Source organism: Hyla sarda, chromosome 2 (genome assembly GCF_029499605.1).
Source record: "Hyla sarda isolate aHylSar1 chromosome 2, aHylSar1.hap1, whole genome shotgun sequence".
In the NCBI taxonomy this organism is placed as follows: domain Eukaryota; kingdom Metazoa; phylum Chordata; class Amphibia; order Anura; family Hylidae; genus Hyla; species Hyla sarda.
This window is the reverse complement of record NC_079190.1, coordinates 321,670,777-321,814,955: the sequence shown is the minus strand read 5'-3', so window position 1 is coordinate 321,814,955 and position 144,179 is coordinate 321,670,777. Positions and strand designations below refer to the sequence as shown.

At 44.3% G+C, this 144,179-nt stretch overlaps 1 protein-coding gene across 8 annotated transcripts; it reads right to left on the bottom strand.

Annotated features, from left to right (window-relative positions):
• Positions 1-38,126: 38,126 nt before the first annotated feature.
• OPTC (opticin) lies at positions 38,127-128,960 on the bottom strand. Of its 8 annotated transcripts, none has more exons than XM_056557833.1 (10): positions 127,422-127,465; positions 108,223-108,308; positions 106,491-106,608; positions 105,324-105,481; positions 88,583-88,817; positions 75,517-75,652; positions 73,055-73,213; positions 51,064-51,266; positions 47,356-47,451; positions 38,127-38,421 (listed from the first exon to the last, which is right to left on the bottom strand). In XM_056557833.1, exons 5-10 carry the CDS (start codon positions 88,802-88,804, stop codon positions 38,251-38,253), a joined length of 987 nt encoding a protein of 328 aa, XP_056413808.1. In that variant the 5' UTR covers positions 88,805-88,817; positions 105,324-105,481; positions 106,491-106,608; positions 108,223-108,308; positions 127,422-127,465; the 3' UTR covers positions 38,127-38,250. The 8 variants fall into 8 exon arrangements, with proteins under 8 accessions (XP_056413808.1, XP_056413807.1, XP_056413803.1 ...); XM_056557832.1 differs by lacking the exon at positions 127,422-127,465 and adding an exon at positions 106,960-107,078 and having other exon boundaries at positions 106,491-106,686; XM_056557828.1 differs by lacking the exons at positions 105,324-105,481; positions 106,491-106,608 and adding an exon at positions 128,830-128,960 and having other exon boundaries at positions 127,422-127,550.
• Positions 128,961-144,179: the final 15,219 nt, after the last annotated feature.

The window sequence follows — 144,179 nt, the reverse complement described above, 5'->3', positions numbered from 1 at the left end:
GGCTTGGTCGGGCAGCAGCGAGACTTGGTGTCACGGAGGCGATGGTTGACGCCAGTGTTAGGTTGGGGCTCGCTCTGACTAGATGGCCTTGTCGTGGTGAGTGGGCTTGTACTTTTTGATCAAAATGTATACTAACAACCTGTTAGTTTTTAAAATTATGCCGAGAAGCAAGTAGATCAAAATACAAAATGTGGATGTGTGGCTATGTTTCTCTATTTTTGTTGCATATTTATATTCAATATATCCCCTCACAAGGCCTTATGTGTATACAGTATACATTTAATACATTTTATTGCATTTTAATAATTCATTTTGTGTATTTTAAGCACAGTCTTATAATTAATTTTTTCATCATACATCAGCATTATTAATTTGACTGGTTACATCCTTGAGGCTTGGACTATTGTGTAATTTTATTCAGGACAGCAAACAAATAGGGCCATGAGATGCTGTTGAAGACCTTTTCTATATCTAAAGCTAAAGCCACCATAAGTGATCCAGTCACATTGGACCAATGGATCAGGTTTAGTAGCTTACGTATATTATCTGGCGTCTGACATCCTGGGACTAACCCCACTTGATCCATATGTATCAGGCAAGGTAGAAGTCTGTTAAGAAGAGCTGCTAAATCAAAGGAAAGAAGCTTGGTATCAATGTTAAGTAAAGATATTGGCCTATAGATTGCCTTATGCAAATGATCCCTTTTGGGATTCGGAATGACTGTGATAAGGGCATCAAGGAATTCGGAGCGGTGAGTCAGACATTAGACCATTGCAAAGGGCTGTGAGATGGAGCAAAAGGAGAGGACTAGATATCCTATAGTAAGCAGCAGAAAAGCCATGGTGGAAAGAACGGGGAGGGGGAAAGGGATCCTGAGGGGTCTGGAGGTTGATGCCAGAGGGGTCAGTGGTGGAAGGGATAGAGATTTTGAGGGGTCTGGAGGAGGATATAAGATGGGGTTGGGGTGGCGGATAGGAATCCTTAGGGGGCTGGAGGTTGACAGAGGAGTTGGGGGGGGGGGGTAGGATGGGCAGATGGGTCTAGGAGGACAGGGAGGTCTGGAGGAGGAGGACAGAGTGGTATGGGGGAGGAGGACAGTAGATTCTGGAGGAGGAGGAAAGAGGGGCCTGGAGGAGGAGAACAGAGTGGTCTGGGCGCATAGTGGTCTGAAGAAGGTGGACAGAGGGGTATGAGGGAGGAGGAGGGCTAAGGGGTCTGGGAGAGGAGGACAGAGGGGCCTTGTGGAGGACAGAGCGGTCTGGGGGCATAGGGGTCTGGAGAAGGAGAAGAGAGGAGTCTGGAGGAGGAGGACAGAGGGGTCTGGGGGAGGACCACAGAGGGGTCTGGGGGAGAAGGACAGAAGGGTCTGGAGGAGAACAGAGGGGCCAGGGGGCATAGGGATATGGAGATGGAGAACAGGGGAATCTGGAGGAAGAAGAAAACTTAAGGGGCACTCCGGCCCTAATACATGGGGAATAAGATGTCTGATCGCGGGGGTTCCGCCGCTGGGGACCCCCACAATCTGTCATTCAGCACCCACCTTTGCAAAGCTTTCCGCAGCGCTGGAGGCTCAGAGTGTGCAGCGTGATGACCGTCATGCCCCCTCACATAGACTTGCATTGAGGGGGCAGGGCGTGACATCACACAGGGGCGGTCGTGACGTCATGATAATCCGGCCCCATGGTCGTCACGCTGAACACTCGGAGCCTTCGAGGTGGGTGCTGAATGACAGATTGCGGGGGGTCCCCAACGGTGGGACCCCCGCGATCAGACATCTTATCTCTGATCCTTTGGATAGGGGATAACATGTATTAGGGCCGGAGTACCCCTTTAGGGGTCTGGAGGAGGAGGACAGAGGCGTCTAAAGAATGACATAGGGGTCTGGAGGACTTGGAGGAGTCTTAAGGGGGGCATAGAAGTCTGGAGGCGGATAAAGGTGTCTGGGAGGGAAAGAGGTGATGACAACAAGGGGTCTGGAGAAGTCAAGTACTGAGGTACTGAACTACATACACCAAAATTAGTATGTTTAAAATTATCATCTTCTGAGCCTATAACTTTTTTATTTTTCCGTATATGAGGGCTCATTTTTTGCGCCGTGATCTGAAATTTTTATCGGTGCCATATTTGTTTTGATGGAACTTTTTGATCACTTTTTATTAGTCTTTTTAGGGTTTACAAAATTACCAAAAATAAGCAATTTTGGACTTTGGATTTTTTTCACGTATGCATCATTGACCGTGCGGTTTAATTAATATTATATGCTTATAGTTCTGACTAGAAATGAGCGAATTTTTGAGAAATTCGATTCGGCCGATTCACCTGATTTTTCGAAAAATTGTTTGGGTCGAATATTTCTATTAAATTGCTATTAAAAGCGGTTATTTCTGGCCTACTGAGAGCCTCAAAAGGGGTGTAGAGCACTTTGCCTTGTCCTTACACGCATAGGGAGTGTGCTGTGTTAGTGAAATAATGTTATGAAATAGTGTTATTCAGTATGACATGCAGATTACAGACATTGCTATTAGAATCAATGCTGCAGAGCGTCGATGTGGCAACAGGGAGACCATATGGTGTCAAAATTTAAGAGAATAAAGAGATTTTTTATGTAATTTTTATTTAATTTAATTTGACTTTATTTTCATTTTTTGAGTACCCATTCTTGTGAGCATCGAGCTGGCGGTCCTCTGCCAGGCAAGATACCACCTGTTCCAGCCCCTGCCTCTCAGCGCCCCCCAAACTATGAAAGTGCAAATGTTTAATTTAAACAGTTATGGTTCATTGTTATCGCTCCAAGCCTTTTCATTGGATTCTTGTGGTAATATGATGTCAACGACCATAGGGCCTCAGTCTCGATTTCTTAATATTTTTATTTCAGATTTATATTAGATTCCCAAGTTTAATGTCCCGGTGTTTATTTTGAACTAATACTGTAGGACCACAAAACCCAATCTAACAAGGAGTCACATGGCGGCACAATGACACAGCCTAGAGGTGGCAGCAGCATGAGGAGACCATAATCTGTCAAAATGACACAGCCTGGAATTGGCGGCTGCACGAGGAGACCATATAGTGGCAGAACGACTTAGTCTGGAGGCGGCAACAGCCTGACAAGACCATAGGGTCTCACAATAGAGAAGATTAAAGATATTTTTGGAAGCTAGGGTAACCATAAAATAATTTTAGGTAATGTCCAAGGCCCAGCTGCATCAGTAAACCATATAGTGGCTGAATGGCACAGGCTGGATCTGGCAGCAGCATGAGTAGACATTCGGGCTTCACAATCCCTAAGATTAAAACATATGTCTGGAAAAAAACAGCAGAGCTTCTCATGGAACAGTATATCAAAGCAATTGTCGCAGCTTTAGAGAGTAAATTAAGAACTGCTCACCTTCCTTGGTTGTGTGACAGACACAACCACCAGAAGCAGCTGCCCGGATTTTCAGCAGTCAGATGCCTCCTCCTGCACGAAGATACATCACAGGGAGAGTTCCAATAGGAAAAAGACCGGGGTTCTTCGGCACAATCCGTGGAAGAAAGTTTGCATACGGTAGTATGTTAAAACACTTGTTCCATTTATTCATATAGCCTGTAAAACAGATGCGTTTCGAGACTAGAGCAGTCTCTTTTTCAATGTTAAAAATTGGTTTGTACAGTCATTCAAGATAACACTGTATATAAAAATAAAATTGGCGCTAAAAGTTCAATTGGTGGGCAGGTTCCTGACGTCATCTCACTTGACAGAAGACGCAGGGAGATGACTTGTGGTGTAAACAGTGTTGTATATTCATATGCAGCTTAAAAGATGATCAAATGAATGTAATAGGTTTATTCCGTGTGAATATGGGAGGGAATGATGGTGGCGCGCACTGTGTGCGCAAGTATCATGTATAATCAGTCTGTCAGCCTGTACAGAGAAGTCCGTGTCAGCGGCCGTGATGTATGCTTAATGCGCATGCGTGCAGCTGGGAATAGTGCCTCCATGTGTAGTTAGGGATGCGTGGGGTTGTCAGGGGGTGGATGTAGACTCCAGCACTGTTGTGGTTTTGGAAGGATGCCATTTTATTGAATGGAGCTTGCGCATGCGCAAACTCTGAATAAATGACTCTTAGTGCACATGTAAGTCTGCTTCATTGTTGCCCCGTTTTTTGCAGATAGATGGAAGACGTAGTTGATAGTTCAGTACTGCAGTAAGATACTTTTAAATTTATGTTGTAAGATAATGTATGATTAGGTGTATATACCTATGCTGATAATTGTTGGGATGGAACCATAGAGGTGTCAAGTAAAGATGGAACCATAGAAGGTGTTGTTGTTATAAAGCACAACTTGACAGATCAGGGGATGATGTTATAAGACTCAACTTGAAAGATCGGGAGATCTTAACAAGAGTGTTGTTAAATGTTTTCAATCCCTTCATATTCAATCCGTACGGATGTAACAAGTTCATTTTAAAGATCCAGTATGATTCTCATCGTTTTAGACTAGCAAAGCGGTTCTGTGTGTTCTCTAGTATTTGTTCTATAGCAGTCACCAAGAATGCTGTAAACATACTATTGTGACTTTAGATGAGCAAATTTTTGAGATATATTCGATTTGGCCGATTCGCCGAATTTGCTAAAAATTTTTTGTTTCAGTACAAATTTATTCACAGTGAATCGCTATTAAAAAATGGCTATTTCTGGCCTACAGAGAGCCTCAATAGGGGTGTAGAACACTTTGCCTTGCTGTAATACGCATAGGGTGTGTGCTGGGTTAGTGAAATAATACTGTTATGCAGATCAGAGGCATTGCTATTAGAATCACTGTCGAAGAGCAGCACAATGAAAGAACATGGAGGTGGCATCAGTATGATGAGAACACATAGTGGCTGAATGACACAGCCTGGAGTTGGCGGCAGCATGAGGAGACCACATAGTCGCTGAATGACATGGCGTGGAGTTGGCGTCAGCATATAGTGGCTGAATGGCACAGCCTGGAGTTGGCGGAAGCATGAGTAGAACATATAGTAGCTGAATGACGCAGTCTGGAGGTGGCGGCAGCATGAGCAGACCATAAAGTGCCTGAATGACACAGCGTGGAGGTGGCGGCAGCATGAGTAGAACATATAGGGGCTGAATGACACAGCCTTTAGTTGGCGGCAGCATGAGAAGACCACATAGTGGCTTAATGACACAGCCTGGAGTTGGCAGTAGCATGAGGAGAACATATAGTGGCCGAATGACACAGCCTGGAGGTGGCGGCAGCATGAGGAGACCATATAGTGGCTGAATGACACAGTGTGGAGGTGGCGGCAGCATGAGAACATATAGTGACTGAATGACACAGCCTGGAGGTGGGGGAAGCATGAGGAGACCATATAGTGGCTGAATGACACAGCTTGGAGGTGGCTGCAGCATGATGAGATCATATAGTGGCTTAATGGTACAGCCTGGAGTTGGCGGCAACATGAGGAGAACATATGGTGGCAGTATGAGACAGCTTGGAGTTGGCATCAGCATGAGGAGAACATATGGTAGCAGAATGAGACAGCCTGAAGTTTGCAGCAGCATTAGGAGAACATGTAGCGGCTGAATGACACAGCCTGGAGGTGGCGGAAGCATGAGGAAAACATATAGTGGCTTAATGACAGAGCCTGGATTTGGCAGCAACATGAGGATAACATAGTGGCAGCATGAGACAGCTTGGAGCTGGCATCAGCAGGAGTAGAAGATATGGTGGCAGAATGAGACAGCCTGGAGCTGGCATCAGCATGAGGAGAACATATGCTGGCAGAATGAGACAGCCCAGAGGTGGCAGCAGCAGCATCAGGAGTCCTGAAAATGATTCGGTGACAGAGTGGTGCGGTGGGTGGCAATACCAGTACCTGGTGATGAAGGTGGGTGAAAAAAGGAGAACTTGGCATAAGATGTGTAGCTGAGGGGGGGGGGGGGGGCAGAGCCTAGACGTGGACTGGAATGGACGTGTGAACCTGTACTCTCTGAGCTAGCCGACATTAAAGCTGAAGTGCATTCAATAGGGACCAGGACGGAGACCCTGGAGACTGCGTGCGCATCCCTTACCTCTCATTCGGCTGAGGTCTCCAACCGTATGGAGCTATTAGAGGCACACTTGAATACCACGTACACCCTCATTGAGGACCAAGAAAACAGAAGTCGGCGCAAGAATGTACGTATTAGGGCTTACTGGAGATGTGGGCGGCGGAGGCTTGTTAAAGTCGCTTGTGAAATCTTCACTGGCTTGCTGGGCCCTGAGCGAACCAAAATGATCCTTATAGAAAGGATCCACAGAGCACTGAGGCCGAAGGCCTCCGAACTGCCACGAGACGCCATCTGTGGCCTTCTCTCCTTCGTGGACACGGCCTCAATCCTGCAATCGGCTAGAGAAAAGAGACCTATCACCTATGGCGATACCGAAATCGCCCTATACCAGGACATTGCCCCGTCCACGCTAGCGAAGCGGCGTCTGCTGAGACCGCTATTGGAGCAGCTACAAGGCATGGGGATACAGTACGCCTGGCTGTTCCCCTTCGGCCTTTCCATCTCCCACAACGGCAGGCGTCTCACGATTAGGGCACCGGCTGATCTGGAAGCTGTGTGGTCGGCCCTGAAGATTACGCCTATTGATCTGGCATCCTGGATGCCGGTGTCCGATATTCACCCACTGCCTCCTCTCCCGAAGCTGGATGACTGGAAAGTGGTTTCCCAACACAAGCCTAACAAACGTAAGAATACACCGCTTAAAGAAGGCCCTCCACCCCGTTGAAAAGCAAATGCCCTGGGATTACCTGTTCTTGGATAGCCTGTCGACTTGAGGATGGTGTGGAACCCACCACTGCTGATTTTGCCTTTGTCGCCAGCCCGGTGACTCCAGGTTTAACTGTTTACTGTTGTCAGTTATCTCTCGGTGGGGACTCTCATTTTCTCCTTTGGTTGGTCCGCTCCCACTGAGCACGACTTGCCCTCTGCCACTTCCCATAGACACTGGACTTCACTTTACCATCCTGAAGCTGCTGTACCCCTACTCATCCGACCCCCCCCTTCCTATGCTGCCTGCCCATACCGTTCCAGGACCGTTCCCCTGAGACCCGCTCCTGAGCAATACACCGACTCGGCTGTTTACCTGCCACCCGGTATCTCCCTCTGCCCAAACTACGCCACCTCATACCGAGACATTTTTCTGTTTTCTATGTTGCTTTATTTGCTATTGGTGTACCTTCTCTTCTTCAAACAATTGTGACTATTCTTCATTGGAGCTGGTTCCTCCCCGCCCCCTACCTCCCGTCCGCTTTGCGGTGTACGAGTGGCGGAAGTGCATTCAAAGTTTCCTTCCCATTGTTAGGATGTCTTGCAGATGTGGGGAACACTTTAGGAACCGCTTGACAACCAGATTGAACATGTGTGCCATGCAGGTTGCATGTCTCAGGCTTCTTTGTCATAGCACAAACAAGATGTTCTTCCCATTGTCGGTTACCATGGTTCCCATTTCCAGTTTTTGTGGAGTAAGCCATCATTTGATTTCTTCATTAATGACTTTTAGCAGTTTCTTCCCTGTGTGACTCCATTCGCCAAGACAAACCATGGGAAGAACAGCGTGACAGAGCCATGCCCTGCACACATGGTATGCTAGAGGGGCACTGGGACTTGTCCATGCAGTGGAGGCTGAGGACACGGTGGAGGATGAGGAGGCGGAGTCACACACTGTCACAGGACTAACGCCCTGAGAGCGTGGAGGCGGAAGCAGCGCGACCTGTCCAAGTTGCTGTTGTGGCTGTGCAGGAACCACATTCACCCAGTGGGCCGTAAAGGACATGTATTGTCCCTTACCATAGTTACAGCTCCACACATCGGCGCTGCCTTGCACTTTGGTACACAACGGCAGGCTCAAAGACTGGCCCACCTTTTGTTCCACAAAATTGTTTAGGGCTGGTGCTGCCTTCTTTGCAAAGAAATGACGTCTTGGGACTTTCCACCTCGGTTTGGCACAAGCCATCAGTTCTCTGAAAGGTGCAGAGTCCATCACTTGAAAAGGGCAGCACCAGCAACTTGGACAGGAGCACATTCAGTTTCTGCACTGTTTGATGAGTGGCCGCATACTGTTGCCTCTTGGACATGGCTTCGCCGATGGATTGCTGGCGGAATGACTGACTAAAAGTAGGAGGAACAGGAGCATCTCCCTTCGGCTGAGGTGGTGGAGCATTGGCTGACTGAAAAACTAAGTGGTATACCACTGAGTGATGCAGCAGGCTGGACCACCACATCGGAGCTACGGTTCTCCCAGGCCGGTGACGCTGCATATGTTGACGCAGGGCCGTGGTGCCAACATTGGGACCCTGGCCACGCTTCACCTTCTGTCGACACATCTTTTATGTGGCCATGTTAACCTTCTCCTGATGCTTGATGAAAAACTGCCACACCATGAGTAGCTTATTTTCCCAGAGTACCCCTGTTTCCCTACCTCCTGGGAAGGTGGGCTGCTGCGAAGCAGGTGGACTACCCAAGGCACATTTGGCTCTAGACTTTCCACTTCTGCCACCATGCTGACTGCCAACCATGCTACCACCTTGCTGGCTCAGCTGCTGCCTCACGGTCAACCTGCAACCCTCTTCTCCTGATGATGATGAAGCCCCTTCTGCACCCGGCTCCCTGCACCCAGCTTCATCATCATCGAGTTGTGTCTGCACGTCACTGATGTCCTCCTCAGGTCCCTCAACAGTGTTTGTGTCGGCCGTGAGTGCATCTCCCCTCTCATGTCCCCAGCCGACGGGGCTGGATTTTGCATCACGGGACACGCCCGCATGTGAGTCCAAGCCCGTCACTCACCTTCGCTCTCTGTCTCCGTCTCTCAGCTCCGGTGAGCGTGCTGCCGCCTCCATGGGTCCGTGCACGCCGGAGCTTTGAAATTTAAAGGGCCAGTATGCCCATAATCATGTGCTTCTCTTGTTCCTTGGTTATAAGTTTCTGCACCTCCCTCGTACCTCTGCTGGATCTTTGTTTGCCCCAGTGCCTTAGAGAAAGCATTATTCTGTGTTTCCTTGCTGTGTACCAGACCTTGCATTCTGTGACCTGACCGTGTTCCTTGCCGCATGCCTATTGACATACTGCTACGTTCCTGACTTTGCTCCTGTTCTGCCTGCCATGTCCTCCTGCTATCCTGACTATGTCCTGTCTCATCCCTTCTGTGCCTCGCTTCACCTCAGCCCCCTGTGTGGTCGACTTGGGTGCAGCCTGCCACAGTAAGACCCTCCTACTTTGCGGTGTGCTGTGCTGAAAACCAGCGGCACCTTAGACTCCGCTCCCTGGCACGGTCTGCGTCATCAGCCACACAGGTCCAGCGGATCTATCACCTCTCATGTTCCAGACTACTGTGGTCCAGCGGATCTACTACATCAAGAGTTCCAGTCGACTGCCGTCAGTCTAACCGTTTGCTTCAGGAGCATGAACGCTCACAACGCCACTTCCCACGCCACACTCCTCATCATTACTTGCCTGCTTAGTGGAAGAAACGGCGGATATCTCATCCACTTCTTGCCTGGGCAGTAGCTGATAACTGTCCACTAGATCATCCTCAATAAATAGTGGAGCTGAACCCACAGCAAAATATACTTCTGTGAGGGAGGGAACAGCATAGGACAGAGACAATGGGAGGACAGGAATGGCTAGCTGGCCATGCCAACTGAGGGTTGTGTTTGAGGAACCCACCGACTATTGACTGGGGGTGTCAGATGTCACTTGTGATGAAGTAGATGACCATGTGAACCAATCGATGACAGCAGATGGGTTGCTGGTCGAGACACAACCGCTAGCTGATACCGGGAGCTCGCTGCGACTCCTGCTGCCACTCACCACTAGTCTGCTGCGCCCTCTGCCTGGTTAATTTAGGCCTCTTCCACTCCTCTCTGCATGTCCTGGCACTTCTCTGCCTGACATACTTAGTGCGTATGTGAGGGGAGTACAATACGCTCCACTACGCTTAAAACAGTATTTGTGTACAACACCAGCAGGTGTGTACTTTTGGCTGGCCTTTTACAGTATCTAGGCCTTTAAGACTTTAACAGGAACAAAGTAGCACACCACTTAGATGTACATATGTGGTATGCACTTATGAGTGGAGGACAATGCTCTCCAGTACGTTTAAAACAGTATGTGTGTACAACACCAGCCAGTGTGTACTTTTGTTTGGCCTTTCATAGTATCTAGGCCCTTAAGACTTTAACAGGAACAAAATAGTACACCACGTAGATGTACATATATGGCATGCACTAATTAGGGGAGGACAATGCACTCCAGTATGCTTAAAACAGTATTTGTGTACAACACCGGCATTACACACCAGTGCTGCAGCACACAGTCGCTGTGTACTACACACAAAATTGAACTTTCTCTCTCAATGTGCAACACACAGCTTTTCTGTGCAACACACAGTGCTGTCTGTCCCTCTCTATCTCTCTGCAATAAAAGGCTGAAGTGACTGGCCACTAGATGGCTGCTGATTATATAGGGCTGTGACATCACAGGGGTGGCTGGCTGCTGATAGGCTACATGCTGCATGTGATTCAGGGTCATCCCGCCTACCCTTGTTCCTGCCTTACCAGGGTTCCTTGCCCCCTGTCCTCACATCCACCACTTTAGATGCCCTGGAGACTGGACCGCACTAAATGGAGTTTAATGAAGCGATTCGCTCTATCGAATCGCGGTGATATTTGCATTCGTTGTGAATCGAATTTTTCCTGAAATTCAAAACTAATTTGGATTCCTCAGATTCGATTTGCTCATCCCTAGTAGTAAAAGTAGTAGAAAGATAATTTCCTAATATATATAAAAAAAATTATGCAAGTAATGCACAACCGCAGTTGTTTACATGGGATGCTTTTCCTGTGTACATGACTGGAATTCACCTCACAAAGAACACACAAAAAGCAGGACTGGATCCTAATTCAGGTTAGAAGGGAAAATCATTTCTTAATACTAATATAAAGGCTGTTTACCATATGTCAACCCAGCAATAAGTGGGTTAGTGTTGCAATGCAGGTTTGCTCTTTGTGCAAAAGTATTCTGCATCGCCTGGTCTCAAAATGTATTGCTCTACGGATAACTATCTATTCCAGTTCTCTGGGGTTTCCCTTCTTCTTTTCTATTCTGCAGACTGATTTAATGTGCCTGGTCAGACTGTGTGCACAGAATTCTAATGTGAGCTGGAGATGCCTGCAGAGCAGAGGGAGATCCCAGTCCGCCACCCCCACCATACAACACATGTCAGTGCTCACTCTGCAGCACTAGGAGGGGACCTCTACGTTTTGCTAATCATTACAGCTGTCACTGCATGAGCACATGGGAAGCCATACTCCAGGAGTTGGGTTTCCAAATCCAATAGGTCATTTGAACCTGCAACGTAGGGGCAAGGCTATCTGTGTTTGTGTAAGGGTAAAATAAGAAAGTATGTGACTGTTGTAGGTACAGAAATATACACAGTGACAGTAGGTGGCTCCAAAATGTGCATGTTTCTATTTTTGTTCTGCATTTTAAATGCAGATTGTTCTTTATTTTGAGTAAATGCTTTGTTTTCATATATCTCAACTGTTGATCTTCCAGGACAGTTGTAAATGCTTACGATATAATCATCACATGTAGACTATGTATTTTTTTGTATCTCATACCTTTCATTTCTATGAAAAGGTCTCCGGTTTTCAAGTAGACCTTCTCCTCTGCAACAAATTCTGAGCCCCTGGGCTCAGCACTCAGACTGATCAATATGTGAGATCCTGCCTGAAAGTCACCTTCACCAAACAGGAGGAGGGGGTAATGTGTGCTATGTTATGTGTAAGCTTGTGAGTTATGTGCACAACCATGACATTTCTGTTATTTGGCCTGTCTGACTGAAGTAGATGTGTTGTCATCAAATGTATATACACTCTGATGACTGCAGAACACTAGTTGGATCTGTTTAACTTGCCCTTCCATTATAACCTGTGCTTTTATTGCTAGTAATATTGCATTTATATATTGTAATTATGTGCATTATGCCAGTGATGGTAGAAAATTATAATAATTCATATAGTAAAGGCTGTTGTTATAAAAACACTAGTACAGGCACAATCTTAATTGCGTCAGAGGAAATGAGAACTGTAGACAGCCTTAAATGTGTATAACAGAAGCCATAAACAGGTATTTCCTCTGCAGATATCTATGTACATATTGCTATACAATTTTAAAAAATGATACCAGATTTTGATATAAATGTAATGAATTTACCTTTTATCTTCCCATTAAACTACTTATTCTACATATGACAGATACCACAAATGTTCACATACATACAATAGTCATATATGTTCACAGGTACTGTATATGCTACAGATTTGTTGCAGTATACTGTAAATCAATATTAATAAAGAGCTGAACACAGCAAAAAATCCACAGCATCAAATCTGCAGTGAATACATTACGTGTGAACATACCCTTAGTGTCCGGGTTTACACAGTGTAAAATTTCCAGAAGTATTCAGCAGTGTGTCATAAAGTTTATTATTCTACTATTGAACTATAGATTTGAAAGGAAGATATTATAATCTCTGTGCAGCTGCATCAGACCCCGAGGGCCCTTGTTTAGCAGCTGTAATTCTATTACATACTTTGAAATGGCTGAATTGTTAACCATTTAGAGAGATCTCATTCAAAACTATTGGATAACCAGACTTGTTTACCACCGACCGACCTACATGCTGTACATGCCATTTTTGGCAGCAGCAGCCATTCAAGTTGCTTTAGATAGCATTTTGCTGATCACATATTGGATATCTGCAGATGACAGTGTTTCTCCTGCAATGTATGCTGTCTTATGACAATGTAGCTCTTTGGAAAGCTTCAGCAAAGGGTAAATCTTCATGCACATTTCCCTCAGAATATGTGTGCCAGCCATGTGTAATGGGAATATTCTCTCTTGTTCACTCTGAACTGCAGCATGCATTTTTTTCAGTACTTTAGGCCGAAATCATGGGGCGGCAACAGATTGGATTTCCGCTATTAATTTTTTTTCACATCAAAAGTAGCCCATTTATCCCAAACTCTCTAAAGCAGTCAAATGGCAAATATGCCCAATGATGCAGAGATTTTGCCCATGTCAAAGCCTTACTATTCTAGGAACAGCATTTGACACCTATAGGATGTGCAAGTGTAGTTATGTAATAACATGAAAGTAAATTATTGTATTCGTATATAAATAGCCCAGAAAAGCTCAGTCTCTTTCTCAGGTACTGAGTGGTAAGGAATCTGGTATGTTACATCATTAGTATATTACAACATTTAAAGAATATATTTATATAAACTCAATAAAAATTTAAAAAGGTGTCACATACCTAAATGGCAACTCAACTAAATGGCAATTCAAAGTGTATGTTCACAAATGCCAGAAGTCTAGCATGCAAAGTGATTGGAAGCTTGAGGCCTGGGTAATGAAGGAACATATGGATGTAGTTGGTGTCACTGAGACGAGACTAGGTTCCTCAAATGTCTGGGCTATCAATCATCAGGGTTACTATTTTTGAGGGACATGGTGGATGGTAAAGGAGGAGGAATAGGTCTGTATGTGAGAAGTGGTTTGAAAACAAGTGTGAAAGTTGCGATAGAGGGTGACAATCAGGGACGTTGCTAGGTCTCCAAAAGACCCGGGGATAAAACCTACAGCCATAGCCACGCCCCTAAGCCACACCATAAGCCATACCCCTAAGGAACTATAGATATATGTAATGTTAACATACAGTCATGGCTGTAAATGTTGACACCCCTGAAATTTTTCAAGAAAATGAAGTATTTCTCACAGAAAAGGATTGCGGTTACACATGTTTATTCCCTTTGTGTGTAATGAAACTAAACCAAAAAACGGAGGAAAAAAAGCAAATTGGACATAATGTCACACCAAACTCCAAAAATGGGCTGGACAAAATTATTGGCACCCTTAACTTAATGTTTGGCTGCACACCCTTTGGGAAAAATAACTGAAATCAGTTACTTCCTATAACAATCAATAAGCTTCTTACACCTCTCAGCCGGAATGTTGGACCACTCTTCCTTTGCAAACTGCTCCAGGTCTCTCTTATTGGCAGGGCGCCTTTTCCCAACAGCAATTTTTAGATCTTTCCTCAGGTGTTCAATGGGATTTAGATCTGGACTCATTGCTGGCCACTTCAGAACTCTCCAGCGCTTTGTTGCCATCCATTTCTGGGTGCTTTTTGACGTATGTTTGGGGTCATTGTCCTGCTGGAAGACCCAAGATCTTGGACGCAAACCCAGCTTTCTGACACTGGGCTGTACAGTGTGACCCAAAATCCATTGGTAATCCTCAGATTTCATGATGCCTTGTACACATCCAGAGGCAGCTAAACAACCCTTAAATCATTATTAAACCTCGACCATATTTCACTGTAGGTACTGTGTTCTTTTCTTTGTAGGCCTCATTCCATTTTTGGTAAACAGTAGAATGATGTGCTTTACCAAAAAGCTCTATCTTGGTCTCATCTGTCCACAAAACATTTTTCCAGAAGGATTTTGGTTTATTCAAGTTTATTTTGGCAAAAATGTAGTCTTGCTTTTTTATGTCTCTGTGTCAGCAGTGGGGTTCTACTGGGTCTCCTGCCGTAGCATTTCATTTCTTTTAAATGACAGATAGTTTACGCTGACACTGATGCTCCCTGAGCCTGCAGGTCAGCTTGAATACCTTTGGAACTTATTTGGCGCTGCTTATCCACCATCCGGAATATCCTGCGTTGACACCTTTCATCAATTTTTCTCTTCTGTCCATGCCCAGGGAGATTAGCTACAGTGCCATGGGTTGCAAACTTCTTGATAATGTTGAGCATTGTGGACAAAGGCAAATCTAGATCTCAGGAGATGAACTTGTAACCTTGAGATTGTTGATATTTTTCCACAATTTTGGTTCTCAAGTCCTCTTCTCCTCTTTCTGTGGTCCATGTGGCACACACAGACACACAATGCAAAGTGCAGAAGGATGGCTGGCAGCACACTATACAGACCAATAAATAAGGTACCTACAGCAGTAAAAAGCAGGGGGAACCCACGCTCCAACGTCCTTTCTGGCACAATTGCCTTCTCCATGAAGAAGGTCTTTGTGTCGAAACGGACGTTGGCGTGTGGGTGCCCCCTGCTTTTTACTGCTGTTGGTAACTTATTTATTGGTGTGTTGCCAGCCATCCTATTATGGATATATACACAGTATAATGTAGGCCTGGCGATATACTGCACTATTATAATTACAATTACATGTGCAGTACTCCTCTGCTGCCATCAGTAATCAGTTATTATCATACATGTTATCGGGGTTCACCCTACTTGTTTATCTTGCTGCTATATTCCTCTATATACATCATATACCTGTGTTTTAGTCTTTTAGACATTGTAATTTTCTAATAAAGTTTTTTAAGGTAAAAACAAGTCCCTCCCCTAATAATAATAATAACCCCCCCCCTTCTTATTTTTCAAATTAAAAAACATATTTAAAAAAATTGGTTGAGCAAAAAACAATCCCTCATATGGGTGTCTGGATGGAAAAATAAAAGAGCTATGTCTCTTCAAAGGCAATTAAAAAAATTAAACCACAAGAATGAAAATTTACTGTGTTCTGAAGGGGTTAAAGAATTAACAGGCATGTTATCTGAGGAAGAGACAATCAAAGGGACATGGAAAATGTAATTTGCTTTTGGAAAAGCAGGATGTCAAGCAGCAGAGTTATTCATTCCCGCAGAGGCTGTCACTCAATGGATCATAATGTATACTTTTTTTTGCTGTACACAATAGCATAGTTGCCCACATCTTTGTATACAGCAAAAGTAAACACGGACTGTAATGGAAACAGTGAAACAGAGACAAAAATGCAGTGTGCACGTACCCTAAGTCAGCGATTTAGAAGCCAAGAAAGCTGGGCATCTGTGCTGTTAGGCATATTAGTAGTCACTCAACTTTCCCAAAAACCTGTTCTAAATTCTTTGCAATTTCATTTGTTTTCGATTTGGCCTTTTCATAGTCACATAACTGGGAAAGTGGTGTGGCAACTAAAATACACACACACACACACACACATATATATATTTATACATGTTGTGAGGGTGTGATGAAAGGGCAGATGATAATACCCTAGTGGCACATGGCATTAACCCCTTGTGTTTGTGATGTCAGGGTTTTGTTATCCTCTACACCACCCAAGGTATGGCCGCTGGTTCCTGAGCTAGGCACAGGGCAAATAATCACTCCGATGCCAAGTTACGGAACAACAGCAGCTTTACTGAGGCAGACAGATGGAATAGTCTTTAGAGCTCAGTTAGGCCCAAGGAGATGACCAGTGACTTAGCGGGCTCACTGGGACTTGTAGTGGATTTAGACTGAATGAGGCAGACCCATGCGAACTTTAACAGATTTGACTGACTTGACTATGACTATATAGGCTTCAACCCTGTGACTGCTTACCAGGCTTTCACGTTTACCTGAAGGGGTACTTGGTTGGTAAAAGTGTGGCTGCGTGGTTAGGCCTTGGGTCTCTTCAGGACACCAGACACCCTCAGGACTCTACTGTTCCTCAGCAGAGAATAGACTGACTAGCTAGCTCCTCCCTTGGTTTATAAGGGATCAATTTTGAGGGGTCCTATAGGTCAACACACAAGTCACCTGGTCACTGACACCTTCCCTGGTTACATGACTTGGTAGCAACATTAAAAGGCATAGGAAAATTATACATACAAATGAATAAATAACATAGATCACTTAACCATTTAAGGCACTTATAATGAAGGTGGACTCAGGGGGCTCTGAAATAGAGTCCGCCACACAGGATAGAAAGGGTACAGGAGTACTGGGCCACCACAAACTCCCCCTCTTAACAAAAGCCGTCCTTGGCATGCAGCCCTGGAGGGTGGATGAGATGAAGTGACCACTGGAGGCCACACAATAACAGTAGTAAAGACAGTTTCTGGGGCATTGCACCAATGTCCTTCACAGGGCTGATAAACAGGGGAGGAGTCCATGTGGCATTTTTAAAGGGGTACTCCCGTGGAAAACCTTTTTTTTTTTTTTTTTTTTAAATCAACTGGTGCCAGAAAGTTAAACAGATTTGTTAAATATTTCTATAAAAAAATCTTAATCCTTCCAATACATTTTATGGGCTGTATACTACAGAGGAAATGCTTTTCTTTTTGGATTTCTGTGATGTCATGACCACAGTGCTCTCTGCTGACCTCTGCTGTCCATTTAAGAAACTGTCCAGAGCAGCATATATTTGTATTGGGGATTTTCTCCTGCTCTGGACAGTTCCAAAAATGGACAGCAGAGGTCAGCAGAGAGCACTGTGGTCGTGACATCAGAGAAATCCAAAAAGAAAAGCATTTCTTCTGTAGTATATAGCCCCTAATAAGTACTGGAAGGAGTAAGATTTTTTAATAGTAATTTACAAAGTAATTTACAAATCTGTTTAACTTTCTGGCACCAGTTGATAAAAAAAAAAAAGTTTTCCACAGGAGTACCCCTTTAAACCATGTCCATACATGCTCAACATTTGAGTGTTGGAACTGGGATGAGATAAACAACATTGTTGATGAGACTTTTTGGAGTGGTTTTGGATTGGGCTGCCTGAGGCTCTCTACCCTGATGCCTGTGCTGATGGGGTCCATTGACCTAAGCTACTCCTCACCATAACAATTGGTTAACAGTTATTTACCTTTTAATAGCACATGAGAATATGTACACAATAGCTCTGCTACTTTTATATGTGCTACTTACAACCTTCAGGTGATCTCTCTGGCCACAAGAGAACCCTGTGCACAGTGGACAGAAAATAATAGACATTAGACATTACATTTTGAAGACTGATGTGGACTGAAGATACTGACTATGTAGCTACAGTCCTAACTGAATATGACATATGACTAGCTTAGGTACACAAAATATACTATGTACATTACTGACTAATGTATATTTATACTGATTTTTGTACATGAAGTTATACAAGAACTAGATACTGGCTAGTATATTTCTGACTACTGACTTCAATCTACATAAGTGTTTTGCTCACGGTATCTAGCAGGCAGTTGGCCTTGAGTAGACCACTGGGACCTGCGCAGCACCACCTCTGGAGAATCAGGAACTGGAGGGACCTCTGGAAACTCTGCAGATACTTCTTCAACAATCACTGGATCCTGAGCTTTGAGGGGCAATCCTTGGTACTGGAGGTAGACAGATAAACGCTGGCTGACTTGGTGAGAACATAGGGAAGTCCATGGATGGATGTATCCCTTAGCCAGGCATATACTCTCTTGCTGGTCTGACACATGGAGGAGGCGGTGATGGGGCCAATGGAAGATCTTCCTTTCGACAGCTTTTGATGCGGTTGCACCTGTGGCTCGTACCCAAGCTTCTGGACTTCATAAACATCATACTCAGGGTAAGGGATATCCTTTACTGTGTAGGGCTCTGTCTCCCAGATGGAATCCAACTTGTCTGTTCTCGGAAATTTTCTCAATCAGACTTTGTCCCCCACCTGCAGTGGCTTGGCTGCGGCATGGCGGTTGTAGTCGTCCTGTTGCCTTTGTCGGGATCATCCATTTTTTTTACTGACAATCTCTTTGGCCTCTTGAATCCGCCTTTGGTGATCAGAAACCCACTCAAGGGATGCTTGAGGAGAATTGCTGATCGGGGCTTGCAACCCAAACATCCGATCATCAGGTAGAAAGGGGTATATCTGGTGGAACAGTGCACGGTATCGTTGTAAATCTACAGCAGCACAGGTAGTGACCGGGGCCATTCTTCTTGTCATGACTCTGAGGTAGCTCGCAGCATATAGATGAAGACTTGATTGATCCGCTCACAGAGCCCTTTCCCTTAAGGGTGATAGCCGGTGGTTCTGAGTTTCTTGCAGTCATGGAATTGACAGAGTTCTTGAAATAGTTGGGCCTCTAAGCCCGTTCCATGGTCAGTTAAGACAGACTCAGGACATCCAAGGGTTTGCACCCACTTAGAGTAGAACATCTGGGCTGCACTCTTGGCTGTGAGATCTTTGACAGGGACAACGACAACCCACTTGGAGTAGTGATCCACCATGGTGAGAGCATAGGTATACCCGGACTGGGTTGGAGACAATTTTAATATGGTCTAGCGCGACCAGCTGGTTGGGTCTGTCACTCTGGATGGAGTGGAGAGGTGCTCTTGCATCCTTGCGCACATTCTTGGTGACGTTACAGACAGAACATTCACTGCACCATTTCTCAATGTCACTCCGCATTCCAATCCAGTAGAATCTTCGCCAGACAGTGGCTTCTGTCTTGTGGACTCCAAAGTGTCACGTCTGGTCATGATATGCATTAAGGACCATCGACGTGTCTTTTCGGGGAATCAGAATCTGATCACCAGAGATCCAAAGAATTTTGGTACAACAGTCCTAAGTACACCAATAGTCGTTTCCTCTGTTGCCGTAGAAGCTTCAGCTTCAAAATGGGCCCTATGTAGACGGGTTGGTACCTTTTTTGCCAGAAGGTAGTCAAACAGATCCCTCATGACTCGACTTTCGTCCTGTAGAGTTTTCGAGGTGTACGGGTCTTCTAAAACCTTTTCGGACCTGGGTTCACCAACCACGAGGGCGGTAGGGACATTCTGGTTCACAAATCGTTGGTAAAATGGGGGCATCTCCATGTCTTCCAACCCATCTTCGACAGGTGGCTCTTCACTGGGGTTCATCCGAGACAGTAGATCAGCATTGACGTTTGACTTGCCGCTTCTGTACTTGATAGTGAAGCTGTATTAGCTTATCTTGAAGCCCATCGCTGTTCAAGGGCGCCCAATTTGGCTGTGTTTAAGTGGGCCAATGGGTTATTATCCGTGTTGACAGTAAATGGCTTGGAAGCCAAATAATCCTTGAATTCTGTCACGACCCATACCAGGGTAAGAAGTTCCAATTTGAACGAACTGTAATTGGCATTGTTCTTCTCTGCACTTCGCAGATTATGACTGGTGAAGGCAATTACTCTCACTTGTCCATCCTAAATTTGGGACATGAGAGCTCCCAGACCTTCAAAACTGGCATCAGTATACAGCCGGAACAGCTGACTGTAGTCCGGATACACCAAGATGGGTGTTTCTTTCAGCAGACGCTTGAGAGCTCGAAACGCTGTCTCTTGCTCTTCAACTCATTCAATACGTAGTCTTCCACTGTAATTCTCCTTGGCCGTATCCCTTAGGAGAGCTGTAAGGGGTCCTGCAATTTGGACTAAGTGTGGGATTAAACGACGGTTCCCAGGAAGCTCCTGACATCCTTCACTGTGCGCGGTGTAGGCCAATTCTTGACAGCATCCACTTTTTCAGGGTTTGGCTGAACTCCCTCTGCGCTGACAACCTGGCCGAGGGAGCGGACTTGGGGTCTGAGCAAGTGACACTTTGATGGTTTGATCTTCAACCCATGTTTCATCAGGACTTGAAAGACATCTGATAGATGACTGAAGTGTTCCTGATAAGACTTAGGATACATGATGACATCGTCCGGGTCCAGTAAGACACTTCGGAAATTCAGGTGTCCCAGGCACCTTTCAATCAGACGCTGGAACATAGCAGGGGCGTTGCAAGGCCCAAGTGGCATACTTTTAAACTCGAACAACCTCATAGTTGCCACAAAGGCGGTCCTCTCCTAATTCTCCGCGGCCATGGGCACTTGCCAGTACCCGCTGGGTAAGTCCAGAGTGGAGAAGTAAGCAGCAGACCCGAGGGCAGTAAGCGACCCCTCAAATCTTGGAAGAGAGTAAACGTCCTTACATGTGACATTGTTCAGTTTCCTGTAGTCAACACAGAAGTGAATAGTTCTGTGACGGATCCATCTGCTGGTTACCCTCTTGGCCCCAATTAGAACGTTGTGGTTAACCGCAGAAACCTCTCCATTCCATTTGTACGGGTGGTCGTCGTTCGCCGACCACGAGGCGGCAGCCGTTTTTGGGACCCGAGGAAAAATCAGCAGTGTTCGGTACAAATCCTATGGAACTAAAAACGGACCCTTTATCTACCAAACACCGCTGGAAGCTGCCGCCCGCCTTCTATTTCGTCCTTTATATGTTTCAATGTGTTTTCTTGTTGTGTTCTGGGATGGCGATTGTCTCTGTCCTGGGAGATAATTGGATTTCTTCGTCCTGGGAGATAATTGGATTTCTTCCCAGTTGTCTGGGGGATAGAGAGGAGGGAGGTATGGGTAAAGTGGGAAGGGCTTATGTTGAAGCCACTGCGATTGGCTACTGTCCTCTATGTTTTACAGTCTTCCATCAGGTCCCCTAGGGGAGTGTCCACCTGGTGGAGACCTGCATAAATACCGGGCAGGTAGCCCCATTAAATTCATTCCTGTTTGACCCTCAAGACGGAGCTAGTCTCGTTTGTGGGGGGAATTACTATTGGGACAGCGCTTTCCTTATTTCTATCTATGGAAGGAGTTCAAATGATTTGCTGATTGGGAGTGGCCGCGTTCGTATCCTCTAGTCGGGAGTTGGACGGTCTGCTGGAACCAACCTGCATTCCTGGAGAAGGGGATCATTCCAAGCAGCGGCTTCCTCTACCTGTCAGGGAGTGTCGTAACAATTGGTGGCAAACGTCGGGGCGAATCCCATCGCCCAGAAGGCCAGCAACACATCCCAGGATGGAAATGCAGTATGGAGAATTAAGGCGGGCTACCCTTAAAGATATATTGGAACGCAGAGGACGATCAGCGAGTGATCTCAAGAAAAGAGAGATTATTGCCATATTATTGGAAATGGATGTGGCACAGGGAATGAAGAGAGCTAATGTGCCTGGCATACTAGATTTAACACCCGAGGAGGTACAATTTAACCAGGCAGTCCAGATAAGGCTGGCACACTTCGGCCCCAACCCTGCAGCAGATATTGTAGTGCAGGTGCAAGCAGCAGTAGCAGCACAGCAGGCGCCCCAGGGAAGAGGAGCCCCAGCAGCAGAGGTACCCAATAACAATATTGGAAGGAGGAAGGTACCCTTTGCTGCATTTAAAAATTTTGTTGAATCAGAAGGAGAGATTGACGAGTTCCTGGCTGATTTTGAAAGGCAGTGTGCCTTACACCAGGTACCCGCAGGAGAATGGGTCACCATCCTCTCTGGGAAGTTATCTGGCCAGGCCAGCGAGGCGTTTCAGGTCATCCCAGAGGAGGAAATTACAAGTTACCGGGCAGTAAAGGATGCCCTTTTGGCCAGATGCGCTGTAACCCCCGAGGCGTACCGCGGCAATATCGGGACACTAACAAACAAGCTGGCGATTCCTATGTGGAGTGGGCATGCAGACTACACCGCACCGCAGCCCACTGGATGGCAGGGTGCCAAGCGGTAACTGGGGAAGAGGTGCTACAAGTGGTTTTGTTGGAGCACTGCTTTGATCGTTTACCTGCAGGAGTCCAAGAGTGGGTTAGGGACCACAAACCCGCTACCTTACCCAAAGCTGCTCATCTGTTCAACCAGGGCGATTCAATGCCCAGGATTACTCCCAGCCTATCCGGTGCTATGGGGGCAAACAATTGGGGCTTAAGAGACCAGAGTGGCTGTTGAGCAATTCCAACCAAGCCCAGTCATGGAGAAGACCAGCCGGCGGAAATCAGCAGCCACCCCAATCCTCCGCTCACTGTCTTGAGCAGGAGGAAGTTTGGGGTATACTACATATGGCGGACCCAGTACACGCAGCCCAGCAGGATAACCGTCAACAGCACAGACAGACCGTTAAACTGAATGGCAAAATGGTCACTGGTCTGAGAGACACCGGAGCCACTATGACCCTGCTTCAAAAGAACCTGGTTTCGGAACACCAACATACTGGAAATACGGTAGCAGTGAGGGTAGCAGGAGGCGCCGTGTTCCGTCTACCTGTTGCCCGGGTTCATTTGGATTGGGGAGCAAGCTCTGGACATGTGAATGTGGGGGTCATGAAAGACTTACCTGCCGATGTTTTGCTCGGGAATGACATGGCCCCTTTGGTTTCCGCTTATGCTCCAATGGGACCTGCGGATGTTAACCCAGTGACTACCCGTGCTCAGACCCGTGCTGCTGGAACCAGCTCACCTGCTGTTGAGACCCAGGTAAGACGCGATTCCCCGACTGGTAACCTAGAACCGACCTTTGTTAGCTGGGATTCCCCGGAGGAGTTTGGGAGGGAAACCCAAGCAGATCCGAGGCTCCAGAAGTACAGAGACAGGGGAAGAAGGAGTAGATGGGGAGCGGTATGAGTGGGTGGGGGACAGGTTATATAAGATCCCTAAGCCTTTCCCAAAGAGTGTTGCCCCTCCGCCGAATCGACAGCTGGTAGTACCCGCAAAATACCGGCAGCAGATTCTGCGGATAGGGCATGATGTTCCGCTAGCTGGACATCTAGGATCCCGCCGCACAGCCTATAGAATCCTGCAGAACTTCTTTTGGCCAAATTTCAATCAGGCTGTGCGGATATATTGTAGTAATAAACCTTTTAAAGGTAATAAACCTTTTCTGGCTCACCTGAGTTCCATATGTGGTACCTTGGGGAGTGTAGGGTATGGGGAGTGTAGCTGTGCTGGTATTAAAGGGTGCTTGTTAACCCTTGCTATTTGTGACGCCAGGGTGAGGGCTCCTCAATAAAGCTTTTCCTACTGCCGCCCTTCCCAGGAACCATAGGGAGGTGGATGATACTAAGTTTAAGTAGAGATTAATAATGGATTGTCCACAACCGGAAAGCTTCTGTAACTTTACTGAAGATTTTCTGTATACTTCATTAACATAACAGTCTCTCATCAATACAGATTCCTCTTGGAGATTGACAATGGTTGGGACTTTAGCTTTAAGAGTCTCTAGTCTATTGTGCTGTTCCACTGGATTTAGGGGAATTAGTTGCAGTCCAGTAGTCAGGCTAGTATTAGCAGGAATTAGAGTAAGACTCACAATTTTTGGTTCTGCTGAGGCCGTAGGTTTTGAGGCCTAGCGTGTCTTTGAAAGTTGCATAGCCCACCGTCCTGTTAGTCCAACATCCACGAGAGCAGCAACCCAAGAGAGCGATAATTGGACGCAGCTCCCTTATATGGGCAGGGGCTGGACTAACGCTAATTGGTCCAAACGGATGTCAATAACCTTTACAGAGATTTCTGGGTAACACGTGACCCAAGGACCTCCTAAGGTCCTGCAACATAGCATAGAGGTTACTAGCTTGGTCACATGACTGAAGGTCCTGCGACGCTGAACAAGGTAAGTACTGTACATTTCTATACAATATAGATATAATTATTAATATATACATTTATTAACATTAAAGTTAGACTTAAGGAGAGGCGACTAGGGGCTGTCCCACCTGAGGAACCCTACCTGAACGTAGTTACTCTGACTTTGGGGACCTCTACACTAGGTACTGGTTGCAATATGGTACCGGGACACCACACATGCGCCCTGCTTGATCCTGAGTTTCTTGGAGGTCTTCTTTGTGTTTGCTGTATATCCCAGGATCCATGATCTACTGATCACTTACATGTTTTTCCATTGTTGTACTTGGTCCAGTACAACCATCGAGGGTGAGCACTTCTAAATTTGGGTTCATCTGTATTATACACCTACCTTATCACACCATGGAGCACTTTCCTTTGTTTTAGCTGCTTTCTTGAATTACGTCTGCCTCCTTCATGTCGGCCAGCATCTTCTTGACAGTCTGATACATGCCAGGCGTGACCAGACGGTGTCTCTCTTTGATAGGCGGGCTGTCGCCTGTGAGGATACGGTGCTGGATCATGGAAATTTTCCTGAAATCTGTGGGGTGTATGCTGAAAGCTTCATGATACCTCTTGATGACATTGAGGACTCTATTGACCTGGTCCCGTGGAGTAGTGGCATCCCCAACCAAGAGCTGCGCCCACCAGGGCTCTGAGGAATTAGTATTGGATCCACCAATGAATTGAGCCGCACGCTGTTGGGCCACTAGACGTTTAGTCACAATGTTTTTTGTACTCTAGGAGGTACAACTGAGCCACTGGAGTGTACTTGGGTAAGACAGTAGCAGAATCAGACAGGTTCACTAACCACACTGGGATTCTCGTGGCTCGGATTAGAGGATGATCTTTTACCTGCATGGGTTCCAGCAGGACCTGATGATCTCGATTCTTGACACTGGGACGTGCACGGCCCCATATGATTGTTTTCAACGTTGGGTTATAAGGTCACCGACCTGATATCTTAGACTCGTACTCCGCAGATCTCGCCTTGCTTGTTGGCAAACTACTGTTCAGCTTGTAGGACTTTCAGGTTATGCTTCACAGCCTTCTGGTCTGAGGAGGGCATATGGGGAAGAGAGGCATACAAGGCATCTAAAATTTCAGTGAAACAATTCCTCATGATGTTCATCCCCAATATTAATTCAGCACACCCCTTATCTGTCACATTAGTTACAATCACTCCCTGCCCTTTAACCCCTTAACGACAAAGGACGTATATTTACATCCTCCGCCGGCTCCCACGATATGCCGCGGTGATGCCCTGTATTAACCCTTCAGACATGGCGATCAAAGCTGACCGCCGCGTCTGAAGCGAAAGTAAAAGTATCCCGGCTGCTCAGTCGGGCTGTTTGGGAAAGCCGCGGTGAAATCGCGGCATCCCGAACAGCTTACAGGACACCGATTAGGCTATTACCTGCCTCCTCGGTTTCTGATCGGCGAATGACTGCTCCGTGCCTGAGATCCAGGCAGGAGCAGTCAAGCACCGATAACACTGATCACAGGCGTGTTTATACACGCCAGTGATCTGTGTAAAAGATCAGTGTGTGCAGTGTTATAGGTCCCTATGGGAGCTATAACATTGCAAAAAAAAAGTGTTAATAAAGATCATTTAACCCCTTCCCTAATAAAAATTTGAATCACCCTCCTTTTCCCGATAAAAAAATAAAACCGTGTAAATAAAAATAAACATATGTGGTATCGCATAAATTTCCGAACTATAAAAATATACTGTTAATTAAACTGCACGGTCAATGGCGTACAAAAAAAAATTCAAAGTCCAAAAAAGCGTATTTTTGGTAACTTTTTGTACCATTAAAAAATGAATAAAAAGTGATCAAAAAGTCTGATCAAAACAAAATAGTACCGATAAAAACTTCAGATCACGGCGCAAAAAATGAGCCCTCATACCGCCCTGTACGTGGAAAAATAAAAAAGATATAGGGGTCACACAAGGACATTTTTAAACGTATACATTTTCCTGCATGTAGTTATGATTTTTGTCCAGTAGTATGACAAAATGAAACCTATATAAATAGGGTACCATTTTAACCGTATGGACCTACAGAATAATGATAAGGTGTCATTTTTACCGAAATATGCACTACGTAGAAACGGAAGCCCCCAAAATTTACAAAATGGCGTTTTTTCTTCGATTTTGTCGCACAATGATTTTTCTTTCTGTTTCGATGTGGATGTTTGGGTAAAATGACTAATGTCACTGCAAAGTAGAATTGGTGATACAAAAAATAAGCCATAATATGGATTTTTAGGTGCAAAATTGAAAGGGTTATGATTTTTAAAAGGTAAGGAGGAAAAAACGAAAGTGCAAAAACTGAAAAACCCTGCGTCCTTAAGGGGTTAAGTACATGTTCACCTAATTGAATGGTTTGCTTCCAGTATCCATGTCTGGGGACTGGTTGCCCATTACCTGCAACTACTCTGAAATTAACATCATCAGGCTCACACAATAGACTAGCATTCCAATGCTGATAGAAAACACATTTAGATATGGTAGACACTTGTGACCCTGTATCTATTAACGCCGCTAAAGGTACACCTTCTACGATAACCGTTACAAGGGGCAGGAGGCAAAATAAAGTGAGAGTTCTGATTTAGGTTGTTCAAGGGTTGGACCTGATGACTGTTTTTCTGAGGGCCAGTCCTTGACCTCAGGGGGAATCTGTTTTAATCCCAGCACTGCATTTTCCAATGGCCAGGCTTGTTAGAATAGGTGCAAAAAAGTCTACTGGGTGGAGGATTATGGTAATTGGGATTGCGGGGAGTAAGAGCAGGGACAGGTTTTCTAGGTAAGCATGGTTCACGGTCCGGTGGAGCAAGCCGGGTGGAAAGCTCCTTAACAGCTTTAGTCAATTGCTCAATGTCCTGCCTAACACTCTGTAGATCCGAGACTGTGTTGACTGGCAGAGTAGGTTGCACTGGGGCGGGAGCAGGGGACTGTGATGGTATGGGCCTGGCTGTTGTCCCTAGTGGTTCCTGAGCAGGTGTAAGGGGAGTACAAACTTCCTCTAACTCAGTCCCGGACTCAATTACTTGGATAGCCAGTCTTTAAAAGCAGGAAATGACATGTTGGGATTTTGGGCTGCTAACATTCTGTCCATTAACACTTTGTTGCCCTGCTCGGGAGTTATAGCATCTAATTCTAGACATTCTCTAGGGCATTCTGAAGTCCGGAGACGTACCTCTGATGAGACATACCTCTGATGGAGAATGTGACTCAAATACCTGGTACAGTCCTTCAAATCTGTTCCACAGTCTCCTTCTCAGATGCTGGCCAGGTGCGGACTTCCTCTAGTGCCGGTCCCAGGAGTTGTCCCGTGAGCAGTTGCACCTGTTGATTAGGAGGGAAAGAGTAAAAGATAAACAAGCTCTGAATCCTCTCTTTGAAATCCCTCAGGGTGAACGGGTCTCCATTGCAGGTAGGGAGGACAGGATTCCCCATTAATACCGGTGCTGTCGCTGGCACACCAGGGTTGTTGATGCCTGCAGGAGCCAGGACACTAGCTGCTGGACCAGCTGGCGGGCTCGCCACTGGAGATGGAGGCGCACTGACGCCCGGTTGATCTGTGGTGCTGGATTCAGACATCCTGTGGAATTTTAGTGAGTTGTTGCTTTAAGAGAATTGGGGTGCGTTTCCCTTTAAGAGAGCTGATGAGGTGCTGCAGAGGTGATCCGGTTTGGACAAGGTGGGTAACAACAGCAGGCACTCCACCTCTACTTTGCAGGCATCCGATAACAGAAGATTTAACAACCCGACTTGCGAGCAATACCAGGATACTGACAACAGTAGATTCTATTTTGATGATCGGTGATGTTTCCAGAACTTGCAGTGCAGCGCTGATTTTGCGAGAAACAGCCGGGTATAAGCGCAGGCGGAACTTGGCGGAACCAAGATGGCTGCACCCAGGGAACTTCCTGCTTGGGTCAGGTCAGGAAAGTCTTCCCCTGTGCAACACAGGGCGGTCCTTTTGGTTCCTCCTCGCTGAATTGAAGAGGCATCACCGCTGGGGACTGACGTGGGTGGATCTGCGACTGTTCAAGTGCACGGGAATCGCTGGACCATATTAACTCTTTCAGGTACAAACTTTACACAGGGCTGCACGAGTTCCACACTGTTCAAAATGGCAGACAGTAAATATTTCTTCACCTCCCCCTCTATTTCACAAGCGCCTTGCAACATACAAGTTTCACTGACAAAGTCTCGTAAACTTTCTGGTGCAATTTCTGTTGGACGAGCTAGTGTGTGTTTTTTATGAAATACTGGACACAGTTCAGTCCTTGGGGGTACTTTTTGTATAAGGCGCACACCAGTATCTAGTTCGTGATGTCAAAAGTTATTGTGAGTGTGCAATGAAAGGACAGATGTTATTACCCTAGGAGCAGATGGCATTAACCCCTTGTGTTCGTGATGCCAGGGCATGGTTATCCTCTACACCATCCGAAGTATGGCCGCTGTTTCCTGGACTACACAAGCTCAAAAACACCCCAAATGGGGAATGAGGGGTCCTAAGACACAATAACTACAAACCCCGGGGCCAAAGCCCAGGAGTCACTAACTCCCCTCTTTTAATAATCCCCTAAAATGTAACTTTTATTGGTATTTTATAAAATAATCCCACAAGATTTGTTAAAGTGTTGCTATAAGCAATCCAAAATGACCAGTAGGGAAACCCCTGTCTGATGAGCAATGTATTAGCTGCACTGCAGCATGCCGCAATGGCAACACAATGACGTTCAACTTAAAATATGGGCACAGCCACCCCCGACATGTTTCGCTGTAAAGACAGCGTTATCAAGAGGCTATCATGGCTATCATAGCCTCTTGATAATGCTGTCTTTACAGCGAAACATGTCGGGGGTGGCTGTGCCCATATTTTAAGTTGCACGTCATTGTGTTGCCATTGCGGCATGCTGCAGCGCCACTAATACATTGCTCATCAGACAGGGGTTTCCCTACTGGTCATTTTGGATTGCTTATAGCAACACTCTGACACTTATTTTTAACAAATCTTGTGGGATTCTTTTATAAGTTAGCAACCAAAGTTACATTTTAGGGGATTATTAAAAGAGGGGAGTTAGTGACTCCTGGGCTTTGGCCCCAGGGTTTGTAGTTATTGTTTCCTGGACTAGGCGCGGGGTCTTTTCAGGACACCAGACACTCTCAGGTCTTGACTGTACTGTTCCTCAGCTGAGTATTGACTGACTAGCTAGCTCCTCCCATGGTTTATAAGGGAGCAATTTTGAGGGGTCCTATAGATAACCACACAAGTCACATTTAAAGGCATATGAACATTATACATACAAATTAATATACAACATAGGTCACTTAACCATTTAAGGCACTTATAATGTAGGGGGCTCTGAAATAGAGTCCGCCACACAGAACAGAAAGGGTACAGGAAACAACTCCTGTACTGGGCCACCACACACACACACACACACACACACACACACACACACACACACATATAAGTTCCTTCTATTGATGAATGTTAGTAGTGTCTGCTCTGCTGATGCTTCCAAGACTCCCAGGTTTAGAGAGTTGGGACTGGGGGAGAGAGCTCAGGAGACCCATACCCTCTCTATCACTATGTGTTGTTTACATTTAGGGTCTGAGAGCCATGCACATGCTTTACACTGTCATTCCTCTGCACAATCTTTTCATTTGAATCTCTTGCCAGTCACCACTAGATCAGAGGAGATTAGAAGAGAAGGCACAGTCGTGGGTGAGGCAGAGCCTCCAAATTGTGGCTGTGTGAAGGCTCTGCATGGTGGTGTAGAGAAGAAGGAGGGGCATAGTGCAGTAGACCAGGAAGTCACTGGGCAGGAATTGTGAGGCAAACAAAAAATGTTTAACTTCACTTCCAGGCAGTGGAAGAGAGAGGTGGATTGTGGCAAATATAAAAGCAAGTACACAAGCAATTGTTTGAGCTAGCCATTGTGTGTCTGTACACAAGAGTGTGAAGTATACAAGTGAGTGTAAATATAAAAGTGAGAGGGACTTAAAATTAAGGGAATACTTTAAGAAGTATTGTGAGCATTGAGATGATTTCTGTTTCTTTCTCTGTCTGGGAGGAATACAGATGAAGAGAGGGTGGAGTAGTTAAATAATTAGCAGCTGATAAATTGCAGCTGCTTGCAGACAGCTAGCCACTTCCAGGCAGTGAAAGAGAGACGTGGATTGTGGTAAATATAAAAGCAAGTACAATAGCGATTGTTTGAGCTGGCGATTGTGTGCGATTGAAATATTGCAATCCCCAAATCTAGTATGGCCTCCATGTTGGAAAATGCAGTCCAGTGTACATCTTGCACAATGTATGCAATCCTTGAGCAGCAGTTTGAGGGTGCATATTGTTGTGTGAGATGTGTGCGAGTTGTTCATTTGGAAGCCCAGTGTCGGGCAGCTGCTGCCAAGGCAAATAAAATCATGGGGTGCATCAATAGGGCATGGATGCCCATGACAAGGAAATAATTCTACCACTGTAGAAATCACTAGTTAGACCACACATAGAATACTGTGTACAGTTCTGGGCACCAGTGTACAAGAAAGATATAGCGGAGCTGGAGAGGGTTCAAAGACGGGCAACCAGGGTAATACGGAGAATGGGAGGACTACAGTACCCAGAAAGATTATAAGTATTAGGGTTATTTAGTTTAGAAAAAAGAAGGCTTAGGGGAGACTTAATAAATATGTATAAACATATCAGGGGACAGTACAGAGATCTCTCCCATGATCTATTTATACCCAGGACTGTATCTATAACAAGGGGGCATCCTTTACATCAGCACAGATGGGGGTTCTTTACTGTAAGAGCATGGTCATGGTGAACTCTGTAAAAGAGTTCAAAAGGGGCTGGGTGCATTTTTGGAGAATAATAACATTACAGGTTATGTATATTAGATATATAGGGACAGAACGTTGAACTAGGGATTTATTATGACTGCCATATTTTGCCTTCCTCTGGATTAACTCAGTAGGGACTCATTAGGGATATAGGTTGAACTTGATTGTCTCTGGTCTTTTTTCAACCCTTTTGAACTATGTTAGACGGGCCTGCCAGTGAGACTTAGGGCTATGGATGCCATACCTGGGGCTGCAGCCCGGTTAGCCCCCCCTCTAGCGATGCCTCTGGTGACAATTGTGAGAATGTGGAAATGTTGTGGGTATAATTACAAAGGGAGGTACATTTATGGTGTAATGTATAGACCACCCAACTTCACTGAGGAGATGGATGGTCAGCTGCACACACCCAGGTAGATATAGTGATAATGGGGGATTTTAACTACCCAGATATTGATTGGGTTTCTTTACTAATGCCAGTAGTTGTAAAACGAACCTTGTTTATTTTTATGAAGAGGTGAGTAAAAGCCTTGTAAGGGGGTGGCTGTAAATATGCAGTAGTGTTTTTGGACTTTGTAAAATTATTTAGTTTGTATCTGTATTGAAAACTGACTTAAAGAAGATTCCCAGCAGTTTGAAAGCGGTTTAAAAGCCCCGTATGGGACATTTATTTCCTATACTGCGAATTGGGTATACATTTCTTACCGCTAGACATCCTCTTTAAGGACCGTACCCAGAGAGTGATGGCTAATGATTTATATTTGGAATGGTTCCTGGTTATTAGTGGTGTATGCCAAGGTTCAGTACTGGGCCCACTTTTGTTTAACTCATTTATTGGCGATATAAAGGGTGGGGTTAACAGTTCTGTTTCTATCTTTGCAGGTGAAACCCAGCTTTGCAGCACAGGACAGTCTATGGAAGATGTGCATATGTTAGAAGGCGACATGGACACATTAGACCAGATTTATAAATCTGCCAGAAGTCAAAACTGTCTGGTAACAACCAATACCAAGCAATCACAGCTCAAATGTAATATCTAAATGGGCTTTGGTAAATAGGAAGCTGAGCTGTGATTGGTTGCTCTGGACAAAACCAGACAGTTTTGCTTTTAGGCTGATTAATAAATCTGGGCCACTGAGTATTTAGGCATCCACTTCTCAAATGAGGTTCTGCATGTTCTGCAAGTTATGCATATCCTCTAGAGGGAGTAAAACTGGAAGAATCACTAGTAGAGAAGTATCTGGGTGTACTTGTAGACTGTGGACTACAAGGTTCTGGATCAAATGTCTAGTTTAAAAAAAAAGTTTTATCTAATAAGCACATGGCCAAAATCCAAGTTATCACATATATACAGTCTTGAGTACATATGGCGCTCTTACACACATCACTACTGGCTCATACTTTCTGCTCTAAGCAAGTACAAGCCAAGATGCAGCCCACAATTATCGGTGGCTACCAAGCTAGTGGCCGAGGCTGTAAGTTCACAGGAAAGAAAGTCTTCAAGTGTTATCTGGATATGATTTATTGTAGCATCTTGATTTTTTACTGAACCTGACTGGACTCTCTTGATTTCAATTCATTGTCTTCATATTTTAGTGTTATCAGCTGTTAGACTGGTGTGCCACAATGATGAACATTATAGGTATCATTCATACTTGTGTTTTTGATCAGTATTTTGCATTTGTTATTTTTAAGCCAAACTTCTAGTAAATCCTAAGCACAGTGCAAATATTTATACTTCTCATTTTTTAATCCACTTATTTTTATAAAAAGAAAATGGATATAAGATGCTGACCAAATACAACTATATTGTAAGGAGCATAATTGTTGTCACCCCATCATTTCTGGAATTAACAGTAGCACCTGCAACCTGTCACAATATCTCGACCTTCTATTACAGGAATATGTACAAAATCTCCCCAGCTACCTCAAAAACTCCGATCAACTTATATCATTGCTGAGACCTATACCATGGGAAAAGTGTGTGACCCTCATCACGATGGATGTATTGGCACTGTATACCAAAATACGCCAAGACCTTGGGATCCAGTGCACCAGGGACTACTTGGAGAAAGACCCTGACATACCCCTGTTCAGAGATCATCCCATGCTGCATAACAGTTATATAGATTACTTGTTCATCCTATGGCGGGGCCCCAAGGAGAAGATGGTTGAAGAGATATTGGGGGATCACACTAACCCTGAATCTCTCCTCTGAGAGGATTGAATTCCTTGACCTGGAAAGCACCCACAAAAATGGAGCAATAATTACATCCACATACTTCAAAACCGTAGATTCTAACAGCTATATCTCCTTCCATAGCGGCCACTACAAAATGTGGCAAGAAAACACCCCTTTTGGACAATACAAAAGGGTAAGAAAAAATTGCACAGAAGACTTAACATTTTCCATCCAAGCCAAAACCCTGGAAGAGCGCTTCCATGCCGAAGGATATTCCAAACCCCTGATTAGGAATGCATTCTCCAGAGTAAAGGATCTGACCTAAGAGGAATGTCTGGACAAAAAGAAGGATGCACTGTTCCAGACCAACAAAAACAAAACCACAACCAAGAAAAAACCCTTTGGCTCCAATTTCGTGACAACATATTTTTGGCAGGGCAACACACCATAAGGAACAATCTACAAAAACATTGGCATATAATTTTATCGGACCCGTATCTGAAAGATACAATCCCCAAGATGCCAGGAATTACATTCTGTAGAGCTCCCACTCTGAGGGGGATGATTGCCCCGAGCAAACTGAAGCGCCAGACCTCAAAACATGACCTCGAGCCTGCTGCAAAGAAAGGATCATATAGATGCAGTATGTCAATGTGTATGTGCTGCCAGATGATCCGGCATGGAGAAACATCATTTAGGAGCACCAGCACAGGCAAATCATTCCCATAAAAAAACACCTCACATGTTATTCGAGGTTTATCATAAACCTGATTTAGTGTGAGTGCAAGAAACAGTATGTGGGAATAACTACGCAACCACTGCATATAAGAATAAACAAACACCAGGCAAACATCAAAAAATGCTATCAGCTACATGGCCTTTCACGCCACTGCAGCAGGCTCCATCCTAGGAACAACAATCCCATATCTATCCTTCTGATTGATCAGGTGCCCAGACATCTGACAAATAGATTCGAAGCACTGGTGAAGAAAGAAATGTTTTGTATCTACATTGCCACAAGGCCTGAACGAAATGACGGAACTCATCCATTTATCCCACTACACAGATCAAGTAATACACCCCATTCCATCTGGGCGTGTTACTCCATATATCCTGCAATGTCTGGCTTTGCATAATCTGCATAATTAATAATCACACTGTTCTCCATCACACCTATTATCTCTCCATATCCTTGTCCCCAATATTGTGACCTCTACAGACCATTTGTACAGGCACCCACCCAGGTATGACCATATGTCTCCCTACACTGGCACCATATACATGGTCACATGTTCACCCCTGATATTGTCATCACTACACTACCCCCAGGGGATATCGACCAGGGGATATGACAGATATTATCTTTACCTCCTGGCATTAGAATATTAGAATACAGCTATGAGATACCTACAAGCACTGTATCTCCGGAGGTTCATACCAGAAGACTGTGAACTGTGAGCTTATTGCTACAACTTATTACTATTTCTATGCGCTGGGGAAATCTCCCCCACTTCTCTCAGTACTCCTAAGCGCTTGTGAGCACCTCACCTCTTTCACTCCCCCCCCCCCTCCCGCAAAGGCATTGATCTGACGGACCTGAGCCGGGGCATTGCAGATGTTGTGAGCGCACAGGGACTTACCCTCTGCGCAAGCGCATCCTGTCACTGGCCCCGAGCCGGGCGACTGCAGATGTTGCCAGTGCACGGGGCTCTCCCGATCCCCTGCGCATACTATAAGAATTACATGTCCACGTCGGCAGCAATATCAGGATTGGTACTGCATCTTTAATGTAAAACTGGATTTTCTGTAAAATGCACTTCCAGCACTTGTTCTTTGTTTACATTTACTTTTACCAGCGCACACGCCTGTGATGACATCACCCGACCTATCCACAAACTAGGTGAATCTTCATGGGCTTTTCACAATTTGGACATGTATAAAACAACCCTCTCTGACCTGAGGAAGAGGGGTGCAGATCCCCTCGAAAAGCATTGTCAACTGTTTTTTATATAATAAAAAACGCTGTTTGAAACCATCTAGAAGTTTGGCATCCTTACAACTTCATCTCCTGATCCAGCAAGCGACAGGCAAGTGTCCTTTCTCCTAAACCTTACCAAGAGTGTGCATATGTACATTGCTACTAACCGCCCCAGGACACTGGGTACGGACAGACACGGGCTGCTGCTGACTCCTCCAGGCTTAAGGCATAAGAGGGTGTTGCGCTCTGAGCGTAACACATCAAGGTGAGCAGTTATAATATATACACATTTTTATATCTGCCACCATAAGGTAACAGCACAGGGTGCGCCGGTGTATGTCCCTATTTTTTCATTTTGTATAAAGTCACCCCCTAATTGAGTGACACAGATGTTCCAGGCCTGGGTACCGCAAACCAAGCAAATATATTCTGCCACTGCCTGCATTTAGTATAAGCCCCTTCTGACACAGCTGCAGTTCAGCCCAGTCCCATCTGTGCACATAAGCCAGTGATTAATTTATATGCTAGCCAGTTCCTGTTATGGACAAACTGTCAGACCATAAAAAATACAGATTCAAGTAATAAGTGGACAGCAAGGATCATAAGGATACTTCTATCATCATATGTTGAGGAGCAAGTAGGGTTATCATGCAGGCAGAAAGTTAAGCAAAGGCTTGGGACATGCAGATTAGGATCAATGCGCATGTTGCCTAATCTAAGCCTTTAATAATCAAACTTGAAAACAAGCCAGATGCTTGTTTCATTTGTTAGAAACAACCAGGTTCACTTTTAGGGCAAATATTGTGAAATTATTTTGCAATTAATCATGTCATTGCATATCTACGCTTGAACAAGGCAGATACAGTGGGGCAAAAAAGTATTTTGTCTATTTATTTATTTATTTATATAGCGCCTACAGATTCCGCAGCGCAAGTTCTCCCACTGAAGATGATGAGAGAGGCCTGTAATTTTCATCATAGGTATACCTCAACTATGAGAAACATAATGAGAAAAAAAAATCCATAAAATCACATTGTTTGATTTTTAAAGAATTTATTAGCAAATTATGGTGGAAAATAAGCATTTGGATCTACTACAAACAAGCAAGATTTCTGGCTCTCACAGACCTGTAACTTATTCTTTTAGAGTCTCCTCTGTCTTCCACTCGTCACCTGCATTAATGGCATCTGTTTAAACTTGTTATTAGTATAAAAGACACCTGTCCACAACCTCAAGCAGACACACTCCAAACTCCACTATGGCCAAGACAAAAGAGCTGTCAAAGGACACCAGAAACAAAATTGTAGACCTGCACCAGGCTGGGAAGACTGAATTTGCAATAGGCAAGCAGCTTGGTGCGAAGAAATCAACTGTGGGAGCAATTATTAGAAAATGGAAGACATACAAGACCAATAATTATCTCCCTGGATCTAGGGCTCCACGCAAGATCGCCCCCTGTTGTGTCAAAATTATCACGAGAACAGTGAGCAAAAATCCCAGAACCACACGGGGGGGGGCCTACTGAATGACTTGCAGACTTGCAGGGAGCTGGGACCAAAATAAAAAAGGAACAAATTATTGGGGCCATGTATCAGCAAGGGCATTGAAGATGATACGTGGCTGGGTCTTTCAGCATGACAATGATCCCTAAACACACCACCCAGGCAACGAAGGAGTGGCTTCGTAAGAAGCATTTCAAGGTCCTGGAGTGGCCTAGCCAGTCTCCAGATCTTAACCCCATAGAAAACCTTTGGAGGGAGTTGAAAGTCCGTGTTGCCCAGTGACAGCCCCAAAACATCACTGCTCTAGAGAAGATCTGCATGGAGGAATGGGTCAAAATACCAGCAACAGTGTGTGAAAACCTTGTTAAGACTTACAGAAAACCTTTGACCTCTGTCATTGCCAACAAAGGGTATATAACAAAGTATTGAGATTAACTTTTGTTATTGACCAAATACTTATTTTTCACCATCATTTGCAAATAAATTAATTAAAAATCAGACAATGTGATTTTATGTATCTTTTTTGCTCATTATTAGTGTTGCTCGCGAATATTCGCAAAGCGAATTTTATTCGCGAATATCGCATATTCGCAAATTTGTGAATATTCGCGAATATAGCACTATATATTCGTAATTACGAATATTCTTTTTTTTTTTTTCACAGTACACATCACAGTGATCATCCCTCTCTCCTTCCAGCTTGTGTGGTGTAAAGGAGGCTCTAATAGTACTGTGTGAAACTGGCGTGGGAATTTTCGCACATGCGAAAATTAGCATATGCTAAATTTTCGCATATGCGAATTGCATTTATGTTAATTTTGATGCAAATATTCGCATATGCGTTTTTTTGCGCATGCGGAAATAAAACGAGGATATTACGAATATGCGAATATTCGCGAATATATGACAAATATTCGTCCATATATTCGCGAATATTCGCGAATTCGAATATGGCCTATGCTGCTCAACACTACTCATTATGTCTCTCATAGTTGAGGAATACTTATGTTCAAAATTTAAGTGGGAGAACTTGCACAATTGGTGGACCAAATACATTTTTGTATACTCTTTATAAAAGAAGACATATTTTAAGTATACATAATGAATCGTGGGGCAGGATTAAGGTCGGATTCAAACAGGTATAACCTTTAGACATGTAATACATGTCAATACACCCACCCACCAACAAAAACAGGAATGTGAGAGCATGCAGTAAGAAATGGGGGACTGGGGTCCTTTGTTGTAGCAACTGGTGGTGGTCCGAGCTCTCATACCCTTGAAAATCTAACATATCTTATAAAATTAACCTAAATGTTTTAAATATAATGTACACATTACACCCACATTTATTGTTTCCTTTAAAGTTGCCCATTAAAATAGACAAAATGTTATGGTTTATTATAGTCTTGGATATGATATACAGCATATAGACATAGAAATTTGTTCTAGCACACCATTAGTTCCATTGATTGGCAGCTTGCTCTGTTTAGATATATTGGCCTGTGGGAAGTCTAGGTAGACAGAAATAATCATTTGCAAATTTGCTGAGGTTAATTGGGTTAGCATCCAGCCGAATATCCTCCAAAGCACGTCTGATGAAAGTGGGGTCCCGGCTATCACAAAAGGTATCTTTATGCAACACCTGGATGTTGTTATTCTATGAATAAAAAATAAAATAAAAACAAAGTATATTTTAGAACACTTTATATATTATATAGCTTAGCTTTTCATCCAAAATGTTACTATCTAGAAATGTTAGGAGTTGTCTAATGTGGACACCCTTATTTTAGACTGGTTCCCAGAGTGGAGCTGATTGCCTCTGCGAGAACCCACAATCAAATGTTATTGCCTTGGGAATCACAAAGTGTATGTTCAACACTGCAGAAATAAAAAGGGTTGTCTCATCACAAGTATTGGTGTTATTATGGTTTTGATATTCCACAGAAAACTGATTGAAAAGCAGAATGTCACTTTGTCTTCCTATGGTTGAGATATATCACCAATGTCTGTGGTAATGCCCCTACTGTCTCCTCTCAAGTATAGGAATCCAGAAAATGTTTGTAGCCTCCTGAAAAAAACCCTACTATTGTTCACAATATATGTCTATATGTTATATTAAGCAGGGGCGTTGCTAGAAACCCCAGGGCCCCGGTGCAAAAAATTGCCCTGGGTCCCGCCCCCCCCCCCCCCACCACCACCACCACCCGACGACCCGCTTCCCCAATCCCGGACGACCCCTTACTCAGCAGCACAAAGATATCAGTGACTACAGCACTGATGAGACACAGTCAGGAGAATACACAACAATATAAGTGACTAACAGGCAGGGCCGGACAGACAAAACATAGGCCCAGGCATTTAAGAATAAGCAGCCCATTTTTCTGGAGTGGGTCCAACTGCTGGGACCCCCACCTATCACCTTGGTTCCAGTTGCTCTCCAGTTGTTATAAAGCTATAACTCCCATCATGTCTGGAGAGCCTCAGGAATTATGGGAGTTGTAGTTTTGCAACAGCTGGAGAGACACAGATTAGGGTATAGCGTCACCTATCATCACTGCAGAACTAACAAGTGATTACAGCTGATGGGAAAGTCAGGAGAAAACACAGTGATATCAGTGACCTGAGTGACGTCTTCTCTGTTGTCTTTTCTTTTATTCTTCATCTGGTCCAGACGTCAGGAGATCTTCCAGCTCCATCTTCTCTGCAGAGTCTGATGCCCGGACATCATAGGTTCTCACTTTGTCAGTAGATCCTCATCCTCTGTATGAAGACAATAATCATTATTATTCTGCTAAATACTGTACCCCCTGAATATAATACTGCCACACACTGCACCCCCTGAATATAAAACTACCATCCACTGTACCTCCTGCATATAATACTGCCACCCACTGTACCCCCTGAATATAATACTGCCTCCTACTGTACCCCCTGAATATAATACTGCCTCCTACTGTACCCCCTGAATATAAAACTGCCTCCTACTGCACCCCCTGAATATAAAACTGCCTCCTACTGCACCCCCTGAATATAAAACTGCCTCCTACTGCACCCCTGAATACTGCCACAACTGTACCCCCTGAATATAATACTGCCTCCTACTGTACCCCCTGAATATAATACTGCCTCCTACTGTACCCCCTGAATATAATACTGCCAACTACTGTACCCCTATATATAATACTGCCTCCTACTGTACCCCTGAATATAATACTGCCACATACAGTACATACACACACATCATTCATACAGTACATACACACATAATTAATACAGTACATACACACATCATAATACATACATACACACAAATATCATACACATACATATCATACATACACCCGTTGCCTCCAGATCCCCCCCACAGAATACATCTCCACACATCATACATACATCTTGTTTACACACATCATACATACATCTTGTTTACACACATCATACATACATCTTGTTTACACACATCACACATACATCTTGTTTACACACATCATACATACATCTTGTTTACACACACATCATACATACATCTTGTTTACACACATCATACATACATCTTGTTTACACACATTCATACATCATACATACAGTACATACACATCATTCATACATCATACATACAGTACATACACACATCATACATGCACATACATCAGAAAAATCTGCTGAAGCAAATCTGCAGCAAAAATACGCACACATGAACGCACCCTTAGGGTAGGGTCACATGTAACAGATCAATAGTGTATGTTACTCTGCTGATCCGTCAATGACCTGACCCTATAGTGTGCCTCCAGCTGTTTTCCCCCGTGTACTGCTTGCAGCAGCAATCTGCCGCTCCACGATGTCTCAGAATACACAGCATGTGCCCACGTTGATTGGCAGGTCCCTGTGTGGCTGCTTGTTAGTGGCAGATTGCTGTTGTGAGCAGTACACAGGGGGGAAAACAGCAGGAGGCACTCTATAGAGCCAAGTCATCGGCAGATCCGCAGCGTAAAATACGCTGCGGATCTATTACATGTAACCCTACCCTAATGTTAATCTTATTTACGATAAGAGAGGTTTCCACAATATGTAATTTTTTTCTCTAACTTAAAGTAGTACTCCAGGATGCAAAAATTTTCATTCAGACGCCGGCAGTAAAATAATAAATATATATATACGCACCAGGGGAGCGGCCTCCGCCACGATCCTTTTCCTGGTTGCCGGTGGTCGGTGAGTCACACTGCCGCTCCGCCTATTGCCTGCCGAGGCAGGACTTCGCTGCGGCCGGTGATTGTCAGTATGCCTCACCAACCACCGGCAACCATGAAAAGGATCGCGGCGAAGGCCACTCCCCTGGAGGCACCAGGGGAGCGACAGCAGATATGTATATTTATTATTTTACTGCCGGCAGTCTGAATGACAATTTTTGCATCCCGGAGTACTCCTTTAAGATATTTACTGTAAGCCAGTGTTTTCCAACCATGGCACCTCCAGCTGTTGCAAAACTACAACTCCCAGCATGCCCAGACAGCCTTTGGCTGTCCAGGCATGCTGAGAGTTGTAGTTTTACAACAGCTGGAGGCACCATGGTTGGAAAACACTGGCTTCTAAGATCAGAGGATGTCACTATGCGCAACTACTATGAAGTGAGCGCAGGAGTTCCTGCGCTAACTTCATAGCCATGCCGTAAATGAACGGCGCTTCATGCCCCTTTTCTAACCCCCGACCTCCCTGTCCTCCTCCATGCTCCTTTTCCCAACACCCTCCCCTCCTCCATGCTCCTTTTTCAGGGGGGTATTTGAAAAGGAGGTCAGAGGGGGGCTTATTCATGCTCCTCCCTCCAACCCCCCCCCCCTGTCCTCCACGATGTTCCTTTTCCAACCCCCCCCCAACTGTCCTCCATGTTCCTTTCCCCAATCCCCTCTGCCATACTCCATGCCAGTGTTTCCCAACCAGGGTGCCTCCAGCTGTGGCCAAACTACAACTCCCAGCATGCCCAGACAGCCTTTGGCTGTCCAAGCACGCTGGGAGTTGTAGTTTGGCCACAGCTGAAGGCACCCTGGTTGGGAAACACTGCTCCATGCTCTTCTAGCCAGCAAACCCTCCCCCGCCACTCTCACCTCTGACCCTCCGTTATTGTTTTCCAGCCTCGTCCTCCTCCTCGTCTTGCAGGGAGGATGCAGCATCTCTAGGCGGCGGCGGGATGTCCTCATCCTCCTGCGCAGCTGGGGCAGGGACCGTGACATCAGGTACGTGCTTCCGATGTCTGCTGCTCTTAAAGCGGCAGTGTCCCTTCCCCCAGCCGACGTTACTTGGAGCCAGGGGACCACCAGAGAAGGGGGTCTCCCGGGGGTCTCCTGGAGTAGGGGCCCGGTCGCCATTGCGACCGTTGCGACCTCTATAGCTACGCCACTGATATTAAGATATATAATTTAACCCCTTTCATTTGCACTTTCGTTTTTTCCTCCTCCCCTTCTAAAAATAATTTTGCTTCAATTCTCTACCTACAGACCCCCTATTAATTGTGGGAAAAAATTGAAAAAAACACCCTGCCATTTTGTAACATTTAGGGGCTTTTCTTGCTATGCAGTGCACTTTTTGGTAAAATTGACACATTATCTTTATTATTTAGGTCCATATGAATACATTGATACCTGATTTATATAGGTTTTATTTTGTTTTACTACTAGAAATTATGGGGGAGATTTATCAAACCTGTCCAGAGGAAAATGTTGCTGAGTTGCCCATAGCAACAAATCAGATTGTTTCTTTAATTTCTGAAAAGGCCACTGAAAAATGAAAGAAGCATTCTGATTGGTTGCTATGGGCAACTGGACAACTTTTCCTCAGGACAGGTTTTGGTAAATCTCCCCCTATAACTTTTTGTAAAATGCTTAAATTTGTCCTATTCTGACCGCCCCCATTTTTATTTTTTTTAACTTTCTTAACCCTTTCAGGACTGAGACCTTTTTTTACCTTAAGTACTGAGGCCTTTTTTGCAATTCTGACCACTGTCACTTTATGCATTAATAACATCCTTTCTTGGTGAAAAATCCCCAAATTTCATGAAAATTTGAAACTCTCTTCTTGTAAGGAAAATGCATATTCCAAATAAATTATATATTGATTCACATATACAATATGTCTGCTTTATGTTGGCATTATAAAGTTGAGATGTTTTTACTTTTGGAAGACATCAGAGGGCTTCAAAGTTCAGCAGCAATTTTCCAATTTTTAACGAAAATTTCAAAATGGGAATTTTTCAGGGACAAGTTCAGTTTGAAATGGATTTGAGGGGCTTTCATGTTAGAAATAACCCATAAATTACCCCTTTATAAAAACTGTACCCCTCAAAGCATTCAAAATGACATTCAGAAAGTTTGTTAACCCTTTAGGTGTTTCACAGGAATAGCAGCAAAGTGAAGGAGAAAATTCAAAATCTAAAATTTTTAACACTTGCATGTTCCTGTAGGAGAAATCCCCCCAAAAATGTTTAACTCAATTTCTCTCAAGTTAGGAAATACCTCATATGTGGATGTAAAGTGCTCCGTGGGTGCACTAGAGGGCAGGAGGGAAGGAGCAAAAATGGGATTTTGGAGAGTGAATTTTTCTGAAATGGTTTTTGGGGAGCATGTCACACTTAGGAAGCCCCTATGGAACAGCAAAAAAAAAAACAAAAAAAAAAAAACACATGGCATACTATTTTAAAAACGAAACCCCTCAAAGAACGTAAAAAGGTAAACAGTGAGCCTTAACACCCCACTTTTCATTAAAGTCTGATGTATAAATGAAAAAAAAAATGGTTTTCACTAAAATGCTGTTTTTCCCCAAATTCTTTTTTTTTTTACAAGGGGTAATAGGAGAAAATTACCCCCAAAATATGTAACCTCATTTCTTCTGAGTATGGAAATACCCCATGTGTGGACGTCAAGTGCTCTGCTGCCGCACTACAATGCTCAGACAAGAAGGCGTGCCATTGGGCTTTTGGAGAGAGAATTTGTTTAGAATGGAAGTCGGGGGCCATGAGCAATTACAAAGCCCCCCATGGTGCCAGAACAGTGGACATGTGACCCCATTTTGGTGTTTTACCCTTTATTTTGTGTTATTGTAGTGTAGTGTTTTTAGGGTACATTCACACAGGCAGGGGTTTACAGTGAGTTTCCCGCTAGGAGTTTTAACTGCAGCAGAAAGTCTGCCGCAGCTCAAATTGAAGCAGGAAACTTACTGTAAACCCCCGCCCTTGTGAATGTAGGGGGGGGGGGGGCAAACCTTCAGCTGTTTAAAAACTAAAACTCGCAGCATGCACTGACAGACCGTGCATGCTGGGAGTTGTATTTTTGCAATAGCTGGAGGCACACTTGTTGGAAAACCTTCAGTTAGGTTCTGTTACCTAACTCGGTATTTTACAACCAGTGTGCCTCCAGCTATTGCAAAATTACAATTCCCAGCATGTACTGATCGCCGAAGGGAATGCTGGGAGATGTAGTTATACAACAGCTGGGGGTATGCAACTACAACTCCCAGCATGGCGAGACAGCCGTTTGCTATTCGTACATGCTGGGGGTTGTAGTTTTGCAAGATTAAGAGGGCCACGGTTTAGAAACCACCACACAGTAATCTCCAAATTGTGGCCCTCCAGATGTTGCAAAACTACAAATCTCAGTGTGTCCAGACAGCAAACTGCTGTGTGGGCATGCTGGGAGTTTTAGTTTTGCAAGATCCAGAGGGCCACAGTTTGGAGACCAATGCACAGTGATCTCCAACTGTAGCCCTCCAGCTGTTGCAAAACTACAAATCCCAGCATGCCCACACAGCAGTTTTCTTTCTGGGCATGCTGGGAGTTGTAGTTTTGCAATATCTGGAGGGCTACAGTTTAGAGACCACTGTATAGTCTCCAAACTGTAGCCCTCCAGATGTTGCTAGGCAACAACTCACCGGTTTCCGTATGTATGAGGACAAATTTTTTGCGCCGTGATCTGTAATTTTTATCAGTACAATTTTTCTTGTGATTGGAATTTTTTATCACGTTTTATTAATTTATTTATGATAAATGAAGTGACCAAAATTATGCAATTCTGGACTTTGGTATTTTTTTTACGTGTTCATCATTGACTGTGAAATGTAATTACGTCCCCGTTCCTGTGTCCTAAAGTACTCAGGGTGTACCTGTACTTCCTGAGTGCCGATAACCGGGTTTAAATAGTTCTCACGAGCAGAGAACGGGTTAAACCCAGTGGGTCCCGGTTGCTACGGGCAATGCCCTGCATTAACCCTTTAGACACTGTGATCAAAGTTGATTGCTGCATCTAAACTGAAAGGAAAACTATCCTGGCAGCTAAGCGGAGCAGATAGGGACTATGGCGACAGAATCGCGATGTCCCGATCAGCTTACTGGACGACGGGAGGGTCCTCACCTGCCTTCTCGTCGTACGATCGGTGATCTACTGCTGGTGGTAAAAGTGGTAAAAAAAAAAAAAAAAATGAGAATAAATGTGAATAAGCCCCCCCCCCTAATAAAAGTTTGAGTCACCCCCCTTTTCCTATTTTTTTTATTAAATAATGTAATAAAAAAATCATGTGTTGTACTTGTACCGCCGCCTGCGTAAATGTTCAAACTATTAAAATATAAGGTTAGGTAAAACGCACGGTCAATGGCGAACAAGTAAAAAAAGTCCAAAATTGTGAATTTTTGGTCACTTAAAAAGTGATCAAAAAGTCCCATCAAAACAAAAATGGTAGCTAATGGTACAAATGTTGGTGCATGTAGCCATATTTTTTTTTAAAGTAGTAAAATAAATAAAATCTACATAAATTGGGTATCCCTATAACCATATGGACCTACAGAATAAAGATAAGGTGTCATTTTTACCCGAAAGGGCAAAAAAAAAAAATTCATTTTCATTTCAACCCACAAATAATAGTTTTTTTCTTTCGCCGCAGATTATGCTATAATTTGTGTTGCTCGCGAATATTCGCGAATATTCGTGAATATAGCACTAAATATTCGTAATTACAAATATTGTTTTTTTTTTCCACAGTACACATCACAGTGATCATCCCTCTCTGCTTCCAGCTTGTGTGGTCTAAAGAAGGCTCTAATACTACTGTGTGAGACTGGCGTGCGCATTTTCGCATATGTGAAAATTTGCTTATGCAAATTTTCGCATATGCTAGTTTTCGCGCAAGCGAATTTTCGCTTATGCTAATTTTAGTGTATGCAAATTTTCGCATATGCGAAAATATAACGCGAATATTACGAATATGCGAATTTAGCGAATATATGACGAATATTCGTCCATATATTTGCTAAATATCGCGAATTCGAATATGGCCTATGCTGCTCAACACTAGTTATAATATAAGTAATGTCATTACAAAGTACAATTGGTGATGCAAAAAACAAGCACTTATATGGGTCTGTAGGTGCAAAATTAAATGTGTTATGTAGAGGAGCATAGAAAGTTACATTCCCGCACTACTCACGTTTATTCTACTTTGGAGGTAGCTGGGCTCAGAGTTCCCCGATCCAGACGCCTGTGCTCAGTAGTTGTAAAGACAGCAGTCAGTCCACATAGAAACAAGAATTACTACGGCACTCGGCAGTCTTCATACAATTAAAACGGCTTTATTGCGGCAAGCAGGTTCTTAAAGAGGGAGAGACTCGCGCCGACAAGCGCTAAGTTTCACGTCATGTGACGCTTTGTCAAGGCATGCCTTGACAAAGCGTCACATGACGTGAAACTTAGCGCTCGTCGGCGCGAGTCTCTCCCTCTTTAATAACCTGCTTGCCGCAATAAAGCCGTTTTAATTGCATGAAGACTGCCGAGTGCCGTAGTAATTCTTGTTAAACGTGTTATGATTTTTATAAGTTGAGGAGGAAAAAAACAAAGATTGTTTTGAGTCCTTAAGGTGAAAATGGGCTGAGTCCTTAAAGGGGTACTCCGCTGCTCAGTGTTTGGAACAAACTGTTCCGAATGCTGGAGCTGGCATTGAGGGGACGGGGCGGGATGTCACGAGGGGGCGGAGCTATGGCGTCAAGAGCTGCCAACTCCAGCATTCGGAACAGTTTGTTCAAAACGCTGAGCAGTGGAGTACCCCTTTATGGGGTTAAGAAATAGGAAAAGGGCTGGTGATTTAAACTTTTATTAGGGAAGGGGTTAATTCACATTTATTGAGTATTTTTCAACCTTTTTTTATACTATTACATGCAATCTTTAGAATGTACACACTGTTCAATGCTATGCCATTGCACAATAGTGATCAGTGTTATCGGCGCTGAGCAGCCAAGATTTAATTTTTAACATTTTAGACGCCACAATCAACTTTATGCCAAACATCACCCGGATCGGTGATGTCTGACATTAGCCACGGGTCCTGGTGGCTGATAGCCACCGTGCCCATCACGCTAAGACATGCCCTTAATCCTCAGTGCACGTCATAGAATGGGAGCGGGCGCAGGGGGTACATGTATGCCCTGTGTACTTAAGGTGTTAATCTTTTGCGTTACAAGTATGTGGAGTATATCTGAAGCATTTCTGAGTACAGACAGTTCCCCATCGTCCCTCAGATGCTCAATAAATCTCAAATAAAATAAATTGTCTAAATACTGTACCTGGAGGTGAAGTGAACGAAGACTGGCAGGAAGGGGTAAAGGTACATAATCAAGTTTGTTGTTTGAAAGGTACAGAAAATGCAGATGACTGAGGTCCTAAAAGTAGGAGAAAAATTGAGAGAGGTGAGGGCAATCAAATTATTTCTTTGCGTTGGCACCTGTTAAAAGGTGGGATATATTAGTCAACAGGCTGTTCTTAAAATTGATCTGTTAGACACCAACACTTACAAGTCTTTTTGACACGAGGAGACTGACAAGAGCCAAATTGTGATGGCTAAATTAATGGGTCAAAGAATCTCTAAAATAGTAGGTCTTGTGGGATATTTCTGGTATGCAGCAGTTATTACCTACCCAAAGTGGTCTAAGGAAGGACATTGTGTGAACCAGCGACTGGGTTATGGGTGCCCAAGGATCAATGTGTGGGGAGGTAACTGCTAGCATACCTAGTCTAATCCCACAAATTGTTCTATGTTAATGCTGGTTATTAAAAGTGGTAAAAGATCACGCATTTTACACATGTATTGGTTTGTAAAAACGGCACACATTTGGTTTTGTGACTTTTTGTGAGACTTCTCATCCCAAAGTGATTTTTGCCAAACTTATTTACTTGAATGAATAAGTCCCTTAATTTTGCAGTAGTTGTGAATTTATTATGTGTGACCCTTCTCCAAATGTCAATATTTTTGTCGCAGAGGGTTGCAAATATCGTAAACCAATACCAGCAATCTTTTCACTATCATAACTCCCTACAACAACTTCACAGAAGCAAAAATCCCATACATGTGAACATGCAACATATTTATCATACTCCATGCAACATTTTTATAAATCATAAACATACACATAACTTCAGTATTGTAAGTATAAACAGCGTGTGTAACTTTTTTCCGTCATTTCAGATCACCCACAAATTCTTCATTGAGCCACAACTTAAGAATTTGCCAAAAGGATCTATTTTGCGACTTGCTTTTCCAAACCCATCACTACCTTTTTCTCCCCCCTAGACAATATACTGATCTGTGGTAGATGGTAATAATGACACCCTTTATACTCCAAGTGAAGTGCAGGAACTAGATCTTCAGACACTTGGTTAGCATGAAAACAACTTTAAAACTTTAGTATATCTTCTGTGCAAATACAGATATAACCCAATATTTTTAACACAGAATGGAATGTAAATTTTTTTTTAGAGCAGATGAGTATTTGTTCACTATTCCTTTAAGAATCACCTAACTAGCAGATATAGTGAATGGAAAGTGTCTGACACACTTTATACATTTTTTTGTGAGTATGCTAGTGGGAATGCATTGCAACCATATACAGTCCGGTTAGTTCAAATTTTACTGTAGAAGGCCTGCCCAGGTTGGCTTAGGGCCTTGTGAAGTCTGCTTGCAGCAGAATCCTATTGAGCAGCCTCCTCTGGAATCAGCACTTACCGTCTGTGGCAATCTGCCATGGACAGTAAGCCCTGTTTTGGGATGGGGCTGCTGTAAGCGGAATCCACCTGGAAACTTTGTAGTATGAATGGGTCCTTATTGTGGCACAATACACCATGTGCACAGCATATGCAGGACATTTCTGTGATGTGTCAGCCACTTAGCACTAACTCTGACTGTAGGTCACTAGAGATTAGTGTCTGCAGAGGGACACTTGTTCAGCTTTCTTTTCCTCTGGCTAGATGATACTCTCTTTCTTTGAGTTTGAGACTTGAGCACTTTGAGAACATTTTGGGCAAAACCTAAACACTCTATATAGTGCCATGATCATCATAAACAGACCAGATCTCAGGTGATGTCGCCTGCAAATGGAAAAAGACTTGTGACTGTGTGGTGTCCCGGTACAGAACATGGTTCTGTACAGTCCTAAAGTCCCCTCAGGTAGAGTCCCTCAGGTCCACAGGGCTCTCCTGCAGGGTCCCCCTAAGTCATTATATGGTATTGTATTGTATATTAAGTATGTACATCTATTATATATATTGTACAGTGAATGTAAGTAATATATGAAGGTTGTTAGGATGTTTACCCTGTATAGGACCTTCCTAAGGTAATGGGATATGTCATGTGCTATGTGATCCCATGATATAACCAGAGTTTCAGAGGCACAGGTAACCCCAGGCAACCAGCTACCAATGGGCTTTAGTCCAGCCCCCTGATATATAAGGGGCTGTAGTCTCCACATTCTCTCTCTTGGTTCCTGCAAGCAAAGCAAGCACAAGTCCTGTACAATTCAAGTCCAGCATATCTAGGCCAAAACCAATAAATCTGTAGTACAAGTCAAGTCTCTACTGTCCCTACCAAAGTCATAACAGTAGTACAGTGGCCTGCATCATTATTGCAACCTCTGTGGAAGTTGGCTATTTGTAAAGATTGTTTTCTGCCTTCTTCAGTAAAGTTCCAGTTGCATCAAAACCCTGCTTTGGACTCTCATTTGCTATATGCCGTTTTTGGTTGGTTGTCGGCGGTATCCTACGCCATACAACAACATCCTGGCGTCACGAACACTATGGGTTAATACCATCTGGCCCCGCTAACTGGCCCCGCTACCTACACCGCTACAAACCCGTGATCCTGCCATAACACTGGTGGCTCACCACAACTGAATTAAGCCAAACCTAGAGTGACTAGCATTTTAGGCCAGCCCTCTCTGTCAAAATGGGTTAGACTAGGGACTCTTCCCACAGTGGTTCTCAAAGTTTCTAAATAAAGTAGCTAGGGGGGCATCACGAAAACATCCATCACCAAGGTATCTTTACACAGCATTATGTAAATATTTAACCCTTATACCCTTGTAATAACTATGCTATTAATGCAATGCAAAAAAAAAAACTATTTTGAAAGTAAACTCACAGTACCCCATACACAGATTCTAATTAGTCTTCTTCACAACTTCTTATATATTGTCGCTGGAACACGGGTATTGGAACACTGTAGACCTCCTTTGTGCCCCCATATAGTTATGTCTTTTATGCACCCTCCTATCAATAGATACCATTTTGTGCCAATGAGAATATATTTTGTTTACTCTCCTTACCCTCTTCCCAAAATGAGCAGCTGGGTCCCATTCTATTGCTTGTTCTTCAAGGCCTGGCACAGGGGCCATGAGTATAACAGTAAAACATTTGCATAATGCTGTGTAAAGGATAAGCGATGCCTTGGTCATATAATGCACCCCAGCTGCATCAATGCAGCTAGGATGTTCTTAATGTGTTCCTTACTTCCCATAAGCCACAGGCATAAAGCAGCCTTTGGCTTATAACCGTAATTGGCAGGGCAGGAGGTCAATTACTTTGATCTGCCGTAGTTTTCATAAAAATTTCACTGGCAGTCCCATAAGGCAACTCCAGAGGTGTTGTGAAGTCCATTCCCTGTGCAGGGGACTCAAGGTCCTACATAATATTAGGTAAGTTTTAATGTTTTTTTTTTTATTTTAACTCCCACTGTAGGCAGCTATGGTCAATGCCTAGCATCAGTATTCTTTTAGATTTACAACTTAGCAGCCCAAGGCACAGCACAGCATGGTGCACCATCACAATTTGGCCTTTATTACAGTACTCAGGTCCTTCCACATGAACATTTGTCCTAAACTGACTGTTTACTTGCTATTTATATCTTATTTATTATATATAGTTTTATCTATACAAAAGCTAATAAACTAATTTCATTCAAGCAGTTCCTCAAGTTGTTATAGACTTATTGTTGAACAGATCACCTTAAAGGACTCAGTCTGAATTCCAGAACTTTGAAGCTGATTGTATTGGACATTCAGTCTAACAAGACTTGAGGGCAACTCGGGCAAACGCCTTAGTTGGTTCTCAGATAGGATGAGTTCCTGGAGGGAAGGCAGCAGGTGAAAAGCATCATCATCAATCTCAGATAGAAAATTACTTGAGAGATCCACATACTTCAGTTTGTCTACAAAGAAGAGAATTATAAGTTGAAAAACACTACTTTACATAAGGATACAGCATAACACACACACATATATATATATATATATATATATATATATATATATATATATGAATTTTACTATGTAAACAAGTGCCAAATGTATTCTAAAGGCTACCATGTGTAACTTAGAGTTTGCCTATGGCGAAAGCATGACTTAAAGTATAACAAAGAAAATTCCAAATATTTAAAAGAAATATAACCCCCCCCCCCCCCCCAAGAAATTCAAAACATTTATTTTTCCAGAATGTATTATGTATTTAAAAAAAATAAAATGACAAAAGGCAAAAATAATAATAAATAATTGGTGTTCGCATGTGGAAATGTCCACCTCACCTCCCAAACGTGGATTACAAAGCATTGAAAAGTCACTTCTATCTCATAGTTCTGTGAAGTCATGTCTCATAAAAGGCAAAGGGGAAAAAGAAAAACAATAAAATGAAAAGGAGATTGGCCTTTAACCCCTTTTGCATTTTTGTTTTTAACTCTTTCCTAAGAGCCATAACTCTTTTTTATTTTTCCATCTACAGACCCATATGGAGGCTTGTTTTTTGTGCGACCAATTGTTCTTTGTAATGACACCTTTTATTTTACCATAAAATCTATGACTCAACTGAAAAAATTATTACCGTATTTATCGGCGTATAACATGCACTTTTTAGGCAAAAATTTTTAGCCTAAAGTCTGTGTGCGTGTTATACGCCGATACACCCCCAGGAAAGGCAGGGGGAGAGAGGCCGTCGCTGCCCGCTTCTCTCCCCCTGCCTTTCCTGGGGTCTAGAGCTCTGCTGCCGGCCCTTTTCACCCCCTGGTTATCGGCGCCGCTGCCCGTTCTGTCCCCCTGACTATCGGTGCCGGCGCCGATAGCCAGGGAGAGAGAAGCGGCGCCGACAGCCAGGGGGAGAGAAGGGGCAGCGGCACCCATTGCCGGCGCCGCTGCCCCGTTGCCTCCCCCCATCCCCGGTGGCATAATTACCTGAGTCTGGTCCGCGCTGCTCCAGGCCTCCGTCGTGCGTCCCCGGCGTCATTGCTATGCGCTGAACGGCGCGGCGCATGACGTCAGAGCGCCGCGCCGTGCATAGCAACGACGCTGGGGATGCACGACGGAGGCCTGGAGCAGCGCGGACCGGACTCAGGTAATTATGCCACCGAGGATGGGGGGAGGCAACGGGGCAGCGGCGCCGGCAATGGGTGCCGCTGCCCCTTCTCTCCCCCTGGCTGTCGGCGCCGCTTCTCTCTACCTGGCTATCGGCGCCGGCACTGATAGTCAGGGGGACAGAACGGGCAGCGGCGCCGATAACCAGGGGGTGAAAAGGGCCGGCAGCAGCGCTCTAGACCCCAGGAAAGGCAGGGGGAGAGAAGCGGGCAGCGACGGCCTCTCTCCCCCTGCCTTTCCTGGGGGTATATCGGGGTATACACGCGCACACACGCACCCTCATTTTATCATGGATATTTGGGTAAAAAACTTTTTTCACCCAAATATCCTTGGTAAAATGAGGGTGCGTGTTATAGGCCAGTGCGTGGTATACCCCGATAAATACGGTATTTATGGAGGGAAATATATAAGAAACACTATTGCATGCTTTTGCAACTTTTGTTTTTACACAGTACACTTTATGGTAAATGTAACTTTAGTGTTATCTTCAATCTACTTGCAGGCAGACCAGAAAAAAAGACCCCATGATGACGGCAGGAGGCAAGTAAGGAGACCTCTGTCCTCCATCTTGGCTGATCTGATCAGCAGGTGATCAGATCAGCCACCAGAACAACCGCAGTGCTGCAAATGCCATGATTAATGTGATCACGGCATCTGAGGGGTTAACTGTTGATAGCAGCCGGGACACACAGTCTATGATTTGAGCACAGCTCCTGCACTCGCTTCATAGCCATGACAGGAATCAGGACAAACATGTACACCCTGTTGCACTAAGTCCCAGGCGCCCAGGGTGTAAATAAAATTTTAATTTTAAACATATTTTTTAAGATTTTTTTGATTATGTATTTGCTAACTTTTCATTTTACTATCTATATTTAAAAAAGCTAAAACTTCCTGTTTTGTCTGTGATGATGAGGAGGAGACTGCTGGAAAGTGATCTATACAGGTAGAAAGGTGACACCAGTGTATAGATAAGACAGGATCTCCACAATAGCTGAAGCTCACAGCTCAGCCTACACTTCCATTGAAAATACCTCTATAAATGTCACACCCAGAAGCCTTTCCCATTCATTTCAATGGGGCAGCTCCTGTCTACTGTTGTATATGTTCAGTGGGCTTGCAGCACATTGTATGTCCAAATGCTCTACTCAGGTAGAATGGGTGCCCTCATAATGTCCAAAATAAAAAAAATACAATCAGAAAATAGAAAACAATTGAAAAAAGATTGTGTTCTGTTCTGATCATGAAAAATCTAGGCAATACATCCCTTTAACCCCTAAACAACAATAAATGTACATGTAAAGCATGGTTGTCTGTGTCTTAACACCTTAAGGACTCAGCCCATTTGGGCCTTAACCTCTTCAGGACAAAGGGCGTATGGATACGCCCTGCATACCGAGTCCTTTACGACCAAGGGCGTATCCATACGCCCGTGGGAAATCCGGTCCCCACCGCAGGCACCCTGGCACATCGCCCAGGGGGGTCCTGAGACCCCCCATGTCGGCGATCGGAGAAAACCGCATGTCAATTCAGACATGCGATTTTCTCCAATTCCGGGCTGATCGGGTGTCTGGTGACCCGATCACCTGGAAAATAGGGCTGATCGGAGCTGTCAGCAACAGCCCCGATCAGCCTAAAGGATAGGAGTGAGGTCGCAAAGCTGCGATCTCCTCCTATCCCCTGCCATTACTCAGAACGGAGTTCTGACCAATGGCAGCGCAGGACAGGGGGTTGCCATGGCAACCCCCCGTTCTGCCCGCCCCTGGATGTCGAGGGGCTCTGGGAAGAAGATGGAGGCCGTACCTGCAGGAGAAGATGCCTAAGGGCCTGGGATCTTCGCTGGAGCCTGCAGGATCCTGATCAGGTAGGAAATCGACAGTGGGGGGGGGGGGGGGGGGGGAATTGAAAGTGAAAGTAAATCGATCTTTACTGTGGCAACCACTAGGGGGGCCAAACTGCAACTCCCAGCATGCCCAGACAGCCAAAGGCTGTCTGGGCATGCTGAGAGTTGTAATTTTGCAACATCTGGAGGGTCACAGTTTGGAGACCACTGTTACAGTGGTGCCCAAACAGTAGCCCTCCAGATGTTGCCAAACTACAACTCTCAGCCTCGACTGCCCAGACATGCTGGGAGTTGTAGTTCTGTAACATCTGTCCCTTCAGATTTAGCAATTTTCATGACATTTTTGAAAATTGCTGCTCTACTTTGAAGCCCCCTAATTTTTTCAAAAAGCAAAAGTATGTCCATTTTATGATGCTAACATAAAGTAGACATATTGTATTTGTGAAGAAAAATTAAATTTATTTAGAATATCCATTTTCCTTACGATTAGAGAGCTTCAAAGTTAGAAAAATGCCAAATTTTCAAAATTTTCATGAAATTTTTGGATTTTTCACCAAAAAGGATGCAATTAACGCTGAAAATTTACCACCAAAATAAAGTGTAATATGTCACGAAAAAACAATCTCAGAATCAGAATATTCGCTAAAAGCGTTTTCGCGTTATTAATTCGGTGACGGTGGTCATAATTGCGAAAAAGGGCTCAGTCCTTAAGGTGAAAAAGGGCTGCGTCCTTAACCCCTTAAGGACTGAGCCCTTTTTCACCTTAAGGACTCGGCTATTTTTTGCAAATCTGACCACTGTCACTTTAAACATTAATAACTCTGGAATGCTTTTAGTTATCATTCTGATTCCGAGATTGTTTTTTCGTGACATATTCTACTTTAACTTAGTGGTAAAAATTTTTGGTAACTTGCATCCTTTCTTGGTGAAAAATCCCAAAATTTGATGAAAAATTTAGCATTTTTCTAACTTTGAAGCTCTCTGCTTGTAAGGAAAATGGATATTCCAAATAATTTTTTTTTATTCACATATACAATATGTCTACTTTATGTTTGCATCATAAAATTGATGAGTTTTTACTTTTGGAAGACACCAGAGGGCTTCAAAGTTCCGCAGCAATTTTCCAATTTTTCGCTTTTTTTCAGGGACCAGTTCAGGTTTGAAGTGGATTTGAAGGGTCTTCATATTAGAAATACCCCATAAATGACCTCATTATAAAAACTGCACCCCCCAAAGTATTCAAAATGACATTCAGTAAGCGTTTTAACCCTTTAGGGGTTTCACAGGAATAGCAGCAAAGTGAAGGAGAAAATTCACAATCTTCATTTTTTACACTCGCATGTTCTTGTAGACCCAATTTTTTAATTTTTACAAGGGGTAAAAAGGAGAAAATTTTTACTTGTATTTGAATCCCAATTTCTCTCGAGTAAGCACATACCTCATATGTCTATGTTAATTGTTCGGCGGGCGCAGTAGAGGGCTCAGAAGGGAAGGAGCGTCAAATGGTTTTTGGGGGGCATGTCACCTTTAGGAAGCCCCTATGGTGCCAGAACAGCAAAAAAAACACATGGCATACCATTTTGGAAACCAGACCCCTCGGGGAACGTAACAAGGGGTAATGTGAACCTTAATACCCCACAGGTGATTCACGACTTTTGCATATGTAAAAAAAAAAAAAAATTTTGTTACGCCGAGCGCTCCGGGTCCCCGCTCCTCCCCGGAGCGCTCGCTACACTCTCGCTACTGCAGCGCTCCGGTCAGATCCACTGACCCGGTGCGCTGCGATACCGCCTCCAGCCGGGATGCGATTCGCGATGCGGGTGGCGCCCGCTCGCGATGCGCACCCCGGCTCCCGTACCTGACTCGCTCTCCGTCGGTCCTGTCCCGGCGCGCGCGGCCCCGCTCCCTAGGGCGCGCGCGCGCCGGGTCTCTGCGATTTAAAGGGCCACTGCGCCGCTGATTGGCGCAAGTGGTTCTAATTAGTGTGTTCACCTGTGCACTCCCTATGTATACCTCACTTTCCCTGCACTCCCTCGCCGGATCTTGTTGCCATTGTGCCAGTGAAAGCGTTTCCTTGTGTGTTCCTAGCCTGTGTTCCAGACCTCCTGCCGTTGCCCCTGACTACGATCCTTGCTGCCTGCCCCGACCTTCTGCTACGTCCGACCTTGCTTCTGTCTACTCCCTTGTACCGCGCCTATCTTCAGCAGTCAGAGAGGTTGAGCCGTTGCTAGTGGATACGACCTGGTCACTACTGCCGCAGCAAGACCATCCCGCTTTGCGGCGGGCTCTGGTGAAAACCAGTAGTGACTTAGAACCGGTCCACTAGCACGGTCCACGCCAATCCCTCTCTGGCACAGAGGATCCACCTCCTGCCAGCCGGCATCGTGACAATGTTTTACCTAAAATACTTGGTTTCCCAAAAGTTTTACATTTTTAAAAAGGGTAATAGCAGAAAATGCCCCCCAAAATTTGAAGCCCAATTTCTCCCGATTCAGAAAACACCCCATATGGGGGTGAAAAGTGCTCTGCTGGCGCACTACAGGTCTCAGAAGAGAAGGAGTCACATTTGGCTTTTTTGAAGGAAATTTTGCTCTGGGGCATGCCGCATTTAGGAAGCCCCTATGGTGCCAGGACAGCAAAAAAAAAAACACATGGCATACCATTTTGGAAACTAGACCCCTCGGGGAACCTAACAAGGGGTTAAGTGAACCTTAATACCCTACAGGTGTTTCACGACTTTTGCATATGTAAAAAAAAAAAAAAAAATTACCTAAAATGCTTCTTTTCCCAAAAAATTTACATTTTTAAAAAGGGTAAAAGCAGAAAATACCCCCCAAAATTTGTACACAATTTCTCCCGAGTACGGCGATACCCCATATGTGACCCTTAACTGTTGCCTTGAAATACGACAGGGCTCCAAAGTGAGAGCGCCATGCGCATTTGAGGCCTAAATTAGGGATTGCATAGGGGTGGACATAGGGGAATTCTACGCCAGTGATTCCCAAACAGGGTGCCGCCAGCTGTTGTAAAACTCCCAGCATGCCTGGACAGTCAGTGGCTGTCTGGCAATACTGGGAGTAGTTGTTTTGCAACAGCTGGAGGCTCCGTTTTGGAAACCATGGCGTACCAGACGTTTTTCATTTTTATTGGGGAGGGGAGGGGGGCTGTTTAGGGGTATGTGTATATGTAGTGTTTTTTACTTTTCATTTTATTTTTTGTGGTAGTGTATTGTAGTGTTTTTAGGGTACAGTCATACGGGCGGGGGTTCACAGTAGTTTGAGCTGTTGCAGAAAATTTGCTGCAGCTCAAACTTGCAGCCCGATACTTACTGTAAGCCTCCGCCCATGTGAGTGTACCCTGTACATTCACATTGGTGGGGACATACAGCTGTTGCAAAACTACAACTCTCAGCATGCGCTGACAGACTGTACAAACTGAGAGTTTTAGTTTTGCAACAGCTGTAGGCACACTGGTTATGTATCACTGAGTTTGTGACCTTACTCAGTGATTCAAAACCAGTGTGCCTCCAGCTGTTGCAAAACTACAACTCCCAGCATGTACGGTGCATGGTGTAAGGTGACTGCTGGGAGTTGTAGTTTGCAACAGCTGGAGGCACACCGTTCGTGAAACACTGAGTTAGGTAAAAAAAAAATGGGTTTCACAACCAGTGTGCCTTCAGCTGTTGCAAAACTACAACTCTCAGCAGTCACCGACAGCCAACGGGCATGCTGGGAGTTGTATTTATGCAACCAGCAGATGCACCACTACAACTCCCAGCATGCACTTTAGCTGTTTGTGCAAGCTGGGAGTTGTAGTTATACAACAGCTGAAGGTACACTTTTCCATAGAAAAAATGTGCCTCCAGCTGTTGCAAAACCATAAGTCCCAGCATGCCCATAAGGAAATGCTGGGAGTTGTGGATGTCTGCCTCCTGCTGTTGCATAACTACAGCTCCCAGCATGCCCTTTTTGCATGCTCCCTCGCTGCCGCCGTCGCTCCTGGTGCCCCGATCCCAACATGGACGCCGGGGATCAGGGTCCCCAGCACCCGGGGTGCACGTCCCGCACCCGCTCACGTCCTCCGGAAGAGGGGCGGAGCGGGTGCGGGAGTGACACCCGCAGCAGGCGCCCTGATTGGTCGGCCGGCAATCCGGCCGACGAATCAGGGCGATCGTGAGGTGGCACCAGTGCCACCTCACCCCTGCAGGCTCTTGCTGTTCGGGGCCGTCAGAGACGGCCCCGATCAGCCAGTAATCCCGGGTCACCGGGTCACTGGAGAACCGATTGACCCAGAATCGCCGCAGATCGCTGGACTGAATTGTCCAGCGATCTGCGGCCATCGCCGACATGGGGGGGCATAATGACCCTCCTTGGCGATATGCCGGGATACCTGCTGAATGATTTCAGCAGGCATCCGGCTCCGGTCCCCAACCGGCTAGCGGTGGGGACCGGAATTCCCACGGGCGTATGGATACGCCCTGCGTCCTTAAGGACTCGGAATGCAGGGCGTATCCATACGCCCTGCGTCCTTAAGAGGTTAAGGGGTTAAAGACATACTCCTGTGGAAAACTTTTTTTTTTTTTTATAAATTAACTGGTGCCAGAAAGTTAAACAGATTTGTAAATTACTTCTATTAAAAAATGTTAATCCTTCCAGTACTTATTAGCTGCTGAATACTACACAGGAAATTGTTTTCTTTTTGGAACACAGAGCTCTCTGCTGACATCATGACCACAGTGCTCTTTGCTGACATCTCTGTCCATTTTAAGAACTGTCCAGAGTAGGAAAAAATCCCCATAGCAAACATATGCTGCTCTGGACAGTTCCTAAAATGGACAGAGATGTCAGCAGAGAGCTCTGTGTTCCAAAAGGAAAACCATTTCCTCTGTAGTATACAGAACCTAAAAAGTACTGGAAAGATTAACAATTTTTAATAGAAGTAATTTACAAATCTGTTTAACTTTCTGGCACCAGTTGATTTAAAAAAAAAAAAGTTTTCTACGGTAGTACCCCTTTAAGGACTCTTAAAGACAATTTTATTTTTCAGTTTTCGTTTTTTCCTCCTCGCCTTCAAAAAATCTTACCTATTTTGTATTTTCATCCACAGACTAGTATGAGGGCTTGTTTTTTGCGTGACCAGTTGTCCGTTGTACTGACATCACTCACTTTGCCATAAAATGTATGGCGCAACCAAAAAAATACTATTTGTGTGGGGAAAATTAAAAAGAAAACTACAATTTTGCTAATTTTGGAAGGTTTCGTTTTCACGCCGTACAATTTATGATAAAAATGACGTGTTTTTTATTCCTTGGGTCAATGTGATTAAAATGATACATATGATAACATACTTTTCTATTACTGTTACATTTAAAATCCCCCTATTTTGAAGACCAGAACTTTTTCATTTTTCCGTATAAGGGCTAATTTTTTTGCACCATGATCTGTACTTTTTATTGATACCATATTTTCTTGAATAAAACTTTTAATACATTTTTTATCAATTTTTTTGGGAATAAAATGTTATAAAAAAAAAGCAGCAATTGTGGACTTTTTTTTACGTTAACGCCGTTCACCATACGGTATCATTAACATCATATTTTAATCGTGCGGATATTTATGCACGCGGTGATACCAAATATGTATATACTTTTTTTTTATTTTATTTTTTACACTTTTTGGGGGTGAATTAGGGAAAATGGGACAATTTACATTTTTATTAGGGGAGGAATAAAGAAAGAAAAAAAAAAGACATTCGGTATCACCGTGTTAAGAATTGTCCAAACTATTAAAACATTATATTTATTTCATAACACAAGAAACGCCGTAAATATAAAAATACCAAACACGAGAATTGCATATTTTTGATCACTTCATATATCAGGAAAAATTTGTCAACAGTGTGAGGTTTGCATTCCTCATGTTGTGTTTTCCCCCACTGTATAAATCCCTTCACATTTATTAATGTGTTTCATGAGGGACAGAGTTTGGGTGTATCTCAAATTGTGGCTCATTGCACCAGAATCTCTCACATACACTGGAGATCAAAATTAGAGAACAACAACACAATTTCCTAAATGTCAAGGTCATAGCGTAGAACAGAATAAAAATGTAAATGAGATAATTGAAAAAAGAACACTGATCAAAATTAGAGAACAATTCCAGATACCTGCAAGTTAGTGGTGCTCTCTGCTGACACCTCTATCCATGTCAGGAACTGTCCAGAGCAGGAGAAAATCCCCATAGCAAACATATGCTGCTCTGGATAGCTCCCTACGTGGACAGAGGTGTCAGCAGAGAGTACTGTGGACAGATAGAAAAGAAATCCAAAAAATAAAAGAATTTCCTCTGTAGTATACAGAGGCTATTAAGTACTGGAAGGCTTAAGATTTTTTAATAGAAGACATTTACAAATATGTTAAACTTTTTGGTACCAGTTGATTTAAAAAAAAATAAAAAATTGTTTTCCACCGGAGTACCACTTTAATGATCTGACAAACCCTATTTAACTGGCAGCCTAACTTTCCAGTTTTCCCTGACTTTTCAAAAATGGTGTGCCGTTCCAAAGTGAATGAAACCCTCCTACAGCAGGTTGTCCAGGTGAAGGCTAAAGGGGTGACCCTATCAGCCATAGCAAGAGAAGTTGGTCGTTCCAAGTCTGTGATTTCCAGAATATTGCATCTTTACAACATCACAAAATCATTCAAGTCCCCCAAGAAGGCTGGTTGCCCTCAAAAGACAAATGCAAGAGAGGATAGGATAATGCAGAGAATCTCCATGGGTAATCGTTTCAAAACTGCAGCTGGAATTGCTCGCCAGTTCAGCACTGAACAGGGTAACAATCTTTCTCGTCATACAGTATCTCCACGTTAAAGAGCATTTGGACTGAAAGATCACTCTGCAGTGACCTCTCATTAGCAGAAAGAATCAAAAGGCTGGACTCACCTTTGCTGAGGAGCATGTTGTATGGACAGAGAAGTAAACACAAATTTCCCCTTGGTAGAGTCAGGGACCACACTTCAATATAATCACAATAACCAAGGGCATAAGCCCGGGGCACAAAATCCCTTATAGGAAAACTCCCCTTATTAAAATATAACTTTTATTTTATCCCTTCTTAAAATCAATGGGACCAGTGACTTTAAAAACTATGCAGTACATCCCCAGATATTGCAAATGAATTTGGGATAAACCCACTTATATGTATGTGCCGGGGTCTGCAGTCTCCCTTCCTAAACTGGGTAGCTGTAGTTCAGATTAAAATCAGTACTTTGACCCTCTACTAGTGTCACGATCACATCCTATCGGTCCAGCCAAGACATTAAAGAGAGTGTGATGGTGCAAGGGTTAAAGCCACCAGACCTCTGGGTATCCACTACTAGTCCCAGCAAGTCACCAAATTAACCCTTAGATTAACGTGTTTCCACCAGAGCTGCCTTCAGAAAGGTGAGCTCCTATATTTAGAGATCAAAGACCAGAGCTGATTAATTAAACATTTAATCTGATAAAAGGTATCACAGTGCTAAGTATATAAAAATACAGGAACAAATGACAGACAGGTATAACAATATATAAAAGAGTTTAGCAAGACAAGTTCAGAAAACAAAAATGAAGTTCTTACAGCATGATGGTATAGCAGTCCTTCAGTGAGTGAGAGTCCAGCTTTTATCAGTTTTTTTGCACAGCCTTCAACACACTGAGTCTAGCATTGTTAAATATTATATATCTGCCTTTTTGGAGGGAGACTCCATTCTCCCCTCCCCTCTGATCCCACCAGGGGGGCATTTCTGTTCCTGGCCCTCTTATCTGGTTGATTATATGTGGGACCAGAGTGCCCCTTACATCCTGCTGCTTCAAAAGAGACTCTGACTTCAAAGGAGATACAAACAAACAGCCAAACCCCCAATAAAATGCAATACACAACAGGATACACTGTCTGAATGACCTCTCACCCATGTCTTGGATAATCCATCACACACAGTTATAATTTATAATACACATATAGGATTTTAATAATCAGGCCTTGGGCCTGACAACTAGTTTATGGAGGTTCATGTTACTCGCTGTGAAGACACCAGAGGCCAGAGGGTACATTCAGACGAGCAGATTTTCGCAGCATATTTCGCTGCGGATCTGCTGCTGAAGGACCTTCTCTATGCTGGCTTTACATGTGCCTGCTCGAAGCGGCAATACGCCGCTATGAGAAGACACACTGCGATGTGCGAGTCGCGGCGCACATGCGCAGTATACTCGCACATCGCGGCAGCTCATTGAGCAGGGGGAGCGACCGCGATGTGTGCGAGTACACCATGCATGTGCGGCGACTCGCACATCGTTTCAGTGTGTCTGCACGTAGTGGCGTATTGCCGCTCCGAGCAGGCACATGTAAAGCATAAAATATGCTGCAAATCCGCTCATTTGAACGTACCCTTATGAAGGATTTATGGACCCATTTTCCTCAGATCAATGAAACTAGGTGCTAGTTTCTACAGCAACAAAGATATAAGCCTTCTCCATCTCCAAGCACAGTCATGACAACAGAGAAGTGGAGGTGAATCCTTGTGGTTATAAGGAAAATGGAGGAGGTTCCTTACCAGCTCAGCAAGAGTTGTATAAGAAGAAAAAAAAATTGAGATAGAAAAAAATAATTTAGTATTGAGGAGTTATGTTTGTAATTTCTGATCTCTATTTGTGTAAAAGTGTGTTGGCATCTGTAATACAGATTCCATTCATGGCTCCCACTAAAAGAGGTTAGGACACGTGTGGCACTGTTTTTGGAATTAAAAAAGCTCTTTTTTTCTGTTTCCTCTAACCCATTTCTCCATATGCCTTCTACGTTAGGCCTAAGCCTTTTATTTATTAAATTTTTTTAGCTTTCCATCCCAGTATTTCAAATAATGTAATTTTAATTTTGTTTTTCATTAATAATGACTTGTGAGGGCTTGCTGTTTTGCATAAAAAGTTGAATTTTTAAATGCCACCATTTTGAGATTCATATATATCTTGTTTCATATATATATATATATATATATATATCTATATATATAAAACTCAACGTTTGTGTGTGTGTGTGTATGTATGTTCCACAAAAACATCCGAACAGCTAAAGATATTCACATGAAACTTGGCACACATGTTACTTATATGTCAACAACAAACATAGGATAGGTGATTTAACCCTTACTCACCCCCATTTGCCAGGGGCGGGGTTTATGTTTAAAGTCCCATACAAGTCAATGGGAAATATATGTTACTGCATAACTTCCAAACAGCTGGAGATATTTCGATAATACTTGGTCACATGTTACTTATATATCCACTTGAAATATAGGATAGTTTATTTAACCCTTAATTACCCCCATTTGTGAGTGTCAGGGTTTTTGTTTAAAGTCCCATGCAAATCAATGGGAAATGTATGTTCTCACATAATATCCGTACGGCTGGAGATATTTCAATACCTGGTACACATATTACAGTTATGAGGATGCGATGGGAGGTCGAGATAGGAGGTCAAGATAGGAGGACGGGATGGTCGGGATAGGAGGTCGAGATAGGAGGTCGAGATAGGAGGATGAGATAGGAGGACAGGATAGGAGGAAGGGATAGGAGGACGGGATAGGAGGTCAGGATAGGAGGTCGGGATATGAGGACAAGAAAGGAGGACGGGATAGGAAGTCGGGATAGAAGGTCAAAATAGGAGGATGGGATAGGAGGTCGGGATAGGAGGTCGGGATAGGAGGTCGGGATAGGAGGTCGGGATAGGAGGTCAAGATATGAGGACAGGAAAGGAGGTCAGGATAGGAGGTTGGTATAGGAGGTCGAGATAGAAGGTCAAGATAGGAGGACGGGATAGGAGGTCGGGATACAAGGTCGGGGTAGGAGGTCGAGATAGGAGGTCAAGATATGAGGTCGGAATAGGAGGTCGAGATAGGAGGACGGGATAGGAGGTCGGGATAGGAGGTCGGGATAGGAGGTCAAGATAGGAGGTCGGGATAGGAAGACGGGATAGGAGGTCGGGATAGGAGGTTGGGATAGGAGGTCAGGATATGGGGTTGGGATATGACAACAATATATGAGGACCGGATATGAAGTCAAAAGCTTCCTCTATTGATTTTCCTCCACAACAAGGATTAGGAAGGAAAAACCGGGCAACGCCGGGTACTCAGCTAGTATATATATAAAACAGCATACAATGATGACATATATGTCACACAAATAAGTAAACCACCTAGAAACTTTAAAAAGGGCACAACAAAGAAAAGACCCCTGAAGCATAATATCAAGCTGTAAAAAACTGACAGTGTAACAGTAAATCAACTATAATCACAGAAAATATATAACTGTACATATGATTTTTTTGGTTTTCTTTTCTATTCTATTTTTTTAAAGGCATATTAACTCCCTTAACGACGCAGGACATAAATGTACGTCAAAATTACAGATCACGGTGCAACTGGAGTCAATTCTGACTCATCCGGTTCTAGTCTAGTGTTTTATAATTCCTGTTTGGTATCCTGGAGTCTATTCAGACTCATCCGGTTCTGGTCTAGTGTTCTATGGATTATATTTCTGTTTCCTACTAGGTCAGCATCCTGATCACACAGAGTGGGCCCGCTGGCTAGTAGTCTACTCCTTTATTGGAGTGGGTGTCCTGTTTGTTTCTGTTCTGTGTCCCAGTGTGAACAGTGTTCTATGATTCTGATTTTCTTAGTGTTTTTTCATTCAGTTCTTCCGTCCATCCCCTACATCTCCAGTATTCTGCTATATACCTGTTCCATACCTAGTCTTGTTCATTTTATCATGTCTACCGTTTATCTGGATTCCGATTTATGAACTGTTTGTAAGTTTTTATTCTGTCTGTATATCTGGTTGTCTGGTAGTTTTACCATTCTGTTTCTGGCCTTTGACCGACTATGTATATTATTTGTTTTTACGCCCACTGCACTTTAGCGCAGTGAGGGACTGTCTCCAAGTTGTCGATTTACCTTTTAGGGCGGATGGGCAAGTTGACAGGGAGAGTGTATATAGGGTCAGCTTAGTGCTCACCCTCCTTGTCCACCCCAGTCAGTCATGACAACTATCCTGCTCTGGAAAGTCCCTTTAAAAGTGTGGTTTAATTAATGATATATTTTTATAATTTGGACATTTCCGGATACGGCAATACCACATATGTTTATTTAAATTTTTTTGTATGGGAAAAGGGGGGTGATTCAAACTTTTATTAGGGAAGGGGTTAAATGACCTTTATTAACTTTTTTTTACCACTTTTTTTTTGCAGTGTTATAGCTCCCATAGGGGGCTATAACACTGTAAACACTGATCTTTTACACTGATCACTGCAAAGCCATAGCTTTGCATTAATCAGTGTTATAGGCGGTTGATTGCTCAAGCCTGTGTCTCAGGCTTGGAGCAATCAATCGCCGATCGGACGTGACGGAGCCAGGTAAGGGGACCTCCGCTCACGTGCTAGATGATCAGGACATCGCGATTTTATTGCTGCCGGGAAGCTTTCACTTTCATTTTAGACGCAGCGATCAAATTTGATCGCCACGTCTAAAGGGTTAATAGTGCGCGACACAACGATCGGTGCCGCACACTATTAGCCACGGGTCCTGGCTATCATTATCCTCTGGGACCGACCCGGTATGATGCGGGGTCACGGCGTGACCCTGTTTTATTTATCGGGACCGGGTGTAGGGTGGACAGGTACGCCCTTCGTCCTTAAGAGGTTAAACATATTAACTTTTGTGCATGTAGTTATGATTTTTTTCAGAAGTAAGACAAAATCAAATCTATATAAGTAGGGTATCATTTTGATTGTATGGACCTACAGAATAAAGAGAAGGTGTCATTTTTACCGAAAAATTTACTGCGTAGAAACGGAAGCCCCCCAAATTTACAAAAAGGCAGGTTTTTTTTCAATTTCGGCGCACAATGATTTTTTGGGTATTTGCTTAGATTTTTGGGGAAATGTATGATGTCATTAAAAAGTAGAATTGGTGGCGCAAAAAATAAATAAAAAAATCCATCATATGAGTGCAAAATTGAAAGGGTTATGATTTTTAAAAGGTGAGGAGGAAAAAACGAAAGTGCAAAAAATGGACAAACCCTGAGTCCTTAACCCCTTAAGGACCCAGCCATTTTACACCTCAGGACCCGGGCATTTTTTGCAATTCTGACCACTGTCACTTTAAACATTAATAACTCTGGAATGCTTTTAGTTATCAATCTGATTCCGAGATTGTTTTTTCATGACATATTCTACTTTAACATAGTGGTAAAATTTTGTGATAACTTGCATCCTTCCTTGGTGAAAAATCCCAAAATTTTATGAAAAATTTGAAAATTTTGCATTTTTTTTTACTTTGAAGCTCTCTGCTTGTAAGGAAAATGGATATTCCAAATAAAATTTTTTTTATTCACATATACAATATGTCTATTTTATGTTTGCATCATAAAATGTATGTGTTTTTACTTTTGGAAGACACCAGAGGGCTTCAAAGTTCAGCAGCAATTTTCCAATTTTTCACAAAATTTCCAAACTCACAATTTTTCAGGGACCAGTTCAGGTTTGAAGTGGATTTGAAGGGCCTTCATATTAGAAATACCCCACAAATGACCCCATTATAAAAACTGCACCCCCCAAAGTATTCAAAATGACATTCAGTCCGCGTTTTAACCCTTTAGGTGTTTCACAGGAATAACAGCAAAGTGAAGGAGAAAATTCACAATCTCCATTTTTTACACTTGCATGTTCTTGTAGACCCAATTTTTGAATTTTTACAAGGGGAAAAAGGAGAAAATGTATACTTATATTTGTAGCCCAATTTCTCTCGAGTAAGCACATACCTCATATGTCTATGTAAAGTGTTCGGCGGGCGCAGTAGAGGGCTCAGAAGCGAAGGAGCGACAAGGGGATTTTCGAGAGTACGTTTTTTTGAAATGGTTTTTGGGGGGCATGTTGCATTTAGGAAGCCCCTATGGTGCCAGAACAGCAAAAATCCCCCACATGGCATACCATTTTGGAAACTAGACCCCTTGAGGTACGTAACAAGGAATAAAGTGAGCCTTAATACCCCACAGGGGTTTCACGACTTTTGCATATGTAAAAAAATAAAAATAAAATTTCACTAAAATGTGTGTTTCCCCCCAAATTTCACGTTTTTGCAAGGGTTAATAGCAGAAAATACCCCCCAAAATTTGTAACCACATCTCTTCTGAGTATGGAGGTACCCCATAAGTTGACCTGAAGTGCACTACGGGCGAACTACAATGCTCAGAAGAGAAGGAGTCATATTTGGCTTTTTGAGAGCAAATTTTGCTCGGGGGGCATGTCGCATTTAGGAAGCCCATATGGTGCCAGGAAAGCAAAATAACCCCCACATTGCATACCATTTTGGAAACTAGACCCCTTGAGGAACATAACAAGGCATAAAATGAGCATTTACCCCCCACTGGTGTCTGTCATATCTTTGGAACAGTGGGCTGTACAACATTTTTAATTTGCACAGCCCACTCTTCCAAAGATCTGTCAGACACCTGTGGGGTGTAAATTCTCACTGCACCCCTCATTACATTCCGTGAGGGGTGTAGTTTCCGAAATGGGGTCACATGTGTTTTTTTTTTTTTTTTTGCGTTTGTCAAAACCGCTGTAACAATCAGCCACCCCTGTGCAAATCACCTCAAATGTACATGACGCACTCTCCCTTCTGGGCCTTGTTGTGCGCCCCCAGAACACTTTACGCCTACATATGGGGTATCTCCGTAGTCGGGAGAAATTGCGTTACAAATTTTGGGGGGCTTTTTTTCCCTTTTACCTCTTGTCAAAATGAAAAGTATAGGGCAACACCAGCATGTTAGTGTAAAAAGTTTATTTTTTTACACTAACATGCTGGTGTAGACCCCAACTTCACCTTTTCATAAGGGGTGAAAGGAGAAAAAGACCCCCAAGATTTGTTAGTCAATTTCTCCCGAGTACGGCGATACCCCATATGTGACCCTAAACTGTTGCCTTGAAATACGACAGGGCTCCGAAGTGAGAGCGCCATGCGCTTTTGAGGGCTGAATTAGGGATTTCCATAGGGGTGGACATAGGGGTATTCTACGCCAGTGATTCCCAAACAGGGTGCCTCCAGCTGTTGCAAAACTCCCAGCATGCCTAGACAGTCAACGGCTGTCTGGCAATACTGGGAGTTGTTGTTTTGCAACAGCTGGAGGCTCCATTTTGGAAACCGTGGCGCACCAGGCGTTTTTCATTTTTATTGGGAGGGGAGGGGGGCTGTGTAGGGGTATGTGTATATGTAGTGTTTTTTACTTTTTATTTTATTTTGTGTTAGTGTAGTGTTTTTAGGGTACAGTCACACGGGCGGGGGGTTACAGCGAGTTTGAGCTGCCGCGCAAAATTTGCTGCATCGCAAACTTGCAGCCCGATACTCACTGTAAGCCCCCTGCCCATGTGAATGTACCCTGTACATTCACAGGGGGGGACCTCCAGCTGTTGCAAAACTACTACTCCCAGCATGCCTGAGAATGTTTGGGAGTTGTGGTTTTGCAACAGCTGGAGGCACACGGGTTGGGAAACACTGAGTTAGGAAACAATGTTTCCCAACCAGTGTGCCTCCAGCTGTTGCAAAACCACAACTCCCAAACATTCTCAGGCATGCTGGGAGTAGTAGTTCGGCAACATCTTTAGAGCCAGATGTTGCCGAACTACAACTCCCAGCATGCTGGGAGTTGTAGTTTTGTAACATCTGGAGGACTACAGTTTGCAGACCACTAATACAGTGGTTCCCAATCTGTGCCCTTCCAGATGTTGCAAAACTACAACTCCCAGTATGCCAAAACTGTCCAGGCATGCTGGGAGTTGTAGTTCTGCAACATCTGAAGGGCCAGATGTTACAGAACTACAACTCCCAGCATGCCTGGACAGTAAGGGCATGCTGAGGATGTGTAGTTTTGCAACATCTGGAAGGGCACAGTGGTCTCCAAACTGTGGACCTCCAGATGTTGCAAAACTGCAACTCCCAGCATGAACAGACGCCAAGGGCTGTCTGGGCATGCTGGGAGTTGTAGTTTACAGGGTCCTATTACAGCAATGCATGTCGCTTTACGGCGACGTGCATTGCTGTAAAGGGCCCGACCGCGGCTGAAGATCTACTCACCTGTCGCCGCCGCCGCCATTTTCCTCGCCGGGATCCGGATCTTCAGGGACGAGGTAAGTACCGGGGCCGGTCCCCAGCACTCCCCCGTCCCCCGCTGCGTCCTCCGGTCTTCCTCCCGTCCTCTCCGGACTTTCAGGGGCCGGGCAGGACGGGAGGAAGTAACCGCCCCCCCTCCTGCGATTGGTCGGTTAACTAACCGACAGATCGCAGGGTATAGGAGGAGGTGGCCGGTTTGCCACCTCGCTCCTATACGTTAGCATGGTCCTGGCTGTCAGCCGGGATCATGCGAAATTACCGGGTGGTCGGGTCCCAGAGACCCGATCAGCCCGGTATCGCCGCAGATCGCAAGGGCGATTTCCCTTGCGATTTGCGGCGATCGCCGACATGGGGGGCCTACATGGCCCCCCTCGGCGTTTGCCCTGGATGCCTGCTGAAGGATTTCAGCAGGCATCCGGTTCCGATCTCTGCCCGGCGAGCGGCAGAGACCGGAAAACGCCATGACGTATGCATACGTCATGGGTCCTTAAGACCCAGGGTGTGATGGCGTATGCATACGTCATGGGTCCTGAAGAGGTTAAAGGGGTACTAACGTGGAAAACTTTTTTTTTTTAAATCAACTGGTGCCAGAAAGTTAAACAGATTTGTTAATCACTTCTATTAAAAAATCTTAATCCTTCCAGTACTTTTTAGGGGCTGTATACTAAAGAGAAATCCAAAAAAGAAATGCATTTCCTATGATGTCCTGACCACAGTGCTCTCTGCTGACCTCTGCTGTCCATTTTAGGAACTGGAGAAAATCCCTATAGCAAACATATGCCTCTCTGGACAGTTCCTAAAATGGACAGCAGAAGACAGCAGAGAGCACTGTGGTCAGGACATCACAGGAAATGCATTTCTTTTTGGATTTCTCTTTAGTATACAGCCCCTAAAAAGTACTGGAAGGATTAAGATTTTTTAATAGAAGTGAATTTACAAATCTGTTTAACTTTCTGGCACCAGTTGATTTAAAAAAATAAAATAAAATAAAAAGCTTTCCACGGTGGTACCCCTTTAGGGGGTTAATACTTATAATGGCATCTAAGGTATTATTGGAACTTTTGTTAGACTAGAAGATAGAAATAGACCATAGAGAGTACTGATTAGTGCTATGCCTTTGCATATCACTGAACAGTATAAGCAATCGAGTGATTGTTTAAAATGTAGTTTGTAAAAAAAATTAAAAAATTAATATATTTTATATATAAATTTTCATTTCATATAAGCCCCTCCCCAATACAATTACTCCCACCCTCTTTTCACATTTAACAAAAAAAAATTGCAAAAAAAAAAAGATTATAAACATAGTTAGTAATAAATTAAATAAAAAGTAATTAAAAAGTCACATATAGGCAAAATTGGTACAGATGAAAACTACAGATCACAGTGCAAAAGACTACAAATTTATATACTTAAAAAAGTTAAAGGGGTCAGAAAACAGCAATTTTAAACATACAAATTTTGTTAAAAAAGCTTGTTTTTTCTTTTCTTTCTTTTTTTTAAGCATTACAGTACAGAAAAGCAAAATAATTCCAAAAAATTACACTACTTGAATTTAAAAAAAATAAAACTAGTAAAAAATAAAAAAAATTATTATATAGTATTTTGTTTCAAACTCGTAGGGTGTTTTCCTATTTCCCTATTGACTTGAATGGGGTCTGCAGGCAAAATTGGTACAGATGAAAACTACAGATCACATTGCAAAAGATTACAAATCTGTATACATAAAAAAGTTAAAGGGGTCAGAATAAGGCATTTTTAAACATACACATTTTGTTAAAATAGCTTGAGATTTTTCTTTTCTTTTTTTTTTTTAAAGCAGTACAGTACAGAAAAGCAAAATAATTCCAAAAAATTACACTACTTGAATTATTTAAAAAAAAAATAAAACTAGTAAAAAATAAAAAATGTATTATATAGTATTTTGTTTCAAACTTGTAGTGTGTTTTCCTATTTCCCTATTGAATTGAATGGGGTCTGCAGCAAAAAATTGCCACGGAGAGCCGGCCCCTTTCAAAATACGCTCCTGTGATTGCACCCTGATGTACAGGGTCTGTGGGGTTTTAGCCTAATTTTCTGGCAATGCACGACGGGCAATGCGCCAGATTTCTGTCTCACAACCCTAGGAGAAAGTGTAAGTTTCACTATAATAAATGCTCATCATCTTGGCAGTTTTTTGTAAAGTGTTCTTTGTAAATATCTAAGTTTTAAAATTGTGTGTGCGTGTTTTTTTTTTTTTTAACATTTTCCTCCAGACATATTTTTTTGTTGCACTGTACATATTATGATAAAATAAAGGGGTCATTACAAAGTGCAATTTATTGCACAGAAACAAGTCCTTATATGGGACCGTGGATGGAAAAATAAGAGTTATGTCTCTTAGAAGGATAAAAAAAATAAAGTGCAAAAATGACAATTGGCCCAGTCCTTAAAGGGGTACTCTGCCGCAACATCTTATTCCCTATCCAAAGGATTGGGGCTAGGATGTTAGATTGCGGGGTTCCCGCTGCTGGGGACCCCCGTAATCTCCATGCTGGCAGCGGCAGCATCAGTGATGTCACACCACGCCCCCTCCGTTCATGTCAATGGGAGGAGGTGTGACGGCTATTATGTAGTTGTCACACCTCCTCCCATTGAAGTGAATGGCGGGAGCGTGGCGGCCACATCGCCAGTCATCAGGCATCGAGCGGAGTTCGCTTCATGCACCGAATGATAAGGTGCCATGCTGGAGATCGAAGGGGTCCCCAGCAGTGGGATCCCCGCAATCTAACATCTTATCCCCTATCCTAAGATGATTGCAGGGGAGTACCCCTTTAAGGCCATAATGGGTTCAGACATGAAGAATGTTACAGCATTAAGGGGCAACTGTGTCATACACCTGAATGGGGATTCCAGTGATCAATGCAAATGCTACCAAAATGGTATTCAAAATGCAGAAATTTTGCTACTAAACCCAGCATGTGCTGACATATTGTTTTATCAACGTATACAGTGTTTGCTTAGCAGACCCAGAAAGCAGACATTGATATTCTGTTCTTGATATCAGATCATTCTCTGCACTAACAAATTGGAGGGAAACTGATTGTTTTTAAAAAAAATCTAAAGTTTTGAACCAAATGTTTCTAAAAATGTTTTATAACTGATGCTTTCTTCCTTTATTTAAGCATTTAGCATGTCTGCCCCCTGCAGCCCTCCTGACAGCATTATCAGGATGTGATTCTGCTAGAGCAGTGGCGCTTGCTTTTGCAAGATTAGTGCCTACATGCATGTTTTCAGACATGAGAAAATCCCTTTAAATGTAATATGCGTAATATGAACATATTTTATAATATATTTACATGAACATCATCAAACTACTTGTGAAGTGCTAACTTGTTAATTGAACAAATCCTTACCTTTCTTGATAACACATTTTTGTACCTATTAAGGGTAGGGTCACACGTGCTGTATTTTCCTACCCATTGATGTCAATGGGTGGCAAAATAAGCTGCAGCAAATACCCTACCCTTTGTCAAAATGTTATATACGAATCCAACTTTAAAAACTGTAGAATTACATACCAAGGCCTGCAAAATTTTGGGCTCGAATGTGACTAATCTTGTTAAACCGGGCATACAAGTAGGTAGTCTCCTTAGGGAGTGGAGGGAGAGTCGTCAGGTCTACATCATCACAATAAACAGATGAACCAAGACATACACACACTAAGCAAGTTGGAAGATCTAGATTGAAAGAGAAAACATAAAGGAGACATTTTAGCAATTTTTCTAAACAAAAGCCTGAGAAATATATAGAAGTCTTGTCATGTGTTAATTATTCATAGGGCTATGTCAGTGTCCTGCACATATGCAGAAATATTCTAACTTATTTTACCACCTTTTGCACAAAGATGAAGGAAGATCTTTACACTGTGATAATTCTTTCCTGCACCATGTAAAACCATTTAGAAATATTCTTTATATTTGGATTTTTATTGGGATCTGCCTACAAAGTAAATGTAAAGTGACTCATAATCTCAATAAAAAAAAAAAATGCAGTGTCAGAGTAATTTCCATATGGTACCTGTGTCAAGGTTCCATTGTGCTGTTGGTTGCCCTGGGATACCATAACGTTATCATTTATCTATAATTATACGTGGCATGATCCAGTCCATTGAATGCATCTGTGGTTGGGTTTCTTCTTCCATGGTAGGGCACTTACTCTACCCCGCTGCAGTCTGGATGAAATGGTGTCCATGCACAGTAGACTCTCGCTCAGTAATAAGTTACTAGGAGGATAGCCACCAAAAGGAGATAAGCCTCTGAGAAGACTTTCTATGGAAGGAGGCAGCCGACCACTGGCACATTCGATGGATGGATGACCTGCTTCCAAATGTGGACCAAATGTGGTTTATACAATTTTTTTGCTTGCATTTCACAAGTACTTACTGCATTCAGTCATCCCCAACGCAACCACAACCGCAACACAACTGCACTGTGTGATTTTACCCTAAAAGGGCAAGCAACTATTAACATCCCTTTTTGAAGGAGAGACACAGACTAAGAGACTCACCTTCTGGCTTGCTCTCTGTATGTCCCTGTAAGAAGTACTATGAGAGCAGCATTTAGTATCCTCCAGTCTTATATAAACATTTTATAGGTATAAATATAAATCTGGATTTTTCCAAAGCATTTGATACAGTGCCACACCTAATGCTTGTTCTGGCCCCTATTCTCTATAACATATGTATCAATCCCCTTGTAGAATGATTGCACAGTCAATGACAATCTTTGCAGATTATGCTAAACTCTATAAAATGGTTAACACAATAAAGGACTGTTACAACTGGATAGGTTGAAGGCTTAGGCTAAAAAGTGTCAGATGAGGTTCATCACTGAAAAATGTAAATCTATGCTCATGGGGAGGAAAAATCCAGGCTGGGATTATGTATTAAATAGGAGAACACTGGGGACAACTGATTTAGGAGTTTTAGTCAGCAGTGAATTTAACCACAACAACCAGTGTCAGACATTTGCTGCCAAGGCAAATATATTCATGGGGTGCATCAAAAGGGGAATGTATGTACGCAACACAGAATAGTTTTACTAATGTTCAAATCACTAGTCAGACCACACATAGAATACTGTGTACAGTACTGGGCACCAGTGTACAAGAAAGATATAGTGGAGCTGGAGAGGGTTCAAAGACGGGCAACCAGAGTAATACAAGCAGTAAGGGGCCTACAGTACCCAAAAAGAATAAGCCATCTTTTAGTTTAGAAAAAAGATGGCTTAGGGACTACCTTATAAATATGTAAAAGTATATCATGGGGTAGTACAGATATCTCTCCCATTATTTATTTGTACCTAGGACTGTATCGATAACAATGGGACATCCTCCATCGCTAGAGGAAAGAAGGTTTCTACCTCAGCATCAATGGGGATTCTTTACTGTAAGAGCAGTGAGACTGTGGAACTCTCAGTGAGAAGAAGTGGTCATGGTGAACTTAATAATAATAAAAAGTTTAAATGGAGCTTGTATGCATTTCTGGATAATAATCTTACAAATTATGGATACTAGATTTATGAGGTAGGATCCAGGGATTTATTCTGATTTAATTGGAGTGGAGGAGGTATTTGCCCCTGGTATGGGGTGAGTGGCATCAGACTAATAAGAGTTTTAATCTTTTTGCCTTTCTCTGGATCAACACAGTAGGGGCACAGTAGGAATATAGGTTAAACTTCATTGGCTCTTGTCTCTTTTCAACCTAATGAACTATGTTACTATGTATTTCTGTAAGATATTTTCTTCAAGGGCAAACATATGGAATTGTGGACTGTTTCACTAAATCCCTGTCACGTATTTGTGATGGGATTGTGGAGCCACACAGAAAGGGATGCAAAGAGGGGATGTGTTTTGCAAGTGCTGCTTGTCTTAGAAGAGCATAGACTGGAAAAAAAATGAAACCATTAAGCATAGTTCTACACACCAAAAGAATGTTAGGACACTGCATAAGGCCAGAATATTGATAAAAGCTTGCACTGACCTTGTTTTGTCAAAGGTCCGAAGAAGTCTGGTTCAGCTGGCTTTGTTGCAACCAATGCAAGTGTGGTAATTTTGGGTTCTTTGGTTGTTGTTAGCTTTGTCTTTTTATGCTTCGGGGCTAGAGTAGCTACTTCAATCTGTCAAGAATCAGCAGAAAGAACCCAAATTATGACACACAACCTCTATATTTGCAATATATAACCTGTATGCATATTTTTCAGCATTTTATCTTTTTTTAAACAAAAACCCACCAAAATGACTAGTAATGAAAACATAGTGACAAAACCAGAACTCTCTTTGCCCATTAGGCTTACAAGCAAAATAAAAATTAGAGTATGACCCTAGAGGTGCATGCTGCTGATTTTATCTAGGGACTAGCAATAGGCAATCACAATATACTGTAAATAAAGCTGCATTAACCAGTCATTTGGCCAAGAGTGACTGGTTAGGGACATCTATATATATTTATATTTCTGTAGCTGAAATAAAGTTATGAAACATAGGCTTTCTTGAATAAATAATTATTTACAGCAAGCAAAACTAATATTCTGGGGCAGTTAGTTCCACAAAAGGGGGTACAGGACTGGAGAGAGAGTGGATGGAAGTAGTAAGAAAGAACAAAATTCATTAAGTCACTGGCTGAGCAAAGAGCATAAGTGGGTTGATAGATGGAGATGAAAGCGTAAATGTATGACAACGCAGCATTGCACAGAGCTTTTACATACTAGTAGTACAGTTTTGAATTTACAGACTTTATTTCAAGATCCAAAATTATTCCCTATATCTACAGGATAGGAGATGACTATCTGCTCAGTGAGGGTCCAACCACTGGGGGTTAAGCAATGTTTGAAAGTCCCATAAAGAACGGCAAGAGATTGCTACACATGTGAGCACTACTTTAATTCCGGAGACAATGGACCTCCATTTTTGGGTTCGCTGGGGGCCCTAGTGGTCAGAAACCCACTGATCAGCTAGTTATTCCATATCTCAATAGGAGATAACTTTTGATCTTGAGATAACCTCTTTAATCCTTCAAGAAACAAGTGACAACTGACCACTGCCAGAGCTAATGTATCAGTTCCATGATTGTTTACGCTTTATCTGTACTACCTGGCCATACACTTTGCTATATCTTTAGCAATGTCCATGGTTATAATATGACTATATGTATGTATTTATTAACTCGGGATTGTGGAGACTGGTAAGAAGTTTTGTTACACAGGCCAAACTGTGTGATTTGCGTTTGTGTGACCTCCATAGCAATAAGGGAAAGCAAGGTGAAGCCAAGGTCTCAGCGCCATGAGACTCAATACCATATTATGAAATACAAACATTGCAAGTAATGAAAATATATTCTTTAGGAGCTGTCTATCTACAGCTGTTCTGTAGTAATCTTTCACTACCAATAGTCTTCTTTTTATACACAGTCTCTCCCCCTCTTTTGCTGATGCTTCATCTTTCTGTGCACAGCACCTTCTATTCTTCTTCTCTTGGATTCTGACACCCGCCCCCTCTGTTTTCCTCTACTTGTCTCAGAATGTCTTTTTTCTCTGTATCTCTCTCCCAACAGCTCCCCCTCTAGTAATCTCTCAAAGTGCCTCACTTTTCTTGTAGATGAAAACCATACCTTTTATATATTTCATATCATTTTAACATTAAAAAGTCACTAAAATTTGATATTTATATATTAACAGAATTTGACATTTATCTACTAGTTATACTATGTCTAAAAAGTAAAAAGCACCACACCCCCATATAGACACTTCAAAAAAAGTTTTACACTCTTACACAAGCTCCCTCCAACCCAATAAAGATAAAATAATATGTTCCGTCAGGTGTTTTGAGGAGGTATCCTGAGCCCTGCTTTTTGCCTGCAGAGCATTACGTCCACATAAGGGATATTTCCATTGGGCAACACATATTCTGGGGCTTTTTTCTCCTATACCACTTGTGAAAATAAATAAAATAGGGGTTACATCAGCATTTTAAAGTAAAAATGTCCACAGCCTACTGTTCCAAAATTGTGTCACAACTGTGGGGTATAAATTAGCCACATGTGGGGGGTTTCCACTGTCTGGGTACCATCAGGGCTTATTAAAGGTGACATGGCCACCAAAAGCAATTCCAGCCAAATTATCTGTGTCAGTAGATAAGGACTGCTCTTATACAAAGGATAGCCTTATGCCCATCCCATGCATGCTTAAAGGGGTACTCCGGCCCTAAGACATCTTATCCCCTATCCAATCCTTATTATTCTTGTCTGAGTTGTCTATTATAACTTTTTCCTCTGCTTTTTTTTAACTGCATCCATTAAATTTCCTTCCTTCTTATTAAATTCTTTCCCCCCAATTGCATGTAATAGTTCCCCCCCCCCCCCCCCTTAGAAATGCTTTTTCCGTTTCCCACACAATTTGGTCTGACATTGTGTCCGAAGTCCTTTCAAATAAAATAATTTAAAGGGGTACTCCGGTGGTTAATGTTTTTGACTACATGGCATCTTCTTTGTAAGTTTAGTTTTTTTTGCAATATACATGTGTTATATGTTTTGGCAGCATGTGTGTCTTTTTCTTACCTGTTTGTTGGGCAGGAAGTTCTGTAGTTCAGAGGATTTTCTTATACTGTCGCCCACCATGTTCTGAATCTTCTGAATCTCTTGTGGATAAGACGACAGAGCTTTTTTCCCCCCTCTGTCTGCATGACAGGAATAAGCCACGCCCCCTCATCTCCCCCCTCCCGGAGTTCTGCATGAGAAGCCATAGTACACAGCTCCTTATCTCCCCTCCCCCCCCCCTGCTCTGCTCCTGAGGAAGCAGGTCTGCACAGGAGAACGGAACACAGAAGATAAATGTGTTATCTGAAGGGAAGGATTACAAGGTGCACGGGCCGGGGATGTACAGACTGCAGGGGAAGAAATGTCATACTGGATCTCTATATGTGAGGGGGGAGGGGAGGGGGCCTCCTGAATGACACATGCTGGAAGTTGTAGGTTGTAGTCCCTGTTATGTGTGTGTATGCTAGTGTTTCCAAACCAGTGTGCCTCCAGCTGTTGCAAAACTGCAACTCCCAGCATGCCCTGACAGACTTTGGGCATGCTGGTAGTTGTACATTTGCAAAAGCTGGAGGCAAACTAGTTGGGAAACACTTTTCTAGCCTATTCAGCATAAACATCATGTTACACCAGTGTTTCCCAACCAGTGTGCCTCCAGCTGTTGCACAACTACAACTCCTAGCATGCCCAAAGGCTGTCAGGGTATGCTGGGAGTTGTAGTTTTGCAACACCTGGAGGCACCCTGGTTGGGAAACACTGGTGTATGCCCTATAGAGGTCTGGTGAACTACAACCCCCAGGAGACTACAGAGGCAGCATGCTGGTGTTATACGACAGACTGAAGACTCCTGAATTATTCATGCTGGGAGTTGTAGTCCCTTTTGTGTGTGTGTGTGTGTGTGTGTATGACACTGTATCAAAACCAAGTCTGATTATATTAGTGTGCTGTGTATAAGGGGGCTGACTCGGGAAAATAGTAGGATGGGTATGTGGCATGCTGGGATTTGTAGTTTTCAGCACAGCAAGAAACAGGAAATAGAAGCAAAGATAGGAAAACAAAGTGGGGGATAAAAAGACAACAAAGAACGGAAATAGAGTAGGCTAAACAACAAGAATAGAAATGAAACAAAACAAATAGGGTCAAAAAGTCAAAAACGGAAAAACACGTTGACCACCGGAGTACCCCTTTAACTGTTTTATTACCTCGTTATCCAAGAGCTCGAACCAGTATGCATTTATTCTACATATGTTTGCTGGGTTTCCCATTCCTGTATCAATCTTGATACATAACAGGGAATGATCAGAAATAAACTGAGCGCAATAATTAATCTTTCTAATCTTTAAACTCCCCAACTGATCACTTAAACACATGTCTATGCGGTACATTGTTTCACACGTTTATTCCAACACGAATATATGTTTTTCCTTCGGTTTCGAGCTCTCCATGTATCTATCAGTCCTACTTCATCACAAAACCTTTTCAGAGGTGTTTGCCCAAAGACCTTCCCTTCATTTCCCATTCTTAACCTATCAACATTTTCATTCATCACACAATTTATATCCCCTTGAATGAATAACGGACATTCCCTCTTTCCTTGCCAAAACCTAACTACAACTTTGAGAACATCGGATGTGTACGGCGGTGATATATAAACAAATGCCAAAGTGCATACTAATTTCTCCAATTTCCTATATAATATTACAAATCTTCCTTTTGTGTCAATTAGTTTATCATATAATTCCCATTTAACTTTACTGTGTATCATAACTGTGACCCCTCTTGAGCATGGGGTAAAAAAGGAGTGATAATAATGTGAAATTATTATTTTTTTTAAATTTGTTGTGAAGTTTCTTTCATTAAATGTGTTTTGAGTAAACAAATTATACCTGGTAAGTCTTTTTTTTTTTTTTTTATAATATCTCCTATTGCTACTCTTTTTTATTTATCCCCCAAACCCCTTACATTCCATACCATTATACTCATACACATCCTATCTTCCCCTTTTTTTCCATCATATTTTCCCTCCAGAGGTGAGAGGAGGAGAGATAGAGAGAGAAGGAAAAAAAAATAAACACATACCACAGGACTTCCCATTTCTCCCCCCTCCCCCCAATTGACCTGTCCCAACCTCTGACAAGTCCCTATCCTAACCTGTACCCCCCTCCCATCCCCATGCTATTTTTACATTAATTTTTCAGCCCTCCCTTTATCTCCCTTTTAACCCCTGACTTTCCTTCCATTTAACTGCTTCTTCCGGGTTTTGAAAGAATATGGTTGTTTCTTTATATAGTACCCGCAATTTTGCTAGAAATATAAGGGAGAATCTAATGCAGTTAAGATGCATTCTTATTTTTACTTCTTTGAATGCCATATGCTTTTTTTGTGTTTCAAATGAGTAATCAGGGAATGCCATTATCTTATTATTGTTGTACGTGACATTACTCTTCTCTCTCAATGCTCGCGAGATCCTTTCCCTGTCTCCTTTGTTTGATAATTTTATCAATACCATTCTTGGTTTACTGCCCGGTGGGAGTGGTCGCATCGGGACCCGGTGGGCTCTCTCGATACCAAATGTGGGGGATATTTTCCCCTCTCCACATTCCTCGGTTATCAATTTTTACAAGAAGCCAACAGGGTCCTTCCCCTCCGTCCCCTCCGGGAAGCCCACCAATCTCAAATTCCCTCTCCTAGATCTGTCCTCCATTTCTATTATTTTCTGAGTTAGAAATTCATTCTCATTCTGACTTCTACTGTGTTTTTCAATATCTGTATTTCATCCTGTAAATCTGACACACTTTGCTCCATTTCTTTACATCTTTCCCTAAGTTTTCTCATGTCATCTCTTATTAATGTCACATCTGAACCTATACTTCCTATACTTCCTATCTAAACCCTCAATAGATGTACTACAATTCCCTATTGCCTCCAGTATCACTTTCATTGTTACTATTGGACCGTCCTCTTCCTCCGCCACTAGATTCTCCCTAGCAATTTGCTTTCCCTGCTTATTTTTCCACTTTAAAGTTGAAGCCATATATTTAGCCATTCTCCCCATATTTTTTATTTTCTTTTACCCGGCTTGTGGATTTCCTTTTTGGGGGCATTTTTATTCTGTCACCAACCACAATTAATATATCCCCCTCTTATTTTCCTGTACTGATCACAAGATGAAAAAATGTACTTAATACCTCACACCAATATGACAACGCCTATTATAACCGCTGTCCAATTGTTATATCCCTGCCCCAGTCCCAGTTATTATAACATTAAATTAGAATTTGACAAAAAAAAGTCAAAGAAGTCTTCCATCATCCAGTCCTATTTAAACTTATTTAGCAGCTTATTTAGCAATTTTCATCAATATTCTCTCGCTGCAAAAACAACCTGTTGTGTCCACACAATTATTCACCATCAGTATTCAAACATCAATGGCTAGTTCTTTTCCAAATTCTTAAAATGGGACAGTACAGGGAGTCAAAATACCCCTTTTCAGGGCACAAATACATGAATAGATCTCACCCATCTTGTGGATCGTTCACCGAGCCCAAGTCTGCCTTCCTACCCTGCCGTGCTCTCACCACGGCAGGGGGGACTGTCCCTGCGATACTCAGTGGACATAGTCTGCTCTCCTCCACGTCCAGTCCAGCCGACCATGGAGACCGGCGTTTCCTCGGCAGCGCCGCATATTCTCACCCTAGCAGGGGCAGCTCTCCCAGGGGTGCTCCGCGGTCCTCGCCTGCTCTCCTCCACCTCCAAATCCGGCTGACTCCCTGCAACGATTTCCGTATGTGCTCTGTGGTCTCCTCCTCAGGACAATGCTCTGCACTTCGATCTCTCCTCGCTGCCGGCACCTCCTCCGGAGCCTGAGCGCAAGAACAAGCACAGTCTCAGCTCGCCGATGGCCCCGGAGCTCAAATCTGGGCAGTGCGGCACAGTGACAGCAGTAGGAACCCCATCTCTCACTCTCCTCTCACCCAGCAAGGCAAGCGTACTGTTTGGGGTTTGCACTCAAGGCTCGCAATCTCAAATGTTCTGTCCTTCCAATAGGGTCAGAGGGGCATTAGATTCCCGTGGCTGGTTTAGCATCGGGACCCGCGGCCTGACACACTCAGCATAGCGTGGTACATGAGTTGAAGGTGGGGTGGAGCCTAACTTAGCTTCCGGCCGCCATGTTCCCTCCTTCCCTAGAGATGATTCATTCCCTCCAGGTCTCTCTTATCAGCTGCTGTTATGATCCATAGGAAGTTCTTTTCTTTTTGAATTTCCTTTCTGTCTGACCTCAGTGCTCTCTGTTGACACCTCTGTCCATTTTAGGAACTGTCCAGTTCAGGAGAGGTTTTCTATGGGCATTTTCTACTACTCTGGACAGTTCCTAAAATGGACAGAGGTGTCAACAGAGAGCACTGTGGTCAGGTAGAGAGGACATTCAAAAAGAAAAGAACTTCCTGTGGATCATAACAGCAGTACTGGAAGGATTAAGATTTTTTAATAGAAGTCATTTAGAAATCTGTTCAATTTTAAGGGGTTAAGGCTACACATACACTTATCGAGGCCCTAATCGGCCTATATTTTTGTCAACTCACAGCACACAGTGTACGTTGCATTTTTGATGCGACTTTCACCAATATATGTGGCTTCCTTTGCTGTCGAATCCAGTTGGCATTTTTGGCAGCCCTGGTTCAGGCTGATTGACAAGTGTGCAATATAAGCTCCATAAACATTAACCAGCATTTATCAAAAGGCACAGGCTTCTCAACAAATGCCCAACAGCTGCGCTGCATAGGCAGGAATGAGTCGCACATGTTTATAAATGCCCCCACCCGTTATGTTTTTAGACCAAATTACTTCATACAGGTCAAGTATAAGAAAAATAAGTTGTACAGCAGTACAGATGTGTTTTATGATGTTCTACAGCATATGATGGAAGAAATGTAACATACAATTGATTTTCACTTGCCTTGCAGTTTGTACGGGTCATCATTATGTTCCCATTTGGGGCTACTCTTACGGAGTTTACTGGCCAACCTATCTAGCAGCTAAGCTGCCCATATGCTAAGCTATAAGGCCAAGCTACTGAGCAGTTAAGCTGCCCACAGACTGATGCTGTGATACAATGATTAGTGGACTCCATCACATATGGTTAGAAAAAAATTGAGAAAAGCAGGTCATTATTCACAGAGCTAATGAAATAGATACTATGCCATGATAATTCCTTTTAAGTGACAGCAAAAGATCAAGGCAGCTGTACGACTGGTGTGAGCTGTATGTCTGTTATCTGACCATTACTTACTTGTTTATCCACTTCTATTAACCAATGCTTATTCCACTACTATATCCTACGATATCCAAATTTTTAGAATTCAATTGGATGCAGCTTCATAGGGTCACACTTTTGTTACAGGTATAAAGGACAGTATAGTGTTGGAAAAAAGGAAATACATTTACAACCAATAATTGTTACTAGAGATGAGCAAATCGAAGCTGACGAATCCGCATTCTATCACGCAAATCGCTTCATTAAATTCCATTTAGTGCGGTCCAGGCTCCAGGGCATCTAAAATGGCGGCTCCATGTGTAAGGACATTGGGCAAGGAACTCTGGGAAGGCGGGAAGGCAAGGCGGGAAGGCAAATAGGCAGGATGACCCTGAATTACATGCAGGATGCAGCCTATCAGCAGCCAGTCCCCCTCCCTGTGATGTCACAGCCCTTTATAAATCGGCAGCCATATTCCGGATCGTCACTTCATCCTTTCACTGCGGAGAGATAGGACGGACGTCCTGTGTGTGTGTCACACAGAAAAGCTTTTTCCAGCAGCATTTCACCTCCTAGTCACATCATAAAATATTTTTTACTGCAGCCATTAAAGGGGTTCTCCAGTGCTTAGGGGATAAAATGCCTGATCGCGGGAGTCCCGCAGCTGGGGACGCCCGTGATCATCCACGCGGCTGTCACGCCCCCTCCCATAGGCTTGCATTGAGGGGCGGAGCGTGACGTCACATGGGGGCGCAGGCGTGACGTCACATGCCGCCGGCCCTGTAGTCGCCAGTAATCAGACCCGGAGCGAACACGCTCCGGGGGCTGATTACAAACGGGGTGCCGCGTGCATGATCACGGGCGTCCCCAGCTGTGGGACTCCCGCGATCAGGCATCTTATCCCCTATCCTTTGGATAGGGGATAAGATGTGTAATCACCGGAGAACCCCTTTAACCTCCCATTCACTTTCTTCAGCATTGTATTAAATAAAGGGGCAGAGAGCTGTGTATTGCCTCATACAGTTCAACAAGCTGGCTCATCTTGATGAACCTTAGAGGGGTTGTGCGCTGCCCTGCCTTTCGGAGCTCCGCTCGCAGCATCTGGAAGTTCATTACTCCGAACGCTGTGTGCAGCAGACCATGTCACGCCCCCTTCCCATAGACTTTGGTTGAGGGGGCGGGAGTGATGTCACGAGGGGCCGGGCGTGATGTCACGAGGGGGGGGGGGGGCGTGAACAGGCAAGGCAGCGCACAACCCCTTTAAGAGGATGGAGGAATAATTTTTCTGCGCAATTCTGTGTCTTTTTTTCCATAACAAATGGTCTGCTGGTTATACTAGTCTGTAGACTGTCCTTTCCTAATAATCTTTGAGACTATTGCAATTTTGGGTTTAGTACACAGCGACTGTGTACTGCTGTTGTTGTGCCTTTTTTTAAAGCGTACTGTAGCGCATTTGTCTGCCCTCATAAGTGCATACCACATACCTACATCTAAGTAGTGTACTATTTTGTATCTGTTAATCTATCAAGGGCCTACACACTGTGAAAGTCCAGGCAAAAGTAATCACCAGCTGGTGTTTTACTCCAATATGGTTTTTTTTAAGTGTACTGTAGCACATTTTCTGCCCTCATAAGTGCATACCACATACGTACATCTAAGTAGTGTATAATTTTGTACCTGTTAATCTGTAAAGGGTCTAGATACTGTGAAAGGACAACCAATAGTACACACCTGCTGCTGTTCAAGACAAATACTGTTTTAAGCATAGTGAAGCATATTGTACTCCCCTCATACACACAATAAGTATGTCAGGCAGAGAAGTGCCAGGACGTGCACAGAGGAGAGGCCTAAATTCATCAGGCTCATGCAGAGGTCACAGCAGATAAGGGGCGTGTGGCAGGCAGATTCACAGCAAGAGGTCTGAGCTCCCGGTGTCAGCTAGCAGTCGTGTCTCGCCCAGCAACCCAACAGCCGTGATTCATCAGTTCACTCGGTCATCCACTTCATCCCAAGCGACATCCGATGCCCCCAGTCAACAGTTGGTTGGTTCCTCAGACTCAACTCTTAGTTGGCATGGGCCTCATGCTGCTGCTGCCATCTCCCGGCTCTGTCATTGTGCTGCTCTATGGTTTCCTCATGCTAATGCTACCACCTCCGGGCTCTTTCATTGTGCTGCTCTATGGTCTCCTCATGCTATTGCTACCACCTCCAGGCACTCTCATTGTGCCGCCATATGGTCTCCTCATGCTGATGCTACCACCTCCAGGCACTGTCATTGTGCTGCCATATGGTCTCCTCATGCTGATGCTGCCACCTCCAGGCTCTCTCATTGTGCTGCTCTATGGTCTCTTCATGCTGATGCTACCTACTCCAGACTCTCTCATTGTGCTGCCATAGATACTGCAAAACATAATTAAGGTGCTGGCCCCCAGTTTCAGAAATTCCTCTGCATTAGATCACAAGTAAGGATATTGAGTAGCTAAAACTTAACTTTTCTTAGGATAAAATATATGGAGCCAAATTTTTTTTTAATCTAGCAAAAGGAAAGGTGTGCAAAAAACACTGTGTGCATCCAACACCAAAAAAGTATTTATGCAACCAAAGAAGGTGGAAGGGAACAATGTATGGTCCATTGTAACAGGTGTGGGTAAAAACCTCCTCTGTAAGGCCCTACTCTCACACTATTAATTCCCTTCTTGGCAAGTGTTACTCATCCTAAAAAGGGCGGCCCCACACAGGAACCTCTCCCTATTTCCAACTAAAAACCATGGGAAATGGCAGTGTTTTCAGGTGGAAATAGGGAGAGGTTCCTGTGTGTGGCCGCCCTTTTTAGGACGAGTAACATTAGCCAATAAGGGAATTAATAGAGCGAGAGTAGGGCCTTACTGGGGAAGTTTTTACCCACACCTGTTACAATGGACCATACATTGTTCCCTTCCACCTTTTAGAGGTCTTTGCATCTCATAAATACTTGGTGGTATTGGTGGCACATGGTGTTTTTTGCACACTTTTCCTTTTTGTTAGATAAAAAAAAATTTGGGCTCCATATATTTTATCCTAAGAAAAGTTAAGTTTTAGCTAATGCATATCCTCAATACTTACTTGTGCATCGCCAATACTTAGACAAAAAAGACGGTTTTCTTCTGCCTGCCTGCCTGCCTCAGCTACTATTCTGATCCTTCCACCTGCCTGCTGCCACACATCTGATGCCAAGTTTTCCTTCTTTCACCCACCTTCGTCAGCGGGTACTGGTATTAACACCCACCACCTAACTCTAGCAAAGTGTACCATAGTGCATGGCAGCGCCGACTTGTGGAGCTGTAACTATGGTCAGGGACAATACATGTCCTTTATGTCCTTTACATGTCCTGGGTGAATGTGGTTCCTGCACAGCCACAACAGCAACTTGGACAGATCATGCCGCTTCCGCCTCCACGCTCTCAGGCCGTTGGTCCTGTGACAGTGTGCGACTCTGCCTCCTCATCCTCCGTGTCCCATAGTCACCCCAAGGAGAACTCATCTGTCCACGAAAAATGTGGAGAGATGGACTTTTGTGAAGATGAATTAGGCATGGATCAGCCAGGATTTCCACCCACCAATGCCTGATGCATCAGAGTAGATTGACCATGGTGCCACAACAACACTTCACAAATATGGATAGTGCCAGACAGATTTAAGGCGCTGCTAGCTACCATAAATCTTCAATTTAAATTTTAAAAAATATCTTTAATCTTCTCTATTGTGAGGCCCTATGGTCTTGTCAGGCTGTTGCCACCTCCAGACAGGGTCGTATTCCCACTATATGGTCTCCTCGTGCTGCTGCCAATTCCAGGCTGTGTCATTCTGACAGATTATGGTCTCCTCATGCTGCTGCCACCTCTAGGCTCTAGGTCCATGTTTCAGTATGTACAGATTTCAGTGAGACTCTCCTTCAGCTGTCAGTCTGTGTGCCTTTCTGTGAGAATCTGTGGAGCTTTCACTTTCTGTGCAGCTGATAATCATGCTTAGTGCAGAGAAACACTTCCTGAGTTTGGACTCCTGCCAGGCCGGGAGGAGACCGAACTCACAGTATTAATTGTGGCAGGGAACAGAACATATTTATGTTGATTATTTTAAAAGCAAGGGAATGGGAAAGTGTCTACTAATTACACAAGGAACACTATATTAAAAGTTTCATTTGGTGACAGGTACTTTTTAACTCCCAGGATACAAAGGCTTACTTAGATGTCCTGTGATACGCCATGCAGTATGGACGAGTGACATCACTGATTCATATATATTGGTAACTCTGTTGATTTCAGTTACATCTGACCATTAAGTGTTGGTAATATTCTATGTTTTACATATGCTGATAAAAAGCTATGGTTCACTAGTGTACACTGATATACTGTCTTGCTGTTTCATTTACCTGCCACATAATTATTCTTGCTTTGATCTCTTTTATTGCTTTCTTTCCATATATTTCTTGCTTACATTTTTTTGTCCCACAAACATATCTGTCATTTTTCATCACGCTTGTGTATAATAATCACAAATAAAAGATAAATAACACAAGCTATCCTGAGACTGTCCTTGGTTACTTATCCGGAGCTTTAATCATGTAACCTGAATGCTTTATAAAATGAAGGGTAATTACACACGATGCACTTTATACTTGGTTGTTGAGCACATCTCTCCTGTTGCTTACTCATCTAGCACACTTTTCTGTTCTCTCTTTCCTTTTCCTGTCTGTTGTTTTTTTCCTGTCTCTTTCATGTGCATTTCCCTATTCCCTGGATTCATTTTCCTGTGACAGGTCTCTGCTCTCTCTGGCTTGTATCTTCTTGCCCTGATCCGTCTGTCATGGCAGATGCTCACAAACAGGCTCTGATGAAAGCTCAGCCCTGAGAGATCTTTTTCATATCCCTCCTCCCCACCCCCACCCTTCCTCCACGCTCCTTCTCTCATCAGCCTCCGAGAAATAAGTATTCAGACAAACCTGCTGCAAGATGCAAGATCAGAGGCTTCTGAAGCGAAGATTTTATCCCTCCTCCCATTTCTCTATCTAATGATCCATCTCTAGTTGTCAGCCTATCTGCTGTGCATCTATATATCTTGAACCATACATTTATCTATCAAAATTAATCATCTATGCAGAACATACACCTCTACCTGTTTTTCCTTTTACTATCTGTTGACTGTCTGAAAGATAATATTATAATATCATATATCCATTGTAATAGTAATATTAATGATTGGCATGTATACATAAGCTTTTGTGCTAACCTCAGACTCAGGCTCGGAATAGTATACATCTTCATAGTTGTTCAGGTCAATAGACTCTCCGTAGTTTTCTAGACTGGGGTCATAATTTTCTAGATCGAAATTTTCATAAGACACACTTTCAATAGGTTGAAATTCTTCTGTGCTATGACTTCTAGTTTCAGGTGGTGGAGGAGCCGTGCAAAGGGCCAATAAAGAAAGACATATAGCCACTAACAGGTACATTGTGGTAGTATTCCTGAGAGTAAAAAAAAACACAGAACAAACATTTACTGGATCATCTTATGGTCATTATATTTAATATAAATATTCATAGTCAATGCTATATGTGAAATAGATCAGATTGTTATTTTTCAAAACACATTACTAACTGGACAGTTAATGATTTCCTCAGGAATTTCCGCCATACTAAAATATTTATGATTACAAATTACATCTCGTTTTCATAGAAAACCAAAGGCAGTGTAATGTTCATTACTATTCTGGCTATTCTGGAATACTAGAGGTTTACTGCTGCTCAAATATTATAGGTAGAATTTTATTTTAAAAGTATCCACTGGTAAAGGTTAACTGATTCTCATTATTAGCCTTTTTCAAACAATACATTCTAAAACACTTTGAAGGATGATTTTATTTGCCAATTTTGATCTGGTGGAATGTTGGTTCTGATTTTCTACCATAAACTCTTAAAATCAGTGCCCTGGTTCAGCTAGTGAATGACTGAGGGGCAGTGTGACCTATTGACCCCAAAACCAGAAAGTGCAGCATGGTAGATATCGGATGCCATGATGACAGAGGCTGTGGGGGATGGGGTGGTAGGATAGTACTATTTTAAGCAGGCAACCTGGGCATATTTATGAAAAAAGGCACTTTCTTAGGTGCTGCCAGTAAATTTTTCAAAGACTCAGATGAGTCTCCAGCATCAGTAGGTTTATTTTATATTATGAAAACAATGAAAACAATAAAAGCAATAATGTGTTTCGGGAGCTACACTGATTTCTTCAGATTGATTGCCAGGCTATTGTCACTTTTTTCTGGATCTGTAGGAAACTGGAACTTACTTTAAAAGTATATTGGTCTATTTGTAGGACTTTCCTGTCAGCTAGAAGTGTGGATGGCCAGATTAGTAAATGGGGACTGGGAGATATCAATGACTGTGTATATTTAGGGCATGTAGTGACTTGATGCAGATTCACAGGAGTAGGACTAGGCCCCCCATATAAAATGATGGCCCTGATTTACTGCTGGAGTCTCAAATAATTTGTATGTGGTAAAGAAAAAAGTGTATGAAAAAAGCATTGCCCTCAAGAATATGAAGAAAAACACCCTAGAATTTAGTATGGAAATGAATAAGAAAACAAACAATTTATTAATAAATGAGGACCTAAATGTTAACAGCTTCTATCCTTTTGCCTGTCATTGCTAATGTATTAGAATATCATAGCTGCATTATAAAAGAGCCTTTGTAGGACCAGTCAGTATTCAAAGTTACTACTTTTTAAGTAGGCTAAAATTGTGAGAAATTAAAATACAGTTTGAAGGCAAAATATAAATTTCAAACTTTTTTCAATTTAAAGTGTTCCTGTCCTTAAAAAAAAAAAAAAAAAAAAAAAAAACTTTAGACATGCCTCAGAGACATTTTTAAAGTTTTTATTAGTTGGGGTGTTAGTGCTGAGACCCCATTGATCAGGAGAACGAGCGGTGGTAAGCGTGCAGTAGCGACTTTGTGTCGCTGCTCCATAATAAGTTATGTTTATAAGTTATAAGTTTATGGTCAGTGACAGTGAGACAAAGATTGCTGAGAGCTGGGAATGTTACACACTGCGCTCCGGCCACAAGCATCGGCCATTAGCGCAGTGTCCCTGTGTCCCCGACCACCGGCGAGGCCCGGATTCGCATCACGGGACGCGCCCGCATGCAAATCCCGGCCCATCACTCACCTCTTCCCGCTCCTGCAGCACTCTCACTCTCTCAGCTCTAGCGCACGCATCCCCATTCCTTAGGACGCGCGTGCCAGAGCTTTGAAATTTAAAGGGCCAATACGCCCATAATTAGTAAAAGCACCAGACACCACATTATAAGTTGTTTGCACCTCCCACATTCCCCTGCTGGATCTTCAGTGCCTATTGCCTGAGAGAAAGCATTCTCTATTGCCTGCTTTGCCATACCCATGTATCCAGACCTTCCTGCTACGTTTTTTCACTACGAACCTTTGCCGCCTGCCTTGACCTGCTACGTTGACTATGCTACAGCCTCCTCCTTCGGTACCTCGCCTTGCCCAGTTACCTGTGTGGTCGAGCCTTGTCGGGGGTAGTGACCTGGGTGTCGCCTGCCGCAGGAAGCCCATCGTGTCTTGCGGCGGGCTCTGGTGAAGACCAGCGGCACCCTAGACTCCGCTCCCCGATAGAGTCCGAGTCATCGCCACACAGGTAGAGGATCCACATCCAGCTCCGTTACAGGAAACAAAAGTATGCTACTGTGTGCTTAGTCCCACTCTTTCTCCTGGGGGTTTCAGCACAGGGACCCCAACCGATAAAATTTTTTGACATGTCAAAAGTTTCTTTTTTTTTTAAATGACAGGTACATGTTAATTGGAGTCTAATCTTGTAAAGTTAGGAATTATACTTATGTAAAGGTTAAATGGGATTAAAGTGAACGTATTACCTATTTGTTTATTTCAAATGAAAATAATAATAATGAGAATAATAGTCTGTCTATACCTTTTATATTTGTATTCTGTTTTCTCTATATAACTATGGCAGTCTTTTCATAACTGATGCTTTAACACTTTCTGAGATTTACAACCTATTTCCTTCTCTTGGAGAATATTGTGGGCAAACTTTATGTCATGTGCTGGAATGGAAAAAAGGGGTAGCTGTGATCATCACATAATATGAGTGTTGTGAGCTTGTGTTAGCTCCTGCTTTTTTATAGATGTTACTGTTTAGTGTAATTCTAAAATTTGATGACTTAGACGACTGCTAAAAAGAAATCAAGTAGTGCCAGCTTTTTGTAACAGATTAGTGATGTAAAGAAATAAATAAGGATCAAATAAAAGAACAATCTTGATTAAAAAAATCGATTATTTCGGGGATTATCATTGATATGTGCCATCAATATGTGATCTATGAGTGTCAAATTACAGGACCCCCACTGACTGTAAGAATAAGTGGGGTGCTGCCCTTGGTAGATGCACCACATCCCCCTTTGTGCATTACTTTTCATACTTTATCATAAACTAAGTTCTTATACCTGCCTTACAAATTGTCTATTTACTGATTGACTCGGCCTATCTAGTCTGCCCAATGTCCTGAATCCTATCAATAGTCCCTGGCCCTATCTTATATGAAGGATAACCTTATGCTTATCCCATGCATGTTTAAACTCCTGCACTGTATTTGCAGTGACCACTTCTGCAGGAAGGCTATTCCATGCATCAATAATGCTTCCTGATATTACGGTAATCTGGAATATCTCTTTGACTATATTTACACAGTGTGAAATGAATAGCAAAATACGGTTGTAAAATTGGAATAAAATATGTCCATATTTTAGTGTAATAAGGTACACAATTAAAGTCTATGTAAAAGTGGCCGTTGGCGCACATAATATTGTTTAAAAAATAATAATAAATAATGCCCGTATTTCTAACATTGGTGGAGATAGGCCACCACTGCAGACAGTGATTGACTGAGCAGACAGATCCTGCTCCAACATCTTTTATTGGAAGGGAGAAGAGATGATCAATGGGAAACAAGAAAAAGATGCAATAGTAGCTATGTGAAAACAGGGCAGGTAAATTACTCTGCCATACCCCATGTATTAACATGAATCACCTCTAATACTGTTCACATTATACTGTGTTATTAAAATAAGTGGAGATATGAAAACGTGACAGTGAGGTAGAAGAAAAGTCAATGCCGGGGTGTGGTACAAATATAGTACATTACATTACCTCCTCCCTACATAATCGACCTTGTATTTTTGGACTCTATCAGCTCCCTATAACCTACATTTTCTGCATAATGATGTTTTATCTTATCTTCTGACTGCACACTGTAATTTATATTTGAAAACACAACCTCTCCCTAAAGGACTTGCCTATTCCTCTCCTCTCCCCATACATGTGCTGCATTATGACACTCCCTGTAAGTCATATTGCTCAATGTAAATGTTACCTAATTTGCTCTTTTGCTAGATACTATAGAAAATAAGAACAAAGTAGAACTAGACAGTCCAGTAAGCTTAGAGCCAAGTTATGTAGGGTTTAATAAGATTTTCAAAAGTCAGCCACATCAATATAATAGTTCTTAAGAAAAGCAGTTTGTTTAAACCTAAATGTGGTACTTCAGTTGAAGGATAAAGATATTTTGTGGTCAGATTTTTAGCCATATGGAGTATATTCCAAAGGTAAGGAGAATATAAGGAATAACTTCCTGTTGAATCCACTTCTGGATTTTGCTAAAAAAAAACAAACAAACAAAACACATCAAACTGCAGTGTAAGTTTTCCCAAAAGCACTGTATGGGCTTCTGGCCTGAGTGACAGTAAGGGGAGGTTTTACTTTTGCTGCTGTGAGATTATGGCTCAGAACTGGTTCCTCGCCAGGTTTATTAGGTTACAGGTATAACCAAACAAAGTAAAGCCAAACAAATCCCTCAGCACTTGGGTCACTAACTACACTTTTATAGCTTGCCCTATCTATGCCACCGGAGGGCTTATCCCAGCCAGTGTAAAACACATGTGCACTGCAACCTTTTAAGACATGGTTAATCCCTTGGGGACAGAGCCCATTTTGACCATAAGGACCAGAGCATTTTTTGCAATTCGGACCACTGTCACTTTAAGCATTAATAACTCTGGGATGTTTTTACCTTTCATTCTGATTCCGAGACAGTTTTTTCTTGACATATTCTACTTTATGTTAGTGTTAAATTTTCGTCGTTATTTTCATCCTTTTTTTTGGTGTAAAATCCAATTTCATGAAAATTTTGAAAATTTAGCATTTTTCTAACTTTGAAACTCTCTGCTTGTAAGGAACATGGATATTCCAAATAAATTATAAATTGATTCACAAATACAATATGTCTACTTTATGTTGACATCATGAAGTTGACATGTTTTACTTTTTGAAGACATTAAAGGGCTTCAAAGTATAGCAACAATTTTCAAAATTTTGATGAAAATTTCAAAATCTGAATTTTTCAGGGACCAGTTAAGTTTGAAGTGGCTTTGAGGGGCTGTTCTGTGAGAAATACCCCATAAATGACCTCAATACACCCCTCAAAGTATTCAGAAATGACATTCAGAAAGTTTGTTAACCCTTTAGGTGTTTCACAAGAATAGCAGCAAAGTGAAGGAGAAAAATCAAAATCTGCATTTTTTACACTAACATGTTCTTGTAGACCCATATTTTTTATTTTTACAAGGGAAAAAGGAGAAAAAGCCCCCCAAAATTTGTAACCCAATTTCTCTCGAGTAAGGAAATACCTCATATGTGCATGTAAAGTGCTTTGTGGGTGCACTAGAGGACTCAGAAGAGAAGGAGCGACAATGGGATTTTAAAGAGCGAATTTTGCTGAAATGGTTTTTGGGGGGCGTGTTGCATTTAGGAAGCCCCCATGGTGCCAGAGCAGCAAAAAACACCCCACATGGCATACTATTTTGGAAACTACACCCCTCAAGGAACGTAACAAGGGGTACAGTGAGCCTTAACACCCCACAGGTGTTTGACGAATTTTTTATAAAATTGGACGTGAAAATTGTACATTTTATTTTTTCCCTAAAATGCTGATGTTACCCCAAATTTTTCATTTTTACAAGGGGTAATAGGTGAAAATGTTCCCCAAAATTTGAAACCCCATTTCTCTCGAGTAAGAAAATTCCTCATATGTGGATGTAAAGTGATCTGTGGGTGCACTAGAGGGCTCAGATGGGAAGGAGCGACATTGGGCTTTTGGAAAGCAAATTTTGCTGAAATGGCTTTTGGGTGGCATGTCTCATTTAGGAAGCCCCTATGGTGCCAGAACAGTGAAAAACACCCCACATGGCACACTATTTGGGAAAGTACACCCCTCAAAGAACATAACAAGAGGTACAGTGAGCCTTAACATTCCACAGGTGTTTGACGACTTTGTGTTGAAGTTGGACTTGAAAATGACAAGGGGTACAATGAGCATTTACACCCCACTGGCGTTTGACAGATCTTTGGAACAGTGGGCTGTGCAAATGAAAAATTACATTCTTCATTTTCACAGACCACTTGTGGGGTGTAAATGCTCACTGTACCCCTTGTTACGTTCTGTGAGGGGACTAGTTTCCGAAATGGGGTCACATGTGGGTGTTTATTTTTTTGCATTTATGTCAGAACCGCTGTAACAAGCAGCCACCCCTGTGCAAATCGCCAGTTTAGGCCTCAAAATGTGAAAAGGAGAAAAAGCCACCAAAAATTTGGGAAACACTGAGTAAGGTAACAGACTACTGCAGTGTTTCCGCACCACTGTCTGTTTCCTAACTCAGTGTTTCCCAACCCGTGTGCCTCCAGCTGTTGCAAAACTACAACTCCCAGCATGCATGGTCTGTCAGTGCATGCTGGGAGTTATAGTTTTGCAACAGCAGGAGGCACACAGGTTGGGAAACATTGAGTTAGGAAAAATACAATGTTTCCCAACCAGTGTGGCTCCAGTTGTTGCAATACCACAACTCCCAGCATGCCCAGACAGCCGAAGGACATGTTGGAAGTTGTAGTTATGCAACAACTGGAGAAGAACAATTTGGAGACCACTGTGTAGTGGTCTCCAAACTGTAGCCCTCCAGATGTTGCAAAACTTCAACTCCAAGCATGCCCAGACTGCCCGGGCATGCTGGAAGCTGTAGTTCGGCAACATCTGAAGGGCCAGATGTTGCTGAACTACAACTCCCAGCATGCCTGGACTGTCTGGGCAAGCTGAGAGTTGTAGTTTTGCAACATCTGGAAGGGCACAGTTTGGAGACCACTGCACAGTGGTCTCAAAACTGTGGCCCTCCAGATGTTGCAAAACTACAACTCCCAACATGCCCAGACAACCAAAGGCTGTCTGGGCATTCTGGGAGTTGTAGTTTTAAAACTCTTAGAAGCTGCAATGAAGATCACTTTACACCGCCGCCACACCACTTGCCTGCCGCGCGACCTGGTCCCCGTGTGACTGACGCCAGTCCCCAGGTAACGGCAGCCGGTCCCCGCCGCATCCACGGCCCTGCACCTCGCCGCCATCTTTCCCCGCTCTGCCCCGACATCCAGGGGCGGGTAGAGCGTGGGAAAGGAATGTTCCCCCCGCCCCTGCCCTGCGATTTGCCGATCAGTCTGCCGATTGGCCAATTGCAAGGGATAGGAGGTGGTGGCACCCTGCCACCTCGCTCCTATCGTCTTGGATGATCGGAGCCAGATACGATTTAAGATTAATAGTATTAATTGCCCCTGTTATGAACATGTTGTAAGAATTAAAAAAAAATTCTAATTCTGCTTAAAGGGGTACTCCAGCCCTAAGACATCTTATTCCCTATCCTCTGGAGTGAGGCTGATGATAGCGTGGTTCTGCATGAAAGATTGCGTCACACCCCCTCCCATACACTTGCATTGAGGGGGTGGGGCATGATGTCACATGGAGGCGGGGTCGCGATGTCACGATACTCCGGCTCCGTGGTCATCACGCTGCACACTCAAAGCCTCCAGCGCTGCAGAGAGCTTGTAAAGGTGGGTGCGGAATGACAGATTGCGGGGGTCCCCAGCGGCGGGACCCCCGCGATCAGACATCTTATCCCCTATCCTTTGGATAGGGGATAAGATGTATTAGGGCCAGAGAACCCTTTTAGATGTACTGGCTTTTGCCTACTGTTCTTTGAGTGCTATGGGGGAGATTTATCATTGCTTATAGAGCATTTTTTTGTCTATGTTTTGGTGCAGTGCAGGTACAAGCAGCATATTTAGCGACTTTTATGCGTCTTTTGATATTGACAGATTAACTCTGTTAGGAATCACGGCAGGTGGACAGTAGGGGGTGGATCCTCTGGTCCTGTGTGGATGAAGACTTGACCCATGCCAGGGAGCGGAGTCTAAGGTGCCACTGGTTTTCACCAGAGCCTGCCGCAAAGCGGGATGGTCATGCTGCGGCAGGTGGCATCCAGGTCGCTACCCCTGGCACGGCTCGTCCACACAGGTAGCTGGGGGGTGGCGTGGTACAGAAGGCAACTGGCAGGACGTGGCAAGATGGCAGAAGGTCGGGCAGGTAATGCAGGTATAGAGTAGCTAGGAACGGATACAAAGTAACAGGAGCACAGGAACACAGGACTTCACAATGGCATAGACTACCAAAGATCCGGCACAGGGAATAAGGAGGAGCAGATACTTATGGACAAGGGACAGGTGCAGACACCTTAATTAAATTGGTACTGGCCCTTTAAGAAACAGAGCACGCCGGAGCCGCGGGGACACCAAGGAGCAGGGACACAAGAAGGTGAGTGATGGGCTGAGACTCGCATGCGGGCACGTCCCGAGATGCGAATCTCAGCCCCACCGGCACCGGGGACAGGAAGCGCTCACAGCCGGAGAGTCCGGCCGGAGCGCCACTGTAACAGTACTCCCCTCCCCTTTGGTCTCCCCTCTTCTTTGGAACTCAAAGAGATCCCCACAACATGAGACCAGGGGGGGGGGGGGGCACTGGACTAGGCAAAGGCTGAAAGGAACTAGCAGACTTCTGGCAAATAGTCTTCCATCTTCTAAGATGACTACCTGGTGAGGAAGAATTCCCCATTTAAAGACTTCTATGGTCTGACAGAAGACAACACATGAGGAACAAGACAATGATCGTGGCAATATTGTCCCCAAGAAACGATCTCTCCGGTCTTCCAGTCGAGATGAGGAGAATGGTGTTGCAACCAAGGAAGACCAAGCAGGAGCTCTGAAGTACACTGTGGTAGTACATCAATTGCAATTTTCTCCTTATGCAGATCACCTACATGCATGTCGAGGGGTTCCGTGCGTAATTGCACCATACAGTTCAGATTTTGTCCATTTACAGATGAGATGTAGAAGGGCTTGGCAAGACGAGACACTGGAAGATGGAATTTATGGACCAGGGAGACACTAATGAAGTTGCCAGCGGAATCGGAGTCCAAAAGAGCAGAAGCAATGAAAGAGGTCCTGGGAGAGGTGAAGACTTGAACAGGAATGGACAAGCGAGGAGAGGAAGAATTCACACCAAGGGATACTACTCCAACTTGACCAAGATGAGAGTGTTCTCCTGAACGCAGAGGACGTACAGAACAGTTTTTGAGAAAGTGCTCCGGACTGGCACAATACAGGCACAAATTCTCATTGCGTCGACAGGATTTTTCCTTTGGCGCTAAACGAAAAAGGTTCAACATCCATAGCCTCTTCGGCAAGAGGCAAAGTTGGTAGCAGAGAAGGATGTTGGGACACCAGACGAGGAAATGTTTGGACAGGTTCATTTTCCAAGGGAAGTTCTTCTTGCCTCTCGGCAAAACGCACATCAATTCTAGTGGCTAAATGGATAAGTTCACTCAGGCTAGCCGGAGAATCTCGTGCAGCGAGAACATCCTTGATTCTAAAGGAAAGGTCTTTTTTAAAGGTGGCACACAAGGCCTCACAGTCCTAGGAAAGTTCAGAGTCAAGAGTTCGAAGCTGAACTGCATAGTCGCCAATGGAGGAGTTTCCTTGGCAGAGGTTCAGCAGAGCCAAAAACCTGTTACATCATGGCTAACTGCTGCGACTGCTGAGCCACAACGGTGGGATCCATGGCAGACTTGGAAAGATTCGAGAGATCAGATAAAAGTGCCCCAGCGGAATCCATGGCTGGATCTTACTGTTAGGAATCATGGCAGGGGGACGGCAGGTGGTGGATCCTCTGGGCCTGTGTGAATGGAGACTTGAGCCATGCCAGGGAGCGGAGTCTAAGGTGCCACTGGTTTTCACCAGAACCCGCCGCAAAGCGGGATGGTCTTGCTGCGGCAGGTGGCACCCAGGTCGCTACCCCTGGCATTACTCGTCCACACAGGTAGCTGGGGGGGTGGCTTGGCACAGAAGGTAACTGGCAGGATGGCAGATGGACAGGCAGGTAATGCAGGTATAGGGTAGCTAGGAACGGATACACAGTAACAGGAGCACAGGAACACAGGACTTCACCATGGCATAGACTACCAAAGATCCGGTACAGGGAACAGGGAGGAGCAGATACTTATGGACAAGGGACAGGTGCAGACACTTTAATTAAATTGGTACTGGCCCTTTAAGAAACAGAGCACGCCAGTACACGCGTGCCCTAGGGAGCGGAGGCACGCATGCCGAAGCCGCGGGGACACCAGGGAGCAGAGACACAAGAAGGTGAGTGAACTGCTGAGACTCGCATGCGGGTGTGTCCCACTCTCCGCCCCGCCGGCAGCGGGGACAGGAAGTGCTCATGGCCAGAGAGTCCGGCTGGAGCGGCACTGTAACACACTCTTTTGCCTACCCATAGAACTTTTTCTTTTTGAACATGCAGTGGTCACGTATTTATCATTTGCGACTTTTGTCAAAATTCGCTATTTTGTGCGCAAAGGTACTTTTTTTAGGTGCAAAGCTACACCACCTACCAGTGGCCAGGAAAATCACTTCACTGAGCGCGGGTCATAGCTGGGTGGTCCTGGCGGCGATATCTGCCACCAGGACCCATTTCTAATGCCAGACATCACCGATCACTGTGATGCCCGGTTTTAACCTCTTTGACACCGCAATCAAATTTGATTGTAGCATCTAAAATGCAAGTAAAAATGTCCCGGCAGCTCTGTGAAATTAAGTAAAAACACCTAACCTGCTAAATTCAGGACCCGGGAAAGTGTCTAGAAAAAGTATATGTGGTAGAACTTTTCCCACCACAGCAGAGCTGCGCAATATTCATCATCCTGCTGCACCTTCTTAATAAATAAGATGCACGCTAGTCAGACCCACCACCCAAATAAACGTGGGAAAATAGCTCTACCATCTTTGATAAATCTGGGCCTATATGCCTATAGTATGTATGTTTGTATTGTTTACAGTTTGATAAATTGCTGTGTTTCAATGGCGGTCCCTAAAACTATACCTGTAAAGGCTCACAGTTGAATATCTAATATACAGTATATGTGCATAGGAAACAAAAATCGAAATCTATTGAAGGTGTATGGGCAGTATAATTAGTCATTTTAACCAGAAATGGTATTGTAGAGATACATGTATAAACAATATTGTAACAGAATGGATTAAATCAATTCTTTAATCCCTTAAGGACCAAGCCCATGTACGCTTTCATTTTTGCATTTTTGTTTTTCCTCCTCTCCATAGCGCTTATTTTTTGCATGAACAGTTGCAATGACATCTTTCATTTTACCATAAAATGTACGGCGCAACCAATAAAATATTATTTGCGGGTGGAAAAGTAGAAAAAAAACTGCTATTTTGCTACTTTTGGGGGCTTTGGTTTTTATGCAGTGCACTTTATGGTAAAAATTATACATTATCTTTATTCTGTAGGTTAATGCGAATAAAATGACACACAACTTATAACATTTTTCTATCATTACTATTACTTCTGTTATTACTCTGTATTGTCATTTTTTGACCCCCTATAACTTTTTTATTTTTCCGTATACAAGAATGTATGAGGGCAGTGATCTGTAGTTTTTATTGGTACCATATTTGTTTTGATGAGACTTTTTGATCGGTTTTTATAAAAAATTTTCCAATATAGGAGGCGGGATCGCTGCTGCCCGGCATAAGCTACTTATAGTAGTCGACACTCACTGCTCTGAAGCGAGTGCTTCAAAGCCACTTAAGGATTCAGGGCGTACAGGTATGCCCATGGTTCTTAAGTACCAGGATGCAAGGGCGTACCTGTATGTCCTTCGTCCTTAAGAGGTTAAAGGGTAGCTCCCACCATCCTATTTTTTTTCTGTCCCTGCCTATTGCCAATCTATCCCTAACCCCCTCCCTGCTTTTAATTTAAATTTTTACTATATTAAAAATAACTTTTTTTCTGCCTGGTAGTGTGCTTACTACCAGACAGACTTCCCCAGCAGGCACCACGTCACTGACTTCCGCCCTTAGTTCATCTACACAGGGTGCCTCCAGCTGCTTAACCGCTACAACTCACAGCTTGCCCTGACATCTATTGGCTGTCAGGGCATGCTGGGAGTTGTAGTATTGAAACAGCTGGAGGCACCCTGTGTAGATAAACTATTAGCTAGTTACATGCGGCGCTACGGCGCTAGCCCGTTCCCTCCGTTCTCCCCCCCCCCCGCGCGCCATGCCCCGTTCCCTCCATCACAAACCCCCCTCCCGCATACCCCGTTCCCTCATTACACTTACTGCAGAGTCCGGCAGGGGGCGTGCCGGGACAGCGGCGGCGACGAGGACACCCAGCCAGTGGCCGGGGAGCCAATGCGCTCGCTCCCGCCTGTCTGATTGACAGGCAGGGAGCGAGTGCAGCCTAACTGAAAAAGGACTGATTGCCAGGTCAAAATCAGTCCTTTTTCAGGCGTGACGTCACGCCAGGCTGCAGCCGGCCACTAGGAGGGAGAGCCCTAGTGGCCGGTTTTCAAATGTAAATTAAACCATTTTAATAAAAAAAAAAAAATAAAAGTATATTAGAGATATGTTGTAGTACATAAGTACTACAACATATCAAAAAAATTAAGTTGGTTACAGTGCTCATTTAAATATGGAATAGATAAATAGGTAAACTTGAATTTTTAAAGCATAACATTCTTTGGAGCAAATTAGGTTTTACCCACAATATTTGACCGTGATAGATCCTTTCATTTAGGCATCCCTGCTGTAACTGCAGGATAGTGTTATATTACCCACTAGTACCATACTGAATATTAATGCTAGTTTTGGTGATTTGAGTCCTTGCAAGATCAATTTTTTACCATTTATTGCAAAACAGCTCAATCAATATTTCATTTCTTTGCATGCCAAAGCTTGTTCCAGAGTTATTCTTCACAGAGAAACCTCCCAACAGTGGTTTACAAGAAGGAATAATTTATGACCTATAGCAAAGTATTGCTGGAGAACTGCAAGCTCTATCTTACAAAATATTTGTGACCGTAGAACTGATGATGAGAATGGTTAAAACAACAATCCATTAAAAATATTTTATAGCTAGAAAATATCTGTATCAGTGCAGACTAATCCCAAGATCAGTAAAAAGATATTGTCAGATTGTTATTTTTCTCCATTCGTATGAATTACGAGGATATATTTGTATGTATATATAAAAGTCTTCAAAAACTAGGAGTTGTGCACTTCCTCAGTTATTTCTCCAGAAAATATACAACGAATTGCTGTTCAATGGGGTATACACACACATTCGAATAAAGTTGATAAAAATAGGTCATTTTAACTGAAACATTCATCATGTGACATCATTGTCTGAGAAACTTCTTGATAATTAAAATATTAAACACACCCTAACAAAAATGTAAAAAACTAATCAGTGATAGAGTATGTATCTATTGAACTTTTATATACAGGGGCTTCCCTGTTATAAGAGTGAGGATAGTGAATGGCACTGCAGTATACCGTCAAGATCTCTATCACTAAGTGAATTTAAAATCTGTCATGACTTCCCCGACATGTTTCACCGTAATAACGGCGTTATCAAGGGGCAAATGCGGCAAGGGCCCCTTACTTGCCCTGTGGGTATTTTTGTTTGACATCATCAAATGATGATGTCAGTGAACCAATTACAGACCATTATAATTTGAATAAAAGTCAGCAGTCTTTGAATTTTGTGGCCAATAGTTGGACAAAAGATCTTTTGTTCAGAAAAAAATATTCCCAGGAAGATCAGTTGTAACTCCCAATATGGACTTAAATGTGTATGGCTGTGTCTTTAAAAGAATTGTTTATCAGATGATCGTTTGTTCAGCCAACAGCCTACTTCTTTCTAATGTGTATAGCTACCATTACACTGACCACTAACACACCTGTTGCCAAACAGCCTGGATACAGTTTATGTATTCATACATTTCCAGGAGGAGGGGAAACAGCACAACACAGAGGCCCCAATTTATCATTGCTGTCTAATACTGTCAATGCTGTAAACTGAAACCCAAGGATGGGGCCAGTTTATAGAAGTGGCTAATACTGTTTGATATATTTGGTATATCTTCAGACTTGCTTAAAGATTTGGCTTACATTTGTGGCTCAAATGAAATTTACATAAAAACGCAAGAAGTAAACTTAGGAAAAAAAATGAGAATAATAGATCTGGGATTTATTTCGTAGTATTAGCAAACTTGATGAAAAAAATAACCCACATAGTTTGTCCCAAAGTAAAGGGGTCACAGTATTACATTCATTTAGTCAGTTGCGCAGAGGGATAGGAGCTAAAAAGAAAATGTCGCACTGATCAAAGGTCTCTAACAATGTAAGACCTTCTGAGAGAGCATGGACCTACCTATTGTTTTAGCACTATAAGAAAGAAAACTGAATGAAGGAGAATATTAATCTTGCTGGAAGAGTATTCCGCACAAACTAAATCTTTAGTTTAGGAGCTGACTATGCGCAGCATAATAAGAATGTCCCATTTAATGAGATGAAGTGAATACTGCTGACAATGTCAGACTAAGTAATTCCTTTAATAAAGAAACAACTGGTTATGAATACATTTTCATCATTTGGCAGACTGAATAGAATTTTCCCCTGGGGCAGTTAAAACCTACTATATAATGTGTGCTTACATTAAAGTACATGTTGATTTAGTACAAAATATAATGAACTGGCCATTTAACATGAAGACACAAATATATAACTTGTTTACAAAAAGGAAATAGAATAGTTGGGATTGGTTTGGTGTGGCATTTGAATTTGCATTTACTGGAATATTATTTTAGGCAGCAATTTATGTTGCTTTTTGCTTTATGAAGCTCAAAATGTATAGTATATATTACTGGCTATGAGGCCATGTAATGCCTAGTTCTAGCTTTCAGCAGGAAAAAGGTCACATTACTATTTTTCAGTTTTACAAAGCATTAAAATACTAGGCGTGTAATGCGAAACAATGCAAAGAAGTTATTTTTGTCTTTTTTGCACTACACTCTATAAAAGTAAAATGCCTTACCTGTGTGAAAAATTGATCAGCAGATCTGGGAAAGGACTCTCTGCACTTAGGCTCATTGGAGTGTGTGCTAGGGGGAGTAGAAGGGGGCAGGAATTTTTAGAGCAACCAATCTAGTTTATTGTTGCAGCTGTCAGTAGGACCCTTTACAATAGAACTTAATGACCCAAGGGCCTAGAATTATCCAATTAGGTAGAGTTGTGGTTTTGGGAGGGGGTGTTTGAACAAGGGCACTCAGATCTTTTTCAAAAGACAAAATAATCCTGTCTGAACCTGCAACCAACAAAAGAGAACAGCAAGGGTCCTAGACAGTTTAACCCCTTTATGGGTGTAAAAATATGAAATATGTAGAATTTTTTTTTATAAGAGTTTATTTATTATTTTTCAATTTTTTTATACAATGTATAATATAATATCTACATGCATTTAGTCTAAGAACAATGCAACTGCCCAGTGTAAGAGGGTGCACTGGTTAGCATACTTTGTCCTCTGGTTATGTGTATGTGGTGTCCCAGTACCGCATTTCATATGGTACTTATCTATTTATGGGTCCCCATAGCCAGAGTCCCTAGGACGTAGGGATCCCGGTAATCTAGCCTACCCCTAGCCGCCTCTATCTTAACGTATAATTAGTCATTTATGCATAGATAATATAAATAGTATAGTATAAATGTAAATAAATGGTTAATTACTTGTTTCCATGGTGTCGCAGGGCCTTCGGGTCATGTGATGCGTTCCAAACCTCACTCTGGATGCGTTCCAGGCCTCACTTTGGTATCTCTAGCCTCGTTTTAGTTTTATAATGTATATAGATCCTGTGACGTAAGCAATCCCATCACACCATGTAAGGTGAATGGCAGACGTTCGGACCAATCAGATTCGCCACGCCCCTGCCCATATAAGGGAGCGGCGGCCATGTTTCTCTCTCTTACCTCGTGGGCTGTCAAGCAAGCAAGACCTGTACAGCAGTAATTGCAGTGAGTTTGGCCCGAGCCTTGCGGCAACGGCTGAACAATAATTATAGAGTGTATCACCTCCCAAACACTCTGCAGCATCTCCGGACCTAATACCTCCCCTAAATCCGGACGGATCTGCAATTCTCTTCCTAAATTACGAGACTTATTGTCTAGCTCAAGGTCCGCAACTACTGCCAATCGCTAAGTAACCAAAGGACTGTTTGTACGAGACTGTTACTGTGCCGTGAATATTGCAAGCACTTCAGTAAACGTTATTCAAGTTCAAGTTCAAATCTCCTTGTGGACCTTCAGTTATTTTATGCACCTATCGTTACTGGGAAGGGCGGCAATAGGCCGGAACACTGATTCAGCATACCAGCCCTCAGCCTGGCGTCACTAACTCTTCTAGGTTAAACATTAACCCCTTATATATCTATACCATACCACCACTACCATACACCACCCAAGGGCTACCACATGTACTCATGCTGTTCAGTTATATATGTAAAAAGTTTCATGTTTTACCAGGGGTTCTCAACTTAAAGGAGTACTACGGTACCACAGTTTTATGGTTATCTAGCGTGTTTGTAGCGAGTCTAGCACTTTTGTAATTCACATGTTATACATCTGTCCACAGCATATATGTTTTTTACTGACCTCTTTTCTGTGATGGAAGTTCAGTAGTTTTTCTGGTTGCTTTTGACTGTTGTCCACACCTGGGGCCATGTTTGTTCACTGTTGTGGACAAGACGTCACTGCTGCAGGTGTTGCTGTTTTTTCTTCTCCTGCAATGGTTTCGCCCCATTTCCACACCTCTGTAATGAATATTCATTGTATTGTTGGGGAGGATGGATGTCTCCTCCCGCTGTCAGCCAGCCCTACACCTGGCTCACAATGTACGTAACCCGTTCCCCGCCATGAGGACCGTGCGCCGGGGGGGGGGGGGGGGTGAATCAGGGGTATCGGCTATCATGATTCCCCCCCCGCTGGCGCATTGTCAGCTTCTCACCTGCAGTCCCCACATCAGGGAATGAATTGTCAGCAGCAGCGCGCAGTCCCCACATTAGGGGACCCGCGGGCGCCGCTCTCCTTCTTACCCCCAATGAATTGTCAGCCGCAGCGCTGTCCCCACATTAGGGAACTAAGCATTTGTGACCCGCGGGCGCTGCTCGGCTTCCTGCCCTTCCACCCCCTCTCACCCCCCCCCAAAGCGATATTCCCGCAAGGGTAAAAGGACATCTGTACTGCTAAATTTTCCATATTCCTGTGCCTGGCTGCAAAAATAAACAAAATAAACTTTGACTCACCTTCCAGCATTCCCCCGTTGCTACGGTAACGGCCTCACGGTCACGGGAACGTCACACATCCGTCAGCCTATAACCGGACGGCTCCTTACATGACAATGCGCTCAGCCTATCACGGGCCGCAGCGATGTCTGCCTCCGCTGGTGATAGGCTGAGCACACTGACATGTAAGGAAACGGCCGGCTCGAGCAGTGCCTGCGGTTCACATAAGATCAGTTCCCCCCCCCTGATAATTCATTAATTCCCTGATGTGGGGACTGTGGGGTGACAGTGGGTGGAATGAGTATACTAATGAGCAGGGCGGGGAAAGGGAGTGCTAAAGGGGAAAGAAAAAAAAAAGTTTGTGGGCGGCAACACAAAACAAGTTGGGCAGGCTACAAGGCATGCTGGGAGCTGTAGTTTCTAAAACAAAGGAAAAACGGAAATAGATGCTACACTACATGGACACACTTGTGCAAAGAAAGGAAAAGAAAGACAAACAAAGAGCAACCACGAGACCAGAAATAAGAAGAAAACTCACCTGCAAGTGTAAGTAGAAACTGAAAAAACACATTGGCCACCGGAGTACCCCTTTAAGTGTGATTGAGCCCGAGGGGATACGAACATCCAAAGAAGCTCTCATGTCACCTAAGCGAATGCTAGAACCAATAAGGGTCAGTAAATCAGGTAGTCTTCAATGAGGTCCCTGTAAAAGGTGGTGTTCCAGAAACCAGTAACTGCAGAAAAATACTGAATGTAAAGTTTCATGGGAAGTGAGGGAGCTGTGGTTTGGCTTCAGTCAGTCCAAAATCTCAAAGTTTTTTTTATTTCCTTTGAGATTTATCAAAACGTGTCCAGAGTAAAAGTTGCTGAGTTGCCTATAGTAACCAATCAGCTTGCTTCTTTCATTTTTTGGAAGGCCTGTGAAGAATGAAAGAAGCGATCTGATTGGTTGCTATGGGCAATTGGACTTCAGAGACCTTAGAGACTTCACCCCTTCTGTAGCTTACCAGGCTTTGTCTTGACCTGTGGGGCAATGGACTTGAGAATCCATAGCTGCTTGACTGACTTTAGGCCTCCTCTGGACTCCAGACACACTCTAACAGGACTTGACCTCACTGCAACTCAGCTAAGCAGGAAGAGAGTAAGAGAGTGAGCTAGCTCCACCCAGGGCTCATATGGGAAGACTAGGAGGGGTCCTGTAGGTTACCTTAGGTTAGATTGTCACTGATATCTCACTGGGTTACAATCACATGACAACAGGTTAATCACATGTCAACTGTTCTTAAAGGGGTACTCCACCCCTAGACCTCTTATTCCCTATCCAAAGGATAGAGGATAAGATACCTGATCGCGGGAGTCCTACTGCTGGGGACCCTGGGATCTTGGCTGCAGCACCCCGCCGTCATTACGGCACAGAGCAAACTCGCTCTGTGCGTAATGACGGGCAATACAGGAGCCGGAGCATTGTGATGTCACGGCTCTGCCCCTCGTGATGTCAAGGACCGCCCCCTTAATGCAAGTCTTTGGGAGGGGGCGTGATGGTCACCACTCCCCCTCCCGTAGACTTGTTAAGAAGGTGGGCCGTGACGTCACGATGCTCCGGTCCCTGTATTGCCTGTCATTACACACAGAGCAAGTTAATGACAGCGGGGTGCTGCAGCCGGGATCCTGGGGGTCCCCAGCGGCGGGACTCCCGCGATCAGACATCTTATCCCCTATCCTTTGGATAGGGGATGAGATGTCTAGGGGCACAGTACCCCTTTAAAGCTATAGCACATTTTATATACAACACATAGCATAACATAGGCATAGAAGCACAGGAAGAAGGGGAACAGGTGCAGAGGGGACCAGAACCAAAACATGTTGCTACTCCTAAGGAGGGTAATTTTTTGGGCCGTTTGGTAAATTCCATTGCTTCTTCCAATACCTCCGTGTGCGTATGAATACCAGCAGGTATCTGCCAACAAAAAGGAATCATTTATGAACCTTTTTTAATTTAAAATTCACTTCCCGCATATAAATGTAAGTGTGCATCCTGCATCCGCTCCAGATGTATGATCCGAGCTCAGCAGCTGAGCAACCAGGACCCACTACTCATGCCAGACATTGCCGATCGGGCTGATATCTGGCATTAACCCATTGGACACTGGGATCAAAGTTGTATAAATCTGGTAATTTTGGTTCCTGACCAGCTCAGTGGGCTGATCGGGACCACTGTGACAAAATCGTCGGGTCCCAATCAGCTAAGAAGACGGAGAAAGGTCCCTTACCTGGCTCCTCGCGTCCGATGATGCTCCTTTGCACCAGAAAGCATAGGAACAGTGTATGCTATGTAACAATTGCATGTAGTAGTCCACTATGTGGGGAAACAAATAAAGAAGTTAAAGGGGTTATCCAGGAAAAAACTTTTTTAGATATATCAACTGGCTCCAGAAAGTTTAATAGATTTGTAAATTACTTCTATAAAAAAATCTTAATCTTTCTGTCTAAGTGCTCTCTGATGACACCTGTCTCAGGAACTGTCCAGAGTAGAAGCAAATCCCCATAGCAAACCTCTTCTACTCTGTGCAGTTCCCGAGACAAGCAGAGATGTTAGCAGAGAGCACTGTTGCTAGACAGAAAAGAACAACTCAACTTCAGCAGCTGATAATTACTGGAGGGATTAAGATTTTTCTAATAGAAGTAATTTACAAATCTGTTTAACATTCTGGAGCCAGTTGATATATATATAAAAAAAAAGGTTTTTCCTGGAATACCCCTTTAATATGAATTACCCTCTTCTTAAAAGGGGTACTGCGGTGCTTAGACATCTTATCCCCTATCCAAAGGATAGGGGATAAGATGACTGATCGTGGGAGTCCCGCCACTGGGGACCCCCTTGATCTTGCACGCCGCACCCCATTTGTAATCAGTCCCCGGAGCGGACTACAGGGCGGGCGGTGTGTGATGTCACGCCTCCGCCGCCGTGTAATGTCACTCTCCGCCCCTCAATGCAAGTCTATGGGAGGGGGCATGACAGCTATCACGCCCCCTCCCGTAGGCTTGCATTTTGGGGGGCGGAGCGTGACGTCCCACGGGGCGGAGGAGTGACGTCACACTCCGCCCGCCCTGTAGTCGCCGGTAATCAGACCCGGAGCGAACACGCTCCGGGGACTGATTACAAACGGGGTGCCGCGTGCAAGATCACGGGGGTCCCCAGCGGCGGGACTCCCGCGATCAGGCATCTTGTCCCTTATCCTTTGGATAGGGGATAAGATGTCTAAGCACCGGAGTACCCCTTTAATAAAAGTTTGAATCACCCCCTTTTTGTTTTTTTCAAATAATATAATGTACACAAAAATAAACATAAACATATGTGGTTTCGCCATGTGCGTAAATGTCCAAACTATTAAATATATAATATTAATTAATCTGCACGGTTAATTACATAAACGTAAAAAAATACCAAAGTCCAAAAATGCGTATATTTGGTCACTTCATTTACTAGAAAAAAAATATAGAAAAATAAAATGCAATCAAAAGGTTCCATGAAAACAAAAATACAACCAATACAAACTACTGTATAAATCATGGCACAAAAAATTAGTCCTCATACATCCCTGTTTGCAGAAAAAAAAGAGTTATAGGGGTCAGAAAAGGACAATTTTAGGCATACTAATTTTTATACAAAAGGTATAATTTTTTTGAAAAGTAGTAAAATAAAACAAAACTTATATATATTGGGTATCACTTTAATCAGATGAACCTACGGAATAAAGATAATGTCACTTTTATGGAAATATTCACAGCATAGAAACGGAAGCCCCCAAAAGTTGCAAAATAAAAAAAAAATTCAATTTTGCCCCACAAATAAGTTTTTTTTATTTGTGTTACCGTAGATTTGGTGGTAAAATGAGTGATGCCAATACAAATTACATTTGGTGATGCAAAAGACAAGCCCATATGGGTCTGTGGATGGAAAATTAAAAGAGTTATGGCTATTATAAGGTGAGGATGAAAAAACGAAACCCCCAAAATAAAAATTAGCTTGGTCCGGAAAGGGTTAACTTAACCTTAAGAGTTCAAAAGTACTTGAATAGACTCCTAGGTGACTTAGGGGTTATAGACAATAAAAGTTATGGGGTTATTGCTGAGGTCCAGGTTTCCCTTGAACTTATTCAGTCCAAACAGAAGATTGTGCCAACATTCTGCATGAAATGTTTCTCATCTCTAACATCTACTAATGGTATATTCTCATTAAGTAGTAAGTTATATTCATAATAACAGTTACAAAACTAGCAACACTTTGACATTTATTGCATTAAAATTATTAGAATAATTTGGTAAGAAGCTCTATCTACTAAACTATCTACTCAAATCACCCGCAAATAGAAACTAAATCCCAGATCAGTCATGCTGTGGATGTCTAGACCTAGACTCCGTCTGCAGGAATAATTGGGCAGGAATGGGCTCTCTTACAATGATAACATTACCTTTATTGTAATTAGACCATTTTGTATCACCCATGGATTCTACAGTGCATTATGCCTAATGAACTACTATATCATCATTGGGAAGCACAGTGCAAACAATGAAACCTTATTTCAAAAGATATTTAGGAAAATATCTCCATGAGGATATTTTGGTGTTAAACAGAGAGCAAAACAATTTTATTTTCTCATGGTGAATTGCTTTGTGATGATTATCTGGGCTGAGGTATATATAACACAGGATATTACTAATAGCTATGAATGTTCTTAGGGTAGTTAAGGACAGAGGAAAGCAATTGGCCAACAGCTAGACCCTAACAGCTGGACAGTCTGTACTTATTTATCAGCCGCATTCCTTTTATGCAAAGTGTTCCGGTAGTTGAAATGTTAACCGCTGATCAATTTGGGCCTTAATGCCAAAACCATTTTCTTCATTTTTAAATATCACATTCTATGACTAGGTTTCCACTTTTTGGTGTTTCTTTTTACCCCCAAAAAAGTCACTAGAAATGCAACTTGTGTTTCCCTGTCTTTCATGTCTTTCCATATGGAGTTTTTAACACAGATGAAATGAATTAGGAGTAATGCAACGTATCTGCGCCCTCCTGATGTCATTTTCTTGGTTTCCTTGTTTTTTGTTGTTGTTGTTGTTAAACTGTGTTATGACAAAAATCTTTGTTTAACCTCTTCAGGACATAGGGCGTATGGATACGCCCTGAATCCCGAGTCCTTAAGGACCGAGGGCGTATCCATACGCCCGTGGGAATTCCGGCCCCCACCGCTAGCCGGTTGGGGACCGGAGCCGGATGCCTGCTGAAATCGTTCAGCAGGCATCCCGGCATATCGCCCAGGGGGGTCATTATGCCCCCCCATGTCGGCGATCGCCGCAGATCGCTGGACAATTCAGTCCAGCGATCTGCGGCGATTCCGGGTCAATCGGGTCTCCGGTGACCCGGTGACCCGGAATTACTGGCTGTTCGGGGCCGTCTCTGACGGCCCCGAACAGCCAGAGCCTGCAGGGGTGAGGTGGCACTGGTGCCACCTCACGATCGCCCTGATTCGTCGGCCGGATTACCGGCCGACCAATCAGGGCGCCTGCTGCGGGTGTCACTCCCGCACCCGCTCCGCCCCTCTTCTGGAGGACGTGAGCGGGTGCGGGAAGACGACCCCCGGTGCTGGGAACCCCGATCCCCGGCGCCCCTGTTGGGATCGGGGCCCCAGAAGCAGCTGCGGCGGCGGGACTGACCTGCAGCGTCTGGATCGTTGGAGGTGAGTGACAGCCTCCTGCTGTTGCTTAGCAACAGCTCCCAGCATGCAAAAAGGGCATGCTGGGAGCTGTAGTTATGCAACAGCAGGAGGCAGACCACCACAACTCCCAGCATTCCCTTATGGGCATGCTGGGACTTATGGTTTTGCAACAGCTGGAGGCACATTCTTTCTATGGAAAAGTGTACCTTCAGCTGTTGTATAACTACAACTCCCAGCTTGCACAAACAGCTAAAGTGCATGCTGGGAGTTGTAGTGGTGCATCTGCTGGTTGCATAACTACAACTCCCAGCATGCCCGTTGGCTGTCGGTGACTGCTGAGAGTTGTAGTTTTGCAACAGCTGAAGGCACACTGGTTGTGAAACTCAGTTTTTTTTTACCTAACTCAGTGTTTCACGACCGGTGTGCCTCCAGCTGTTGCAAACTACAACTCTCAGCAGTCACCGTACACCATGCACCGTACATGCTGGGAATTGTAGTTTTGCAACAGCTGGAGGCACACTGGTTGTGAAACACTGAGTTAGGTCACAAACTCAGTGATACATAACCAGTGTGCCTACAGTTGTTGCAAAACTGCAACTCTCAGCAGTCACCGACAGCCAACGGGCATGCTGGGAGTTGTAGTTATGCAACAGCTGGATGTCCCCCCCCCCCCCCCCAATGTGAACGTACAGGGTACACTCACATGGGCGGAGGATTACAGTAAGTATCTGGCTGCAAATTTGAGCTGCCGCAAACTTTCTGCTGCAGCTCAAATTGCCAGCGAGAAACTACTGTGAACCCCCGCCCGTGCGACTGTACCCTAAAAACACTACACTACACTAACACAAAAAATAAAATAAAAAGTAAAAAACACTACATATACACATACCCCTACACAGCCCCCCTCCCCTCCCCAATAAAAATGAAAAACGTCTGGTACACCACTGTTTCCAGAACGGAGCCTCCAGCTGTTGCAAAACAACTCCCAGTATTGTCGGACAGCCGTTGACTGTCCAGGCATGCTGGGAGTTTTGCAACAGCTGGAGGCACCCTGTTTGGGAATCACTGGCGTAGAATACCCCTATGTCCACCCCTATGCAAGTCCCTAATTTAGGCCTCAAATGCGCATGGCGCTCTCACTTTGGAGCCCTGTCGTATTTCAAGGCAACAGTTTAGGGTCACATATGGGGTATCGCCGTACTCGGGAGAAATTGTGTTACAAATTTTGGGGGGTATTTTCTGCTTTTACCCTTTTTAAAAATGTAAAATTTTTGGGAAAACAAGCATTTTAGGTAAAAAAAAAAAATTACATTTTTACATATGCAAAAGTCGTGAAACACCTGTGGGGTATAAAGGTTCACTTAACCCCTTGTTACGTTCCCCGAGGGGTCTAGTTTCCAAAATGGTATGCCATGTGGTTTTTTTTTTGCTGTCCTGGCACCAAAGGGGCTTCCTAAATGCGGCATGCCCCCAGAGCAAAATTTGCGTTCAAAAAGCCAAATGTGACTCCTTCTCTTCTGAGACCTGTAGTGCGCCAGCAGAGCACTTTTCACCCCCATATGGGGTGTTTTCTGAATCGGGAGAAATTGGGCTTCAAATTTTTAGGGGTATTTTCTGCTATTACCCTTTTTAAAAATAAAATTTTGGGGGGAAAACAAGCATTTTAGGTAAAATTTTTTATTTATTTTTTACATTTGCAAAAGTCGTGAAACACCTGTGGGGTATTAAGGTTCACTTTATCCCATGTTACATTCCCCGAGGGGTCTAGTTTCCAAAATGGTATGCCATGTGGTTTTTTTTTGCTGTTCTGGCACCATAAGGGCTTCCTAAAGGTAACATGCCCCCCAAAAACCATTTCAGAAAAACGTACTCTCCAAAATCCCCTTGTCGCTCCTTCCCTTCTGAGCCCTCTACTGCGCCCGCCGAACACTTTACATAGACATATGAGGTATGTGCTTACTCGAGAGAAATTGGGCTACAAATACAAGTAAAAATTTTGTCCTTTTACCCCTTGTAAAAATTCAGAAATTGGGTCTACAAGAACATGTGAGTGTAAAAAATGAAGATTGTGAATTTTCTCCTTCACTTTGCTGCTATTCGTGTGAAACACCTAAAGGGTTAAAACGCTGACTGAATGTCATTTTGAATACTTTGGGGGGTGTAGTTTTTATAATGGGGTCATTTATGGGGTATTTCTAATATGAAGATCCTTCAAATCCACTTCAAACCTGAACTGGTCCCTGAAAAATACTGAGTTTGAAAATTTTGTGAAAAATCGGAAAATTGCTGCTGACCGTTGAAGCCCTCTGGTGTCTTCCAAAAGTAAAAACTCATCAATTTTATGATGCAAATATAAAGTAGACATATTGTATATGTGAACCAAAAAAAATGTATTCGTAATATCCATTTTCCTTACAAGCAGAAAGCTTCAAAGTTAGAAAAATGCTAAATTTTCAAATTTTTCATCAAATTTACGGATTTTTCACCAAAAAAGGATGCAAGTATCGACAAAAATTTACCACTATGTTAAAGTAGAATATGTCACGAAAAAACAATCTCGGAATCAGAATGATAACTAAAAGCATTCCAGAGTTATTAATGTTTAAAGTGACAGTGGTCAGATGTGCAAAAAACGCTCCGGTCCTTAAGGCCAAAATGGGCTCCGTCCTGAAGGGGTTAAGTTTAAAGGGTACTTTTTGGAGAAGACACAGACACTGGGTTCATTTGCTGAATTGGCGCATGGCTCAGCAAAGCAATTTTGCATGTTGGTACCATACTTTGTGTTTTTTTTTTTTAACCTTTTTTAAGTATTTAGCCATGAGTTATATAGACATGTTTGGTATATTTTCAAGTCAGTTTCCTTTTTAAGGCTGTGTTTTTGCTATTGATGAGACACCATGCACACAAGGGGAACGATTCAGTGGCCAGGCAGCCAAGTTTATTAGCAGGAGAATGCATAAGGGTTTCTTCCTAACATTCTCCCAGCCCCCTGACATGGAGCACATGGTAGGTTTCACACTGGTGTGGTTCTCTGTGGCGGCCATTGTTTCTGTTTTGCTTTGTCTGTGGAGTGGTGTGGCCCAGAGCCAGTGGCTTGGTCGGGCACTAGTGGGGCTGCCTGGCCACTGGCCACTGGGTCGTTCCCCCTTGGAAGGTATTGTCTTGGAGGTAGTGGTCGCCGCCTGGCGCTACACCAGTGTTAGGTTAGGGACCCACTCTGACTAGGTTGCCTTGACGTGGCGAGTGGGCTTGTACTTTTTGATCAAAATGTATACTAAAAACCTGTTAGTTTTTTAAATTATGCTGAGAAGCAGTAGATCAAGATACAAATGGTGGATGTGCGGCTATGTTTTTCTATTTATGTTGTAGTTTGCAGAGGATACAGCAGGCAGGGCACCAGGGTAATTTTCAGAATGTTAATCCTGCCAAACCATGAAAATTCTGTGTGGTCCTAGGACATGAGATCCACCCCGAAGTGTTCCAATAAAGGGGAGAAATTTATGGAGAACAGACTGGAGAGATCATATGGAATTGTGGTTTCAAGATAAGTGAGTCCCCGGTTGGGCCAGACAAACGGGAAGGCAGATTGAAGGGAGCCCACTGTACTTCGAGGTAAAGAAACATTAAGTGCCTCTGGTTAAGAAAATTTTATTTTAAAGTTGGACCACCTGCCAAAGTCAGAAAGGCGCCCCATAAGGCACGGGAGAGATGTCGCCGGATCGGTGAAAAAAGACCAAAAGGTAGTCCGCAAAGGCAGAACATTTATATTCATAACCTCCAACAGCCAAACTGTAAAATGTCAGAGTTTGCCCTAATACTGGCCAGAAGATGATCCATCACCAGGACGTACAGAAGGGGAGACAAGGGGCAACCTTGTCGAGTGCCATTATGGATGGGGAAGGGGTCGGAAAGGGAACCATTCATTTTCAAGCGAGCCGCTGGGGAATGGTACAATACCAATACTTTAGCAACAAAATTAGGCCCCAACCCAATGGACTATAAGGTCCGTGCCAGAGAAGACCAGTAGATTTGGTCAAAGGCCTTTTCGGTGTCTAGAGAAAGGATCATCATAGGGATCTTGTGTGATCATGCATAATGCATAAGATCCAACTTTAGATGGTGTTGTCTCTGGCTTCCCTCCTCGGCACAAACCTCACCTGATCCAGATGAATGAGGGTAGGGAGAACGGTGCTCAAGCAGTTGGCTAGCGATTTGGAGCAAATTTTTAGATCCACGTTCAGTAATGGGCTGGTAACTAGTATAAGAACTAGGGTCCTTACCAGGTCTGGGGATGACCACCACGTGTGTCACAGTAGCGGTGGGTGGTATGGGACTAACAGGAGATACCGAGTTAAAGGCCTGTAACATGACAGAGACAGAGGCTCTAACAAGGTTTTGTAAAACGTAGCCATAAAGCCATCAGGTCCAGGGCTCTTTCTGCGAGGAAGATCTTTAACAACACGTGATAGCTCATCTGAGGAGAAGGGGGCATCCAGCGCCTCCACCCCATCGGAAGGGAGCATGAGAAAGGGGGAGGACAAGCAGGGCGGTGGATCTGGGGTGGTGGGAGATTATATAAGTCTGAGAAGAAGGCATGAAGAGTGGGCAAAATATCTCCAATAGTGTGGGCCATAGAACCTGAGGGCTTGCGAATGCTCGTGATATGAGTCTGCGCCAGACTAGTCCGCAGCGCCCTGGCAGGCATGCATCCACTCTTTTATCCATATTCATAAAATTTACTCCCACCCACCTGGAGCCAATGGCTCGAGATGCCTCCAGCAAACGCTTTACCTCCAATCTGGCAAGCTGCAGATCACGCAACACCAGCAGTGAGAGTGAACGCTTGTGTGCCAATTCAAGTGATGAGACTTTAGCCAAGGTGCGACTGAGAGCCTGGGCCTTTTCCCATTTCAGCTGAGAACCGTGTTTAATAAGGATCTCCAGGAGAACACATTTAAGTGCCTCCCATTGGACAAAAGGGGCAGTGGAATCCGAGCGGTGCCCTGGAGCAGTCCAGGCTCCAGGGCATCTAAAATGGCAGATCCAATTCTGAGGACATGGGGCAAGGAACTCTGGGAAGACGAGATGACCCTGAATCACATGCAGCATGCCTATCAGCAGCCAGCCACCCCTGTGATGTCACAGCCCTATATAATCGGCAGCCATCTTGCGGCCAGCCATTCCAGCGTTTTATTTCAGAGTGTTTCATTGCAGGGAGAGATAGAGCAGTGTGTGTGTTGCAAAGAAAAACTGCATGACAGTAGCGATTCAGCACAAGCCCAAATCACGGCAGAAAGGCACTGACAGGGAAGGGAGAGAGAGAAAGAGAAAGTACACTTTTGGGTGTAATACACAGTGATTCTACTGCTGCAGTGGGGTGTACAGCAACTCTAAAGTTTATAGGGGCCACTTAGGCTGAGCTCTTAAAGCCATTGTTACCTGCTATTAGTGCATAATAATACTGTACTGGGCTCTAGAAAAGAAAAATGAAGATCCAGCACAGGAACTCGAGGAATATGGTGTTTATTCACATGCCATATGGAATAAAGAAAACGTAGTACAGGTGACGCGTTTCGGCCTTACACAGAAGCCTTAGTCATACAAGGTACATACTTGGTAAGATCACTTTTATATATGAGAAGAAGGAACTGACATCACACAAACCTGTATGAGCAGATCCGTCACACCCATATGCACAAGTCTGTGGTAACCAAGGCAACATAGTACTACCTAACATAAATGGAGTTGTCAGATACTATTCAATATAATGATATATATCTATATAGTACTGAGCTGCCTGATAAAAACCACTTTAATTTGTAATATGCACACAAAAAGAAGAAAAAATATAAAATAAGTACATTTAAAATTTGAACTAACTAAATAAGAATAAAAAAAGTACAAAAAGTTCAAAAATAGCCATATAATTTAAAATGTAACAAAGGTCTAAAAGGAACACATAAAAGTGAAAAAAGAAAATGAAAAAATGCATGAAAACCGCAACAGAAAAACACTGCCTGTGTGAACCATGCTTAAGTTCAAGGGTGGATCATCTAATTGGTATTAGCATACTGATTTGTAAGGCTGTCAGTAATGCAGGATCATATCTAGCCTCCTGTCCAGACCTGCCGGAAAACGAGTTTCCAGCTTCAAGATCCAAAAGATCTCCCGATCCAGTATTTTTTGCCTCAGATTGCCCCCTCTAGTGGGCATATTAACCCTCTCTATTCCTTGCAGGCATAACACGGATGTATCACCTGCATGACATTCCGCACAATGTTTGGAAACAGTGGACACATTGCGGGATAAAAAGTGGGGTACATCCGAGATATGCTTGCGGATACGTGTTTTTGGTGCAAGAGTTGGTGGTGCAGCCAACATATTGCAAATCGCAAACACGACACGTAAAAAGGTAAATAACTGCAGTCGTGTTGCAATTTACATATTGTTGGATCGGGAAACTTTGCTTATTCACAGAGGAAGTAAAGGTGGTAGAACTTAGCATAAAGCCACAGCATATGCACCTACTGGCTCCACATTTATATGAGCCAGAGCATGTAAGCCACGTTGGCTTCCTCTGTGGACCTTCCAGGAACAAACTCGGTGATAAACGTTGTCCTATAGATGGAGCCCGTTTTGACACACAACTGTATCCCTCTGATAATGCATGTTTAAAGTACTTTTCTATAATATTTTTGATGGACACATAATCCGAGCTGTATTGAGTGGAAAAGACCATGGGGGAGGGAATTTTAGCTTTGTGAGTGGTATCTTTGCTGCAACTTCTGTCTTGTCCTATAAGGGCGTCTCTATCCCTCTCCGTGGCTAATTTGATGGCCCGGTTGATCGTCCATTGGGGGTACCCCCTGACTCTCAATCTTTCACCTATGGCTACAGATTCCTCCCTGAACTCCGTCAAGCGTGAACAATTTCTACGCGCACGTACCATTTCTCCAGTGGGTAAATTCTCAATTACATGTCTGGGGTGGCAGGATTTGGCATGCAGGATAGAATTCACTGCTGTATTTTTCCGATATGTTCGGGTATTAATTACTCCGCCAGTCGCATCACCCCAGAGATGTAAATCGAGAAAATTGATAGCACTAGATTCCGTGGTGACAGTAAACTGTAGATTTAACTCATTAAAGTTGAGGTAGGAGGTGAACCCCTGTATGGCCGCCACATCTGACCCCCAAATAAACAGGAGGTCATCAATGTAGCGGCCATACCAGACAATGTTCTGTCTGTAGGGGTTGATGGGGGCGAAAAAAATCTCCCTCTCCCACCAGCACATATAAATGTTGGCGGGAGAGGGGGAGAATTTTGCCCCCATCGAAGCTCCTGTAACCTGTAAAAAAAATTGTCCATTAAACATGAAAAAATTATGCTTAAATAGATAGTCTACCACTGTACATAAGTAGTCCCGCAATCCACAAGGATAACGGGAGTAAGTCTGGAGAAACCAATGGAGGGCTACAATGGCCAGATGATGGGGGATGACGGAGTACAGGGAGGTAACATCAGCAGTCACCCACCTATAATGTTCCTTCCACTCAATGCAGCTCATCATTTTAAGTACATGTCCAGTGGCCTGGAGGTATCCAGGAATAAGGGGGATGAGTGGTTGAAGGTATGAGTCCACCCATTCGCATAGATGTTCGTTAAGTGATGAAATGCCGGCTTCTATCGGTCTGAGAGGAGGGGGAAATGTGTCCTTGTGTACCTTGGGTAGCGAGTGAAATATTGCTACTACAGGACAGTCAATAATAAGATACTCCATTAATTTTTCAGAGATATGACCATTCTGTACTCCAAGGTGCATAAGGGAGTTTAATGTCTTTTTAAAGGAAGGGGTGGGGTCACAGGACAGGGATCTATATGTATGTGAATCATTTAACATATCCATGTTTGATTTTTTTGTATAACCCACTGTCTAGGACAACTACCGCCCCACCTTTGTCCGCCTGTCTGATAACTATGCTGTCCAAATCAGCCAGGTCTTTGAGAGCTTTTCTCTCTATATGAGTTAAATTGTTCCATTTTGGACCTGGCTTCTTGGACAGCATGGTTAATTAAGATTCAACAGCCTCCTGGAAGGTGTCTAGTACAGGAGTTCGTGACATGACTGGGTAAAACCCTTTATTACTACATGTGAATTCAGGAATATCTGTAGTAAATTCACTGTCACATAAATCCTGTAAATTGGACGCCAGTGCCAGCTCCAAAAAATTGAAGCTGGCAGTGGAGCCCGACCCCCTGACCTTAGATGAAACGGACAAGTCAGAGTCAGGTATCTGCTGCAAAAAATTTATAACATCATTACTAGCCACAATATCACTGGTGTTTAAAGTGACATTATCATTAATATGATTATCAATGGCAAAAAAAATGCTTACGTAAGGTAATATTTCTGACAAAACGGTTTAAATCTAACAATGTCCGGAACAGATCAAATCTGCAAGTGGGGGCAAAGGACAGTCCTGGTGACAATACATTTAGTTGAGTCTCTGACAAGACAGTGGCCGTCAGATTAAATATGGGGATTGAAGTACTGGGCTTTACTACACAGCGATTCTGTACTGCTGCAGTTGGGTGTACAACAACTCTAAAGCTAACAGGGGCAAGTTAAGGTGAGAACACAAAGCCATAGTCACCTAATTACCGTGCCTAATACAGGTGTCACGATGCCGGCTGGCAGGAGGTGGATCCTCTGTGCCAGAGAGGGATTGGCGTGGACCGTGCTAGTGGACCGGTTCTAAGTCACTACTGGTTTTCACCAGAGCCCGCCGCAAAGCGGGATGGTCTTGCTGCGGCGGTAGTGACCAGGTCGTATCCACTAGCAACGGCTCAACCTCTCTGACTGCTGAAGATAGGCGCGGTACAAGGGAGTAGACAGAAGCAAGGTCGGACGTAGCAGAAGGTCGGGGGCAGGCGGCAAGGTTCGTAGTCAGGGTGGATAGCAGAAGTTCTGGTACACAGGCTTTGGACACACAAAACGCTTTCACTAGGCACAAGGGCAACAAGATCCGGCAAGGGAGTGCAAGGGAGGAGATCAGATATAGCCAGGGAGCAGGTGGAAGCCAATTAAGCTAATTGGGCCAGGCACCAATCATTGGTGCACTGGCCCTTTAAGTCTCAGGGAGCTGGCGCGCGCGCGCCCTAGAGAGCGGAGCCGCGCGCGCCAGCACATGACAGCAGGGGACGGGAACGGGTAAGTGACCTGGGATGCGATTCGCGAGCGGGCGCGTCCCGCTGTGCGAATCGCATCCCCGACGGCCATGACAGTGCAGCGCTCCCGGTCAGCGGGACCGACCGGGGCGCTGCGGAGAGAGAGACGCCGTACGCGCTCCGGGGAGGAGCGGGGACCCGGAGCGCTAGGCGTAACAGTACCCCCCCCCTTAGGTCTCCCCTTCTCTTTGTCCGGTAACTGCCTCCCCTGGGATGAGGACACCGGGAAAGGATGGAGGGATTCCTCAACGGAAGGCAGAACAGCAGGAGTGGGAATGGGGAGGGAGGGCAGAGGGCGAGACCTGGCACGGGGCAGTGTGACACCAGGACGAGGGCCATGAGGAGGCACCGAGGCTTGCCTGACTGGACTGGGAGGGGGGGAGAGGCACTTCTTAAGGCAGGCAGAGTCCATAACGACCTTAGGGAGACCGGATACAGGAGGAACCACAGGGTCACGGCAGGGAGTACTGGGAACCGGTTTAAGGCAGCTCTTGATCTCCCCTGTGGACCAATCCAGGGTTGGGGAATGGTGTTGAAGCCAGGGTAGTCCAAGGAGAATTTCGGAAGTGCAATTGGAGAGAACCAAAAACTAAATTTTTTCGTGATGATTTCCGATGCACATTAGGAGGGGCTCCGTGCGGTAACGCACGGTGCAATCCAACCTGGCTCCGTTGACCGCGGAAATGTGGAGTGGCTTGACAAGACGGGTCACCGGAATGCGGAATTTATTCACCAAGGACTCCCGAATAAAATTCCCAGAGGCACCAGAGTCCAGGCAGGCCACGGCTGAGAGGGAAGAGCTGGCTGAAGTAGAAATCCGTACAGGCACCGTGAGACGTGGAGAAGCCGACTTAGCATCAAGAGACGCCACACCCACGAGAGCTGGGTGCGAGCGTGCGTTTCCCAGACGTGGAGGACGGATAGGGCAATCCACCAAAAAATGTTCGGTACTGGCACAGTACAGACAAAGATTCTCTTCCTTACGGCGATTCCTCTCTTCCAGGGTCAGGCGAGACCGATCCACTTGCATGGCCTCCTCGGCGGGAGGCCTAGGCGCAGATTGCAATGGAGACTGTGGGAGAGGTGTCCAGAGATCTAAGTCTTTTTCCTGGCGGAGCTCTTGATGCCTCTCAGAAAAACGCATGTCAATGCGAGTGGCTAGATGAATGAGTTCATGCAGGTTAGCAGGAGTTTCTCGTGCGGCCAGAACATCTTTAATGTTGCTGGATAGGCCTTTTTTAAAGGTCGCGCAGAGGGCCTCATTATTCCAGGATAGTTCAGAAGCAAGAGTACGGAATTGTATGGCGTACTCGCCAACGGAAGAATTACCCTGGACCAGGTTCAGCAGGGCAGTCTCAGCAGAAGAGGCTCGGGCAGGTTCCTCAAAGACACTTCGAATTTCCGAGAAGAAGGAGTGTACAGAGGCAGTGACGGGGTCATTGCGGTCCCAGAGCGGTGTGGCCCATGACAGGGCTTTTCCAGACAGAAGGCTGACTACGAAAGCCACCTTAGACCTTTCAGTAGGAAACTGGTCCGACATCATCTCCAAGTGCAGGGAACATTGCGAAAGAAAGCCACGGCAAAACTTAGAGTCCCCATTAAATTTGTCCGGCAAGGACAGGCGGAGGCTAGGAGTGGCCACTCGCTGCGGAAGGGGTGCAGGAGCTGGCGGAGGAGATGATTGCTGCTGAAGTTGCGACTGAAGTTGGTGCACAATGGTGGACACTTCCGACAGCTGGTGGGTTAGATGGGCGATCTGTCGGGATTGCTGGGCGACCACCGTGGTGATATCAGAGATATAAGGCAGAGGGACCTCAGCGGGATCCATGGCCGGATCTACTGTCACGATGCCGGCTGGCAGGAGGTGGATCCTCTGTGCCAGAGAGGGATTGGCGTGGACCGTGCTAGTGGACCGGTTCTAAGTCACTACTGGTTTTCACCAGAGCCCGCCGCAAAGCGGGATGGTCTTGCTGCGGCGGTAGTGACCAGGTCGTATCCACTAGCAACGGCTCAACCTCTCTGACTGCTGAAGATAGGCGCGGTACAAGGGAGTAGACAGAAGCAAGGTCGGACGTAGCAGAAGGTCGGGGGCAGGCGGCAAGGTTCGTAGTCAGGGTGGATAGCAGAAGTTCTGGTACACAGGCTTTGGACACACAAAACGCTTTCACTAGGCACAAGGGCAACAAGATCCGGCAAGGGAGTGCAAGGGAGGAGATCAGATATAGCCAGGGAGCAGGTGGAAGCCAATTAAGCTAATTGGGCCAGGCACCAATCATTGGTGCACTGGCCCTTTAAGTCTCAGGGAGCTGGCGCGCGCGCGCCCTAGAGAGCGGAGCCGCGCGCGCCAGCACATGACAGCAGGGGACGGGAACGGGTAAGTGACCTGGGATGCGATTCGCGAGCGGGCGCGTCCCGCTGTGCGAATCGCATCCCCGACGGCCATGACAGTGCAGCGCTCCCGGTCAGCGGGACCGACCGGGGCGCTGCGGAGAGAGAGACGCCGTACGCGCTCCGGGGAGGAGCGGGGACCCGGAGCGCTAGGCGTAACAACAGGTTGTGTAGGGGAGCGTATTGTCCTCTCATAAGTGTAACCTGTGCGTACATAGGTGGTATATGCTTTTTTTCCCTGTCAAACTAATTTTGGCCTACTTACTGTGAAGGCCAGTTAAAGCTACACACTCGTTTCTGTAGCCTAATACAGTTTTAAGCAAAGCGTATTGTCCTCCTCTCATAAGTGTAAACTGTACATGCACCTATGTGGTGTCCTTTATATATTTTCCTGTTAAACTAATTTGGGCCTAGTTACTGGGAAAGGCCAGCCAAAGCTACACAGTTGTTTTTGTAGCCTAATACAGTTTTAAGGGTAGTGGAGCGTATTTTCCTCCTCTCCTAAGTGTAACATAGACGCTCTAAGCTGGTGTATAAGTATATCATGCAGAGAAGTGTGAGGATGTGCACAGAGGAGTGGCAGAGGCCGCAGCAGACATGGGGCAAGTGGCAGCAAGAGTCACAACGAGAGGTCTGAGCTTCCGGAATCAGCTAGCAGTCATGTCTTGATCAGCAACCCATCTGCGTCATTGATTGGTTAACTCGGCAGAAGGTGAAGCGTGGGCAGGGTCCCAATGTTGGCACCAAGACTCTGCGTCAACATATGGAGCGTCTCCATAAGCGGCCTGGGCGAATCGTGGCTCCGATGCGGTGGTCCAGCCTGATGAATCATCCAGTGGCACGCCGCTCCCTGTTTCAGCCAGCCAAGGCTTCACCACAGCCGAATGGGAGCTGTCTGTCATACCTATCTTTTGTCGCTCCAGATGCTCCTGCTCATCCTACTTCGAGTCAGTCATTCTGCCAGCAATCCATCAGCGAAGCCATGTCCAAGAGACAACAGTATGCGCACACTCATCCAACGGCACAGGAGCTGTATGTGCTCCTGTCCAAGTTGATGGTGCTACAGTCCCTCCGTTTTCACGTGGTGGACTCTGCACCTTTCAGAGAACTGATGGCTTGGGCCGAACCGAGGTGGAGAGTCACAAGCTGTAATTTCTTTGTGAAAAAGGCAGTACCAGCCCTGCACAATTTTGTGGAACAGAAGATGGGCAAGTCCTTGAGCCTGTCGGTTTGTACCAAAGTGCATGGCATGTGGAGCTGTAACGACGGTCAGGGACAATACATGTCCTTTATGGCCCACTGGGTGAATGTGGTTCCTGCACAGCCACAACAGCAACTTGGACAGGTCACCCCGCTTCCGCCTCCATGCTCTCAGGCTGTTGGTCCTGTGACAGTGTGCGACTATGACTCCACATCCACCACCGTGTCCTCAGCCTCCACTGCATGGACAAATATCAGAGCCCCTACAGCATTCCATTTGTGCAGGGCACGGCGGTGTCACGCTGTTCTTCACTTGGTTTGCCTAGCGAACGGAGTCACACAGGGGAGGAACTGCTAAAAGTCATTCATCAAGAAATCGAATCATGGCTTACTCCGCAAAAACTGGAAATGGGAACCATGGTGACTGAACATCTTGTCTGCGCTGCGTCAAGGAAGGGTAACCCATTCGCACACATGTCAAGCGGTTCTTCAAGTGTTGCCCCCATCTGCAAGACATCCTAACAATGGGAAGGAAACTTTGCATGCTCTTCAGCCACTCGTACGCCGCAAAGCACACTCTTCTTGAGCTGCAGCGTCAGAACTGTATCCCCCAACATAGTCTGAACTGCGACGTTTCCACATGTTGGAATTCCACCCTTCATATGTTGGACCGACTGTACTAACAGAGAAAAGCCATCACTGATTTCTTGATGATCCAAGCGGATAGGGGGACTCTCCTGTGTAACTTCAATGTCAACCAGTGGCAGCTCATATGTGACACCTGCCATTTGCTCAGGCCCTTTGAGGAAGCCACATTATTAGTCAGTCGCTAAGGATTATGGGATGAACAACGTCATTCCACTGCTTCATTTCCTACAAAACGTGTTGGAATTTATGGCTGGTCAGGGCACTGGAGACGTGGCACCTACATCTCACGGCCACATGAGCCCTGTGGGGGCTGAACTGAAGGAGGAGGGGGAGGGACACAGTGGAGCAAAGTTTAGGTTTCACAAAATGGGTGGTTTTTATAGTCATCTGACAGGAGAGGAGGAGCAGGCGCAGGCTGTGGAGCTACAGGGTGATGAGGAAGACGAGACAGAGAACCCAGACACATCGTGGCAGTATGCAGTGGAGACGGAGGCAGGTAGTCCCTCCGAGTCACTTGTACAAATGGCACGATGCATGCTCACTTGCTTATGTAGTGACCGCCGAATTGTCACCATTCGGCAGCGGGATGACTTCTGGTTCTCCACTTTGTTGGACGCTACTGGCACAAAATGGGGGCCTTTTTTAAACCCACTGAGAGGGAGGAAAAACTGGCCCACTACAGAGACATCCTATGTAGTCAGTTGGCCGATCTGCGACATTGTCCATCCTCTCGCAGGTCTGACTCGGGGGGCCCTCTGCGCTCACCTTCCATTGCTATGGCTGCTGGGGAGGGGTGGGGTGGCAGGAGCAGTACCAGCTCAATCAACAGCAGGCCTCATGCTGCGACTTCTGCTGCTACTCGCCCTAGTCTGCTGTGACCTCTGCCTGATGAATATGGGCCTCTGTCACTTCTCTGTGCACGTCCTTGTACTTCTCTGCCTGACTTACTTGTATGAGGGGAGTACAGTATTTGTCTACAACACCAGCAGTATCTAGGCCCTTAAGACTTTAACAGAAACAAAATGGTACACCACTTAGATGTAAGTATGTGGTATGCACTTATGAGGGGAGGACAATGTGCTCCAGTACGCATAAAATAGTATTTGTGTACAACACCAGCAGGTGTGTACTTTTGCCTGGTCTTTCACAGTATCTAGGCCCTTAAAACTTTAACCTGTTGGCGACCAAGGGCGTACAGGTACGCCCTTGCTCCCTGGTACTTAAGGACCAAGGGCGTACCTGTACGCCTGTGGGAATTTTGTTCCCCGCGGTGTGCCGGGCGGGGACTGGACCGGGATGCCTGCTGAAATAATTCAGCAAACCCCTGGGCTCGGGGGCTGTCTGGGCCTGGGCTGTCTGGGCATGCTGAGAGTTGTAGGTTTGTAACATCTGGAGTTGGAGACCACTGTGCAGTGATCCAAACTGTAGCCCTTCAGATGTTGCAGAACTACAACTCCCAGCATGCCTGGACAGTCTGAGCATGCTTGGAGTTGACGTTTTGCAACATCTGGAGGGCTACACTTTGGACACTGCTACACAGTGGTCTCCAAACTGTTCTTCTCCAGTTGTAGCATAACTACAACTCCCAACATGTCCTTCGGCTGTCTGGGCATGCTGGGAGTTGTAGTTTTTCAACAGCTGGAGGCAAACTGGTTGCAAAACACTGAGTTAAGTAACAAATTCAGTGTTTTATAACCAGTGTGCCTCCAGCTGTTGAATAACTACAACCCCCAGCATGCACGGACAGCCAAAGGGCATGCTGGGAGTGTTAGTAGTATGCCTCCATCTGTTGCATAACTACAAGTCCCAGCAGGGACGTAACTAGAAACCACAGGGCCCCGATGCGAAAAATTGTCCTGGGCCCCCCTACCCATACCCCCCTCCCCCCCGACGACCTGCTTTCTCAATCCCGGACGACCCCCTTACTCGGCCTCAGCCGCACAAAGATATCAGTGACTACAGCACAGATGGGACAGAGTCAGGAGAAAAAGGTGACTTACAGACAGGGACGGACTGGGACCAAAAATAGGCCCGGGCATTTTAAAATAAGCAGTCCATTTTTATGCTGGGGGTCCGACTGATGGGACCTCCACCAATCCCCTTTTTTCAAGTGGCTCTCCAGATGTTGGAAAGCTGCAACTCCCATCGTGTCTGAAGAGCCTCAAGATTTATGGGAGTTTGCCAACAGCTGGAGAGCCACAGATTGGAGTACAGCCATCATCACTGCAGAACATACAACTGACTACAACTCTGATAGGACAGTCAGGAGAACACACAATATCAGTGACCTGAGTGACGTCTTTCCTTTTCTTCCTCATCCGGTCCAGACGTCAGGACTTCTTCCAGCTACATCTTCTCTGAAGAGTCTGACACCCGGACATCATTGGTTCCTTAATTTGTCAGCAGATCCTAATCCTCTGTATGAAGACAGTAATCATTAGATTTCTGCCAAATACTGTACCCCCTGAATATAATACTGCCAACCACTGTGCCCCCTGAATATAATACTGCTAACCATTGTACCCCCTAAAAATAATATTGCCACACACTGCACCCTCTAAATATATTATTGTCACACACTGCACCCTCTAAATATATTATTGCCAAACACTGTACCCTCTAAATATATTATTGCCACACATTGTACCCTCTAAATATATTATTGCCACACACTGCACACTCTAAATATATTATTGCCACACACTGTACCATCTGAATATAATACAGGTACACATTTTACCATCTGAGTAAAATACTACCACACACTGTAGCCTGTAAATATAACCCTGCTATACGCTGTACACTGAATATAATATAAATCTTCCTCCCGATTCCTTTGTTCCACCCTCTTTCCCCCTAGATTTGTAAGTCCTCTTCATGCTCCCCTGAACTCCACCCCACACCCCAAAGTCCTTTCCCATGTAAATAACATCACTCCTCTACCACAAACATACAGTCCCATGTAAATAACATCCCTCCCCTATCACCACCATACAGTCCCATGTAAATAACATCACTCCTCTACCACCAACATACAGTCCCATGTAAATAACATCCCTCCCCTATCACCACCATACAGTCCCATGTAAATAACATCACTCCTATACCACCAATATACAGTCCCATGTAAATGACATCACTCCTATATCACCAATATACAGTCCCATGTAAATGACATTACTCCTATACCAACAATATACAGTCCCATGTAAATGACATCACTCCTATACCACCAATATACAGTCCCATGTAAATGACATCACTATTATACCAACAATATACAGTCCCATGTAAATTACATCACTTCTATACCAACAATATACAGTCCCATGTAAATGACATCCCTCCTTTACCAACATTATACAGTCCCATGTAAATGACATCACTCCTATACCACCAATATACAGTCCCATGTAAATTACATCACTCCTATACCACCAATATACAGTCCCATGTAAATGACATCACTCCTATACCAACAATATACAGTCCCATGTAAATGACATAACTCCTATACCACCAATATACAGTCCCATGTAAATGACATCACTCCTATACCACCAATATACAGTCCCATGTAAATAGAATCACTCCTATACCACCAATATACAGTCCCATGTAAATGACATCACTTCTATACCACCAATATACAGACCCATGTAAATGAAATCACTCCTATATCACCAATATACAGACCCATGTAAATGAAATCATGCTTGTCTCCATTCCTACAGGAGGTTCCTGTTGCTTTTTCATGGCAAAAATAATGAGGGAGATTTATCCAACCTTGTGCAGAGGAACAATAGAGCAGTCGCCCATAGCAACCAATCACATATCAGCTTTCATTTTTCAAAGACCTTTTTTTTAAATGAAAGCTGGAATCTGATTGGTTGCTATGGGCATCTGCTCCAGTGTTCCTCCAGCATGCCCGGACAGCCATTCAGCTATTGCAAAACTACAACTCTCAGCATGCCAAAGCAGCCATTGGCTGTCTGGGCTTGCTGGGAGTTGTAGTTTAGCAACATCTGGATATCTGGTGTACTAGTCTGTAAGAGGAAGGCACTGTGTATAGTGAAAGTCCACCCCCCCTCCTGTCCTCCTCCTCCTCCTCCTCATCATCATTACACCCCTCCCCCGTCCTCCTCCTCATCATCATTACACCCCCCCTCCCCCGTCCTCCTCATCATCATTACACCCCCCCATACTCCTCGTCATCATTACACCCCCCCTCCCTATACTCCTCATCATCATTACCCCCCATTACACCCCCCCCCCCCAAACCTAGCTCTACTCATCTTCCTGAGCGGCGCTGCGGTGTGAAGCTGGATAGTCTGCTGCTCCTGTCACTGACAGCTGCAGGGGATAAATCGCGTGGGGCTAGAGGCTGTGACAGGTCACGTGCTTGCCTGCACTGCTCTCATCAGCCCTCTGCCTGTCCGTCTGACCCTGCTGCAGGAACAGGGCCTGGGCGGTTTTAAAAAAGTCCTGGCAGCGGCGGGCCCGGGACCTGGCTATAGTATAGTGAAGTGGCAGAATGACCCTTCGGGCCCCCCTGGCTATGGGGCCCAGTCGTGATTGCGACTCTTGCGACCTCCATAGCTACGCCACTGAGTGCCAGCATGCCCTTCAGCTGTCACTGCATGCAGAGAGTTGTAGTTTTTGCAACAGCTGAAGGCACACTGGTTTGCTACCTAATTCAGTGTTTCGCAAACAGTGTGACTCCAGCTGTTGCAAACTGCAATTCCCAGCATACACTGATATTCCATACATGCTCGTAGTTGTAGTTTTGCAACAGCTGGAGGCACACAGGTTGCAAAACACTGAGTTAAGTAACAAACTTTGTGTTTTGCAACCAGTGTGCCTTCAGCTGTTGCAAAAACTACAACTCTCAGCATGCAGTGATAGGGTACATTCACACGGGCGGGGGTTTACAGCGAGCTTTGAAATGCATCAAATTTTGGTATCGGAGGCAAGTCTAATTCTTGCATCTGGGTCCGTCCCTATGCAAATCCCTTATTTAGGCCTCAAATGCACATGACGCTCTCTCACTTCGGAGCCCTGTCGTATTTCAAGGCAACAGTTAAGGGCCACTGTTACGCCGAGCGCTCCGGGTCCCCGCTCCTCCCCGGAGCGCTCGCAACATCCTCGCAATTGCAGCGCCCCGGTCAGACCTGCTGACCGAGTGCGCTGCGATACCTCTCCCAGCCGGGATGCGATTCGCGATGCGGGAGGCGCCCGCTCGCGATGCGCATCCCGGCTCCCGTACCTGACTCTCTCTCCGTCGGTCTTGTCCCGGCGCGCGCGGCCCCGCTCCTTAGGGCGCGCGCGCGCCGGGTCTCTGCAATTTAAAGGGCCACTGCGCCACTGATTGGCGCAGTTGGCTTAATTAGTGTGTTCACCTGTGCACTCCCTATTTATACCTCACTTCCCCTGCACTCCCTCGCCGGATCTTGTTGCCATTGTGCCAGTGAAAGCGTTTCCTTGTGTGTTCCTAGCCTGTGTTCCAGACCTCCTGCCGTTGCCCCTGACTACGATCCTTGCTGCCTGCCCCGACCTTCTGCTACGTCCGACCTTGCTCTTGTCTACTCCCTTGTACCGCGCCTATCTTCAGCAGTCAGAGAGGTTGAGCCGTTGCTGGTGGATATGACCTGGTTGCTACCGCCGCTGCAAGACCATCCCGCTTTGCGGCGGGCTCTGGTGAATACCAGTAGCAACTTAGAACCGGTCCACCAGCACGGTCCACGCCAATCCCTCTCTGGCACAGAGGATCCACCACCTGCCAGCCGAATCGTGACAGTAGATCCGGCCATGGATCCCGCTGAAGTCCCACTGCCAGTTGTTGCCGACCTCACCACGGTGGTCGCCCAGCAGTCGCAACAGATAGCGCAAAAAGGCCATCAGCTGTCTCAACTGACCGTGATGCTACAGCAGCTACTACCACAGCTTCAGCAATCATCTCCTCCGCCAGCTCCTGCACCTCCTCCGCAGCGAGTGGCCGCTTCCGGCCTACGATTATCCTTGCCGGATAAATTTGATGGGGACTCTAAGTTTTGCTGTGGCTTTCTTTCGCAATGTTACCTGCACTTGGAGATGATGTCGGACCAGTTTCCTACGGAAAGGTCTAAGGTGGCTTTCGTAGTCAGCCTTCTGTCTGGCAAAGCTCTGTCATGGGCCACACCGCTCTGGGACCGCAACGACCCCGTCACTGCCTCTGTACACTCCTTCTTCACGGAGATTCGAAGTGTCTTTGAGGAACCTGCCCGAGCCTCTTCTGCTGAGACTGCCCTGCTGAACCTGGTCCAGGGTAATTCTTCTGTTTGCGAGTACGCCATCCAATTCCGTACTCTTGCCTCCGAATTATCCTGGAATAATGAGGCCCTCTGCGCGACCTTTAAAAAAGGCCTATCCAGCAACATTAAAGATATTCTGGCCGCACGAGAAATTCCTGCTAACCTGCATGAACTTATTCATCTGGCCACCCGCATTGACATGCGTTTTTTCGAAAGGCGTCAGGAGCTCCGCCAGGATATGGACTTTGTTCGCACGAGGCGTTTTTTCTCCCCGGCTCCTCTCTCCTCTGGTCCTCTGCAATCCGTTCCTGTGCCTCCCGCCGTGGAGGCTATGCAAGTTGACCGGTCTCGCTTGACACCTCAAGAGAGGACACGACGCCGCATGGAGAATCTGTGCCTGTACTGTGCCGGTACCGAACACTTCCTGAAGGATTGTCCTATCCGTCCTCCCCGCCTGGAAAGACGTACGCTGACTCCGCACAAAGGTGAGACAGTTCTGGATGTCAACTCTGCTTCTCCACGCCTTACTGTGCCTGTGCGGATATCTTCCTCTACCTTCTCCTTCTCTACTATGGCCTTCTTGGATTCCGGATCTGCAGGAAATTTTTTTTTGGCCTCTCTCATCAACAGGTTCAACATCCCGGTGACCAGTCTCGCCAGACCCCTCTACATCAATTGTGTTAACAATGAAAGATTGGACTGTACCGTGCGTTACCGCACGGAACCTCTCCTAATGTGCATCGGACCTCATCACGAAAAAATTGAGTTTTTGGTCCTCTCCAACTGCACTTCCGAAATTCTTCTTGGATTACCGTGGCTTCAACGCCATTCCCCAACCCTTGATTGGTCCACAGGAGAAATCAAGAGCTGGGGTACTTCTTGTTTCAAGGACTGTCTTAAACCGGTTCCCAGTACTCCCTGCCGTGACCCTGTGGTTCCCCCTGTAACCGGTCTTCCTAAGGCTTATATGGACTATGCTGACGTGTTTTGCAAAAAGCAAGCTGAGACTTTACCTCCTCACAGGCCTTATGACTGTCCTATTGACCTCCTCCCGGGTACTACTCCACCCCGGGGCAGAATTTATCCTCTGTCTGCTCCAGAGACTCTTGCTATGTCTGAATACATCCAGGAAAATTTAAAAAAGGGGTTTATCCGCAAATCCTCCTCTCCTGCCGGAGCTGGATTTTTTTTTGTGTCCAAAAAAGATGGCTCCCTACGTCCTTGCATTGATTACCGCGGACTTAATAAAATCACGGTAAAGAACCGCTACCCCCTACCTCTTATCTCAGAACTCTTTGATCGCCTTCAAGGTGCACACATCTTTACCAAACTGGACTTAAGAGGTGCTTATAATCTCATCCGCATCAGGGAGGGGGACGAATGGAAGACTGCATTTAACACCAGAGATGGACACTTTGAGTATCTGGTCATGCCCTTTGGCCTGTGCAACGCCCCTGCCGTCTTCCAAGACTTTGTTAATGAAATTTTTCGTGATCTCTTATATTCCTGTGTTGTGGTTGATCTGGACGATATTCTGATTTTTTCTGCCAACTTAGAAGAACACCGCCAGCATGTCCGCATGGTTCTTCAGAGACTTCGAGACAATCAACTTTATGCCAAAATGGAGAAATGTCTGTTTGAATGTCAATCTCTTCCTTTCCTAGGATACTTGGTCTCTGGCCAGGGATTACAAATGGACCCAGATAAACTCTCTGCCGTCTTAGATTGGCCACGCCCCTCCTGACTCCGTGCTATCCAACGTTTTTTGGGGTTCGCCAATTATTACAGACAATTTATTCCACACTTTTCCACTATTGTGGCTCCTATCGTGGCTTTAACCAAGAAAAATGCCAATCCCAAGTCCTGGTCTCCCCAAGCGGAAGACGCATTTAAACGTCTCAAGTCTGCCTTTTCTTCTGCTCCCGTGCTCTCCAGACCTGACCCATCTAAACCCTTCCTATTGGAGGTAGATGCCTCTTCAGTGGGAGCTGGAGCTGTCCTTCTACAAAAAAATTCTTCCGGGCATGCTGTTACTTGTGGTTTTTTTTCTAGGACCTTCTCTCCGGCGGAGAGAAACTACTCCATCGGGGATCGAGAATTACTGGCCATTAAATTGGCGCTTGAGGAATGGAGGCATCTGCTGGAGGGATCAAAATTTCCAGTTATCATATACACCGATCACAAGAATCTCTCCTATCTCCAGTCTGCCCAACGGCTGAACCCTCGCCAGGCCAGGTGGTCGTTGTTCTTTGCCCGTTTTAACTTTGAAATTCACTTTCGCCCTGCCGACAAGAACATTAGGGCCGATGCCCTCTCTCGTTCCTCGGATGCCTCGGAAGTAGAGGTCTCTCCGCAACACATCATTCCTCCTGACTGTCTGATCTCCACTTCTCCAGCCTCCAGGCAAACTCCTCCAGGGAAGACCTTCGTTTCTCCACGCCAACGTCTCGGGATTCTCAAATGGGGACACTCCTCCCACCTCGCGGGCCATGCGGGCATCAAAAAATCCTTGCAACTCATCTCTCGTTTCTATTGGTGGCCGACTCTGGAGACGGATGTTGTTGATTTTGTACGGGCCTGTACTGTCTGTGCCCGGGATAAGACTCCTCGCCAGAAGCCTGCTGGTCTCCTTCATCCTCTGCCTGTCCCTGAACAGCCTTGGTCACTGATTGGTATGGACTTTATTACAGACTTACCCCCATCCCGTGGCAACACTGTTGTTTGGGTGGTCGTTGATCGATTTTCCAAGATGGCACATTTTATTCCTCTTCCTGGTCTTCCTTCAGCGCCTCAGTTGGCTAAACAATTTTTTGTACACATTTTTCGTCTTCACGGTTTGCCCACGCAGATCGTCTCGGATAGAGGCGTCCAATTCGTGTCTAAATTCTGGAGGGCCCTCTGTAAACAGCTCAAGATTAAATTAAACTTCTCTTCTTCTTATCATCCCCAATCCAATGGGCAAGTAGAAAGAATTAACCAGGTCCTGGGTGACTATTTACGGCATTTTGTTTCCTCCCGCCAGGATGACTGGGCAGATCTTCTACCATGGGCCGAATTCTCATACAACTTCAGAGTCTCAGAATCTTCTGCTAAGTCCCCATTTTTCGTGGTGTACGGCCGTCACCCTCTTCCCCCCCTCCCTACTCCCTTGCCCTCTGGTTTGCCCGCTGTGGATGAAGTGACTCGTGATCTTTCCACCATATGGAAAGAGACCCAAAATTCTCTTTTACAGGCTTCATACCGCATGAAAAGGTTTGCCGATAAGAAAAGAAGAACTCCCCCCATTTTTGCTCCCGGAGACAAGGTATGGCTCTCCGCTAAATATGTCCGCTTTCGTGTCCCCAGTTACAAACTGGGACCACGCTATCTTGGTCCTTTCAAAGTCTTGTGCCAGATTAATCCTGTCTCTTACAAACTCCTTCTTCCTCCTTCTCTTCGTATTCCCAATGCCTTCCATGTCTCTCTCCTTAAACCACTCATCATTAACCGCTTCTCTCCCAAACTTGTTTCTCCCACTCCTGTTTCCGGTTCTTCTGACGTCTTCTCCGTGAAGGAGATTCTGGCCTCCAAGACGGTCAGAGGAAAAAAATTTTTCTTAGTGGATTGGGAAGGCTGTGGTCCAGAAGAGAGATCCTGGGAACCTGAGGACAACATCCTAGACAAAAGTCTTGTCCTCAGGTTCTCAGGCTCCAAGAAGAGGGGGAGACCCAAGGGGGGGGGGGGTACTGTTACGCCGAGCGCTCGGGGTCCCCGCTCCTCCCCGGAGCGCTCGCAACATCCTCGCAATTGCAGCGCCCCGGTCAGACCTGCTGACCGGGTGCGCTGCGATACCTCTCCCAGCCGGGATGCGATTCGCGATGCGGGAGGCGCCCGCTCGCGATGTGCATCCCGGCTCCTGTACCTGACTAGCTCTCCATCGGTCTTGTCCCGGCGCGCGCGGCCCCGCTCCTTAGGGCGCGCGCGCGCCGGGTCTCTGCAATTTAAAGGGCCACTGCGCCACCGATTGGCGCAGTTGGCTTAATTAGTGTGTTCACCTGTGCACTCCCTATTTATACCTCACTTCCCCTGCACTCCCTCGCCGGATCTTGTTGCCATTGTGCCAGTGAAAGCGTTTCCTTGTGTGTTTCTAGCCTGTGTTCCAGACCTCCTGCCGTTGCCCCTGACTACGATCCTTGCTGCCTGCCCCGACCTTCTGCTACGTCCGACCTTGCTCTTGTCTACTCCCTTGTACCGAGCCTATCTTCAGCAGTCAGAGAGGTTGAGCCGTTGCTGGTGGATACGACCTGGTTGCTACCGCCGCTGCAAGACCATCCCGCTTTGCGGCGGGCTCTGGTGAATACCAGTAGCAACTTAGAACCGGTCCACCAGCACGGTCCACGCCAATCCCTCTCTGGCACAGAGGATCCACCACCTGCCAGCCGAATCGTGACAGCCACATATGGGGTATGTCTGTACTCGGGAGAAATTGCCTTACACATTTTGGGGGGATTTTTCTCCTTTTACCTATTATGTAAAGGTAAATTAAATTTTTTACACCAACATGCTGGTGTTGCCCCATACTTTTCATTTTCACAAGAGGTAAAAGGAAAAAAAAGACTCCCAAAATTTGTAACACCAAGTACGGAAATACCCCATATGTAGACATAGAATGCTCTGTGGGCTCACAAGGCGGCTCAGCAGTGAGAGGGCCATGTACATTTGAGGTGATTTGCACAGGGGTGGCTGTTTCACAAGGGGTAATAGGAAGAATGCCCCCCAAAATTTGTAACCCCATTTCTTCTGAGTATATAAATACCACATATGTGGATGTAAAGTGCTCTGCGGGCGAACTACAATGCTCAGAAGAGAAGGAGCACCATTGGGCTTTTGGAGAGAAAATGGGTCTGGAATTGAAGGACCCTGTGTGTTTGCAAAGCTCCCATGGTGCCAGAACAGTGGACCCCCCATATGTGACCCCATTTTGGAAACTACACCCCTCAAGGAATGTAATAAGGGGTACAGTGAGTGTTTCTACCCCACAGGTGTCTGACAGATTTTTTGAACAGTCGTCTGTAAAAATGAAAGATTCAATTTTTTATTTAATTTGACCTGTCAAAAGCCAGTGGGGTGTTAATGCTCACTGCACCCCTTATTACATTCCGTAAGGGGTGTAGTTTCCAAAATTGGGTCACATGGGGGGGGGGGGGTCAACTGTTCTGGAACCATGCAGGCTTTGTAAACGCACATGGCCCCCGACTTCCATTCCAACAAATTCTGTCTCCAAAAGTCCAATGGCGCTCCTTCTCATCTGAGCATTGTAGTTCACCGGCAGAGCAATTTACATCCACATATGGGGTAAATACATACTTTGGATAAAAAGCCTCAAACAATTTTAACCCGTTTCTTCTATTACCCCTTGTGAAAATGAAAAATTTGGGGTAATACCCGCATTTTAGTGAAAAAAAAATTCAATTTCACGTCCAACTTTAGCGGAAATTTGTCAAACACCTGTGGGTTATAAAGGCTCATTGTGCCCCTTGTTACATGCCTTGAGGGGTGTTGTTTCCCAAATAGTGTGCCATGTGGGGCTTTTTTTTTGCTGTTCTGGCACCATAGGGGCTTACTAAATGCGACTTGCCCCCCAAAAACCATTTCAACAAAATTTGCTTTCCAAAAGCCAAATGTGGCTCCTTCTCTTCTGAGCATAGTAGTGTGCCCGCAGTGCACTTGACGTCCACACCTGGGGTATTTCCATACTCAGAAGAGATGAGGTTACACATTTTAGGGGGCATTTTCTCCTATTACCTCCTGTAAAAATTGTAAATTTGGGAAAAAAACTGTATTTAAGTGAAAACATTTTTTTTTTCATTTACACATCCGACTTTACCGAAAAGTCATCAAACACCTGTGAGTTGTTAAGGCTCACTGTACCCCTTGTTACGTGTCATGAGGGGTGTAGTTTCCAAAATGGTATGCCATGTGGGGGAGTTTTTTGCTGTTATGGCTTCATAGGGGCTTCCTAAATGCGACATGCAAAATTCACCCACAGAGCACTTTACATTCACATATGAGGTATTTCCTTACCTGAGAGAAATTGGGTTACACATTTTGGGGGGCTTTTTCTCCTTTTAAAAATTCAAAAACTGGGTCTACAAGAACATGTAAAAAATGGAGCTTTAGAATTTTCTCCTTCACTTTGCTATTATTCCTGTGAAACACCTAAACGGTTAACAAACTTTCTGAATGTTATATTGAATACTATGAGTGGTGCAGTGGTTTTATAATAGGGTCATTTATGGGGTATTTCTAATATGGCCCCTCAAATCCACTTCAAATCGGAACTGATCCCTGAAAAATTCAGATTTTGCTAATTTTGTGAAAACATTTAAAATTGCTACTGAACTTTGAAGCCCTCTGATGTCTTCCGAAAGTAAAAACATGTCAACTTTATGATGCAAACATAAAGTAAACATATTGTATATGCAAATCAATATATAATTTATTTGGTATGTCTATTTTCTTTACAAGCAGAGAGCTTCAAAGTTAGAAAACTGCAAAATTTTCAAATTTTTCATGAAATTTGGGAATTTTTCACCAAGAAATTATGCAAGTATCGACAAAAATATACCATTATGTTAAAGTAGAATCATCCCAGAGTTCTTAATGCTTAAACTGACAGTGGTCAGATGTGCAAAAAATGCTCTGGTCCTTAACCTCTTTAGGACGCAGGGCGTACCTGTACGCCATGCGCCCGGTCCCGGTGTTTAAAACGGGGTCACGCCGTGACCCCACATCACTCCGGGTCGGTACCGGCTGCTATTGATAGCCAGGACCCTGGGCTAATAGCACGTGGCAGAGATCGTTGTGCCGCGCGCTATTAACCCTTCAGATCAACTTTGATCACTGCATCGAAAACGAAAGTAAAAGTTTCCCGGCAGCTCAGTTGTGCTGATCGGGACTATCGCGATAAAATCGCAATGTCCTAATCAGCTAGGACGTGAGGGGAGACCCCCTTACCTTTCTCCGTCGTGTCCGATTGGGGTTTGATTGCTCATAGCCTGAGCTACAGGCTTGAGAAATCAACCCCCTATTACGCTGATCGATGCAAAGCTATGGCTTTGCAGGGATCAGGGTAAAAGATCAGTGTGTGCAGTGTTATAGCCCCCTATGGGAGCTATAACACTGCAGAAAAAAAGTTAATAAAGGTCATTTAACCCCTTCCCTAATATAAGTTTGAATCACCCCCCTTTTCCCATAAAAAAATTGTATAAATAAAAATAAACATATGTGTTATCGCCGCGTGCGTAAATGTCTGAACTATAAAAATATATTGTTAATTAATCCACACGGTCAATGGCGAACGCGCAAAAAAATAGCGTATTTTTTGGTCACTTTTTCTATAATAAAAAAATGAATAAAAAGCGATCAAAAAGTCAGATAAATGCAAAATTGGTACCGATAAAAACTTCAGAACACGGCACCAAAAATGAGCCCTCATACCAGCCTGTATGCGGAAAAATAAAAAAGATATAGGGGTCAGAAGATGACAATTTTAAACATATACATTTTCCTGCATGTAGTTATGATTTTTTTCATAAGTATGACAAAATCAAACCTATATAAGTAGGGTATCATTTTAACCGTATGGACCAACAGAATGAAGAGAAGGTGTCAGTTTTACAGAGAAATGCACTGCGTAGAAACGGAAGCCACCAAAATTTACAAAATTACATTTTTTCTTCAATTTTGTCGCACAATGAATTGTTTTTTCCGTTTCGCCGTAGATTTTTTTGTAAAATCACTAATGTCACTGCAAAGTTCAATTGGTGACGCAAAAAATAAGCCATCATATTGAAATTTTATGTGCAAAATTGAAAGCTTTATGATTTTTAGAAGGTGATGAGTAAAAAAAATGAAAATGCAAAAACGGAAAAACGCTGAGTCCTTAAGGGGTTAAGGTAAAAATGGCCTGGGTCCCTAAGGGGTTAACAGGAACAAAATGGTACACTACTTAGAGGTACGTATGTGGCATGCACTTAGGAGGGGAGGATAATGCACTCCAGTACGCTTAAAACAGTATTTCTCTACAACACCAGCAGGTGTGTACTATTGGCCGGCCTTTCACAGTATCTAGGCCCTTGAGAGTTTAACAGGAACAAAATGGTACACCACTTAGATGTATGTATGTGGTATGCACTTATGAGGGGAGGACAATGCGCTCCAGTATGCTTACAAACAGTATGGTCAGCAGGTGTTTACTTTTGCCTGGCCTTTTACACTATCTAGGCCCTTTAAGACTTGAACAGGACAAAAATGGTACACCCCTTAGATGTACACACAGGTTACACTTAATAGAGGACAATACGATTTTAGTGCTCTGCTCACCATAACTGGCTGGCTACTATTAGCTTTTCAGTTGCTGTACACACCAGTGCTGCAGCAAACAGTAGCTGTGTACTACACACAAAATTGCACTTTCTATCGCAATCTCACTCCCTTCCCTATCAGTGCTTCTGGGCTGGATTTGGACTTGAGGTGAATTGCTACTGTAAAATAGCTTTTCTGTGCAACACACTTCTCTCTGTCCCTCTCTGCAATAGAATGCTGATGTGACTGGGAGGTGAATTGCTTCTGTAAAAATGCTTTTCTGTGCAACACACACTGCTGTCTGTCCCTCTCTCTCTGTAATAGAATGTTGATGTGACTGGCCACAGGATGGCTGCCGATTATATAAGCCTGTGACATCACAGGGGTTGCTGGCTGCTGATAGGCTGCATGCTGCATGTGATTCAGGGTCATCTCGCCGACCCTTGTTCCAGCCTTCCCAGAATTCCATTCCCCATGTCCTCACATGTGGATCTGCCATTTTAGATTCCCAGCCCCTGGAGCCTGAACTGCACTAAATGGAGTTTAATTAGCCTGTTAAGGACCAAGGGCGTACAGGTGCGCCTTTGCTCCCTGGTACTTAAGGACCAAGGGCGTACCTGTATGCTACATCACTACAAAACTTTGTGTTTACAAAGCCCCCATAGTGCCAGAACAATAAACCCCTCCCACATGTTAACTACACCCCTCACATAATGTAATAAGGGGTACAGTGAGCATTTACGCCCCACAGGTGTCTGACAGCTTTCTGGAACAGTGGTCTGTGAAAATGAAAAATGTAATTTTGCATTTGCTCAGCCCACTATTCCAAAGATCTGTCAAACGCCAGGGGGGTGTAAATACTCACTGCACCCCTTATTAAATTCTGTGAGGGTATAGTTTCCAAAATGGGGTCACATGTGGGGGGGGGGGGGGTCCACTGTTCTGGCACCACGGGGGGCTTTGTAAACGCACTTCGCCCCTGACTTCCATTCCAAACAAATTCTCTTTTCAAAAGCTCAATGGCGCTCCTTCACTTCTGAGCATTGTAGTGCACCAGCAGAGGACTTGACGTCCACACATGGGGTATTTCCATACTCAGAAGAAATGGGGTTACAAATTTTGGGGGTAATTGTCTCCTATTACCCCTTTAAAAATGTTAAATTTGGGGAAAAATCTGCATTTTAGTGAATTTTTTTATTTTTTTTATTTACACATCCAAATTTAACAGAAAGTCGTGAAATACCTGTGAAGTGTTAAGGCTCACTGTACCACTTGTTACGTTCCTTGAGGGGTGTAGTTTCCAAAATAGTATGCCTTGTGTTTTAGGGCTTCCGAAATGCGACATGCCCCCCAAAAACCATTTCAGCAAAATTTGCTTTCAAAAAGCCAAATGTGACTCCTTCTCTTCTGAGCATTGTAGTTCGCCCGTAGAGCATTTTACATCCTAACATGGGGGGTTTCCATACTAAGAAGAGATGAGGTTACAAATTTGGGGGGGGGCAATTTCTCCCATTACTCTTTATAAAAATTGTAAATTTGGGGGAAAAACTGCACTTTAGTGAAAACATTTTTTTCTTCATTTACACATCCTACTTTAACAAAAAGTCATCAAACACCTGTGGGGTGTTAAGGCTCACTGGACTCCTTGTTACGTGCCTTGAGGAGTGCAGTTTCCAAAATGGTATGCCATGTTGGGGTTTTCAGCTGTTCTGGCACCATAGGGGCTTCCTAAATGTGACATGCCCCCCAAAAACCATTTCAGAAAAACTCACTCTCCAAAATCCCATTGTCGCGCCTTCCCTTCTGAGCCCTCTACAGCGCCCGCTGAACACTTGATATACACATATGAGGTATTTCCTTACTCGAGAGAAATTGGGAGGATTTGTCTCCTTTTACCTCTTGTAAAAATTCTAAAATTGGGTCCACAAGAACATAAAATGAAGATTTTGAATGTTCTCCTTTACTTTGCTGTTATTCCTGTGAAACACCTAAAGGGTTAACACACTTACTGAATTTCATTTTGAATACTTTGAGGGGTGCAGTTTTTATAATGGGTTCATTTGTGGGATATTTCTAATAGGAAGGCCCTTCAAATCCACTTCAAACCTAAACTGGTCCATAAAAAAAATTCAGATTTTGAAAATTTTGTGAAAAATTGGAAAATTGCTGCTGAACTTTGAAGCTCTCTGATGTCTTCCAAAAGTAAAAAAAATGTCAACTTTATGATGCAAACATAAAGTAGACATATGGTATTTGTGAATCAAAACATAATTTATTTGGAATGTCTATTTTTCTGACAAGCAGAGAGCTTCAAAATTAGAAAAATGCTAAATTTCAAATTTTGGAAGAAATCATGCAAGTATCGACAACATTTTACCACTAACATAAAGTAGAATATGTCACGAAAAAAACATTTCGAAATTAGAATGAAAGGTAAAAGTATCCCAGAGTTATTAATGCTTAAAGTGACAGTGGTCAGATGTGCAAAAAACGCTCTGGTCCTACAGTAAAAATTGGCCTGGTCCTTAAGGGGTTAAGCGAATCGCGGCAATATTCGCATTCATTACGATTCAAATCTTTCCAGAAATTTTTAATTAATTGGGATTCATCAGATTTGATTCACTTATCCCTAATGCAGATTTCCCAGTTCCTGACACGTTAATGCAACTGTACACATGCATGTGTCCTGGTGATCTCCTGCACAGTGCAAAGCGCTGCCAGAGATTGCCGCGTGGACCCGGCTGTCAATCATAGCTGAGGTCCCGCCACAGCTGCCGAGACCAGGATAGCGCTAGTCTCATCAGCATTAAAGGGGTATTCCATGTTTATACAACTTATCCCATGATTGCCGGGGTCCCGCTATTGAGACCCCAATGATCTCCGTGCAGCCCCTGTCATTCTGTGACATGAATGTAGGGGCTGCACCGAGATCATGGGGGTCCAAGCAGCTGAACCCCTGCGATCATACATCTTATCCCCTATCCTTTGGATAGGAGATAAGATGTATAAACCCTGAATACCCCTTTAACCCAAAGATGCCGAAATCACAGCAGCCTGAGAGGTCCATCCAGTGCATGTCAGTGTAATACTAACAGTTATACTGTGCTTCAGTACTGATATACTGCAACATAGTATAATCTATAATAAGTTAAAAGTATAAAAATGTATGTTTTCAATAAATAAATAAAGTATTAAAAAATATAAAATAAATGCCCCTTTCTCAATTTAAGGGGTATTCCAGGATTTCTTTTTATTTGACTATTCTACAGGGGCTGTAAAGTTAGTGTAGTTCAAAATATAGTGTCTGTACCTGTGTGTGACGGTCTTCTCACAATTCTTATGTGATTTTCACCCCAATATTTATTTTTAACAGCAGACGAAATGACTGTTGTCTCAGATTTTTCCCAGGTTGCAATGTGCCCGAGACCTGACTCACTAGTCAGCTGATGACAGGGAGCCCGTCTGCTTCAATGGGTGGAGCGATCGCTTGGTGGGGGAGAGATCAATCTGCAACTGAACTAATGCAACAGCTATAGGCCCCCTGATTGAAAACCACAGGTCTTTTGAACAGATGCAAAAATTCCTAATTTTGGCCCAAAATGTGGAAAAAAAGATCAAAAGGTAGCATGAGTGGAAAATGGTACCAATAAAAATGGTACCAATAAAACTTACAGCTTGTCACACAAAAAAATAACCTCCCACACAATGGTGTTGGTCAAAAAATAAAACTGTTATGACTGTGAGTACATGGCCATACAAAAATGGAAAAAAAATTGATTTTATTGTAAAAAGTAAAAAGAACATAAAAATCTATATAAATTGTGAATCGCCATAATTGTACAGACCCACAGAATAAAGATAACATATTTGTAGGTTAAAAGCTGTGGGGGAGATTTATCAAAACCTGTGGAGAGGAAAAGTGAAAAGTGGACCATAGCAACCAGTCACATTGCGATCTGATTGGTTACTATGGGCAACTGGTCAACTTTTCCATCCACAGGTTTTGTTAAGTCTTAACATTTTCCACCTACAGAGCCATATGAGGGCTTTGTTCATTTTACCACAAAAGCAAGAACCTGCAAGAAAAAACATTTTAGACTTTTCCAAGACCAATATCCAATATTGCCCCAAACAGTCCCACATAGTAAAGTCAGTTGGAGAAGAGTAGATAGCCCCCCCCCCTATTAGATAATATTGGCTGTTCCAGTAGGTAGACATGTTCCTTCTCATAGATTTCCCCATTACGTAAGTGCCCAGAGTAGGCAGACCCCTCTAGATAGTTCCCCTGTAGATAGTTGCCCCCCCCTTGAGTTCTAGCAACCATTTACTCAAATGTGCTCCACTGCTTGTCTGGTCACCCCTAGATAGCTGCCCCTGTAGGAGGAGGAGCTGTGGAGTACAGAAGCTGCA

Bases quoted from the DNA above. Each gene is read 5' to 3' on its own strand.
- OPTC (XM_056557828.1), bottom strand. From the start codon at position 127,451: ATGAGGAAGAAAAGGAAAGACGTCACTCAG. The intron at 108,309-127,421 runs GTCACTGATATT...TTCCCCACATAG, and splicing joins AAAGGAAAGACGTCACTCAG to TGGACTACTACATGCAATTG. The intron at 47,452-51,063 runs GTGATCTGTTCA...TCCTACTTTTAG, and splicing joins TTCAGACTGAGTCCTTTAAG to GACCTCAGTCATCTGCATTT.